Source organism: Vicugna pacos, chromosome X, assembly GCF_048564905.1.
Source record: "Vicugna pacos chromosome X, VicPac4, whole genome shotgun sequence".
NCBI lineage: Eukaryota > Metazoa > Chordata > Mammalia > Artiodactyla > Camelidae > Vicugna > Vicugna pacos.
In genome coordinates, this window is record NC_133023.1 from 48,078,254 (window position 1) to 48,187,321 (window position 109,068).

General features: G+C 42.5%; 2 protein-coding genes across 3 annotated transcripts in view; one reads left to right on the forward strand and one right to left on the reverse strand.

Annotated features, from left to right (window-relative positions):
- Positions 1–10,668, forward strand: part of LOC140691967 (trafficking protein particle complex subunit 9-like) — a 26,127-nt gene extending 15,459 nt beyond the window's left edge. Inside the window, exons 3-9 of the mRNA XM_072956542.1 lie at positions 415–538; positions 1,751–1,978; positions 3,395–3,541; positions 4,172–5,109; positions 5,461–5,618; positions 6,451–6,664; positions 8,792–10,668. Coding sequence (XP_072812643.1) covers positions 5,499–5,618; positions 6,451–6,664; positions 8,792–8,871 — 414 coding nt within the window. The 5' untranslated portion in view covers positions 415–538; positions 1,751–1,978; positions 3,395–3,541; positions 4,172–5,109; positions 5,461–5,498 and the 3' untranslated portion in view covers positions 8,872–10,668. The remainder of the gene's footprint in view (positions 1–414; positions 539–1,750; positions 1,979–3,394; positions 3,542–4,171; positions 5,110–5,460; positions 5,619–6,450; positions 6,665–8,791) is intronic.
- A 25,010-nt stretch (positions 10,669–35,678) lies between these two features.
- LOC140691962 (uncharacterized) lies at positions 35,679–100,017 on the reverse strand. Of its 2 annotated transcripts, XM_072956537.1 has the most exons (10): positions 99,823–100,017; positions 90,400–90,525; positions 88,147–88,341; positions 86,584–86,871; positions 57,348–57,423; positions 54,131–54,156; positions 52,894–53,036; positions 51,241–51,479; positions 47,385–47,628; positions 35,679–37,009 (listed from the first exon to the last, which is right to left on the reverse strand). In XM_072956537.1, exons 3-7 carry the CDS (start codon positions 88,324–88,326, stop codon positions 52,923–52,925), a joined length of 684 nt encoding a protein of 227 aa, XP_072812638.1. In that variant the 5' UTR covers positions 88,327–88,341; positions 90,400–90,525; positions 99,823–100,017; the 3' UTR covers positions 35,679–37,009; positions 47,385–47,628; positions 51,241–51,479; positions 52,894–52,922. The 2 variants fall into 2 exon arrangements, 1 of the variants encoding a protein (XP_072812638.1); XR_012067572.1 differs by lacking the exons at positions 35,679–37,009; positions 47,385–47,628; positions 51,241–51,479; ... (2 more) ...; positions 57,348–57,423; positions 88,147–88,341 and having other exon boundaries at positions 85,315–86,871.
- Between the last annotated feature and the right edge of the window lie 9,051 nt (positions 100,018–109,068).

The following is a 109,068-nucleotide window of genomic DNA, read 5'->3' on the forward strand; positions in this document are numbered from 1 at the left end:
GATACTAGTCTCGAATTAGATATATGCTTGCAAAATTTTTCTCCTAGTCTGCAGATTGTCGTTTCATATTACTTTTTTTAAACATTAAAACAATTTCTTTATAGGGGAGGTAATTAGATTTATTCATTTTTTTTTACCAAGCATGCACTCTATCACTTGAGCTACCCCCTTCCCCTTTCATTTCATTTTCTTGATGATGTCCTTTGTAACAAATGGTTTTAAATTTCATGAAGTCCAGTTTATCTGTGTTTTTTTTATCACTTCTGCTGTTGGTATTATATCTAGGAAAGCATAGCCTATCCTAGGACCACAAAGATTTATACTATGTCTTCTTTTAGAAAGTTTATAGGTTTAGTTTTTACGTTTCTCTCTGTGATCCATTTTGAATTAATTTTTATTTGTTGTATACAATAGGGGTTCAAGATTCCAGATTCTTTCTTTTGCCTGCAAATACCCAGGTGACCCTGCTCCATCTGTTGAATAGACTATTCTTTCAATGGTGTGTTGTTGGCACTCTTGTGGAAAACTGACTGTAAATGTAAGTTTCCCCCCCTGGAGTTTTTATTGTGTCTCATAGATTTACGTATCCAAACTTATGCCAGTACCATAATGACTTGAGTACTATAGATTTGTAGTAACATTTAAAGTGAGTCCTCCAACTTTGCTCTTCTTTTTCCAGATTGTTTTGGCTGACCTTGGTCCCTTGCACTTCCATATGAATTTTGGGATCAGTTTTTGCAAAGAAGACAGCTGGAATTTTGATAGGGATTCCATTGAATTTGTAGATCACTTTGGGGAGTCTTAACATTTTTAACAATATTGTCTACCATTCCTCGAACATGGGATGTCTTCCATATATGTAGATCTTTTAAAATTTTTTTCAGTGAGACTTCAAAATTTTCAATGTACAAACCTTGTAAATTTTTTTTAAATGTGTCTCCCATTTTATTTTTAATGCTGTTGTAAATGGAAAGACTGAGGTTCTTAAGGGTGGGACTATATATCAATTTGTTTATTTCTAGGATTCCTACACAGCAAATACACTAGGTATATATTTGCTACATAAATCTATCCACAACTATTCCCTCACCCGTGTTATAAGAAAGCAAGACCCAGGTTAAGCAACCTGAACACCTACGTGGAAGTGAGAAATGAGACCCTTGGGTGGGGCTTTGTGCAGATAATACTGAGAGCTTATTTAGGATGGCTTCATCTAAATTTCTTTTAAACAATCCTTTCAGTGTATATAGTCAGATACATTAAGAACATGCCCTTTTGATGTGCAGAGGAGCTAAGACTATGATTTTCAAATAATTCCTAGGGAGAATGTTGTACTTGAAACCTAATTTGCATCAATCTTTGAAGATTTATGTTTCAGGAGCTTTGACTAAAGAACACCTGTCTTTATTCAATAACGACAACTAAATGCTCAAGCAACATGTAAGAGTTTGAGCAAACTGCCCCCGCCCCGTAGTGCTGGTTGGCTGCCCCTGAAACTGGGCCAGCGCTTACCTCTCCCAGGACGCTTGTGCTGATCTACTCAAAGGGGTTCGTCCAACAGTTTGTCTGTAGTCTGTTGGACAAAGCCATAAAACATTGATTTAAGTTTGCTGGAATGGAATCTATTCTTATTAATATTAAGTAAGCACATATTGAGTGCTTAGTGTATGTTGGGAATTGTCACTCAGCCTCACATGAATATTATTTCTCTTAAAACCTCACATATTTCCTTGTTATTCCCACTTTTCAGATAAGGAGACTGAGGAATAGTTCTTCTCTCTTTTGGCGGAAGCTCATTATCAATGACTGGAAGTTGTAAGGAAAAAGATATTGATTCATCCAGAGAAAACATTTTTCTGAGAGTCAGTACTGAAGAGGGTGACCACTGAAGAGGGTGATCATTGTTCGAGTGAGAAGAGCCCCAGGTTGTACGGAGTCAGCATCCTTGTCCTGGACACGGCACGTGTAGAGCTGCGTGGTGGGTGAGGCAGCGCGGCCGCTCAGGGAACGAGGACGCCGGGCCATTGGGCTGTGCTCAGGCGCGGTGGGGCTTTCCCTTAAGGGCAGTGGACCGTCATTGACAGATTTTAAGTGGGAGTGGGGTGCTCTCGTAGATCACTTTTGTGCTTGTAAAATGCTTGCAAACATTTAGTAGGCTCAGCAGGAGGTGATGTGATGAGTCAGAGTAGGGTGGCTGCGAGGTGTAGCAGTGTTCAGTTTTCAAGTGGTTTTCAGTCCCAGGTTTTTGGCTCAGTAGCCGTGTCACTTTGAACGATGCACTCAAGGAAGTGAAACAATTTATCTAATCAATTGAAGCAGTGATGTACCCACTTCCTAGGACTGCTGTGGAGATTGAGTGAGATAACGTGTGCACAGTGTGCAGCATGGACCCCAGCACAGAGTCAGTGCTGAGTGAGTGCCAGTGAGTACCTGGTAGGACAGGTGTGGGTGGTGGGACTCAGTGACTGAGGAAATCTGGGCCCTGAAGAAGGGGTCCAGGCCCATCTGTGAGTGATGGGCCTGAGCTGGAAGAGGCAGTGAGACCTTCCCCTCCCGACCAGGGTTCCTGGGCAGGACGGCTATGGGAGGAGATCCGTGAAGTCAGCTCTGTGCAGGTAGAGTTGGAGGTGCCCTTGAGACATCTAAGTGCAGTGTCACGAGCTCAAAGAGGAGGTCTGGGCCCGGGCTGTGCATTTTCCTATAATCTCAATCCCTCAGGACGCCGAGGTATTGATCACTGAACGTGAAGACATACTTTACAGGACAAGTGAATAGTAGTATCATCTCTGTCATTAAAGCTCACGTCTCTTTATTCATCACTCACTTTGCTAATTGGGTACTTACAGAGCTCACTTCACCGCCCTCCCCTGGGCTCAGGCCCCACAGTAAAGGGCTGGTGAGCCTCCCTCTTTTCCAGAAGAAGACACATGTAGCTGGTAGCCTTCTATACCTCGCCAGACTTAGAATTTTAATTTGTTGTTTTAATTCAATTTTCTGTTGGCCATCTCCTGACAGGAGAGAAGTTTTACCTCATGGTCATGTTTCAATTAGCTGTTGCTGAGAATTGCTGATCTGATCCATAGTGTATGTATTCTATTAACTTTGTAGAGTACTTATCATTTTTCTGTCTTTGCCCTTTAATTTTGTTTGCCCCTTCAATGTTCTATCCTATTAGCGGCCATATTTTTTTTTAATTAAAAAATGTCTGTTAGCAGTTAAGAAAACTAAAGCAAAGAAAAAATGCACATGATTCCTAAATTTAGAAAATATCTAGTGTGTTTTCTGTCTTGGCAATGGAGGATTCTAGGAACTTGTGAAAACCTTCATTACACAAGTTCCTTAAAATGCTGATTAAGAAATAAATCCTTCCTTCCTCATCTTTCATGCTGCACAGATAATTGTCAAGAAAGTGAGGGGAAATCCTCAGAAGCCAAGACAAACCAGAAAGCAGAAATTCTCGGAGATACACGAGCCTTAGAATCCCCGGGGTGCTGGTTGGCTCCTGAACTGAGTTTCACTTGCCCTGACATGAGGGTCGGAGGTGAGCCCCAGGCCTCTGACACTGGGAGTTGGATGGCTGTTCCTATGTAAGGCCAAGCACATCCTGAGAAGCCTGCTTTACTAAAGGGTGAATTAGAAAGAAAGAAAAAAAACATTCCTCAAGGCAAGAAAATAAGGAAAGTCAATTTTTTTGGAACAGGGGAAAATAACAAATCCATGGTAAGGATTTAGTTTAAAGCTGTTCTGGCATGAGAGTGACCACAAACTCCTGGCCGAAAATCACAGCTTCTCCAGGAATGAGAAGTTGTGTTTTGAATGAATCAGTGAACAGCCATTCCGAAAAAGACCTCCAGAGTCTTCTGGATCAAGATACTGGACCCAAACACCTCTCTTCCAAGGTCTCATTTAAATAACCAGAAAGGTTTTAAAGGAAAGAAGCCATAATCATTGTTCTATTTATTGTCATTACTATATGCTAGGAATTCAGAGGTGACTATGGAGTTGTCTCCTCTTTGATGGACCTTACTTTCTGTTTGTCATAGTTGGGGAGCTGGGTGGAGGGAGGTGTTAGTCTGTTGCAATTAGCCAGGAGAGGAGATTAAGAAAGCAGTGAAGGGTGGGTGGACTTTTTAGCTGAGGACAGTCCTGTTCAGTTGGCTTTTAATTGCAGGCTCGATGACTTGTCACTGGAGGGAATTGATCTTACAGAGGATGGACTTAACTCAGGCCTCTTCAGAATGGACAAGTGAACCTGGAGAAAGACAGTCAAAGCTGTGCAGACATTAAAGACCACGTGAACGTGCTGTATCCCTGAGCCAAATATAGGGCAAGTAGGCAGCACTTCTTGAGGACAGAGGAGTGGTTTTTAAGGTTCTCCAAGAATGAATCCCAGGGAACTGAGATGGTCAGTTGTCAAACTGTGACATTGCTCTTTGGACAGTGTACCCACCAAGGGTATTGGCCGTTTATAGGTTTTCATTTCTCTTTAATACATGTCAGGTGATGATGACGTGGGCACAAGCGTTTGACACCTTGTCGAGGTGACTTTGGGTACCTGCCTAGAAGCGTGGGCACAGCTGCAGCTGCGTCATACATCTTGCCGCCCATCCCGTTCCCCGGCTCCGTGATCACGGCAGAGTGGCTCCTTGATGACTTGTCCATCTCCTCTGTGACATCGTAACCCAACAAAAGACTGGAGTATATTAGCTTGGCTTTGTTCTTTTCCATCCTTCTCTTCGAATGTTGATGACTGATAGTGGACCCAGTTATGTTAGCAGATGTTTTACAAGTAGGGCTCTTAGAACAAACCTTGTAATCCCCGCTTTGTGATCTAAAGAAAGTTACATTCTTTCCAAATAGTTTTGATGCACTTATGTGGGAAATTGTTGTAAGTTTGAATATGTATTTCCTCTCTGAATCATCATAGCTAGAGATCAATGTGGGTAGACATGGAATGTGTATTCTGTATTTGAACTGCATGGTCCTCTAAATTCTCCACAGCTTTTTAATGTCATCACTGGAGTGCTACCTCCAGAGTGTCCCAAAGCATCCGCCACTGCCTGTTCTTCAGATACTATGAGTTTCCAAGTTGGAGAAGGCTGCTGGCTGGTGAGGCATTCTCCGTCACATCTCTGGCTGGCTGATGTGGTCTTAGCACCCAAGACTTGGGCAGACAGTAACTAACCACGATCACGTCCATTTCTGGAATACTCATGGAGGATTTTAGACCTATGCTAGTGGCATACGTTATTTCATTTAGTTTTCCCAAGAATCATAATTAGATTTTATCACCTGTATTAATACGGTAACTGTCAAATCGAGTGACGTGCAGACTTCGGACTGGAAATCGGGTCTTTCTGATCCTGTCTCTGTTCCCTCCCGGGCCTATCCTTCCAGATGGCCAGGAGACTTCCTCTGTCTTGAGTTTCCTGCTGATGTTACCACTCTCTTTGTTTCTAGGAGAGGAAAACAAGTCTAAACTTACTTTCCAGTTGGAAATGGAATGGAGAGTTAACGTTGGAATCCGGGAGAGTCTCTCCTGTGATGAAGTGGTCTCCAAGCCACTTCCACTGGGACGTCATGCCACTCTCTGGGCCCCTTGCTCAGCCTGTGCACAGGTGACAGCGCAGATGTGCCGAGCAGTCCTCCCGGACAGGGCAGTCGTTTGGAAATTAGTTTGGGGATTTGGTTCCATTTCATAGGTTCTTGAGTGTCTTGGCCTGGCACTTCAAGTGGGAGCATTCCCTGTCGCACAGACTCATGCTCTGGGCCCGTGCAGACCTGACATGGCCTCAGCCTGAGCCTCAGGGCCTGTGGTGAACCGGAGCATTTTAGTCCAGGTTCTACTGGAGGCTCTGACACTTCTGGGTCAGGGGACTTTTTCCAGGATGATAATAATTCCTCCCCGAGTTTCAGATGTCCTTGCCTGTGAGCCGGGGTAATAATCGTTTCTGAGATGATTGTAATGATTCAGTAAGGGGAGCAGCGTGTGCTGGCAGGTAGCTGCTGCTTAAGGAGCAGAAGTCGCAGTCACTCTGTCAGCCTCTCACTGTGTGCTCTGTGCTTTGAGAAGTTGTGTGTTTGGTGAAAGTCCCGTCCAAACCCTAGGGTCTAGATGAACTGTTGTTCCTTTACTTTCCCTTCCTTTTCCTCTTTCCCTTCTCTGTTTCTCATGTGTGGTTATCAGATTCCTCTGTTTCAGGGAATACAGGCCTTTCTAGTAAAAGGACAGGCTGAACGCGGAGAGGTGGGGCCCGGAGGGGGTCTGGAGCATCTTCACAGCGCTGCTTCCCTGCGTTTCTTCATCCGGTCCCGTCAGTGCACGAAGTCAGCCTTCCTCTTCCTTCCTGTGTCATCGGGTCTCTGTTTTAAGGGAAAACTTTTATTCCGGGTCTTTGTTCACTTACATGTTTCGTTCAGATGCTTGTTGCTTTTCTCCCTGTGCTTCAGCGTTCCGAGGAGCGAATTCAGCAGTGCAGCATCCTCTCCGAGCTCTATGAGTTGATCGGCTTCCACTGCAAGTCCGCCTTCTTCAGGCGGGTGGCCCCCGTGCAGCGCGCGGCCCCCGGCATCCCAGAGCCTGGCGGGAAGACCTGCTACCGACTCCTCCTGCAGACGCTTCCTGGCTACATTCTGTCACTGGACCTGCAGGACTTCAGCAAAGGTGTTGGAACTAAAACATTGCTTCAGTCACATTAACCATGCCTGGTTTGGGCCCTGCTGTCCTGTCCCATCAGGGTGAATTCTGATTCGTGTAGAACAGGGCTGAGCAGAATTTTCTCTGTCAAGGGCTTGGAAGTAAGTATTTCAGAGTCTGCAAGCCTCCTGATCTCTGGTGCAGCTGCTCAGCTCTGCTGTTCAGACGCCAGAGCGGCCGAACAATCCACACACCCACAGAGCTTTATTCACAGCGGTGCCTGGGGCTGGATTGGGTGTATGAACTGCAGTTTGTCCCCACAGCCTCCTCACTATTGACGCCTGCACCAGAGCATGCATTTGCGACAGTGGGTGAACCTACAATGACACGTCATCATCACCCAGAGCCCATACTTGACACTAGGATTTACACTTGGTGGTGTGCACTCTGTGGGTTTGGACAGATGTACAATGACATGTATGCACCGTCACAGCCTCAAATAGAGTAGTCTGTCTTAGTGACCCTAAAAATGCTCCGTGCTGCACCTCATTCATTGCTCCTTCCGCTCTGGCCGCTGACAGCCACTGATCTTTTAGTCTCTGTGGTTTTGCCTTTCCCAGAACACCATACAGTTGGAATCAGACAGTTGCAGAACCTTCCCAGATTGGCTTCTTTCACTTAATAATATGTATTTAAGGTTCCTCCATGTCTTTCCATGCCTTGATTACTCATTCCATTTTAACACCAAATACTAGTCCATTTTCTGGCTGGACCACAGTTTATCTATCCATTCACCTACTGAAGAACAGCTTAGTTGCTTCTGAGCTCTGGTGATTATGAATAAAGCTGCTATTAACATCTGTATGCAGATTTGTGTGTGGACATAAGTTTCCATTTTGTCGAGTAAACACCAAGGGGCACAGTTGCCGGATCATATGGTAGGAGTACGTTTAGTTTTCTAAAAAATTGCCAGATCATCTTCCAAAGTATCTGGGCCATTTTACATTCCCACCAGCAATGCATGGGAATTCCTGTCGCTCCACATCCTCACCAGCATTCGGTGCTGTCAGTGTTCTGCGTTTTGGCAGTTCTGACAGGTGTGCAGTGGTACCTCGCTGTTTCAGTCTGCAGCCCCTTGATGACAGATGCTCTGGAGCATGTTTCCATAGAGTTCTTTGGCATCTAGATTCCTTCTATGATGAGGTGTGTGTTCAGGCATTTTGCTCATTTTTTAATCAGGTTATTCATTCTTCTTGTTGAGTTTAAAGAGATTTGGGTATATTCTGGATATCAGCCCTCTTTCAGTGTGTCCCTGCCCTTCACCTGCAGCACCGGCGTTGTCCTTTGGGTCTCAGTGGAGTGTCAGCCCTTCAAAGAGGTTCCCTGTCTTCCCTCAGCCTAAATACTGTCCTTGTATTTTTCTCTTTCATTGACTCATTTTGTTCTTTTTAAATAGCATTTCCCGTAATTTGTAAGTACATTAAAAAACGGCAATGATTGAACACTTCCCCCCCACCAGGCTGTGTGCCCTGTGAGAGCAGAGACCCTGTCCCCACTCACCATGTCCCATGACAGCACAAGGCAGATGTTCATGTAAATGTGTGTAACATGGGGCCAAACCTGATGAGCAGCTATGATGACATGTATTGGCTAACATTTATTGAATAGAGTTTGTTTCTTGATCTTAATTATTAAGTCACATGAATGAAACATGTTTCTTTTGAAAAATAAAACGACAAAGCACACCTCCATGTGATTGATACTTTCTACTTAGCCTTCTGACCCAGGAGGGGACGTTCACCGTCATTTTGTGGAGGTGGTTGGAGAGGTAAAGTAGAAGAGTGAGATCAAATCAACTAAAAATGATAACTATCAGCTGGCTTTATTTTCACTAAGACATAAAAGTTACTTTAAACCCTATCTCAGCTGTTGTTCTGTTGTTTTAAACACTTCTCATAGAATTAAACGGAAGCCCACAAAACCCGGAAAGGGAAATTGTGTGCTCAGGTCCTGAAAAGTGTTTATGACTATTTCTTGAGATGCACCTTTTCCCTGCTGGTTACAGAAAGTCGAGGCGGGAACACAGCCATGCGCTGTGTGTGTCTGCCGGCTTCACGGGCTGCTCACCGTCATTTTCATTTTCTTGTGTTGCAGTGTATGAATGTTTTCCATCAGACCGTTTGCTCAGCCCTTTCCTGAATGAGGGATTGAATTTTCCACAGGAAATCTTATGAAAGAGAGTGACAAGGCACATGGGTTTCCCAAAAAGCAATAGTTGATGTAATAAACTCTCACATTGGTGAAATTTTTGAATACAAGCCGGTTGAAAATTTTATCACTAGGTCATATGCCACAAATATCTCTTAAGAATAAAAGGATTCAGATTTAAAAGAAGAAGCAGTTTGAATCAAGTAGAAATTATAATTTGTACACTATTTGGTGTTAAAATTTATACTCAGTCTTATCATAATTGCCTGTGGTAGGAACTGGATCGTTATTTATTTATTTAAAAAAAAAATCCACTAGGTGCTATTTGCCCCTTTCTTGATGCGGCAGTGCTGAGGTTAGTTAAGTTGGGCCATTTAGAATTCCTGGCTAGGTTTTCAGGACATTGATTTCAGCCTCTTTATCTTTTTTCGAATCTCTTACTTTGTGTCGGTCTTGGGTCTCTTGACAACGTGGAAATACTGCACGGATCTGTCTCCCTTTTTCCTTGTCTTTGTGGGAAAAGATTTCTGTAAGACAGACTACTTGGACATTAAGGATTTTGTGTGGGGTAAGTTTGGTCAGCTCTAAGGATTTCAGTTAATACGTATTAATACTTGCTCTTCAGCTAATGGTAGTAAAATTATAAAATAACTTAAGTATACATCAATAAGAATAGAACAATAAGCCCGTCACCCAGATTAAGGAATTCACAGACTTTTCCGTATTTGCTTTATTCAGACCTTTGTTCTTTGCCTTGTCCTTTGTTGAAGTATTAGACAGCAAATCCCAGAAGAGATGTCATTTTACCCTATGTACTCAAGTAGGCATGTCTGAAAAACGAGGGCCTTTTCTTTGATCACGTTTTTCCATTTGACCCATGTGCTCGTTAAGTACCAGCTGTATCAGGCTTCTCACTAGGCATTAGGGATTCTTGGGGCAATGAGACAGTCCCGGCTCCCAAGGAAGTTAAGGGCTGATGGAAGAAACCTACACAGGAGCTTAGGTGCCTCACCGAAGGTCCCTACGGGATGACACCAATTGGACAAAATTTGTGCACAATACAGTGGGATTCACAGAAGGGACTGGTCAGAATTGTAGGGCAGACAGTGAGAGAGGCAGTCAGCAGGGCTACAATAGGAGGAATCGTTGGACCAGAATCTGAAATCCTTTCGGCAAACCTTCCTACCAAGCCCCCAGGGCGCATCACACACAACCATGTGCTGTAACTGTTTTTGATTCCTGTTACCACATATCCTTCAGGAAGGATTTTAAGGTGGAAAATATTTAAAATCAGTAATTGCTGCCAGAAGGGACATAGAAAAAGAAACATGGAAACAACATAAATGTACATCAGCACATGACTGGATAAAGACGAGGTGATACATATCTACAATGGAATACTACTCAGCCATAAAAGATGCCATTTGCAGCAACATGGATGGACCTGAAGACTGTCATTCTAAGTGAAGTGGGGTGGAAAGAGAAAGAATAATGCCATATGATTTCATTTATGAGGAATCTAAATTTAATAATAATAATAAGACTGCCAATGAACTAACTATTATTTTGATTTCTTGAATATGTGTAAGCACATCTGACTGTCCTTTGTGATTGGATTACCATATTCTGTTTATTATTCTTTTGTAGTTGGCTTTATTCCTCTGGTAACTATGTAAGTTTAAAAATCTAAAGCTCTAATCTGTTCTTAGAAACAATAATTAGTACATATATGTAAACTAAAAAATGCAGTGTACTCTATACATGTATTTACATGCAATATGTGTATGTGGAGTTGAACTGTAATAATTCTACCTAATAATACTGAGAAAGGAAAAAAATAAAATAATTTATTAAAAAATAATCACCTCTCTTTAAATATTAAAACGTTCAGTTCTGAGATTCTGTGAAACATAACATGGAAGTAGGTTTTTAAGTTTTTCTCCTTGCGCCTCAGTGAGCAGCCTTGGCTGCAGAGCTTGGCTGCCACAGGCACCCAGGACTTGCCGGCTAGCTCCTCACTTCTTGGGAGGAAGGTTAGCTGCTTCAGGAGTACTTATGCTCTTAGAAGTTGCTGAAAACCCCACAGAGCTTCTGTTTACATAGGGTGTATCTGTCAGTATACCCCATTTTAGAAATTAGAACAGGAAATTTTAAACCCAAGAACTGACAAGCACACGCTGTCCCAGCACGTGGTCAAAGCAGTGCTGCCACGCTGGCTTGTGTTGGTTCTAGAAAAAATGCACCGTACACTCAAGAATCAGGGTGAACCCACAGATCTCATCTCAGCAATGCTATGAAGAGGTGGGACACAAAGCCCCTAAAACAATGCTGAAGTCCCCAGATGTCCCAGAACACACAGAGTCATGGGACCAAGAATCCAGTGTCTCGTGGATCATCAGCCGAGGAGACCACGTCCTGGATCAGGAGAAGCAAAAGTAGGGATACCAGGCACACAGTCCTATTGACAGGAAAGCTTTAAAGGTGTTGAATTGACTAAATTTTGGCAAAATTTGCATTGAGAATACTACATTTCCTCTCCTGGAGACGTTAGAAGGATAACACTGATTAACAGAGGATGATTGTAATGGATTAATTATGATACTGATGACGTGGGCTGCTCACACTAACCCTGCACTCAGTGTAGAATAAGCCTTTTATGTACACACTTCATTAGGTCTGCACACCCCTGCAAGGTGGCATTAAGCACATACAAGCATGAAATCAGTGACTATAAAACAGTCACAAGGCTCCCTCTCCAGCATGAGGTAGCAAAACCAGCAATGATTTTCAATGACAAAAGCCAAAATCATATATATTTGGGAAAGAAAGCAAATGAAACTCTGAAGAACAATAAACCAAAAGGGCAGAAGGAATGGAAACTTTTATTGAAGAAAGCAATGATTGATTCAATTGAAACAGCTAATGTCCCTGGTATAATTGAACCATCAATCCAAATTTTTGGAATAGTGGGTTGTGAAATTACTATCTCATTTAATATTGGAATTCCTAGTTGGGCCAATTTGATATGCATCACTGGTGCGATGTTAGCTATTTAGGTAAATAACTTCATATTTTTTAAGTTAACAGAAAACATAACACAGGACTCCAGATTTAGGGAGAGAATGCAAACAACTACTATCATACTCCATCCCGTAATGACACGTGTCCCTGCGTCACCAAAGCAGTGAGAGATTGCACACAGAAAGCACAGTTCTCCAGTTGTGACAAATACGAGACCGTGAGCCATGAATTACGAGAAAAAGCAACTGTTTAAATGCCATGGGCAAGTTTTTTTTATCATCCTGAAAACATCACTGATGCTCTAGGTAAGAAAAAGAATTGTTTTACTAACAAATCTAAGTGACACAGGGGTTTTTCCAAGTGAGAAGATAATTCCAAAAAGTGCAGTAAAATGAGTTAAGAGGATCTGTGCGGTGACCGAGCCGATCTTAGACTGAGCAGCATCACGATTCCCGGTTTTACACTTGCTCTCTTCTCGTCACCTCTGACACAAGAATGCATCATATGATTTTTTTTCTTTAAGATAAAAAACATAAATATATCTAACTACAATATGTGGTATGAATGCAGCCAGTGTAATGTAGCACTTATTCGGGCACTAGAATTTTTAAATCATGATTTATTTTATATCCTATTTCTATCCTAAAGGAGACACTTAAAGTTTTCTACTTTATTCAACATATCTTGTGGGGGTTGTGATATACAGTGGTATGGCAGCTTTCAGAGATTTAAAATAGCCTCTGTGGTTGTGGACAGGAAAGGCAAGACTCCCTCACAGCTGCGACGGAGAAGGGATCCCCGGAGTCGGCCTCCGGGCAGCTTCCGAACAGCATTTGCTTGCACTTAGCACAGGACACCATCAGCAAGTGTAACTCTGACAAGGAGTTTCCCCGGGGCCTGGAAGGTGATCTAACCTTTTGAAGCCATTTGTTTCCCAGTTAGGTAAGGCTTGGAAAAATAGTTTATTATAAGTGACTTCCTTTGTATGCGCCTTTTGTCCTGAGAGGTCACTAATTAGCATAGAATATAAAATACCCCATAATATAAGGACTTAGGTACTCCATCTTTCCATCTACCTATTTGTTTATCATATTTATACTTAGGTTACACTTTCTATGATGTTCAATTCCGGGCACCAAAAAAGAAAGGTTACAAATAATTTCTTATAAAAAGCGGGGACTGGGTCTAAGGGTTAAAAACCACTACTGCAAACAATAAAAACCAGATAATATTTTTAATCTCAATTGCATCAGACCTTCCCGAATTCCTCCCTTAAGTTCACTGTTACAACAGTAATGGAATCTCTGTTCTTCTAAGACTCGGGCCTGATCGCCACCCATCCAGACATCTGTCTGTGGGTCCCTACTTGTCCCCGAGGCCCCCGAACACACCTTACGGGGTGAACCTTCTTCAGTGTTCCTACTGTAGCAGAAACCTGGAAGTCCCAGGCACTGTCCAGGAGGCACATCTACCAGTAAAAAATCAAACTCATGTGAGTGAAACTGGACAACACAGGTGGTGTGATAGGGCTGAAAGCTCACCAAAAACATGTTTGGGGGCCTTACCCAAGGCCTCCGGCTCCTCACATGAAGAAGGACAGGGAGGCCCAATTAGCCACGAGGCTGGGGGCCTTCATTACTCCATGAATAAAGGATTTGTGCTAGTGCCACCTTTAGACAGGGAACCCCAGAACCCAGACTTGGAAGCACCCTGTCACCTCCCCTCTGAACAAATATTCTCTCAAGACACATAGTGAGAGATGGGAGCCCCGGTGAGCTCTGGAATAAGATGCAATCTGAAAGACTGCTGGTGACAAATTGTGTGGAGCTCGGGCAGCCCCCAAGGCCAGCAGCCCTTCTGGTACCAGTGATACCCACAATTTCATCCACAACAGTTTCTTCAGAACCCTTATGCACACATAATCATCACACAAAAATGATTGCTTAGACATATTTTAAGAGAAATAACATTATGAGAATGCCAAATTCATGATAAGTCAGAGTCAAGACCCCAGAGTATTTACTGGATGAGATCTCACGTGTGCTCCCCAGTGAGCTTTAAACCCTGAGGACACAGTCATGGAACAGTAGGCATTTTCTTTCTTTCCTCCAAGTTGGCTTTACTGGAGAACTCCATAGACACATGAAGACTCTGGATCCCACCTCTACTACTTAAACAAAGGGCTCACCATGTGGAGTGGAATCAGCGCTGGTGCGACCGGCTCCAATGTGAGCACTCCCGTGTCCAGCTCCCCGAGGAGCAGAGCTCCAACCACAGAGCAGAGCTCCCCCCACGGGCACTGCAGTGCCTGTAAGAATCAGGTGTCCGATGAGTGAGCCTGGGGCGGGCAAGACAGGAAGCAAGCACCGCTCCCTCACGCTCTGCAGGTGATCTCTGTGTCATCTTGAATAAATACAGTCAGCATTAAAGATGTTTGACAAGAAGGTAAAAGGTAAGGCCTCCCCAAATCTCCACGCATTCCTTTAGTGGGAGTCCTGGTAGAACACATGGCGACAAGAGACGCTGGCTTTACATGCGCACGTTGGCCTCAGGGCTGCAGGGGAGGCCACGGTGCTGTCTCTGCCCCACCTCCTGCCCTCGTCCCCTAGACCTCACAGGGGCCGCTGACTCGTTTCTCTGACTTTCTCTCCTTGGTTGTGCTGCTCTTCCAGCTTTTAAGGGCTCATAAAAACCTCACCGGAAAAATCTTTAACAATGAACCCAAATCAAATGAAATCAACCAAAGAGACACACTGCCTTCATCATTACTTTATATTTTAAGAAGAAATTCTTGAAGACGACTCCCTGACCTGAAGGGGTGGATGGAGGAGAAAAGAAAACAAGACAAGCATTTTTTGGCCCATAAAAAATGACAGGTAACCAGATGGTGGCTAGTCTTCTTTGCACCTCTCTGCCCGCCCCAATTTCACATGCCCCTCCCATCTGAACTCATCAGAACTCGACTGAAGGAGACGGATGTGCAAATTTATTGGAAACCAAAGAAATCACTACAGAAACAGTCTCTCAAACCCAGCGAGAACACTGTAAGCTGACCAGTGCCAGGATCTGAATACTAAAACATGCAGATCCAAATTCCGACCCCCTCCCTGGTGGGTGTACTGACAGCGGGGGTGTCGCTGTGCACTTTGTCTGCATCCAACATATAAAAATGAAAGGGACTCCAGTTTTCAACATCACAGTCCCTCTGAAACAACTGGTGGTCAATTAGCGTTTGTCGGCAGCAAAAGTCGATTTTCTCCCCTGCACGTGGACGTGAACACACAGAAGTGACTGATGATCCCCGCTGCAAGTGTAGCTAAGTGTTTTAAGCAAACTGGCTCCATCACCCTCCTGATGATCAGGGGAGTGTGTTAGCCGCAGGGCTCTGCACACTAACGGCCAGGCAAGGAGGGCGCTTCCGTACTTTGGGGAGAAAAAGGCGGGAGCAGCACTCGCTGGAAATAAATTCTAATTAAAGCTCCAGGTGCGGTTCCTGCAGCGGAACCCACGCCAATAGATGAGGCTCCCTCCGAGCTGTCCAGTCATGTGAGCCAGGCTCATTAACATACCTGTGTGTTTGGTATAACAAGTGAATCATGTCTGTTTTCTGGAAATTACATGAGGGTGGAAAACCTTCCAAACATGTTCATTTATTTGCTGTGGAATTTGCTTAATCCTCTTAAGAGCATTTAGAATGACAACCTTCTTAAATTAGCATCTTTGCCCGAGAGACCTTTCCAGGCACATGCGCCGAAACCTAGGACAACCCAGAAGCAAAATCAAAACTGTTTCACCTGCACAGCACCTCAGAATCTGTCCAGTTTGAGAATCAAGGATTTTTTCTCCACACACTTTTCCTCCTCTGCCCAAATTAATCAGCCTCTGCTGCCCTTGTATAATGAGTATCGTATGACTCAACTTCTCTGCCTGTAAAATGGAAATGCTAAATACTTCTACCCAATAAAATGTCATAGAACTAACCCCTAAAATTATACATAATAAAAAAAAAAACAAGGCTTTATGCTGTCCAGGGATATGAATCATTTATTTAATGTATCAATTGTTACTAGAATAAACTTTTCAAAATGTAACATCTCCTCAGAAAACTTCAACTACTATTCAATAAAAAATCACAGAAAATTCCTGAAAAGGATTTAAAGGAAAATCATTTTTAACTGAATCATATTCTAGGCACACTGAATAAATTCTCTTTAGAGAACTCCTACTTTTTTTTAATAAATGACCCATAAAAATACACCCAGCATTAATCAGTAAATCTTCATTCCTTATTTTTAAAATCCTTAAAGCATGCTATTTTTCTTAAACCAAATGAGGAGGTATTCGCAAGCCAATGGACAACGGAATTACCTAAGAAGACATTATAAAGCAGCAATTTGCCAAGCATTCTGCCTGAGAGTCACTCGTACCATCTCATTTTGACATGACCACTTGTAGGTGAGCTCCATCAGCCCATTTAACACATGAAGAAACTGAGGTTATGGGTGGTCATGTTGTCGGTACTTGGTGGAGCCAGGATCCAAACCCGGATCTTTGTCTATAGAGCCTGTGCCTTTACCAGATCACACTACATTTCTCACTCTTCAAATTCACTCAGTCCCCGAGGTAACACACCTTCCTTGCATTTCTAGGAGATTTAGGAAGTACTGAATTACAAGGACTAAGCAGACATTTGTGTGGGCTAATTTTTAATTTTCTGGTTTTCCTGACTCAGTTCAGGCTGAATTCATATTACTTACGAGGAGAAGACCTGAGGCAGAAGAGACAGGGGAAGATAAGCCAGACATAAACAATTTCAAGAGATCCACTTCATCAAGGAAGCAAAGTATTAAATAAACCACTTAAGCAACACGCTTGTCAATAAACCTTGGTGTCCTTGTCTCAGCCTGAAGGAAGGTAAGCTCTCCAGCCCATCTTCCTTCCTGCCACTTACCCTGGATGATCTTGGTTCCCTCACCTGTGACACGTATGTTCTCCTGGGACTCTTTGTAGAGATTAAATGATAAAACTATATGCAAAGGGGCTACTTCATTGCCAGACAGTAGGCACTAAACAAATAATACAATTATTTTGTTTCATGAAAATGGGAGGCAAGTCTCCCAATTAAACATTCCTGATAGAATCCCAACAAGCACTTTAATTTATCTGCCAGAAAGTGTAAAATTGCATTTCTTTTTTGAAGGCTGTATCCATTCTCCCTACTTTTTACCAATCCTGGCTGTTATCCTGAAAATCTATTCCCAGAACTTGGCATCCATCTCCCATATTTAAATCCTTTAAGTTTGAAATTATGATGACGCTTGGGCACATAAAGATTCACACCATAATTCACAGAATAAACAAAGACCACAGGAACAGGGCCATCTCCAGACCCCATGTGCTCAGGACAGGCTCCAAACTTCACAAAATCAGATGCATGCTGTTTGAACAGAAAGAAATTTGAATGTGTTCAAGGGGGCTGACAGAACACTGGCCGGCTCACGAGACGACTCCTTTGCCCCCTCGTCTGACCTAAGTCATCTAACACAGTTTTCCGTTGATCTCTAACTAAAACTAGAACACGGGTAGGGTTGGAAAGTAACATTTTTTCCTACAATATATACATATTGTCAACTAAAAATTGGCACTTGTCATCTGCCTCTGATTTGATTGTCATGAGCCACTGCAGCTGCTGACCTTCAACACCCTCTGAAAATAGTTCAGGGTGGAGATCAGGAATGGGGCGCTTTGTGCTCTTGGAAAATGGGCAGAAAAGCCTTCAGATAGTTAGACATTTTCAGGAAATCTTATGAGCCCAAATTCTTGCATCTCCTCCTATCTAGAAAAGCACTAAAATCATTAACAGAGACACCTGCTCCTCGACAAGCAGCAGCCTCTGCCTAAACGTGTACTGGACCGCACAGCCCCCTTCACTGAAATCTCATATAATGCTGAGCTCCCCCTCCCCTTCAGAGCAGTTCATCCGAGCTCTCGGCGATGCTGTCACCTGGGCTCTGGTCCTCGTTTTGCCCCAGATAAACCTTAACCCACATCTCTCACATTGTGTGGTTTATCGACAGTACCACAAAAATTAAGCTTACATACTTGAACTCATAGTAAACATTCAGTATCAAATATTTCTTGACTTAAATTCCTTTTTAAAAGTAAATAATCATTCCATTTCTTAAACATAACATCTTTAAATATAAATTAACAGATATTTGTGAATCTTAGGAAAATATATTCTAGAAAAAATTTTAGCTAATTAAAAAAACTATTGTGTGGAGCTTTAGAATTTCAAAAGTGGAGGAGAATAGGATTGTAACTCAAGTTCTTGTTTTAAATGCAGAGATCCTGAGGCCTCAAAAGTCATATCAATTTGCCTGATTTTATACACTGTCCTTTAACAGAAAACCTAGAACTAAGTTCCTGGTCTTTGAGAAGCCAAGATTTGCTCTGCTGGTGCAGGGTTGAATCTGATGAAAATGGGTGGTGAGAAAGAACCAGAATGCGGGGGCCTGGGCGAGGCAGCGGAGGAAAGGAGGGTCTCACCTGGTCGTGGGTGAGAAATAGGCTCCCGCAGTGCCAGTGTGATGGGCATCCCTCAAGTGCCTGAAAACTACTATTTAGCACGCCTGCCACCGAAACGCACATGAGCTAGAAGGCTGAACAGGAGGCTTTCTCAGTGACACAAAAAGCTATTTTCACGTTAACTCTACAACTACAGGAAGAGAAAGAATAGAAAGCTGATATTAATTATTAAAAATATACACCAAGAACCAAGGAATTTCCAGGAGAAATAAAAAGACTTGTTGGATGTTTCATTATGTGAACTTACCGCCAATTCAGTTGTCTTAAAGGTTGTGCTATAAAATATATTGTCCTTTGTTGTTCCAAATCACATTTGAAAGAAATAATGTTTCTTAAGGGTGTTTCTGGAATTTTCTTCTATTTTCTAACACCAAATCTCAGACCTTTAAAGAAATGGGGAGTTGGCATTTCGTCCACTGTTCTCTAGGCAATTTGTTGTTCCTTCAAAGAACAAGGGGAGAATCACACAGAAAAGCATTTGAGCATCAGGCTGCTTACATTTCCTCCAGAAATCTTGGAAAATAACGTGGAAATGAACAGCAGGACAGAAACCTGGCGGGAGGGTCACTGGCTAGAAGGTGAGAACAAATGTGTTCTCCAACGTGCTCTGGTAGCCACTAGTTTAAAAGAACCGAGCAGTCGTTCCAGCATACACGCAGCTCTACGTGAAAATCTCAACCGTTACCAGCCGCTCAGTGCAGCCCGAAGCAACGGACGGACTGCGGAGGCCCCCGGCGGCTCATCGAGGTGCCTTACACCACGTGCAGGATGAGTGCTGCCTCCCCGCCCCCTCCCTCGCCTCCCCTCGAGGGGGATGGCCGATCCTGAGCTGAGCTTACCTCATAGCAAGCTGTCTCTCAGCCCTCTGTCTAAAGCAAGATAAATGCAGGAAAGCTACCTTGGACTGCACAGAACCATCCCAAAAGGGAACTGAAGCAGTTTCTTCCCTCCTGTCTGCTGCCTGGAATGTGGACCTGATGGTTGACCCTCAGGCAGACACTTTGGGCCATCAGGTTGATGGGCTGAAAGCAACAGGCATCTGGTTCTCTGACCCTGGGGCCTTCATGCCAACCAGCCCTGCAGTACCGATTGCTTGACTTCTTTATGTAAGAGGGAAATTCAAGTTTAGCATGCGTAAGCCATTGCTGTTATCTGGGGAAATAGGTATTGTACATTGCCACGGTAAGTCCTAATAATAAAGTTAAAATTCACCAAAAACTATTTACCAAATAGTTAATAAATGATAAAGAGATCTTGATTTTTGTTTTAATGCTATGAAATGTAACTCAAGTTTCAGCATATGCCAGTAAAACAAGACACTGTGGAGAATAAGCAAAACAGAGATTGTAGAACAGAGACCCAAAACATCCTCTTCTCCAAGGCATAGGAGGACAGCCGTGACTCTACGTGCCAAGGCTGGAGTCACATGGGCTCCCTGTTTTCCTTGTCTTGGGTTGTGTTTTGTTTCCAGCCTTGGGAAAAATGGATAAGACTGCTGGTCAAATCATTTCAGGAGCGGCTTCCATCGTGTAGAACCCCTGTCTCTTCCTTTCCTCTTCCTCCTGGAAAGTTCTGACACAATTAATCAGTCCAGCTTTCTAAATTGAGCAAATGGAGCTCAATCAATCTGGTTTTAGACAGAGTTAAGAAATAGACATTTAAAAGCATAAGTAGGAAATCTTTTCTCCCAGAGGTCATTGCACAGAAGAAATAGGACAATATCTGTGAATCACTCTGTTAACACTAAATACAATACAAACAATAGTAGTACTGATTCTATGTCACATTCTTCAAGAAAGGAAAACAGAACAGTTTTCTACCAGAAGGAGAAGGTGCTTTGCAATTTTCTGTCTCTTTAATTCTTCAAAAGTTTCTATAAAATTGATGTCTTTAAAACAATCAATGCACATTAGGGACTAATTTTAATTCCTTCATCTTCCCCTGTTTAACAGATATCAAGAATGATACCATTTCTAGATATTTTATTTAGGAAAGCCTTCGGTATACATGAGGCACAGAGCATGACAAATTGTCAGTATCACTCAGGATAGGAAACCCATGTTTGATACCCGTAGTTGAAGACATGAAGAAGATGCCTGGCATGTCCCACTGACCTTTCAAGCTATTCTTTTTCAAACATTTGTTTCTTCTTGGTCCAGAACAGACCCGCATTTGTTGATGTGAGACTCTTTAAGTGAAAAGGTCAACCCATCATTACCACTTTAGAGACTGAAATCTTACCCTCCCCATCCATGTGGACATAGCATCCTTACTGATTCCTAACATGAAAAATGACCACTGATGACATCTCTGGATGCTTCAATGCAGAGGTTCTCTGCTGCAGTGAGGAGGAAAGAGCCGTGTGCTTCAAGATGTACTTACTGTCTGTAGCTCACTTAGCAAGACACTGCAACTTGTCTAACCTAAAGCTTAAAAGTGGAAAATAGAGACAACATCCATGGCAAAGGGCTTTCGGAGGCTAATTCCTTGACCCCACTTCATCCCTTCTCATGAGCCTTGGGCAATACCTTGAGAAAGGCAGCAACATGGTACCCAACTCATCAAAAAGCTGCACCTCCTACTAATCAACAGTAAAGCAAGTGTCATCTGGCTCAACAGATCTCCCTGTGTCTCTACAATGTATGTCTACTTTTTCTTTATTTTCTCCTTTGGGGGACACTCCTTTTTTGAAAATCCCCCTCCCTGCAGTAGAAGATCTTAGTTTCCCAATCAGAATGCAGGCTTGAAGGGGGGACAACAGAGCTGACAAAACATAGATCAGTATTTATTCCTTGATATATTTTTGGCACATGGACTAAAGATCATTGGGTCAGTTGGACATCAAGATCATATCTAATTTACACAATTGTCAACTGTCATTTTACTACAAGCTCCTGAAACAGTCACGTGGTCACTAGGTTTTTTCCTTCCCTTGACCCATGGATTCGATGATTTCTCCCCAGACACAATAGCTTTTTGAAAACAAGTCTGTTTCACCTTTTGCTTTTAAGCTAAACTTGCGTGCTTGACCCTGACTTCACTCTAACATTCACAGAAAGCTATCCAAGGACAACCACATTTGACATCATCTCTAGATGTCTTGAGTACACTGCTGAGCTAATTCTTCCAGATCATTAAAATATATATGCACATTATGCTGTGGTCCTCTCCAATTTGTGGTGTTTTCAGTAATCATTACCTCCTTGGATACTTTATTACACATTTACTAATTCTTTATCCAATTCAGTTACATTAGTATATAAGATTTCAGAAGAACTTGTTTCTCCAAATGATGATATTTAACATCTATGGTCTATTTTAAATCAAGTAATTCAATAAGGCTGTCAAGAACAGCAGTGAAGTTTGTGTGTGGTGATTGCTGCTTCAGCGTCTCCAGTCCTGCCCCATGATCTTGCAGGTAAACACCTGCATCCTTGTCAATGTCATCACATCAGTCTATTAGGAGCTGAAATTAAACTACCTGGATGCTAATTTTTCTTTTTAAAAACAATAAACTCAATTTCCCCTACTAAGTCTTTATTGTTTTTTTACTGAGGCTCAACACTTTTTCTAATATATATATTTGGTGGGGAGGGGGGCAGAGCCCTGAAAGCCTGCAGACAGCACCCACCCTATAAGAGTAACCAGAGGAGGCCGTGGATGTTGTGTGACTTCAGCCACTGAGCACGAGCACCTTTTGTCCCTCCAACTGTTCTGCCTCCATTGCTGACAGTACTGAAGGTCACTGCCTCTTGTAAAGTTCTACAACATTACAGTTCATATATTTTTAAAAGGTATAAAATTGTGAAAGTCGTCTGCTGTTTGTGTAAAATGGGGGTACTTGCCTTTGCTCATTTCAGGCTAAACTAACTCCAGAAGGACACACACACACACATACACACACACACACACACACACACACACACACACACACGCAGTTCTGAATGCCCCCAAGGAAAAGTTTGAAAGGCTTCGGGAGAGTGGTGGCACTCAAACCTTTGGAATTTTGAGCTCTGTGAAAGCATCACTTATTCAGAAATTAAGCAACATAATTCTAGAGGAAGAGAATCAGAATCAGCCACAAGATAATTACCAGAATTTTTTTAAAGAAACTATCGTCCCTAAAATCCAATGATTATTCAAATATTCATGGAAAGAAAATAGTTCAGTAATATCAAGCAATAATTTCTACAGTATTGCTGATTAGCCTTCAGCCCCAACCAAAGGACATAGAAATGAGACACCTGGAGATAAAGAGATGGAAGAGAGGTATTAAAACAACAAGAATATAAAAGAAGTAGTGGCCTTATGGAAACCTGCACATTTTCCTTGAAATAATTACTTGGTTAAAGGAACTCACACGTGAGTATCTGGAAATGCAGCAAGAGGAAATCTAGCAGGGTAAAGGAGCAGAAGCAGGCCTCAGTTTTCTCCGAGGCTGCTCCTAAATGAAAAAAATTTCCTTGGCTTCCAGAATAGACAACCTGCATGGTTCCCTTAGCAGAAGAGTGAGGAGGAGAGAAACCCGAATGTTTGTGCCAACCATCCTTCGCCAACCCTGTTGGAACACAGAATTTTGGTGTTAAGAGCACTGACCAACCTATCAATATAAGAGAAGGAACAAGCTCTAACAAGTTTTTTGAGCAAAAAGTGCTTTTAGCTTTAAACCTACTCTAGGAAACATGCTGAGAAATCATGGTAAGTGCTTGAGTTGTAGCCTTGCTGTTTAGGTTAGATAAAGGAATGCTTCCCCACATGTACCATTTTGGGAACGGAATCTGTGTGGAAGCCTCCTTCATCTAGGTTTTTGGAAACCCAGTGTTTCTGGCCACGGGAAATTAAGCTGGTTACATATCTGAAGGGAGGCAAAAACTCCAGGGCGCTTTTCCATTGCAAACCGCTTTTACCTGAGACCGGCTTTAAGAATCATGCTGAGAAATCAGAGTGTTTCTACATGTCACTCTACCTCTTATGCTGGATGAAAGAACGCCTCTCCACATGCTCACTTCTGACATCTCAATCTGTGTGGAAGCCGTTGTAAAACTAGATTTTTGGGAAAACAGAGCTTCTGTCTTAGAGCATCTACACTACTTACATATGTAAGGGGAGGCACAAACTCCAACAGGGTTATCTACAGCAAACGACTTTTACTTTGAAACCAGCGTTAAGAAACATTCTAAGAAATCAGAGAATGCGTGTCTAGAAGTCCCTCTGTCTTTTATGCTGGATGAAAGAATGTCTCTCTACATGCTCAATTTTCAGATCTGTATGCATGTGGAGGCCGTCCTTCCAATAGCTTGTTGGGAAACTAGAGTTTCTGGCCTAGGAAAACTACGCTGCTTTCATATATATGGGGATGTACTAGCACCAACTCGGTTTTCCACTGCAAATCACTTTCATTTGAAACCGGCTTTGAGAAACATGCTGAGAAATCAGAGTAAGTGTTTCTGTATGTCACTTAACTTTCAATGCTGGATGAAAGAATGCCTCTCCACATACTCACTTCTGACATCTGAAACTGTGTTGGAGACGTCCTTCACCTACCTTCTTGGAAACCCAGAGTTTCTGGTCTTGGGGAACTACACTACTAGCATATCTAAGGGGAGGCAATGGCTCCAATTCGTTTTTCCACAACAAAACACTTTTACTTTGAAAGCGGCGTTAGGAAATAGGCTGATAAATCAGAGAATGTGTTTCTAAATGTCACTCTGCCTTTTATGCTGGATGAAATAATGACTCTCCACATGCTCTGCTTTCAGGTCTGTATGTGTGTGGAAGCACACCATCACCTAGCTTGTAGGAATCCTAGAGTTTCTGAACTAGGGAAACTCCGCTGCTTTCATATATATGGGGATGATTAGTACCAACTCGGTTTTCCACAGCAAACCGCTTTTCCTTGAAACCGGCTTTCAGAAACATGCTGAGAAATCAGAGTGTTTCTAAATGTCACTAAACCTTTAATGCTGGAAGATAGAATGCCTCAGCACATGGTCAATTCTGACATAAGTATGTGTGTTGGAGCCGTCCTTCACCTAACTTCTTCGAAAGCCAGAGTCTCTGGTCGGGGGACCAACGCAACTTAAATATCCAAGGTGGAGCACTCGCTGCAATTGTATTTTCCACTGAAAACTACTATTACCTTGAAACCAGCGCTTGGAAACATGAGAGAAATCAAAGAATGCGTTTCTACATTTCACTCTGCCTTTTAAGATGGATAAAAGAATGCCTCCACACATGTCAAATTCTGAGGGTTGAATGTGTGTCAAAACTGTCAATCACCTAGCTTGAAGGGAAGACAAAGTTTTCTTTGAGTGGGTAACTGGAATACATACATATATATGGGGGATACGAGCTCCAACATGGTTTTACAGTGAAAATTACATGAACTTCATACCGGCACTAAAAAACCATACAGGAAATCAGAGTAAGTCTTTCAAATGCTATCCATTTCTTCTATGCTAGAAGAATGAACGCCTCTCCACAGCTAATTTCTGAGAGTTGAATGTGTCTGAAAGCAATCAATTAAATATTTTGTTGAGAAAACACAGTTTCTTTTGAGTGGGGAACCACACCACAGATATATCTAAGGGGAAGACTATCTACAATTTGGTTTTACACTGAAACTGCATGAAATTCAAACCAGCAATAGGAAACAGACTGAGAAACCAGAGCATGTGTTTCAACTACAAACCATTCCCTTTATGCTAGATGAATGAAAGATTCTCCACAAGCAAAATTCTGAGAGTTAAGTGTGTGTGAAAGCCACCAATCACATAGCTTGTAGGGAAAACACAGATCCTTTTCAGTTGGAAAATTCACTACTTACATATATATGGACAGGTACAAGCCCCAAGTTGGTTTTAGAGTAAAAACTGCATGAAATTCAAACCGGCACTAGGAAAACATACTGAAAAACAAGAATAATTCTTACTATAGAAATCACTCCCCTTAGGCTAGATGAACGAACATCTCTACATGCTCAATTCTGACAGTTAAGAGAGTGGGAAGCCATAAATCCCCTAGCTTGTAAGGAACATGTTTTTTTCAGTGGGTATCTACACTATGTATGTATATATGTGGAGGAACAACTTCCAACACTGTTTTACAGAGAAAATTCAATGAAACTCAAACCGGCACTAGGACACAAAACGAGAAAATAGAGTAAGTGTATCCACAGCAACCCATTCCTTTTAAGCTAGATGAATGAATGTCTCACCACAAGCTCAATTCTGAGAGTTAAGGGTGTGTGAAAGCTGACATCACCTAGCTAGTTGGGAACACACACTTTCTTTTGAGTGGGAAAATACACAACAGACATAAACATGTGGAGACACTAGTTCCAACACGGTTTAACAGTGAGAACTGCAAGAACTTAAAACCGGCAATAAGAAACATACTTAGAAACGAGAGTAAGAGTTTCAACTTCAAACAATACCATTTATGTTAGATGAAGGAACGTCCCCCCACATGAACAATTCAGGGTAAAATCGAGTTGCAGCTATTACATCCCCATAAACGTATATAGTTTAGTTTTAAACTGAAAAGAAAGTTTGTTTCCAAACAAGGTCGGTTATTGAAGGCATTCACACACACTTAACACTCAGAATGGAGCATGTGGATGCAAGATCATTCTCCTAGATTAAAGGCAATTGTTTGAAGAGGACACAATTACTCCCGGTTTTCAGAACACTTCCTAGTGCCTGTTTGAAGATACTGCAGTTTTCACAGTAAAACAGACTTGGAGCAGGAACTTCCCCATATAAATGTATGAAGTTGAGTTTCCAACTGCAAAAAAAAAATTGTGCTTCAAACAAGCTAGGTGAAGGACGGCTTTCACACACAATTATCTCTCAGAACTGAGCAAGTGGAGAGACGTTCGTTCCACCAGCACAAAGGTAACGGGTTGTAGGAGAAACACTTAGACTGGGTTCTCAGTCGGTTTCCTAGTGCCGGGTTGAAGTTCCAGCAAATTTCTCTGTAAAAGAGTGTTGGAGCTAGTACCTCCCCAAATATATGTATGAAGCCGCGTTTCCAACTGGAAAGAAACTTTCTTTTCCAAACAAGGTAGGTGAAGGTCGGCATATACAGACAATTATATCTCAGAATTCAGCATGTGGAGAGACGTTCGTTCATCAAGAACAAAGGGAACGTGTTGTAGGAGAAATATTTACTCTGGTTTCTCAGTCTGTTTCCTAGTGCCGATTTGAAGTTCCAGCAGTTTCCACTATAGAGTCTATATGGAGCTAGTACCTCCCATATATATTTATTTAGATGAGTTTCCAACTGAAAAGGAACTTTGTATCCCCAACAAGATAGGTTAAGTTCGTCTTTCACACACACTAATCTCTCAGAATAGAGCAGGTAGAGACACGTTCGTTTATCTAGAAAAAAGGGAACCGGTTGCAGGAGAAACACGTTCTCTGGTTTCTTAGTCTGTTTCCAGGTGGCGATTTGAAGTTCCTGCTGTTTTCACTATAAAATAGCTTTGGAGCTTGTACCTCCCCATATATATGTATGTAGATGAGTTTCCAACTGAAAAGGAACCTTATGTTCTCAACAAGCGATGAGAAGGAATGCTTTGACACACACTTTAATCTTATAACTAAGCAAGGGGAGAGACTTTTGTTCAGGTAGCACAAAGGAAAGAGTTGGCAGTAGAAAACCTTACTCAGGTTTCCCAATCTGTTTCCTAGTGCCGTTTTGATTTTCCTGCAGCATTCACAGAATAACAGAGTTGGAACTAGTACCTCCACAAATATATGCAGAGAGAGGACATTGTAGCTAAAAAGAAACTTGTTCTTCCATTGAAGCTAGGTGAAGGACGGTTTACACACACATTTATCTCTCAGAACTGAGCATGTGGAGAAACGTTCGTACATCTAGCAAAAAGGGAACGGATTGCAGGGGAACACTTACTGTGGTTTCTCAGTCTGTTTCCTAGTGCCGGTTTGAAGTGCCTGCAGTTTTCATTTTAAAACCGAGTTGGAGCTTGTACCTCCCCCTATATATGGATGGAGTGGAGTTGGCAACTGAAAAGAAACTTTGTGTTCCCTTCAAGCTAGGTCAAGGAAGGCTTTCACACACACTTATCTCTCAGAACTGAGCAGGTGGAGAGACGTTCATTCATCTAGCACAAAGGGAACGGGTTGCAGGAGAAACACTTACTGTGGTTTCTCAGTCTGTTTCCTAGAGCCGGTTTGAAGTTCCTGCAGTTGTCACTGTAAAACCGAGTTGGAGCTTGTACCTCCCCATATATATGTAAGTAGTGCACTTTGCAACTGAAAAGAAACTTTGTGTTCCCATCAAGCTAGGTGAAGGATGGCTTTCACACACACTTACCTCTCAGAAATGAGCATGTGGAGAGACATTCGTTCATCAAGCACAAAGGGAACGGTTTGCAGGGGAAACAGTTACTGTGGATTCTCAGTCTGTTTCCTAGTGCCAGTTTGAAGGTCCTGCCGTTGTCACTGTAAAACCGAGTTGGGGCTTGTACCTCCCAATATATATGTATGGAGTGGAGTTGGCAACTGAAAAGAAACTTTGTGTTCCCTTCAACCTAGGTGAAGGACGGCTTTCTCATACAGTTGTCTCTCAGAACTAAGCATGAGGAGAGACTTTCGTTCATCTAGCACACAGGGAACGGGTTGCAGCAGAAACTCTTACTGTCGTTTCTCAGTCTGTTTCCTAGTGCCGGTTTGAAGTTCCTGCAGTTTTCAATGTAAAACCGTGTTGGAGCTTGTACCTCCCCATATATATGTATGGAGTGGAGTTGGCAACTGAACAGAAATTTTGTGTTCCCTTCAAGATAGGTGAAGGACGGCTTTCACACACAGTTGCCTCTCAAAACTGAACATGAGGAGAGACGTTCGTTCATCTAGCACAAAGGGGAAGGGTTGCAGGAGAAACTCTTACTGTCGTTTCTCAGTCTGTTTCCTAGTGCCGGTTTGAAGTTCCTGCAGTTTTCAATGTAAAACCGTGTTGGAGCTTGTACCTCCCCATATATATGTAAGTAGTGCACTTTGCAACTGAAAAGAAACTTTGTGTTCCCATCAAGCTAGGTGAAGGATGGCTTTCACACACACTTACCTCTCAGAAATGAGCATGTGGAGAGACATTCGTTCATCAAGCACAAAGGGAACGGTTTGCAGGGGAAACAGTTACTGTGGATTCTCAGTCTGTTTCCTAGTGCCAGTTTGAAGGTCCTGCCGTTGTCACTGTAAAACCGAGTTGGGGCTTGTACCTCCCAATATATATGTATGGAGTGGAGTTGGCAACTGAAAAGAAACTTTGTGTTCCCTTCAACCTAGGTGAAGGACGGCTTTCTCATACAGTTGTCTCTCAGAACTAAGCATGAGGAGAGACTTTCGTTCATCTAGCACACAGGGAACGGGTTGCAGCAGAAACTCTTACTGTCGTTTCTCAGTCTGTTTCCTAGTGCCGGTTTGAAGTTCCTGCAGTTTTCAATGTAAAACCGTGTTGGAGCTTGTACCTCCCCATATATATGTATGGAGTGGAGTTGGCAACTGAACAGAAATTTTGTGTTCCCTTCAAGATAGGTGAAGGACGGCTTTCACACACAGTTGCCTCTCAAAACTGAACATGAGGAGAGACGTTCGTTCATCTAGCACAAAGGGGAAGGGTTGCAGGAGAAAAACTTACTGTGGTTTCTTAGTCTGTTTCCTAGTGCCGGTTTGAAGTTCTGCAGTTGTCACTGTAAAACCGAGTAGAAGATTTTACCTCCCCATATATATGTATGGAGTGGAGTAAGCAACTGAAAAGAAACTTGGTGTTCCCTTCAAGCTAGGTGAAGGACGGCTTACACACACACTTACCTCTCAGAACTGAGCATGTGGAGAGACGTTCGTTCATCTAGCTCAAAGGGAACGGGTTGCAATAGAAACACTTACTGTGGTTTCTCAGTCTGTTTCCTAGTGCCGGTTTGAAGTTCCTGCATTTTTCACTGTAAAACCGAGTTGGAGCTTGTACCTACACATATATATATGTATGGAGTGGAAATTGCAATTGAAAAGAAACTTTGTGTTCCCTTCAAACTAGGTGAAGGACGGCATTCACGCACACTTATCTCTCAGACCTTAGCATGGGGAGAGACGTTCGTTCATTTAGCAGAAAAGGAACGGGTTGCAGTAGAAACAGTTACTGTGGTTTCTCATTCTGTTTCCAAGTGCCTGTTTGAAGTTCCTGCAGTATTCACTGAAAAACCGAGTTGGAAATTTTACCTCCCCATATATATGTATGGAGTGGAGTTGGCAACTAAAAACAAACTATGTGTTCCCTTCAAGCTAAGTGAAAGATAGCTTTCACACACACTTATCTCTCCGAACTGAGCATGTGGAAATTCGTTCGTTCATCTACCACAAAGGGAACGGGTTGCAGGAGAAACACTTACTGTGGATTCTCAGTCAGTTTCCTAGTGCCGGTTTGAAGTTCCTGCAGTTTTCACTTTAAAACCGAGTTGTACATTGTTCTTCCCCATATATATGAATAGAGTAGAGTTTGCCACTGAAGAAACTTTGTGTTCCCTTCAAGCTAGGTGAAGCATGGCTTTCACACACACTTACGTCTCAGAACTAATAATGTGGAGAGACGTTGGTTCATCTATCACAAAGGGAACACGTTGCAGGAGAAACACTTTCTGTGATTTCTCAGACTGTTTCCTAGTGCCAGTTTGATATTCCTGCAGTTTTCGCTGTAAAACCGAGTTGGAGCTTGATCCTACCCATATATATCTGTGGAGTGGAGTTGGCAACTGAAAAGAATCTTTGTGTTCCCTTCAAGCTAGGTGAAGGACGGCTTTCACACACACTTACGTCTCAGAACTGAGCATGTGTAGAGACGTTCGTTCATCTAGCACAAATGGAAAGGGTTGCAAAGAAACACTTACTGTGGTTTCTGCTTACTAGTACCGGTTTGAAGTTCCTGCAGTTTTCTCTGTAAAAACGAGTTGGAGTTTGTACCTCCCCATATATATATATGGAGTGGAGTTGGCAACTGAAAAGAAACTATGTGTTCCCTTCAAGCTAGATGAAGGACGGCTTTCACACACAGTTGTCTCTCAGAACTGAACATGTGGAGACACGTTCGTTCATCTAGCACAAAGGGAAAGGGTTGCAGGAGAAACACTTACTGTGGTTTCTCAGTCTGTTTCCTAGTGCCAGTTTGAAGTTCCTGCAATTTTCACTGTAAAACCGAGTTGGAGCTTGTACCTCCCCATATATATGTATGGATTGGAATTTGCAACTAAAAAGAAACCTTGTGTTCCAATCAAGATAGGTGAAGGACAGCTTTCACACACACTTATCTCTCATAACTGAGCATGTGGAGAGACGTTCGTTAATATAGCACAAATGGAACGGGTTGCAGGAGAAATATTTACTGTGGATTCTAAGTCTGTTTCCTAGTGCCGGTTTGAAGTTCCTGCAGTTTTCGCTGTAAAACCGAGTTGGAGCTTGATCCTACCCATATATATCTGTGGAGTGGAGTTGGCAACTGAAAAGAATCTTTGTGTTCCCTTCAAGCTAGGTGAAGGACGGCTTTCACATTCAATTACCCCTCAAAACTGAGCATTTGGAGAGACGTTCGTTCATCTAGCACAAAAGGAACTTGTTGCAAGAGAAACACTTACTGTGTTTTCTCAGTCTGCTTTCTAGTGCCGGTGTGAAGTTCCTGCAATTGTCACTGTAAAACCGATTTGGAGCTTGTACCTCCCCATACATATATGTATGGAGTGGAATTTGCTACTGAAAAGATTCTTTGTGTTCCCTTCAAACTAGGTGAAGGACGGCATTCACGCACACTTATCTCTCAGACCTGAGCATGGGGAGAGACGTTCGTTCGTCTAGCACAAAGGGAACGGGTTGCAGGAGAAACACTTACTGGGGTTTCTCAGTCTGTTTCCTAGTGTCAGTTTGAAGTTCCTGCAGTTTTCACTGTAAAACCGAGTTGGAGCTTGTACCTCCCCATGTATATGTATGGAGTGGAGTTGGCAACTAAAAAATCTTTTTGTTCCCTTCAAGCAAGGTGAAGGACAGCTTTCACACACACTTACGTCTCAGAATGAGCATGTGGAGAGACGTTGGTTCATCTATCACAAAGTGAAAGCGTTGCAGGAGAAACACTTACTGTGGTTTCTCAGTCTGTTTCCTAGTGCCAGTTTGAAGTTCCTGCAATTTTCACTGTAAAACCGAGTTGGAGCTTGTACCTACCCATATATATGTATGAATTGGAATTTGCAACTGAAAAGAAACCTTGTGTTCCCATCAAGATAGGTGAAGGACAGCTTTCACACACACTTATCTCTCAGAACTGAGCATGTGGAGAGACGTTCGTTCATCTAGCACAAAGGGAACGGGTTGCAGGAGAAACACTTACTGTTGTTTCTCAGTCTGTTTCCTAGTGCCGGTTTGAAGTTCCTGCAGTTTTCACTTTAAAAGCTATTTGGAGCTTGTACCTCCCCATAAATATGTATGGAGTGGGGTTGGCAACTGAAAAGAAACTTTGTGTTCCCTTCAAGCTAGGTGAAGGACGGCTTTCACACACACTTATCTCACAGAATTGAGCATATGTAGTGACGTATATTCACGTAGTATAAAGGGAATAGTTAGCAATAGAAACACTCTCTTTTCTCAGTTTATTTAATAGTGCCGTTTCAAAGTTTATGCAGTTTTCACTCTAATTGTGTGTTAGAGCTAGTACCTCCGCATATATATGTATGTAATATAGTTTCCCACTGAAAAGTAACCCTGTGTTCTCAACAAGCTTGTTGATTGATGGCTTTCACGCACATTCAACTCTCAGAATTGAGCATGTGTAGAGGCGTTCGTTCATCTTGCTTATAGAGAATGTTAAATCGATAATCATTGCCTATGGTGGTAAGAAAACAATAAAGGGAGCATTAATTTAGTGTCTTTATAGCTATTGTCAGCAGACATTAAGGAATTTCATTTTCAGCATAGATTTCTTTTTTTTAAAGTTCAGAAATCTTAAATCTTTCCTGTTACTGGATATATATAGTGAATGTCTTAAAGTCTTTGAACAAGTTCTTTAAAGCAGAATTGTTACTTTGCTTTTGGTCTTTAACCTAAGGGAATTTCCAGAATTCCAGTGGCAGTTCAAAAGCAATGGCCTGTACCTTGCCTATTACATTTTTTAAGTTCCGTAAATATAACTGTAGACTAGGTTAGTGTGGATAATTCAAGAGCTGCTTGGATATGTTATATGTAAGTTATATTTTCAAAAATTATAAATATCATGGAAATCCATCAACCTTTGAAATCTTTTTGGTATAATTTATTCTTTAATAATGTAGATTTAGATAGCCCTTTTGTTTATGTAACCCTTAGGTAAATAAGTTGGTTTTATATAACTCCTTTGTAAATAAATGATTTAAAAATTGTTTTTTTAATCATTTGCTTCTTAAAAATAGGATATTAATTGCACAATATGTATTTTCCTTCAAGTTATTACTTTTTTCCCTATAATATCTTGACTTGTTTAGATAAGTTAACCCGTAGTCTGATTTATTTTAAACACTCAGTATGTGCTTCTGTCTGTTGCTTTATTAGAGAGCAAGGATTCTTTATTATTTTTAATAAAATATACTTGCAGTAAACTATACTGGGATTCTTTCATTCACAGAGTCAAGCAATGATACCTGTTTTGTTAGATCAAGTGTCTAAGCCTCTCAAGTGATTACATGGACAAAGTTAAAAACGTCATAAATGATCGACTAACAAACTTTATTTTATTCCTTGATTAAAGGTATAAATATTGGTTGATCTTAAATTCGGATGTAAAGCTCTTATGAATTACATGGGCGTTCTCCAAAATTCTTTAATTTGGGCTTTAAACCCTCCAGTAAAATACTGGTTTGAAGGAAGAAGAAAGTCGAGAATAGATTGAATCCAAATTCTATGGGAATAAACAAAGCTAAATGTTTCAGTCATTTTTTGAAGCAGAACAGATATCTTTTCTGCACCATATGATTTTTATAGTATTCATCTGAACATACGGTTTAGACACCATGAGACCACAAGCCAACAAACAAGATCTCAGGCAAAGCAAGAAAAACAACTGAGGGGATTTTCTACTGCAAAATTTTCCCTAGTTAGAACTGTAATAGAGAACAAATCTGATGCCATATTGGATCTGTTCCTTCAGTTTGAAGCACTGTGCCCTGTTTTCCAGGCTTAATCTTGCTGGCTCTGCACCTTTTGTAAAACTACGTTGCCTTTAGCCTAAAACCTACAGGAAAGCCTATTCTCGGGGCTCTGACCTTTAAGGATGTTAGCACTTCTGCACTTATGTGGAGATGGCAAGTTGCAAAATAGAGAATAACCATTGTTTTGTTGGAGGTTTACAGGACACCATAGCCTGGCCCACATGGACGGCTGCAAGAACAAAGAATGCCTGCAGCAAGAAGTTTGCACAGCCAACCACACCCCCTCCCCTTTTTAGTTTAAAAGGAGCCTGAATTCTGACTTGGGCAAGATGATTCTCCAGGACATTAGTCCCCCATCTTCTTGTTCTGCCAGCTTTCTGAATAAAGTTACTATTCCTTGCCCCAAAACCTTGTCTCCTGATTTATTTATTTATCACTGTTGTGCAGCGAGCAGAACAAGTTCGGCCTCGGTAACAGAACCAGCTTTGTCATTCCCTCTGATGTGAAATCTCTCTGGGTGTACACGTGCTTGCCTGGTGGTGGTGGTGGTGGTGGTGGTGATGGGCAAAAATATTTCACTTCTCCTGATTTCAATAGGCTAAAATTTCCTGCTATCTAAGTCAACTCTAGACTTTTACAGAATCACCTGCAGATGTGTTTCTGGAAGCTACAAAAATTCCAACAATGAAAATAATTCTATTGTCTCCAGACAAGATACTTTTCCTCAAAACTAAGCAGCTCTGAGACACACTTCAGGAGTACACATAGATGCAGTGTGCTTCATTTCCCATGCTGTTCCGACACAATTTTCCACTTATATCAAAGTAAATTAAAATCGGTCTTCAATAGCAGATGCTCTGGCATGATACAATAATGTCAATTCCACATATTTATTGAGCCAGAGCAGCTTTAGAATAAATGATTTTATACCAAACTCCTGCTTGATGTCCTGTCTTCTCCCTGGTGGCTAATTCTTTTCTTCTTTCTTCCAAAAAGTACTCCTGTTATGGGAAGTTAGCCTTTACTGTGCACATTCAATTGGGAAGGCACAAATTAAACATGTGAAGGGATGACATACATATTTAATTCTTACTTATACATATATACAAGCACACAGGATCTGCGTCTTGGAAGATGTCACTTCCTAATGTGGGCAAGAGGATGGTCTATAGTTCAATCAATGATTTCTAGGATATAATAAAGCAATGCTTGATTTACAAGACAGAACAACTCCTGGATATGAATCAGTGGCACCGATCAGTGGGTGCACATGTGTGTATACACACGCCCATGCACACGGAGCAGCCTTGGAGACACTCCATCTGTGCTGTTGGAGCAAAGTCATGCTGGGGAGATGAGGAAAAAGTGCCTAAAACAATCAAACCAGGACACCTGAGTAATGGGTAATAGGAGTCAATTGAATTTTCTGGTTAGCTGAAGGTCAAACAAAAACACTTTTAGTTTCAAACGTCATTGCTAAAAATTTCCTTAAAGCACAGGAGCCTGTTTTCCTGCCTTGCTTAGTGTCATATGGCATATTAAACATGACAGATTCACACTTCTCTGACTGTGGAACGGGAAAGGCCTTGCTGTCATGTTCTGAATATTAGTCTATGTTTTGCAGCACAGTGGATACTGAAAATGGGGCAATTTGAGTGAATGGGAATGGACGTAACCTAGCAGACATTGACTGTGTGTGATTTGCCAACTTTCTCCAAAAAGTAGGGGTAGCAAGCAAATCAGATAAATTGAGGGTTCTTGGGGTGGGGAGTCGGGTGGGCTGACAGCTGGGTGGTCCCAGGTAGCTTGTTCTACTGTGTAAAATTGTGACTATGATCCAGACAGTGACACATTGTCAAATTCTTGTGCCTGTAGCTTTGATACCTGGCCAAGTCTGTGCAGCCCCAATTTTATCGATGGTGCATAATATAGATAACTGACATTCCCTGAGGACCAGGTTGTGTGACTTCCATGCATTGACTCACTGACTTCCCTAAGCACCCTTTGTGGTAAATAACAGTCTTAAAATATGCAGCAGGGATTTATTTTGTTTGCAGGTGATAAGATGAAGCTCTGAACTGTTGAAGCCTGGCCCAAAATCATGCAGATGTGGAGATGCCATGCTGGGATCTAAGCTCGGGCCAGACTCCAGAACCTGAAGGGCCCAACAAGTCCCCTCACCCAGGAACCTGGCCCACAGCCACTGCCAGGCCCTGTTCTGTTTCTATGAGTGCTCACAGGAAAATGCCAGGTACTCAGGGTCAATGTGACTTGATTAAGGAATTCAAACTGAGATAGCCTTTTGTTGGGGACTGTAACCTGGGAGTGAAACTGGCAGTGAAGTAAGGGAGGAAACAGCCCTGGTTGTAAGAATATTTCTAGGGAAGAAAGTTCCCTGATGGGCTGGCATGGAATCGCTGTGGTTGTGAGCCCCCTGTTGCACTGTGGGGGTGTGGGCAGGGAAGGAGAGAGACTGTTCATGCTGGTCATAGTCAATAAAGTTTGTAAACAGCTGAGTTCTGTTCCTTCACAGCTCAGACACATGCAGGACATGAGGATGCTTAGCTAATGACCAACAGTGGGTAGCAAAGGCCAAGAGTGGGGTGGGGAGGAGAGAAGGGGTCACCTTCTGGAAGAACCTCTGCCCCAGGGGACCAGGAAGGTAATGAATGATTGGGGATGCACAAAGGGTTTATATGGCTTCATCAGGTAGTTCCTACTTTAAACTGATAGTCTGGAATATATGGTAAAATACGGTGGAATGACTGCTCTTATTTTAGGTTCTACAAACTCTTAAACAGATAGATTTCTATCTCCATTATACAAGCACTGCTGGGTAACATTTATAGTCATGTGAGGATCAAAGGAGTGAGTACTTATTAATACTATTACCATGCTTCTACTGAATTAACACTTCAGCAACAGTATAATGGCCATGCTTCTTAACAACTGCCTCTGTAAAAGCTCTTGCAAGTCACAAATAATAATTATTAAAAAATATGAAAAATTATAACAATTACATTTGCAACAACTATGTTGTCTATAACGATGATAATGTTAGCATCTCCCTCTCATATTAAACAATACCCAACACTGGATTCCTTAGGAAGCAACGCCAATGCATTTTTGGACTCTTCAAGGTCTTCACCCCATGAAGCATTTTTACCCATATTGGTCCACCACAGCCAGAATTGCTGTTCCTTGCATGGGGGGCTGCCATGCTGCGATGTCCTGGGCTTTTTCTGGCACCATGTGTCTATACTGGGTCGTCAAGTTTCCACGTACCCACTCTGATTTCCAATATATTGTTCTCCAGAGCCAACAGAGGGGCCACTGGAAAGAGGCCACAAATCAGGTGGTGAACCCAAACTGAATACCTGTTGAAGGAATGGACACACAACATGAAGTGGTGGATGGATGGAAGGACAACATCAATTCCTTTACTCCTGTAAAGAGAGAGGGGCAAATGGTGAACTAAATCTCAAAGAGAAAAGACATTCATGGTAATACTAATGTTCAACAGAGAAAGAATCCATACAAAAGGCAAATATAAAATTTCTGGGAAGAAGACTAATTACAACCTGTTTCTTTCACGTATATACCCTTAGTAGGAATAACATGCTTAAAAATCTTTAACCAACCATAGTTATTTGCTGATAATAAACTTGGGAATCTTGAAGCATATTATTCACTCTCAGTGTTGAAATAATACAATCTTGCAAGATGATTTGTAATTGAGGATTAAAAGAAGACTGTTTAACAAGCAATTCTCCAAGGAAGACATACAAATGATCAAAAAGCACATGAAAAAATGCTCAATATCACTAATTATCAGAGAAATGCAAATCAAAACTACAATGAGGTATCACCTCACACCAGTCAGAATGGCCGTCATTCAAAAATCCAAAAATGACAAATGCTGGAGAGGCTGTGGAGAAAGGGGAACCCTCCTACACTGCTGGTGGGAATGCAGTTTGGTGCAGCCACTATGGAAAACAGTGTGAAGATTCCTCAAATGACTAGGAATAGACTTAACATATGACCCAGGAATCCCACTCCTGGGCTTGTACCCAGAAGGAAATCTACTTCAGGATGACACCTGCACCCCAATGTTCATAGCAGCACTATTTACAATAGCCAAAACATGGAAACAACCTAAATGTCCATCAACAGGTGACTGGATAAAGAAGATGTGGTATATTTATACAATGGAATACTACTCAGCCATAAAAACCGACAACATAAAGCCATTTGCAGCAACATGGTTGCTCCTAGAGAATGTCATTCTAAGTGAAGTAAGCCAGAAAGAGAAAGAAAAATACCATATGAGATCGCTCATATGTGGAATCTAAAAAAGAAAAACAAACAAAAACAAAGCATAAATACAGGACAGAAATAGACTCATGGACAGAGAATACAGACTTGTGGTTACCGGGGGGGGTGGGTAGAGGGTGGGAAGGGATAGACTGGGATTTCAAAATTGTAGAATAGATAAACAAGATTAAACTGTATAGCACAGGGAAATATACACAAAATGTTATGATAAGTCACAGAGAAAAAAATGTGACAATGAGTGTGTATAAGTCCATGAATGACTGAAAAATTGTGCTGAACACTGGAACTTGACACAACACTGTAAAATGATTATGAATCAATAAAAAATGTAAAAAAAAAGAAAAAAAGAAAAAAATTTAAAAAAAAGACTGTTTTGGATGTATCTAACAATTTAAATAGAAATAAGAAATGTACTTTTGGGAAAGCTATGCATAGAGAATGTTGGAAGAAATACACTGAAAATAGGCAAATGAGCAAGCTCCCTTGAGTCTGGGAGGTTGAGTGCAGCACATTCAGAGAGTCTATGAAGTTATTAAAAGTCACAGAAATGTATGCAATTAAAGTGCCTTCATAAGCAAAATATCCTTCTTCAGGAATTTTTATCTTGATATTTCTATGGTCTGTGTGGTCACAGGAAGTCAGAGTTATGGTGCTGGCTTAGAAGTTCTTTTCTCTCTGTCTGTAATTTACAGGGCATTGCTACAGATGGGGCAGCAGAGATCTGTGGTAAGCCGTTCCATGGGGTGGGGCAGCGGTTAGAAATGATAAGGCCAGAGATCTAAAAGACTTTTAGACCCTCCCCTCCTAGCTGGCAGACCTTTTAAGTAAACTAGCACAGGTATGTAACTAAGACAGTGGATGAGAGGCAAATTTATAGTCCCTTTAGTGTTACTGCTCAGTCAAGGGGTAGGGACCACTCTGGCCAGGAACAGCAAGACCGTGGATGGGGTGGATGGGTAGGAGGAGCTGACATTTGCTTCTGACCTGAGAGGCCGGGGTATGTTGTAGAAAAGCCGACAGGGCTGGAAAGATGCAGCAGGTACACAGCCCAAAAGGAGCTGTCATATTCAGGGAAGTCAGAAAGCAAGAACCAGAGTTAGTGACGCCACAGAGTCAGCAGCGTGGCAGCAGTGATGTCAGTATCTGTGTCCATAACCCACCTAACCCTACATGAACTCATCTGCCTACAGGGGGCAGGTAAGTAGCAGAAATGTGTGGAGTGTGTACAGCCACTGGCAATTAGGCAAGTGGACATCCTAATGAAATGCACTGCTCACAGTCACCATATTGGAAATAGGGCCTCACACTGTCAGATCTAATTCTTATTCAAGAGAAGCCAGAAATTAAGAGTTTATTAGCAATCAACCCAGCTCAAAACCCAGAAAAGATATCATTTATAATGACAAAAAAGGCACATACTATTCAGAAATAAATTAATGAAAAATATTAAGATGATTCTGATAAATGACTTAAAAAAAGAAAAACAAATGATGATTGAATGAACAGTTGAATGCACCATTCTCTTCAGTGTGCAGACTCATGTTTGTGGGACATAGAACAATTTTTCTCCAAAATAAATTTAGTATCTGAATGCAAATTTAGTTAATAACCCCAAATGGATATAAGAAAAAAATCTGAATGGTGATCCTGAAGTTTTTCCAGAAATATACCCATATATACAAATAAAATAATGAGGAGGGATGTCTGAATTTGTAGTATTAGGGACATTCTGGAAAAGGATAAAATAGGACCAACTCTAGGAGGTATTAATCTATGGTCATGGAAACAGTATAGAAATAGTGCACTGAGAGTATGAATGAAATAGATTACATTTCAAGAATAGACGTGGATATTTATGAGATTTTAGTAATATTATATAACTGACACTTCAAATCAGTAGATTCAAATACTGCAGTATTTAGCTAAATCATTGGAAGTCCTGGTACAGTGTTCTCATTTATGACATTAAAATAAATTCCAGATAATTTGTTAATTAAAAAATAAAACACCAGAAATAACCCAACATGATTAAATCTGTTCAGATTTTCATGCGAGAAGAACTTTCTAAAAAGCTTTTGGAAAAAGACCAAAAAGACCAAAGCCCCAGCAACGCCGCAAGGCCAGAAACGCCCACTGTAAAACAAAACTAACCCTCGCCCAACCCTCTCTCATGGTCCTGTATTGCTCTCTGATACTTTCTACACTTTCTTCTTCCCTTTAAAGTCCAGTTTCTTGGAGAAGTACCTGCGCTGAAGACTCCCCCAGGGCTCAGAGCCCTGCATCCCCCACGGCCCTCACCGCGGCACTGAGACAGGAGTTGCACTGCCGGTGGCTGCGTGTTTCAAACCAGTGGGCATTTTCAGCTCCTGTTTATTTGATTACCAGGTAGCTTTTGCAGTGGACAAATACTTTCCTCTCAGTGGAAGGTTTTCCCCCCTTAACTTTTGTTTTACTTGAATAAATTTAAAAAGCCCAGGCAGAAAGCTGTGTGTGCACATATGCACACACACAGATACACACAGATCTGGTTTTTAAAGGCTACCTAAGTATAGTCCTCCTCCTCCTTTTCCCCAGTCTTGTTAATTAAAGGTGGGCTTTAGCTCTTGCTTTTTGGCCCCACACAGCCCCCTTTCTCACTATGCTCCTTTTAGTCAGTGTTCAAATCCCCCTTAAGCCAGGTTACAGCCTTCTCTGTGTTGCCTCAACTAGTTTTCTCCCAACTGCTCTGCTATTCTTCTTACTTGGTGGATTTCTCTTCTCCCATTTGCCTTGTTCATGGCCCTTTTCCCCAGGGCCTCGTCTTCAATCCTCCACTTGGCAGGACTGAATCACCCCCACGGCCTCACCCACAGCCCCTCTGAGCTCCTGACTGGTGAATCCAGCTTAACAACGGACATCACCCCTCAGATGTCCCATGGACTCTTCGCACTCCAAATGCCACACACAGAACCATCTCCTCGAAACCAGCTTCTCCCCTTACACTCTCCTGCAGATCCGCTCTCCAGATGGGTCACTGGAAAGTCACCTCAGCAGCTTTGTGGTCCGCCGCCCCTGCCCTGTGCTCACCTCTGCAGCAGTCACCATTTCTGCCGCCCATGTCACTATCCCTCTGCCCAGGGCCTCTCTGCAGGCGTGTGCCACTTGTTGTCTGGGTTACCTGGGGTGGTGCCTGAAATATCCTTTCCCCCCAAAATATGGGCCTCCCCCCAAAAATAGTATCTTCCATTCTGCTGCCAGTATAACCAGATATTCTTCAACATAAACATTATGCAATTCCCTTGCTTACATATATTCCAATATATCCCTGTTTCTTTAAGGATACATTCAAGTCTAAGCACACAAGACCCCTCGTGACACAGGCCTTGTGCACCAGATATTCCCACCTTGGATACTTTGTTCTAACCCTACTTGTTGTTCTTCAGTCTGGCCAAGCCGCTTCATGCCGTGTACTCTTATATGTCTCTACCTCTCAGCATGAAGTGTCCACTCCCTCTACCACACATTAGAGAGTGAACTTCCTTTCCCCTTTCAAAATTCAGTTCAAATATTTCCAGCTCTAGGAAGTCCAATTTGTGTTCACCTGCTTAGCAACCCATCAACTACTCGCCAAGTCTCGCCTGGCTTGGGGAGTGCAGACACCAAGTCTTACCTGTCTTGGTCTCCCCAGCAGTTGATACAGTGTTTGGCATAGCAGGTGCTCAGTGTTTGTTGGATAGATAAACGAATGAATCGGTAAAGACATAAGAGGTATACAATCCCCCCCAGTTACTCAGCTGCCATTTTGGAAAGTTCATTCTGTGGAGTTATGGAAATGTCAGTGCAGGTGGTGGGCAGACAGAGCAGAGGTGAGGGTGTGGGGGAGACAGGCCTGGTCCTGGAGTGCGCAGGAGAGGTGTGGGTGGGATAGGACTGGAGAGAGAGTGGATGGAGGGGGCGGGTGCAAGGAGATATTGAAGAACAACTGATATTAACTGCAGTAAATTAAATGGAGAACATAATATATGAAGGGAAGATCAAGTTAGCACAGCAAGGGTGGAAAAGGCAATACCAGAGACAAAGAGCTCTCACTTCATCACTCACTGCATTTCACTTACGGCACCCGCCCTCTGGGAAGGCATCGCCAAATTCTTGAGAGACTGCTGTTTGTGCTGTGGGTGCTCTAAGTACAAAACGGTATCTTATGGCTTCCAGATTTTAAGACTGATAGATTATTTCTCTTATGTCCCATGTCTGAGTTCTCAGACAGCAGGATCTTTTGCTGGTGGGGATAGAGCTATTGTGGTTAATAACTCAGGGTTACTCTAATAATCTCAAAGGACAGTGGGGAATTCACTCAAACAAATAAAAGAGAAATTTCATTCAGAGTAAAACATATGCCATATAGAAGCTTGTGGGGGCCTTGGGGGCAATGCTACCGCCAACTCACCTAACGCTTGTATGTGAGTGTGTTGAAACTCCAAGCTCAAGTCACTTAAACACGTATGAGAACCAGGGTCCAGGCTGAGGTGCTCCAGACATGGACAGGAAGATGAAGAGCCTGACTACTGCCTCCGACAGGATCAGTCCAGCCAGGGAGCACAATGGGCACGGACACGATCACACACCATCAAGACAAGAATCAAGTGCAATTAATTCATGCCTAGAGAGGAGAGCAGAAAATCTCTAAAAAGTGGAGGGTTTCCTGCCAAGGCTTGGCAAGACTCCTTCCAGGCAGAAAAGCAGAGAAAGGTACTTCAGGCGAAGGAGACTAGGGTTGGTGGCTGGGTGCGAGGCCTAACGAAGCACGGGTGGAGGGCTCCAGGGTCATCTGTCAGTAGCTGTTCCCCTTCAGCAGCTAAGAGGCACAACTAAAAAGGCAGGTGGGGTGTCATTAATGATCATGGGGAAAACTGGTAGGAGGAAACTGAGGTCAGGAGATCACCACCAAAGGCACTTTATTTTAGAGGAACAAAAATAATTCAAAAAGCACTTGGAAATTCTATCTCCCATGAACAAAAAGAACACAAAATAAGTTTCACTCCAGTGTTGAATACAGAATAACACACTGCCTACTCTCAGAAATGGATTGAATTTTCTAATTCGTTAGGGATTATTTAGATAATAGGAAAACAAATAAATCTGAAAAATCTCTCTAGAATGGCTGTTACTCCATCCTGTTATGTAGGGTAGAGTTAGGCTGAATTATTTAATTGGTATTTAAATGAGACTATAAAGTTATAAAAGTCCTATCAATTTCTCCCAGAAGCATACAACTTTTCCTTTCAATGACCTTTATTTGACTTAACTAGAACAATAACTTTTTTCCAAGGGTTTTTTCGTGTGTGTTAAAATACCAAATGATATGCTGCCCTCAGAAAGTTGTTGTTATTATTAATGCTGATAATAGCCCCAGTAAGACATATTTAAAATTATGACTCATTTTTGAATAACAGATATTGGCTTAAAGTCCTTTTGATAATAAGCAGAATAAACGAACATAATTTCTACACCAGGGACAGCAGCTGCACCCTTAATGGAACCTGATCACTAAACACAACAAAAGCAAAGATGAAACTCAAATCAGACACCAGGGCACAAAGCATAGCTGACTGAAGATGCCACAAAATGACCTTTCATTCACCGAGGGAACCAGATGCATTTCCATGTATATTGTATATTTTTAAAACTATTATTTTATATATAGAATGCAATTTAGGAGAAAGAAAACTCCCTCAATCTGTAGACTTATAAACAGGAAGCACAAAGTGGTGCCTTTGCAGACATGAACCCGCATGCATAAATGCAAATCCTATTGACCAAAATCCTTTCCTGTCTCCTAAGCTTGAAAAAAAAAAAACTAATTCAAGGCAGTGGTGAGCTGAAAGGGCTCAGATACAAAACGTGCACATCATCAGCCTTCTAGTAGATAAAAGTGTGCCATGCATAATAGAAAAGATGACGTTTCCTATGGAAATCTATTTTGAGATGCAACCATTTAAAGGCAACCGAGAGCTCAAAACCAAGTTCAATCAAAGAGAAACAGAGCCCAAGCAAATGTACAGAAATGGACAAAGACATTGGAGAATTAGGGGATCTGTGTTCTACCGATACTCCAGATCAGCAAATTCATCCTGAATTCAAGCCAGTGATTTTCCACGAGGTCACTCAAGGAACTAGGCAGAAACCATCGGCCAGAAGAAATAGGAACAATGCGAAAGGCAGGTGTGAGTTGTGGAAGGGGTGACCCTGTGAACCTTGCTACCATGAGGCAGGATGCTCTTGTGGGCTTTCTGCACAGGCTGGCAGGCTCACATGACTCTGTTTAGAAGGATATCAGCCAACAGCTGTGCCACACGGGCTACAGCCCGAGCTGAGTCACATCTAGTAACGGTTCTGAGTTCATCCTTAGACGACATGATCAGAAGGATCTGAGAATCAATGGTGGAGACGTACCTGAATGAGTATTCCATTTCATTCCTTGGCAGTAAATCTTCAGCTTTGTGCAACATAAATATTGACAAAGATACACACAGGCACCCTGTTTGAAAGCCTGACTGCATAAATGCATATAACGGAGAAAAGCGGGCTCCGTTTCGGTATGCTAGGTCATTGTTTGGCTCGGTAACGATGCTTCTGTGACCCAAAGCATATTCTAGTATAACCGACAGCACAGAAATCTCCACTGATGACTGACTCATTTCAGGGTATTCATAAAATAACCCCAGTTTGCCCATGGGATACAGATGGCTGTCCTGTTCCCATTGTGGGGTGGTCTGTTCTGCTCCTGAATCTGTGGCACCATTAGATTCATGACCCAGCTGCCAAACAGATCAAATTATAAGGCAGGATATTATCAGACCAAGGTCATAAAAGTATTACTGACATTTCAAGCTGAAGACATCATCTTCCAAAGAATTTAATTTCTTGTTTTCAGGATAAATTTCTTTTTATTGCTGCCTCCGTACCCCGAAATATTGTGAAAACTAGTCCTGACCACGTACCTTGGGCTTACCAAAATTGTAACGACTACTACTTTATCTCCTACCTCCTTTTCAGGTGGGCATTTTAGCTTTTAGAAGATACCTTCCCTAATTTGTCTTTTTTCCCCCCATTTCTCTGCTATTATCCACCATGGCCTTTCCAGTCTGAAAATCGTCAGAGAAGATAAGTAAAAGAAAGTAATACAGGGTCTTTGAGCTGGTGATAAGTGCTGCAGAGGAAAATAAAGGAGGGCGAGGAATGTCTGTAGGGAGAAGTGGGGCTGGGGCAGTGACCTTTGAATAAGGTAAAGATGGAGGCAAAGGGGTGGGCAGAGGAGGGGCAGAGGGAACAGTGATCACAGGCCTGGAGGTCCCTCACACTGGACACACAGCATGGAGACTGGTGTGGGCCAGAGTGAATAGGAAATAAGTGGTGATTTTGGGGGTGGAGCCTAAGAGGCTGCCGTGAGGATGTGGGCATTTTTCCCTCTGAAGGAATTGCGGAGCCATGGAGGGTCACCGAGCAGAAAAGTGATACTCTAACGTTGGATCGAACAGGTCCAAGAACCTAATATAAGCTGTACAAATCAAGGACCAAAGAAGTGACATGCCACCTCAAATTCAGTGCAGAGCTTGAAAGAAACACAGCCTCGACTCTCAGCCCAGTGCTCTGCCCCTCCTGGATGCTGTCCCACAGAGCTGTCTCTAAGGTTATGTTTTTTCCTCACTCAGAGGCTTGTGGGCCAACTGAATGCTTCCCCCTTTTTCAAATGGCAATTTGTCCTCAAAGGAAATTGGAGTTGGCAGTGAAACAAGGCATGGACCTGTAGCCTACAGAGCTGTTGTCCCTGAAAGCAACAGCTGGCGTGTGGTGTACTCGTGGAGTTCAGCAGAAGAGACAGAGCAACAACAGGCAACTTAGCGTCTGGTTGAGCTCCGGCTGACTGCACTGCACGTCTGGATGGATTTCAAATTTGGACAGTGAGGCGGCTTCACACGGAAGGCAGGTGTATATATCATACATGCCCACACGTCTGTATGCACACACGTGTACACACACTGAGGGTATGATGTGACTTGTAAAGAGCTGCCCCTGCTTGGTTTCCCACTGACTCTAGTCTCAGCGTTAACTTTTCACTGGCCATGCTCCCAGGTTTGCTATGAGATTTCTTTGCAATGGAACATGCCCTTCGCTTCACAAACTTTCCCCATTTCTTTCAATGACATTAGGGGAAGAGCAGGGAGCTCGGGGAAGTGGTGGGGATATGGACTCGAGATACCCCTGAATCTGAATCCACACTTCATGACTTATTTGTTATTTTACTTTATTTACATTCAAAATGCAATTGTTGCAGATCTCAGAAGATGATTGACACTCACTGCTGTGGCAGAATGTTGTGGTTAGTAGACCCATCACTGGATCCTCTTATTCAACACGTTCTTCCAATAATTCAGATATTACTGTATCACAAATGCCCATTTCTATATTTTGATATCTGCTTTTCAGTATAATTATCTTCCTTCTTTATTCTCTAAATCTCATGATTTTAAAACATTTTTCTGAGAAGTGGTCCACAGGCCCTTTACTTATGATAAGTTGATAAAGTGATCCTGGAGATCAAAACCACATTTAAATACTGAGATAAACTCAACTCTGTCATATACATGGCTAGGTTTAGTCTGCTTACTTTGTTACTTTGTTTAGCAATTTTTGTTTCAAACAACAAGATCCTACTGTATAGCACAGGGAACTACATTCAATTACTTAATAACCTATAGTGGAAAAGTATATGACAAGGAATATATATATATATATATATATAAGTGAATCACTATGCTGTACACCAAGAATTAACACAATATTGTAAACCAACTATACTTTCAACAAATAAGTTGAAATAAAACTGGGAGATGAAACTTCCACTGCCCAGGCTGCTGTCTGGATGAAATGATTCAAAGCAGGCCAGGTATTAACAATCCCCCCTAACACATCAAAACCCCATGTGGGATCTTCCTTTTGAGCAGCACAGGCTAACCGGCTGTGGCCACCTGTAAATAGGGTTGAAGTCACTTAGACCCTTGGCTTGGGAACACCGTGGCCACAGGGGTGGGGGTCACTGCAGCACCTACGAGAAGGACGGGGACAGACTGCTGCTGAAGCCGCTCCCCAGGCCGCAGCCCAGAGCGCTGCAGTCAGGTCTGAGGTTCGGCCGGGAGCGCGCAGCTCCACAGCCCCTCGGGCCCCTGCGGTGCGGGTGGCGCTGAGACCACGCTCGTCCATCACCCTTCCTGGCACCCAGACACGGGAGTCTCCTGGGGGAGTTTTTCTCTGCCTCATACTTCCTGTCTCAGCCTCTTGTGGAATCCGGTCCATGCCCCAGGGAAGCAGGGCTTTAACCCTCCGGGACCCAAATCCATTACGGTTTGGATTCGGGATGAAACTTCCATGTTAACTCACCTGGCGCTCCCTTCTTGTGCTGAACTGCCCTCCCCCATCGATGGCATTAGGTCGTATTAGAAGTCCCGACATGCTTGTCCTTAGCTAAGAATCTGAGCCTCTTGCTCAGTCTTCCTCAGTGGAACCACTCATCTGTGGCAGAAAAGTTTGGGCTGTCGTCTACCCATCATTGTCCTCGGTCTTTTGGGTTTTCTGTTGGGTTATGGTTCTCGTGCAGGGATATCAATTTGCACAGGAGAAGCACCTGTAGACATTTTGAAAAATACAGACAGTGAATCCTTCCCCCTCTCCAGCCAAGGCTGGAAGCTTTCTCCCTCTAACAGGGGTTACACAATCATTTGCTTGGGAATTGACCAAACATATTGGCATAATCATAGTAAATTGCCCTTTACTCAGTGCTTGCCACGTGGCATTTTCTACTTCATGTTGTCTTTGTACCTTCAGTATCACATATAATCCCTGAATTATAGATTATAACCATTTCTGTTGAGGACACTCCTACTTGCTAATCTTGAATACAAGTATCTTTGATTCTCTTAATCTATTTCATTCCTGAGTTTCCTGTTCCTGAATTTCAAGAGTGAGTTATGGACACATGTATTTAAGATTCTCTTATTAAATGTATCTGACTCACCCTCTAATCAAATCATATCCGGAGAAGAGAGATTTTCTCTTTTAAACATTTGCTTTTTCTTATTATATAGTAGTGCATACACACGGTGGAAAATGTAGAAAACATATAAAGTAAGAAAATTACAGCCATACATTATCTAAACACCAAAGGACAATGCTGTGTCATTTTGGACATTTAACTATTTTTCTTAATATTTTATCATAAAATCTCCCTAGGGCAAGTTGCTTAACCCTGGAATTTTACTAGCCTTTTGTCAAGTACAGAATAACATTCCCAGAAATGACCCCAACATCAAAATAGTATGTGAGGTTGGGAAGGCCACAGGGCACTCAGCTTATTCTCTGAGTCCTACAGAGAATGCTGTTAATTCACTGATGTTACGCATTCGATGCCTGTGAGTCACTCACTCACTCAGCTGGCTCGGACTGAGACCTACTTTATACCACGTGCCGATCAAGTGCTGGGGGGACCCCAGAGGGAGCCTGGATCACGGCATCACTGCTCCAAGAATCCTACTCAAGAATCCCACATGGGATTGGGGGGGTGGAGGCAGGTGAGATATGGTGAAATTCATTTCATTATGTTCCTTTAGACATATTTAAATAGCATGAAAATAGTCCCTAGCTTTGATAAGTTTTCTTTTCCCTTCCTATGTATTTTTGAGGATGGGTATAGTTTTGGTGCAGCACGAGTAATTGTTAGATCTTTGGTATGTTAGGATTTTACATGGAAAATTAAGAAGGAAACTGGCACCTTATACAAAGAGAAGAGGCACTGAGGAAAACACAAGCCACCCTCGAACTTGGCTACCATTCAGCATTCCTGGTTTTCAAACAAGGGGAACATAATTCAAAATATATTCCCTAAATATTTTAGCCCATAGTAGAAATACATGGAGGCAAAGTTCAGCTCACTGGAACCTACAACAATGTGCTTACTTAAGCGAAGGTATAAACAGACCACAGATACTATAATGCATCCTTTACTTTAAACTAGTTCATGTGAGCAAGTTTCATTCCACATGAATTTCTCAGTACCAATTTAGGAAATATATCCTTCTTGATTGGTAAAAGTAGCTCACTGATAACCAGATTCAACAAAATTTACTGTTAAATATTTAACCTATTTCCTTCAGGAAATGCTTTTGCGTAATCTGAGTTAAGTGTTTCCTCTATCTGATCTATTTCTTTTCACAGAGAAAAGTAGTATTATTTGCACACGAGCTACTTTTACTCCTCTGGAAATATCTGAATGTGAGCTCAGGGTAAGAGTTGTCTACTGCACAGGATGGAAAAAAAGATTCATTTCACAGCGGAGATCAGAATCTTTTTCTTGAGGGGCGTGGTGAGCTGGGGGACAAGGGAAATGCCTTTGTTTAGGGACAGACCCCAGTAATCCACACTGAAGCTGAAAGATGAAGCCCTTGTGAAGAAATGTGGCAGGACGCACTGACACCCAAAGGTGTTCACTCTGCAAAAACAGAAAGAAATAAAGAAAGAAAGAAAGAAAGAAAAAATAATTTAACTGCCCTATAAACAGAATGGACAGAAACTTGGTAATAAGGGAGAGAGAAGGAAGGTTAGGAAAGGGAGGAGAAACAATGAAAGGGAACTTGGATGCGGTGGGCAGAAGAGCAGGTTTCTGGAGCCTACAATGAAGGATGATAAGAAAAAAAGTAAAGTTTAAAAAAATTACAAAGTTTAAAATAGTTTAAAAATTAAAAAATGAAGTTAAAAAAATAAAATTTTTTATAGTAACATGGAAGACTTTAAAATGATGGAGGTTTTTTATTTCAAAATTCAAGTTGTTTGAGTTTCTCCTCCATGCTCCAAACAACAGTAAGACCTGCTTGTGTAAGTGGTTTTGGGGGACACCACAGAGAGGGGTGAGCTCTGCAGTTAGGTTGGGCAGGAGCAGAATGCTGGTGTGGAAGGCAAGACAGAAGAGAGAATAACAGTTTCATGAGAACAGAAACGCAAAGCCAGAAATTATCTTAAAAAGATTAGTGTGGTAGGCAGAAAAACGTTCCCCCCCAATATGTCAATGTCCTTATCCCCAGAACATAGGAAGAGGTCAGATTCCCTGGCAAAGGGGGCCTATGTTTGCAGATGCACTTAAGGTTGCTAACCAGCTGACTCTAAGATAGACGAGCTGGATTATAGAGGTGAGCCCAGTGTAATCACCAGGGTCGTTATGGGAGGAAGAGGGAGGCAGAAGAGGGGCGAGAGGAGAGGAGATGTGACCACAGGATCAGAGTCAGAGGCACACAACCATGCTGACCTTGAGAGAGAGAAAAGAGGTCACAGGCCAAGAGACACAGGTGGCCTCTGGAAGCCAGAAAAGTCAAAGACACAGGTTCCCCTGAGGCCTTCACAAACAGCCGTGCCAATACTTTGACTTCAGCAGGCTTCTGCGTTCAAGAACACTACAAGGTTAAATTTGTGTTGTTTAGTGGGGACTTTTTCTTTTTTCTTCCTACTACCATGACGTTTGGGGATACTTGTTGCAACATCAACAGAAAGCGAATACAGTAAGCTCCTTGAAATGTTCAGAAATTGCAGATAACACTGGACTGTCCACTTTGATATGGGATTGGGCTTATGTGAACAACAAAAGGACAGTGTGACCTTTGCTAACATCTGCTTTTCTCATTTTTAGGAAGAGAACAGTAAGTCAAAACCTCTGTAGTTATTATTTTAGACAAGTATTTCTTAAAACATTATGTAACATTGTGCCTTAAGACCACAAGAGAGTCTCTGTTCTTAGAAGAACATGGATTCCGTGAGATAGGGTCTTACATCCGAGTCCCACAGTTGTCTCTTATTGGCAATGAGAGCTTGGGCAAATCATTTACCCTCTTTAAGCCACAGGATCTTCATTTGCAAAAGGAAGACAAGAATAAGGATTGTTTGGGTGATTAAATTGTACACACACACACACACACACACACATATATGTACAACATTTAATACACTGACTAGCACATACTAGACACTCAACAAATTCGTGTTATGGATTTTTAAATGCATGTATAAAAGGAGGAGAAAGTTGCAGGAAGTTGTGGGAAAACTTAGTTCACGGTCCCAAGAAGAGCCATCTCTCAAAGGGCTCTGATCAGTCAGTCCCCAGTGATGGGCTAATAAGCAGAAACTATAGCACATGAGGATTTAAGTTAAACCTAAAAAAGAAGGTATTTAAGCATAATTATTAAACAGAAGGTACGTTTACACTTTTGGCTGGATCATCTTATCTGGAGAGCTTTAATAAGCAGAGAGTCTCCCCTGTTCTAGAGATGGGCATGCAGGAAAATGACTTGGATGGGTGGGCTGTTCTCACACAAAGATCACATGACTTAGTCCTCAAGGAAGTAACACCTCTTGTACGTTATTCCAGATTGACTGTCCTCCCATGATTATTGTCAGCTGTGTCATCAGTTCAAGGAGACAGCCACCTGGGTGACACTGGAATATTAGAAAGAAAATCTCATTTAAATTTTAGATAGCTCTAACATGAAATAAAGTCATTATTTTATGCCTAAAAAAATCTAAGGAACAGAGAGTAAAGACACTCTTCATTGGGAAACTAAGAGAAAATCTGAAACAGCTTCGACTGTCAGAACACAAAGCTGTATTCACATGTCTTCATTTCTGTATTTTCACAGCCAATACACCAGATCTCCTGGATAAGTCACAAATCTGCCCTTAAAGAATGTGATGTAGAAACACGAGGAGAAGTAGTTGACAAACTGGAACAAGAACACCTTCATGGCTAGGTTGTTCTCATAGTCAGTCTGGTCCTTGGGAACTCTGCAGTTAGAATAAAGAAAAGTATAGTCTGTAAAACTGTGAATGGCTTTTAGATCCTAATCAAAGCCACGGACACATGAGTTAACATGCCAAATATGTGTATATATATATATACACACACACAATTCAGTGTTTTCATTTAAGCTGTTTTGAATTCCTTAACATAGCTACTATGCTAATTCCAAGTGTACACACTGTGGTAAGAGTTTATCCCATTATGAACGTAATATCCCACAAGGCAAAAAAAAAAAAGTCACCCGTTCCTTAAAATTTATAAGCACAACTGTATCCAATGGGCAAGAACTGTCCTCTGTCAGGTGTAAGTTGACAGAAAGCTACTTCTATACATCCTGCTAATTGATATTCTCTTGTCTCCCTGAACGGCAGTAAGGTAGGACTATTGAAGAAAACAAACAAAGCACGGGGCAACTTGCTAGAAGCATTTGGGGAACATAAAACGGGTCATCCTCCTAGTTCTGAATTTGAATTGGTCTTAGTGTTTTCAGAAGATGACCACTGAGCAGACCACTGGGAGAACCACCCAGCCACATGCAGCGTGTGGGAAGCACTTAACTTGGGCCGCTAAGCCGCTGGCTGGGATACAAGCCAGAGAGAAGAAACATTTATTAAAGAAGCCACAGCTGATGAGAATGGAGCTACACTAACAAGAAAAGCATGGGGGGAAGACATATAACACTGTGATTACTTGTCCTCTCTGTAACACACAAGCAAGTGTGCCACTGGAACCACGACCATCTTCCACTTATTTGCAATACAGAGACTATTTACTTTCAACAATAGGGTACATGATCTAATGTAATTGAAATTATTATTAAGCACTGACCTGTTTACACAGAGCTTGGACATTCTAATGCTTCCTTTGTCCCTTTCACTAATGCAAAGCTGGAGCTAATTCACTTCTCACATAGGCTAGAGAAAATACGTTTACACTTGAAGTTTTCTAAAGACTGTAATGTACTGGAATTGAAGTGCCTAAGAGACACAGTCTCTGTTTTGACCTGGTTCTAAAACTGGTGTAGAAATGACCTCAGCTGCAGGAGGAGCTTACCAGAGTCCGTCATCATGATTGCCGGTTTCTCATGTATGGCGTTCAGGGTCACGATGATGATAAAACTGATGAGGGAAGCAGTGATGGGCGTGGCCCACCTGCACAGTCAGGTACTTCTGGATTGGGTCTCTTCCATTCAGGTTCTTGGGAAGTTTTGCAGAAAATACAATGAACACTGAAAGTCCATAGACAATGATCCCAATAACTCAAGCAATGGTCAACAGGACCTGACAACCCAAAAACCCAGCAGCATGAGACTCACTAATGATCGTATTTTTACACAGAAAACTTGCCCCACCCCACGCTTAAACAGACAACATGCATGTGCTGTAAACCTCACATAAACGTGAGAAGTGATGTAAATCGCGCGTAAATGCCACAAGAGACGTGAATATCAGGCATGTTAAACTTTAGGGGAGGAGGAATGAAGGATGTCAAAAAGAATGAGTGCATCCACTAATGTAACATGCTGACAGCAGGAGCAGCTGTGTGCAGGGCATAGGGAATATATGGGAACTCCAATTTCTGTGACTATTTCTGTAAACCTAAAACTGCACTAAAGAAGGAAGCCTGTTAAGTATATCTTTAAATGGGTGAAAATGGAGTAACTGGTGGCATGTTCTTTTGGAGACAAGTCTGTGATTGCAGAACCAATGAAAGTATCCCTTCTACATCTATAGAAGTACTTAGGTTATGAACTAGTTGTAACCAATGAAGGGGATATGCTTCCTTCCAAGGGAGAACCTATCACTGATTCAGGGGTCAGCAGGTGCTAGCTGTCGTCTTCATTCTGAATAGGACCAGTGAAGCTGCGGACATGCCCTGAGGGAAATAGTGGAAGTGACAGCAGGTCTCTGCTGATGAAAGCTTCACATGCTTCTCATACTCCTTGAGATCTTAAAATGGCAGGTACTCCTACTCCCTGCATTTGCACAAGATTTATGTCCCTGATCCGTTGTAGTTCTGACTGTGTGGACCCAAGGGCAACGGGGGTGTCGGAAGCATAATTTTCACGTGGCTGATAGGGTTTCAGTTCCTCACTAGGCAGGTTATTTTCTGGCCACTGAAGAATGCACATTAAAGATCCCATTTTTAAACTGTTTTCCTTCCATCTACCTTCTTGGTCATAGTCCAGAAGCATGTACTCAGTGTCCCTGGCTGCTCCTGATGGCTGCCCCAGAGAAAGCTACAAAGAATGTGAATTTCAAGACTAAGTGAACCACATCATGTTACTTACAGTAATAGCAGGAAGCTGGCTTGCACCTGCAGGGGAGAGCAGAGGGAGTGTTTACAAGCCTCTCCTGGAGCCAAACTCCTGATCTGGATCCCATCTCTGATGCTAGCCGTGGGGCCTTGTGCAAATTTCTTAACCTCTAGGGGCTTCAATCTCCTCACCCATATAATGGGGGGATAATAATAGCAATTTATAGGACTATTGTGATGAGTCAATGATTTACTAATTGTGAAAACAATTAGAACATTAACCACAGGCATGTGAAAAACTCTACCTAAGTATTAGCTATGAATATGGTGACCAAAGTCTTAAAAAGGTGTTTTTCTTAGTTTTTAAGCCATAAGTTTGTAGAGAAAGCATTTTATTTCCTCCTCTACTCTCTTTCATCATCCTTTTCTTCACAGTTAAGGCTTCATGCTTGTGGAAGGAATAACTTTTTGGTGTGTGTGTGATTAAATGTGAAAATTAGTTAAGGCTGAGAAAAATGTATTATAGAAGGTATATTAAGCCTTCCTCTCTTGTACAGCACATATAGGCCATTTAAATAGTATGCATTTTTAAAAAGTCTGCATAATAATTTTTTAATTATGTATTAAGTAATCATAATAGTTAAGATTCCTTAAATGCTTACTATTGCTTCAGCACACATCTATTTTTCTAAATCCTCACAATCACTCTGTGGGGAATGTAATATTATATCTCTTTTACAAATGAGGAAATAGAGCCATGTGGAGATGATGCAATTTGCCCCAAATGAAGCATCTATTAAGTGAAAGAACTGAAATACTCAAAGAGCCCAAAGACACACTAACTGTATAGCACTGTCTCCTACATGGTCTGTGAAATCAATTCTAATTCATTTCAGAACTTTTACAAACTTGACACATTTCCATTTTTCTTCCAAGCACTTAATGGGTTCAGTATTTCTTACAAAACAGGAAAGCTTTCCATTCTCCTTCCTCAAGTTTCTTCTTACTTATCATCTTTTCTGATCATAACTTTAATATTTGCTCATTAAAGAAAATTTGAAAGTACTCAGTAGTGGACAGAACTGCTGTCCTGTATCTGTCCCCAGTCTTAGGAGAGGACCCAGAATTTGCTTTAGGATAAATAACCTGCCTTCTGTTTTTAGCCCTGTGATTTAAGCTCGATTGACCCACTCTTTCTGAAGCACCAGAGGTAGATCTCAATTGGTTTAAGACAAATAATACCCCTCATTCTATTGGCCTCGCACATGATTTGTGAATTGGCAAATAACCCAGGAAGAGCCACTATTATGTGAGGAGATACGTGCTGGTGCCCATGTGAATGATAAGCTTCCTCTATCAAGAGAGGAAGCTGGCAAAAGAGACCTCTCTTGGTTTGGATGGATGTGTGATCTGGGATGCTGAGTGCCTAGAAGCAGCATGCTGAGACATCTTTGGACACAGAATGAAGACACGACAAAACCAGCCCTTGACATCATCTGGGCTACAGTATCTCTCCTTGACTGAAGCCAGACCTCAGACCTGAGGTTTTCATTTACAGGAACCAATAAATCCCATGCATCCCCATTCTTTGGTTGTTGTTTAAACACATTGGAGATTGATTTTGTCACCTACTATCAAACGACTCCAACTCTGAAAATGAATAAACACTAAAATAAGAAAAATGCTTCTACCTATAGACATAATTCCTTCAGAACTGTGCATTGTTTGTATATTACAAATCATTTTATATATTAATTTTATTCTCAAGCCTATCATAAGCACAACACTTTGACATGTCATAAAATATTCTCATGGACACACTTTTTCATGGCTGCATAATATTCTACTATGTGAAGGGTGGAAGAATATTTTGGCTGAGATTTTATATATATCTACATAGAAAACTATGTCTGTGACTTGCATCCATACTGACATTTCCCTGACTTTTTGAAATACTTCCTGATTAAAAGTTTTTCAAAGCTGAATGAGTGGATTAAAGCCTATGAATATTTTTGACTCTTGATATGAACTGCCAGACTGCTATCTAAGAAGACTTGAGGAGTACACCAGAAATTAACACAGCATTGTAAATCAACCATACTTCACAAAAAATATCCAGTAACCTAGGCATGGGATTGGTGATCACTGGCACTTCATCCTCATAAACAGAACTGTGTCACTCAAGAGGTGGAAAACTACTTCATTTTGATGTGCACTGACTGAATTACCATTGGAGTGTGACATCTATTTTTTCCTTTGTGAATGTGTGTTCATCTTCTCTGCCTTCTACGCTCCTGAGATTTTTTGATGTTACCTTTGAAGTGATCTGAACTCTCTATGTATTGAAGGAATTAGCCCCTTGTCAGATTTGGAAACAAATAACATCCTCTGGTGTTTCGTTTAAAATTAGGATGCTTCCGATGCATGGAAATCTTTATATATTTTCCTCTGAAACTTACTGTTCATCTAGAGGTTGTATATTCATCCATATTTATTTCTAGTTTTTTTCTAATTGTGTAACTTTTTTAAATGTTTCTGGACTTTATCACAATATATGGTTCACTGTATGATTTCAATCTTTTCTTTTCCCCCCAAGTAGCTAACAAGTGTTCCATTTACTGAATATCTTTTATTTATCTCCCTGATTTGTCATGCCTTCCATCTCTTATATTAAATTATTATTGATATCAGGGCCCATATCTGGACTTCCTGTCCTATTTTCTAATCTGGCTATTCTTGAACTAGTAAAACTCTCATTATCTTATTAATTATTATATTACTAATATGATTTTATTCACAATAAATCCCAAATCAATTTTATAACTTCTGATATTTTGGAGATATGATCTTTTAATCTAAAATCATGTGATTAAAGCATCTTTTATATCTTTCAGTAGTTCTTATTATTTTTGTTGTTAGTTCCTACTATCCTTTTGTTAGGCTATTCTTAGACATTTTACCTTGGTTGTTATTATTGGAAAATTTTAGAATTTTTAATACCTCCATCTGGTCTCTTAATCAGACCCTGGAGAATCCTAAACCACTGATCTGATTTTAACAAATGAGATGAAAAGAATTGGGGGAAGCACTGTGAGCAGAAGAGACTGTGGAACCTCCAGAGTGGCGCCCTGTGTAGGCTCAGATGTTCTCTGGTAAAAGTTTTCTCTACGAGACTACATAGTTCCCAGCTTGATTTTCAGTTTTCTCAGCATTTCACATTAGATTTCAAAAAGTCTGTGGCAGGTTCTTACCCAGAAAAAGAGCACTTGCACAAAGGGTTATAGGTACCCACTTTCCCCAGGTGGTAAAGGAAACACGCTCTTCTTCCTAATTAAAAAAACAAGTTTAGTCAATCAAGGGATTACACCAATGAAATGATTTTTCTCTTAACTGGTCACTAAATCCTAAACATAATTTAAAAAAATAATAATTTTCAGACACAGCCTCCTTATTTGTAACTGCATGGGGTTTTTTTCCTTTTTTTTTTTCTTTTCTTTTCTGTTATCGATGTAAAACACACAACAAAATACATACAGTGTTCATTTTAATAGTATTTGTTGGAAATGCACATGTGAACAATAAACTGTTTCCCTGCCACGGTCTGAGCTTAGGCGTCTGGATACCTGACAAGGCCAAGCTTTAAAGCTCTATTCCTTAGCTTGCCTTTGATTTCAGAAGTGACTGTAGTGACAGCTTAGAGTCCGTGCAGGACAGGAACTTTCACAGGTGTCTGCAGTTAACTGGTCTCCGCTGTGTGTTTCTTGTTTGAATTTTATGCGTTAATTAGCTTCAACTATGAAGTTTTAGAGTTTTCCTTTTAGAGGTTATAATTAGATTTTTTTTTAGAGATGAAATCAGTAAGACTCAAGATTTACCTGGATTATAAAACCAGATATAGAATAATAATAGCTGTAACTAAGTACATGGCCCTTCCTCTGTGCCTGGAAGTCTTTCAAGTAGATTCTGAACATTAATTCGACCTGTCCTTACCACAGTCATGAGGAAGCAACTCTCTTATTTTATTTTATCGGAAACTATGGCACAGAGAATTTAAGTTGTCCAAGATTACCAGGAAGCAAGCTACTCTGTTCAAATATGTATTTAGGCAACTTCATTCCCAAGGTCTCACTACCACAACGCTGGCCGCTCTAAACAATGGAGCATGCATTCGCAATTAAAGTAAAATGTTTCAATTAAATAACTAAAAAAAGATTAAACAATTTTTTAAATAAGGAAGAACGATAAAATGAAATGAGTCTTCATCTTCAATTTTTCAACATGCATGTTCCAATGAAAATTTAAACTTATTAGTTGGCAATTTTAAATTTAAAATTGGCAGTTTAAATGACCAAAATACTTTTCTTCAGTATTTTTTGTATGCTGCCAATATAAGTTTTTGTTTTTCTGGACTCAAAAACATTATGAACATCTAATTTTGTCTAAGTTTCAGCTTTCATTTCTGAATGTACAGTCTTTTACCAACATATGCTTTTACGCCCAACTTCAGTTGTAAACAATGAGAACTATTCATAATGGGGATTATTAGAAGCTTATTACATTGTAAAAGACAAATGTCATTTTCTATTGGTAGCTGAACTTCATTTTTTTCCATTTATAAACAGAGGAGTTTGACCTGCTCCCTCCAGACCTTTTCAGTGCCAACATTCTGTAGATCTGTGATTCAATTTATAAAATCTATAGTTGGAGACATTTTCAGATGCTCCTAGTAAAAGCATTTTCTTTCCAAGTGTTATTCATGCTCACAACCTACTGTCCTGCTGCTGCTGACTGCAAGTACCATCAGCTCTAAATTATCTCAGCTGATGGAAAGAAGCAATAATACAGATGACTCAAAAAACCATCTTTTCATAGCTCTGGAATGTTAATACAAAGATGTATAGTTTTATTTTTTTAATTTTGCAGCAGGAGTGGCAGCAATAAATTTACATTTCCAATTATAGAAAATGCCTAGCTCAAACACTGCTCAAACACTGATGGCACATCAACAAAGGTTTCCCTGCTTCTCCTACCCTTCTCTGACTTTAGGATGAGAGCCACGCTGCTTTGTGCACATCCCAAACGGGAGGGGGAGCAGTGACTGGGACTTAGTTCAAGGCAAAGGGGCACCTAGTCTATGATGAAAAGGAGGCCGCAATAATGAATGCACATGTGAAAAAATGGGAGTCAACTATAAAAACCAATGTGTCTTTCCTTCTACATTCATGCCATAGCAGCTAATTTTTATTTTGCATTTTTTTATTGGTGTTTTGAAAGGATAAAAATCAATGCCTCTTTTCTTATACGTTTATACCAGTCTTTTTCATTTCCCCATTTTTACTGTTATTATGAATGAAGGACCACACTTCTCTTCTGTGTCCACCATTCCAAGCAGTGCTCCTTCACCTTGGCTGCACATTAGAATAACCAGAGGAGCTTTAAAAACTTCCCTATGCCAGAATGCACCCCAGGCCACTAAGTGCCATCAGAGTTTGCAGTGATGGAATCCAGGCACCAACATTTTTTGAGGTCCCCTGGTGATTCCAACATGAAGCCAAGGCTGACAAGTCCAGAAGTCAACAGACTAAAGTGCATCTAAACAGCGCCCGCATTTCCTGGGTAATCTCATCTATCTCCACGTGTGGTCACCGTGCCTCCTATTCTGGAAGGGCTTGTTCTTCCTGCTCAACCATGTCCCATTCTTACCCAAGTTCTGCCTGGCGCCGCTTCCAGAACTCCAGAAGTAAGGTGACGAACAGAGAGAGAGAACAGCAGAATGTGGATCGCCAGTGATAACTGATGCTTCAGAAATCTGTACTTAATATTTATTACACTTAACACTTTGGTAAATGATTAACAAAACCACATTTTATTTATAGGCGATACTGAAGAGAAACATGAGTTAATGCCTTTTTTTAAGAAAAAAGAAAATTTAGATAACTTATTGAACTTGTGAAAACAGACTATGTAGTTCTCTAGCTCAGGGGAAAGGTATTAACGTGATGGTCAGAGGCAGGTTACTGTGTCTGATGCTAAAGTACCTGCTACCAGCATATTATGCCTACTAAAAACACAAATATCAGGGGGAAGAGTGGGTATAGCTCAGTGGTAGAGCACGTGCTTAGCATGTACAAGGTCCTGGGTTCAAGCCCCAGTACCTCCATTAAAAAAGAAAGTTAATAAAAGCAGAAGTAACTGTCATAATTTAAAAGCAGTGCACGGTCCACCCTCCAAGCCTTCTCCTCACATCCCTCTGTCTCTTCTGTCCGAAGGACCTGAGGGTGGGGAAGGGGATGAGAATGCTTTAGTAGCCCCTGCATTTCTATTTTCCACCACCCCAGTCACACAAAATTAAGATAATATTCTTAAATATGGAAAACTGCCATTTTCCTCAATCTTCAGTAAAGTAATTTTTAGAAATCGTCATTCTGTTTTAAGACTTGTAACTTGAAATAGTAGACAAAAACAACATGAAATGTTAATTGAAAATGTGGCTTCAGGGTAAATACCCTAAGCCCTTCTTCCAACCAGACTGTTAACCCTAGGCCCCAACTCTAGAGAAATTCCAGAATAACCACTATTCCCTCCACCGTTATACCTGAGTCTCTACCATGCTCTGAGAATAAAGAGACAAAAGACACAGTCCCTGCTTCCGGGAGCTCCTAGGTGCACAGGACTCATCGTGAAATGATGGCTGAGGAGGCGTGTTAAGGGGGCTTGGATAACAGTCAGCAGAGGGTGCTCGGGGCAGAGAGCCAGAACTGCAGTCAGGGCTGTCCCAGAGGAGGGAGCCACTGTGGTGAGTTCTGAGATGCCCTAGAAGTGATCAGGTGAAGGTATAATGTTATGGACATTTCTACCTGGGGAGCTGCACATGCAAAGGAGGGAGGCCAAAGAGAGCCAGGTCTCTTCCAGGAACTGCAAATAGTCTAGAAGTGAGTACAGGGTGTGGGAGGCAGGTGAAGCAACCAGGTGGAGAGATCACAGCTACACATCACAAAGGACTCTGTGTGCCTCCGAGGTAGAGGGGACATGCAAAGTGATCTAGAAAGAGACAAGATAGAGGCAGGGAGACCTACTGGAAGATTCATGTGAAGGCCTGCTGAGGCCCCGCCAGGAGGAGAGAGAAGAAAACATTTCAGCAGGTGGACGGATTGGCCACAGGTGTGATGGAAGGGCAGGAAGAGGTCAAAGATGACGGCCAGCTTTCTGGCTTTGGCAGTGTCCTAAATTATAGTGCCATCCCCTGAAATAAGAAGGGCAGGAAGAGGAGCAAGTCGTGAGAGGAGACAACTGATTCAGTTCTGGCTGGGTGTCTGTAGGCTCCAGGAGAGATGTCCAGTAGCAAATAAAAGTCTAGAAATCAGGAGAAAGTTCTACGCTGAGACAAGTACTTTTCCTGTTTCAAGAGGCTAATGGGTGTGAGTTGACAAGCTCACGAGAAGAGGTGTAGAGGGGTAGCTTTCACCCTCCTGCACATGGGAAGCATCTGGGAGCCTTTAAAACATAGTGCGCCCCAGCCTGGAGTGGGGCCTTTGTACTGTTTATTGTTTTTTAAATACTTCTTTCCTTTTTTGGGGGGGTAGTTAGCTTTATTTATTTTAATGGAGATACTGGGAATTGAACCCAGGACCTCTTGCATGCTAAGAACATGCTCTACCACTGAGCCGTACCCTCCCAACCTTTTTTTTGTTTTTAGACATTAGCTCTACTGAGCAGTCAGGTTTGAGTATCAACCTCTAGAGAGCAGAGAGCCTTGGGGTAGAGATCAAGGAGAAGCTGCCCAGAGCCCTGCAGACCCCACTAGGGGCAGTCGGAGACGTAGGGAGCCTCAGACGGGCTGTGAGGAACGTGAACTCAGCACTGCCCAATGACAAACATGTTTCAAGCACCCACTTCCCAGCAGTGTTTGTTCTGAGTTTACTTGTTTTCCAGTAATACTGGGTGAGAATAGAAATAATCTGGACACAGGGATCAAATTCAAATGCTGATTATGACCATTCTTAGCTGCGTGATTACTGATTAAAAGGTTACCCGTCTGCCACGTGTAAACTGGGGGACCTAGAACCGTGCTCGTGGGCTGCTGTGAGCGTAATGAAACGACATCTATAAAGTCCCTCCTGAGTCTCAGAGGTAATTGCTCCCATTGTCCCCAATTGGGACACCAAGAAACAGAGGCACAGAAGGCTTCAAACATTTGCCCAAGGTGAGGGTTGGGGTCAGGAATCAAGCCAACGTCTTCGTGGATCCAGAGCCCAGGATCTTCTTACGAACAACACGGCACTGCCCAGGCTCCCTGCTCAAAAACCCGCCTCCCTTTGGCTCAGTTCCATGGCGCCTGTGCTGCACAGATGTCGTCACTACCTGCCTGCCCGCCCGGTGTCTGATCCCGGCACTACTCCCTCCGTCCCACACACCGCTTCCTTGGGCACAGTAACCCTCACGAGGCCATTGCTGTGGCTGCTCGGATGTTTACACGGAAATGCAGGTGGCAGCCCAGCTTTTTCCTATAGATGCTGCTGTGAATGGAGGCAAAGAGCTCACAGTTGGCGGGGGAGGTCAAGTCTGATCTCCTCCTTGGCTGGAGAGCTGGATGGAATCCAGTTTCCCTCTGCAGCTTAGACATCCAGCATGAGAGTTATGTAAGGCCATCTGGCCTCTCAACATAGATATGATGCCCTCGCAGTCATACTTAACACCGTAATCTCCTGGCTCCACCAGAGAGCAGAGGCCCTGGCCTGTTGTCCACCAAGTTTTGTTTCCTTGCATGACAGCTACAATGGGGTGAGTTAACACCGGACCAGAAAATATACAAAGCCCTCGTGTACTATTTCCTGACACTTGCAGGTCACCGAAATACCCCAGATACTCCAAGTAAACAACTAGTAAGAGGAACTGAGCTGGCTCGTCCATCAGACCCCTGATGGCAGGACTGATTTGGCCTCTGCTGCTCTCGGGATGATCCGTTCTCCTTCTGTGTGCCCTTTCCCAAGTGAAAGAGACTGTTCTTTGTTTATGGGCTAGGGAGTATTTGTGGCTGTCTGACCAGAACCTTCAAAAGTAGAGCTCTTGGTGAGAATGGAAGCATGGCACCCACATCTCATGAGCTACCCAACAGCCTGATCTAGCCAAGACTGTGGCCAACACCAGGGGTCCATGCTCTTGAGTGTTGGGTCTGGAGAGCAATGCCTCCACCACTGAGAAGCTGCCCTACCACTTGTGCCCTTATCCCCATCCAGGGGGAGGTGACGCATCCATGGGATGAAAGCCTTGAGGGCACTAGGTGACTGTGGACCAAGCTTTGACTGGCCGGTCCTGCCCCCCATGTGACCCATGTTAGCCTCACATGCAGAAAATCCCCAAAGAGACCCCTGCTTGAATGAATGGGTCACCTATAAGCCAACTGTCCTCGGGCCGCCTAAGAAGCAACACAGTATACACAGTGAGCCACCCACTCACTGAAGTACCCAAGGCTCACAGTTCCCTAATGTGACACCAGGTACCCCCGGCAAACAGAAAACCCTTACTTTGTAATTGACTTGAGAATTCTTCTGCCAACACTGCCTTCCACCATCCACTTATGAAGTTCTTTCCACTCTGTCCCCTGCTCTGCAACTGTGCAATCAGTCCAGAGCTCCTTCATGAGACAGGAGGGAAGGTGGCCGGGCACAGCCATTAAAACAATGGCACAGCCATTAGCAACAAGACGGTGGGAAAGTCAACTCCCAGTAGATCTTGAGCTTCAATACACACTCACCGAAATACAGCAGGATGCTTAATGGCACTCCCACAGGTGCCAGGACAGGTTCAAGGCTGACCATAAAAGGTCAAAGGGTGAGTGGTGGCCCAATTTCTGGGAATCCCAACACCTTCCCCAAAGCGGTTGGAATATTCCTCCCACTTATTAGCATATGAAGATACTGAGCGCATAAAAACTAACAACCGCACAACTCGTGGCTGCTCTCTCTGCTGAGGGAGACAGCCCACACTCTGTCTGTGGAGTGTGTATCTACTTTTACTTTAAACTGGAGCACCCAACCCCCACGCCTCATGGCCTTTCTCTTGCCTTCTGAAACAGCCCACTCTGTCTACGGAGTATATATCTTTCCGAATAAATCTACATTTACTGAAATGTGGCTCTCTCTTGAATTTGTTCCTGTGCAAACCAAGGACCCACACTTCACGAGGTGCATCCCAGGGACCCAAATAAGACCTGGGCTACGGCCATCCTCTCCCCCACATTTTCCTGTATCATACATTCCTTCCCAAAGGATCTCACCTTGTGCACTTCAAAGTAGACAGCACTCATGTGTCCTGACCTGGGTCTGCTTCTGCGTGTATCATTTCTCATGTCCACTAGAACGTCACCTTCATGAGGACAGGGATTTGGTTCTGTTCACAACGGAAGCACCAGCACATCACAGGTGCTGGAGAACTATTAGCTGAATGAATGAGCTGTGGGAAGTCCTGGGAATTCCACCTGCAACTCCTAGCCACTTGGGTCCCAGCTGACTCCAGTTGCTCCCTGCTATTCATGGCTGACCTCTGGCCACCACTATCTGCTCTGCCATCACCTGAGCCGGGATGAGCTGAGATGAGCAAACACCTCGGAGAGCATGGCGGCTGGTTCATGCCGTTGCAAAACACACGCCCTTTGACTGCCAGGGGTTACTTAGAATGGACAAACTGAAGGCAGCACCATGGGCACCGCCCTATGCCACAACTCACTTGAAGCACCAGGACTGCACACAGGGGAAACGCTGGCCCTTTCCAACCTAAGGAGAGGGACTATGGGTGAGGAGAGGGTCTCTGTCAAATAACAGTCTCTTTACATGCCCAGGCTTAGAAAAGCTCTTTAAAGACACTTCTGGTATCTTCCTTGTGTTTCTGTAATCCCTCTAAATTTTGTCATTTTAATCTACGCATGAGAAATACAGATGCTCTTGAAATCTCTCTTGATTTTCAATGAAGAAAATCCTCAATTTCCTTCTCTGCTAAGAAAACTGCTGCACTTTATATTAAAAATCATCTTCCTTTCATGAGTTTCTATCTTCAAACACCTAATTTCACAAGAATCAATGAAGCAGGACATGAAAATCATGCTGTGCTTTATCACCTACAGGTGGGCAGGAATGAAATGAATGAGTACTGATCTCATGAGACGGGAAGGCTGGGGCTGTCTTATTCCTGCTACAGATGGAAGGGTCCATATCTGTGAGGGTGAGGAAGGACCAAGGATGAGAAGCCAACATTTTCTAACCCATTTCTCTTTTTCAGAGTCCCAGACAAAACAATGTGATTGTATCAACAAAAACAAGAACATCTGCACCCTTCTAAAAGCACGCTACAACTTTACTACTACACACGGCACTCTGTCACTGACCTAAAGGCTAATGACAGCCAAGAAATTTGCAGAGATCTTATTCTGTGCTCATCCCTTTTTGTCTTTGGAACCTGAGGAAATTTGCCTCCTCTCCCTGAGTGGCATTTTCCTCATCGATCAAATGGGAGTGTAACAGTCATTCATTTGCTCAGTGTCTATTCGACAACAGGAGATGGCTTATGAAAACAACAACAAGAAAAAGCAGAACAGCAATTCTGATCTGTGCTGTCTTCCTCCCCCTTCCTGAACATGAACTTACAGGGTAAAATGGCACCTTTCACTAAATCCTGAACTTAAGGAGTAGTTCTGATAAGGGAGTCACAGGACTGCCGTGTAACCGAGAAATGACCTGGTGAAAGAGAATGAGTTGCCAGTAAATCCTCAAAACCCATAAGGGTACAAACCCTGGGAGCTACAGGCATGGGTAGGAGTTCCTTAGTTCCCCATTTCACAAAGCCGAGAACTTTGCAGGGTCCATGAAAGACACAGATATCCCAGTACAACCAAACCATGTTTTGGAGTACACCGGGGCCACATCGCTGCTGACCTGGACTTCTTTGTGTCCCAGAGCAAGAGCCCTGGGCGGGGGTGACTGTGCTTGAGGCTGGACAAGAACTTCCTGTTCTGTCTCTTTTGCTCTCTCTCTTCCTGCAATAAAACAACTGGTAGGACTCTGGTGGGGAGCACTGCACCCACATTCTCTGGCAAACCACACACTAGGCAGCTCTAGCTGATCTGAGAGAGGACTCTTCAATGAACACATATACACCAAAGTCAGGCAGAAGGCTGCCTGTGACCTTGGGAATCCAAACCAGCTTGTCTTGTTAATCAGGATATTACACATCTAAAGAAAGTGTGCACCAGATGAAGACGATGCCTTAGACAGCATTGGTGGTTATGTCCAGCAGTGTCTAAGGACAAGTCATGCTCTTGTAGATGGGAGCACTTTGGTTGCTTTCAGAGTTTGCTACTGAAGGGCTGGGACATTTCATTGGGCCTTGAAACTCCAGACCTCTTTACTCACAAAGGCAGACAAGTTAGGTGAGCCAGCTCAGCCTTTATTCCAACTTTCTAACCAAAAGGCTATGAGGTTGAAAATATATTCCTCAGACTCTTCTGCAGCAAGGGTTCCAGATGTGGCTTTAAAAATGCCCATCAGAGATTGAGATTTGCAAATATAAACTACTATATACAAAAATAGCTAAAAAAACTAAATTTCTTCTGTATAGCACAGGGAACTATATTTAATATCTTGTAATAACCTTTAATGAAAAAGAATACGAAAAGGAATTCATACATATATATGTGTATATGAATGACTGGAACATTGTACTGTACATTAGAAATTGACACATTGTAACTGACTATACTTCAATTAAAAAAAAATATATATATATATATAATGACCATCAGCAGCATCTGAGTGTCACTGAAAGCAGAAACCCAGATGAATGGAGGCAGAGGTAGTTGGAGGAGCTACGTTATTTTGCTGGGGTGGATGCAGCCGGCATGTCAGAGATCTAGAAGGAATGCTCACAACAGCCACTCACTGATCTGCAAGTGAGTTAGGGTAACAGCTTCCTGAAATCCTTCCCACCCCTCCTGATGAGCCAGGTGTCTGGTGTTTCTCTGGAAATCACTAGGCGCAGCCTGGAACCCAAAGGTAAAAATTAAAAACTGCAGTCAGGAAGCGAAGAGCCTGGCAGGACGTGTTGGACAAAAGTAGGTCAGAATCAACAAGGAATGGAGAGGGGATAGGACGTGTGCTGAGAACCCTGACTTCAGTGGTGGATTGTCTCTGTTGAGGACTCTGAGTCAGTGTGAGTAGATGGATTGGTGTGGACTATAATGGTGGCCATTGTTCAGATAAGTGTGTGATTTGGAATATATTTATTAGAGGAGGGTTTTTTTCTTCCCCTTCAACATTGATCATTTCTTGGGAGCAGAAAAATACTCTGCCACAGAACATCTAAGTGCAAAAGAGATGCTACGGGATGATGGTGGTATAAAAAATTTCAGTTCTGCAGTTCCAAGGTTTCCTTAATGAGGTTCACAGCATTTGGAACTTAAAATAAAATAAGGTACTTATAATAAAGACATCATCATATGTATATATCCTTAAAGATACACATATGGTGCTATAAGTGGGCCTGAAATGTGTTCTGCATTCTAAAATCCGATGAAATAAAATCAGTAGCTCAATATGCCTGTCGGCTCTATAAACATGATGTAGCTAATGATCACAGAAAGCAAGATCAGCTAGGAAATTTGAGATTTGTCTTTTCCAGTGTCAAAGCTATTATTTTTTGCTTTACTTAAAAAGCATATTTTTAATTAGGGCTGTCAGCATCCATTGGTATATGGGGTTCAGTAGATGTGTTCAGATGCTCTAGACAGTGAATCAGAGCAAAGACTGAGGTTTAGACAGTAGTTAAATGCCTCAACCATGTGATCAGCATCCACATATTGCTGTACTGAAAATCCTTAAAAGTGAGAACTTCATTAAAGCAAAGAAAAGAGAGGGAAAAAAATAGCCACAGTCTAGTGGAAGTTTTGTTACGTGTAAAAATGACAAAGGGCTATTCATGAGCATATTTTTAAAAACCCCTGCATTTTAATAAGAAAAACAACAAACTGACAACAGGTTGCACACTGCTTCCTGTAGGAGAAGCCATGCAGATGGACTCTTATGTGAATGGGGCTGGAGCTGTAGAATTAGTTAGTCTTACAAGTAACTCAGTTAAAAACAAATGCAAATGGGATACACTTCTAGAGTATCTGAGTAAAAATCATGGAAAACTTAGGGCTCTATGAAGCAATGACAATGGCAAAATTTGTCAAAATTAACCTCTGCAGTCTCTGGAAATTAAACCAAGGCTTCCAGCAATCCGGGGGGTGTTTATTTGAGAAAAAAAACAGCTAAATTTCCATAATGATAGTGAATTTTGTGGCATTGTATCTTGATCTACCCCCATCCCCGTATCCTCACCTATATGGTGGCCTTTAAAAGCAACAGTTTCACAATCAAGGTAGGGGCAGAAGTGATTTGAAGTTACCCAAAAAATCCGCCCCCAGAGAGCTGTCACAATTTGACCTATCTCAAACTCATGCTGTGCAAACAGCCAGTCCCCAGAGTGTGTGTGGGAAACAATCAGCAGTGAGTATTTAACATTACAACTGCCTGAGGCAGTGGGGCCAGCAGAGGCTAACTAAATGCTGACAAGGAAACTTAGAAGGCAAAATTGAGACTTCCGGGCAAGATGGCGGAGTAGAAGGACGCTTGTAAGTCACCCTCTCCCACAATACACCAAGACCCACATGTACAGACCCACTCAGCCAACCAGAGCACCTGCGGAACTCCAAATGATCATCGCGCTCTTCAAAAGATAAAGACGCCAAAAATCTGGTAGGAGAAAAGGAAAAAAGAAAGAACAAAAGGCAAAGCAGCACGGGACGGGTCCCGTGGGGAGGGAGCGGCAAAGGAGGCCTGGCGCTTGCTCGCTGGGTCTCCCCTCTCCAACTGAGAGGCCAGCGGGACGGAGGGGGAGCCTCCAAGGCTCGGATCTGTACAGAGCAGCCCTTGTCTGACAGAACTAAGTTAAACGGGCACAGAGCGTCCCCCCGACACCCAGCCTGAGACACGGGCCAGCAGCGGTGGGCAGGGCCAGGCTGCATAATCTGGGCGGAGGACGGGGGCGGCTGCACGGAGGAAACTCCGGGGGACTGCAAGGGGCTGGGCGCCGGGGCTGTGGGTGTACAGGACAGAACAACCTGGGCCCTCCATAAAACAGCAAGGTTGATGTGCTCTCGGGGGAAGGGTGCATACCCCCATCTCTGAAAACCCGCAGAAATTTTCAGGGGAAGAGGGGCGGGGCCCGGCAGAGCCGCCATATTCTCCAGCGCTGAGCACCCAGGCGGGGGCAGAGGCGAAACCTGTGTCCACACCAAAGGGCTTAGCAGCCTCAAGGGCCAGACTGAGACGGGCCTACAGCCCGGGGCAGATAGGATCCTTCCATTCTGGTCCCCCAGAGAACTTGCTCCACAAAGACAAACAAGCAGCTGTGTCTTGGCTCGGCGCAGGGACGAGGCTGCCCCTCGGTCTTCCCCGAGCCCACCCGCGGAGCGCGACCAGGGCGGAGCGCCGGCGCAGAGGGCGCAGCCGCACAGAGCAGCGGAGCTACCGGCGACGCAGGCAGGGGGAGAGCGGCCCCCCGCCTGTCGGGCAGGAACACAACCCCGACCAAGGTGCTGGGAAGGGGCGCGACCCGCCCTCCTGCCTGGCCAGTCTGCAACATCTGACTGCGGCATCCGGAGGGGCAGTGACCCGCCCGCCCGCAGCAGAGGAGAGCTGCATCTGACCCCGTGTTAGGAGGAGGCGCGATCTGCTTGCCGACAGGTGCTGGGAGCAGCACAGAAGAGGGCGCCAACGGAGGGCCTATGAAAACAAGCTGAGCTTCCAAAACAGGACAAGACAGAAGGACATCACATTAAAAGCACACACAATCCAGGAGAACACCGACAACCCCCTATTTTTGTTTTGTTTTGTTTTGTTTTTTTGTTTTGTTTTGTTTTTTTGTTTTTTTGTTTTTGTTTTTGTTTTTTTTAATCTGTTTTTACCTCTTCTATTTTCAATTACTCTCTTAATTTTTACTTCTTAATTCATTTCTATTTCTCTTGGGTTTTGATGTCCTGTTATTGATTAGACACAGGCTTCAAACACATATATTCATCTCCCCACCCCCTTTTTTTTTAAAGGTTTTAAAAGGACGTCTCCACATGATTAATACTCTGCTTCAACTCGCTCTTCTATTATTCATTATACATTGTTTTCAAACCCTCTTTCTCCCTTCTTTTAAAACTCTTTTTCTCTCTCTCTTATTTTTTTCTCTTTTTTTGTTTTTTCTTTTTTCTTTTTTTTTCCTAAGTTCTATTCCTAAATACGCATTAGATAGATAAAATCCTTAAGATCCAAAATAGACAACTGATACTCCATAAACCACAGTGCCAGAGAGGTATGAGCAAGACGAAGAAGCAGAGAAACCTTTCCCAATTAAAAGAACAAGAGGAATCCCCTGAAAGAAAGCTCAATGAAATAGACATCGATAGCCTACTAGATCAAGATTTCAAAAAAAGAGTGATCAAATTGCTGAAGGAATTAAAAGAGATAATGCTTAGAGAAATAAAATATGTCAAAAATGAAATTGAAGCTATAAAGAAGAGCCAAGCAAAATGGGAAAACTCATTGACAGAGATGAGGAATGATCTAACAGCTGTGCAAAGCCAACTAGTTAATGCAGAGGAACGAATTAGTGATCTAGAAGAAAGGGCAACAGAAAGCACCCATTCACAAGAACTACAAGATAAGCAAATAAAAAATAATGATAATAGCATAAGGGACCTATGGGATAATATAAAGCATCCCAATCTTCACATAATAGGGGTCCCAGAAGGGGAAGAAGGATCAAAGGGAATTGAAAAGGTTTTTGAAGAAATCATGACTGAAAACTTCCCAAACTTAAAGAAGGAATCAGATATACAAGTACAGGAAGCTCAGAGGGTCCCAAACAGGCAGAACTCAAATAGACCCACAGCAAGACATATAATCAAGATGGCCAACGCCAAGGATAAAGAAATGATTCTAAAGGCAGCAAGAGAAAAGCAAAGAGTGAACTACAAGGGAACCCCCATAAGGCTCTCAGCTGATTTCTCTACACAAACACTACAGGCCAGAAGGGAGTGGCAAGATATATACAAAGCCCTGAATGAAAAAAAGATGCAGCCTAGGATACTTTATCCAGTAAGGCTATCCTTTAGGATAGAAGGAGAAATAAAGAGTTTCACAGACAAAAAAAAGCTGCAGGAGTTTAGCAACACTAAACCCAGGCTAAAAGAAATATTGAAAGGGCTATTCCAAATAGAAAAGCAGCAGGATGCTACAGAAATGAGAAACGTACAACTGGAAAGGTGATAACTCATGAATTACAAATAAAGAAAACACGAAATTATAAAAGAAGACATACAAATCACTGAGAGTGGGAGAGGGAGGCAGGGAAATATAGAATTTTTTTTCTATCTTTTTTAAATTTTCTTAACAGTAGGATGGGTTTGAGATCATGTTATTATCAGTTTATTAAAAATGGGTATAGGTTAATAGATTTAGAAAAAAGGGTAACCACAAGTCAAAAATTTACAAGGGAGTCACAAAAATTAAATAAAATCCATGATAATACAAAGGAAAATTACCAAACCACAAAAGGAAGAAGAAAGGAACAAAGAGGATATACCAATTCAACTGCAAAGATAAGTTCAAAATAGCAATAAACACACATCTATCATTAAGTACTGTAAATGTTAATGGACTAAATGCTCCAGTCAAAAGACATAGAGTGGCAGAGTGGATAATAAAGCAACAACCTTCAATATGATGCATACAAGAGACCCACTTTAGGGAGAAGGACACATATAGATTGAGAGTGAAAGGATGGAAAAGGATATTCCATGCAAATGGAAAAGCCAAAAAAGCAGGTGTTGCAGTACTGATTTCAGACAAAATAGACTTTAAAACAAAGGCCATAAAGAAAGATAAAGAAGGACATTTTATAATGATTAAAGGAGTGATACAAGATGAAGATATTACACTCGTTAATATATATGCACCCAATATAGGAGCACCTAAGTACATACAAGAATTACTAACAGAGATAAAGGGGGATATTGATGGAAATACAATCATAGTTGGAGATTTTAACACTGCATTAACATCACTACACAGATCTTCCAGACAGAAAATAAACAAGGCAACAGAGAAATTAAATACTACAATAGAAAAACTAGATTTGGTGGATATTTTCAGAGCTTTACACCCCCCAAAAATAGAATATACATTCTTTTCAAGTGCACATGGAACATTTTCCAGGATCGATCATGTACTTGGACACAAAAGAAACCTCAACAAATTTAAGAAGATAGAAATTATCTCAAGCATCTTTACTGACCACAATGCCATGAAACTGGAAATCAACAACAGAGAAACAAAGGACAAAAAAAGAAAAGCATGGAGATTAAACAATATGTTATTGAAAAAACAATGGATCAATGAGGAAATCAAAGCTGAAATTAAAAAATACCTTGAGACAAATGATAATGAAAGCACAACCACTCAAAACCTATGGGACACAGCAAAGGCAGTGCTAAGAGGGAAGTTTATAGCGATACAGGCCTTAATTAAAAAAGAAGAAAAATCTCAAATAAATAAGATAACCCACCACCAGAATCAATTAGAAAAAGAAGAACAAAAAGCCCCAAAAAGCAGCAGAAGGAAGGAAATTATAAAGATCAGAGAGGAATTAAATACAATAGAGATTAACAAGACCATAGAAAAAATCAACCAAACCAAAAGCTGGTTTTTTGAAAAAGTAAATAAAATCGACACAGCTCTGGCCAAACTCACAAAGAAGAAAAAAGAGAGAGCACAAATTAGCAAAATAAGAAAGGAAAATGGAGAAATTACAACAAACAAAATAGAAATACAGAATATCATATGAGAATATTATGAAAAACTATATGGAAACAAACTGGATAACCTAGAGGAGATGAACAAGTTTCTGGAAACATACTGTCCACCAAAACTGAATCAAGAAGAAACTGAACACTTGAACAATCCGATCACAAGAAAGGAAATAGAAATAGCCATTAAAAACTTCCCTAAAAATAAAAGTCCAGGACCGGATGGTTTCACCGGGGAATTCTACCAAACATACAAAGAAGAACTCATACCAGTCCTTCTCAAACTCTTCCAGACGATTGAAAAGGAGGGAATACTCCCAAACTCATTCTATGAAGCCACCAACACCCTGATACCAAAACCAGGCAAAGACACTACAAAAAAAGAGAATTATAGGCCCATATCACTGATGAACATAGACGCCAAAATCCTCACCAAAATTTTAGCAAATAGAATCCAAAAACACATAAAAAAGATTATACATCATGACCAAGTGGGGTTCATCCCAGGGACACAAGGCTGTTTCAACATATGCAAATCAATCAATGTAATACATCACATCAACAAGAGAAAGGACAAAAACCACATGATCATCTCGATCGATGCAGAAAAAGCATTTGATAAAATTCAACACCCATTTATGATAAAAACTCTCGCCAAAGTGGGTATAGAGGAAACATATCTCAACATAATAAAAGCTAAATATGACAAACCTATAGCTGGCATAGTTCTCAATGGTGAAAAACTCAAAAGTTTTCCACTAAAATCTGGGACAAGACAAGGATGACCACTATCACCACTCCTATTCAATATAGTCCTGGAAGTCCTAGCCACAGCAATCAGGCAAGAGAAAGAAATAAAAGGGATCCAAATTGGAAAAAAAGAGGTAAAATGTCATTATATGCTGATGACATGTTACTATATATAGAAAACCCTTAAAGGTCCACTCCAAAGCTACTAGAGCTGATTGAATAATTCAGCAAAGTAGCAGGTTACAAAATTAACGTTCAAAAATCAGTTGCCTTTATTTACACTACCGATAAATCAACAGAAAAAGAAAGTAAAGAAACAATCCTCTTTAAAATAGCACCCAAAGTAATAAAATATCTGGGAATCAATCTAACCAAGTAGGTGAAAGAATTATACACAGAAATCTATAAACCATTGATCAAGGAAATTAAAGAAGACTTTAAAAAATGGAAAGATATTCCATGCTACTGGATTGGAAGAATCACTATTGTTAAAATGATCACACTGCCCAAGGCAATCTACAGATTTAATGCAATTCCTATCCAATTACCCAGGACATATTTCACAGAACTAGAACAAATCATAATAAAATTTATATGGAACCATCAAAGACCTAGAATTGCCAAAGCATTACTGAAGACAAAGAAAGAGGCTGGAGGAAAAACTCTCCAAGGCTTCAGACAATACTATAGAGCTACAGTCATCAAGACAGCATGGTGTTGGTAGCAAAACCGACATATAGACCAATGGAACAGAATAGAGAGCCCAGAAATGAACCCACAAACTTTTGGTCAACACATCTTCGACAAAGGAGGCAAGAATATACAATGGAATAAAGACAGTCTCTTCAGCAAATGGTGCTGTGAAAACTGGACAGAAGCATGTAAAACAATGAAGCTAGAACACTCCCTTACACCATATACAAAAATCAACTCAAAATGGATTGAAGACTTAAACAGAAGACAAGATACAATAAACCTCCTAGAGGAAAACATACGCAAAATTTTATCTGGCATACATTTCAAAAATTTTCTCCTAGAAGAAATAGAAGCAAGAATAAACAAATGGGACCTAATGAAACTTACAAGCTTCTGCACAGCAAAGGAAAACAGAAATAAAACAAGAAGAAAACCTAGGGAATGGTAGAAAATTTTTGCAAGTGAAACCGACAAAGGCTTGATTTCCAGAATATATAAGCAGCTCATATCACTCAATAAGAGAAAATAAACCACCCAATCCAAAAATGGGCAGAAGATCTAAACAAGCAATTCTCCAAGGAAGACATACAAATGATCAAAAAGCACATGAAAAAATGCTCAATATCACTAATTATCAGAGAAATGCAAATGAAAACTTCAATGAGGTATCACCTCACACCAGTCAGAATGGCCGTCATTCAAAAATCCAAAAATGACAAATGCTGGAGAGGCTGTGGAGAAAGGGGAACCCTCCTACACTGCTGGTGGGGATGCAGTTTGGTGCAGCCACTGTGGAAAACAGTGTCGAGATTCCTCAGAAGGCTAGGAATAGACTTACCATATGACCCAGGAATCCCACACCTGGGCTTGTACCCAGAAGGAAATCTACTTCAGGATGACACCTGCACCCCAATGTTCATAGCAGCACTATTTACAATAGCCAAAACATGGAAACAGCCTAAATGTCCATCGAGAGGTGACTGGATAAAGAAGATGTGGTATATTTGTACAATGGAATACAACTCAGCCATAGAAACCGACAACATAATGCCATTTGCAGCAACATGGATGCTCCTAGAGGATGTCATTCTAAGTGAGTAAGCCAAAAAGGGAAAGAAAAATACCATATTAGATCGCTCATATTTGGAATCTAAAAACAAAAACACAAACATTCAAACAAACAAAAACAAAGCATAAATGCAGGACAGAAATAGACTCATGGACAGAGAATACAGACTTGTGATTACCAGGGGGGTAGAGGGTGGGAAGGGATAGACTGGGATTTCAAAATTGTAGAATAGGTAAACAAGGTTACACTGTATAGCACAGGGAAATATACACAAAATGTTATGATAAATCACAGAGAAAAAAATGTGACAATGTGTATATGTCCATGAATGATTGAAAAATTGTGCTGAACACTGGAATTTGACACAATATTGTAAAATGATTATAAATCAATAAAAAATGTTAAAAAAAGTTGAAATTAAGGAATACCTTGAGACAAATGAAAATGAAAACACAACCACACAAAACTTATGGGACACAGCAAAAGCTGTACGAAGAGGAAAGTTTAGGGCGATACAGGCCTTCCTGAAAAAAGAAGAATAATATGAAATAAACAATGTAACCCACCAGTAAAAAGAACTAGAAACAGAAGAGCAAAAACACCCAAAAGTCAGCAGAATGTAGGAAATAATACAGATCAGGGAGGAAATAAATAAAATAGAGATTTTAAAAAAATAGAGAAAATAATCAATCAAACCAAAAGCAATTTTTTTGAAAGAGTAAATAAAATTGACAAACCTCTGGCCAAACTCACAAAGAAGAAAAAAGAGAGAGCACAAATTTGCAAAATAAGATAGGAAAATGAAGAAATTACAACAAATAAGATAGAAATACAGAATAACATATGAGAATATCATGAAAAACTACATGGAAAAAAAATGGATAACCTAGAGGAGATGGACAAGTTTCTGGAAACATACAGTCCACTAAGACTGAATCAAGAAAAAACTGACCACTTGAACAAACCGATCACTAGGAATGAAATCGAATTATCAATAAAAAAACCTCCCTAAAAATTAAAGTCCATGACTAGACAGCTTCACCAGGGAATTCTACCACACATACAAATAAGAAATCATACCAGTACTTCTCAAACTCTTCCAGAAGATTGAAAAGAAGAAATATTCCCAAACTCATTGTATGAAGCCACCATCACCCTGATACCAAAACCAGGCAAAGACACCACCAAAAAAGAGAATTACAGACCAATATCACTAATGAACACAGATGCAAAAGTCCTTACCAAAATACTAGCAAATAGAATCCTACAGCACATAAAAAATATTATAGATCATGCTCAAATGTGGTTTATCTCAGGGACACAAATGTGGTTCAACATATGCTAATCAATCAATGTAATACTTCACATCAACAAGAGAAAGGACAAAAACCACATCATCATCTCAATAGATGCATAAAACTTTTGATAAAATTCAACACCCATTTATGGTAAAAATTCTCACGAAGTGGGTATTGAGGAAACATATCTCAACATCATAAAAGTTATATATGACAGACCTACAGCCAGTATAGCACTCAACGGTGAAAACCTCAAAAGCTTCCCACTAAAATCTGGGACAAGACAAGGATGCCCACTATCACCACTCCTATTCAACATAGACTTGGTAGCCCTGGCCACAGCAATCAGGCAAGTAAGAGAAGTAAAAGGGGTCTAAACTGGAATAGATGAGGTAAAAGTGTCACTATACGCAGATGATAAGACACTATATATAGAAAACCCTAAAAGGTCCACACAAAAACTACTAGAGCTGATCAAAGAATTTAGCAATGTAGCAGGTTACAAGATTAATGTTCAAAAATCAGTTGCATTTCTTTACACTAATGATGAATCAACAGAAAAAGAAAATAAAGAAACAATCCCTTTTAAAATAGCACCCGAAGTAAAAAAATATCTAGGAATAAATCTAACCACAGAGGTGAGAAAATTATACACAGAAAACTATTAACCATTGGTGAAGGAAATTAAAGAAGACTTTAAAAAATGGAAAGGTATCCCATGCTCTTGGATTGGAAGAACCAATATTGTTAAAATGATCACACTGCCCAAGGCAATCTACAGATTTGATGCAATCCCTATCAAATTACCTTAGACATATTTCATAGAACTAGAACAAATCACAATAAAATTTATATGGAACCATTAAAGACATAAAATTTCCAGGGCATTACTGAAGAAAAAAAGAAAGAGCCTGGAGGACTAACTCTCCCAGACTTCAGACAATACTATAGAGTTACAGTCATCAAGACAGCATGGTATTGGTACAAAAACAGACATATAGACCAATGGAACAGAATAAAGAGCCCAGAAATGAACCCACAAACTTTTGGTCAACTAATCTTTGACAAAGGAGGCAAGAATATACAATGGAATAAAGACAGTCTCTTCAGCAAGATAAACATAAGACAAGATACAATTAACTTCCTAAAAGAAAATACAGGCAAAATATCTGACATACATCTCAGAAATGTTCCCCTAGAGCAGTCTACCAAGCAATAGAAATGAAAGCAAGAATAAACAAATGGGACCTAATGAAACTTACAAGCTTCTGCACAGCAAAGGACACCATAAGTAAAACAAAAAGACAACCTACAGAATGGGAGAACATTTTTGCAAATGAAACTGACAAAGGCTTGATCTCCAGAATATATAAGCAGCTCATATGACTTAATAAGAAACAACGAAATAACCCAATCCAAAAATGGGCAGAAGACCTAAACAAGCAATTCTCCAAGGAAGACATACAAATGATCAATGGGCACATAAAAAAATGCTCAGTATCACTAATTATCAGAGAAATGCAAATCAAAACTACAATGAGGTATCACCTCAAACCATTCAGAATGGCCATCATTCAAAAATCCACAAATGACAAATGCTAGAGTGGCTGTGGAGAAAGGGGAAACTCCCACACTTCTGGTGGGAATGCAGTTTGGTGCAGCCACTGTGGAAAACAATATTGAGTCTCCTCAAAAGACTAGGAATACACTTGCCATATGACCCAGGAATCCTGCTCCTGGGCATATATCCTGAAGGAATCCTACTTCAGAATGACACCTGCACCCCAATGTTCATAGCAGCACTATTTACAATAGCCAAGATATGGAGACAGCCTAAATGTCCATCAATGGATGACTGGCTGAAGAAGTGATATATTTATACAATGGAATACTACTCGGCCATAAAAACTAACAACATGGGGCCATTTGCAGCAACATGGATGCTCCTGGAGAATGTCATTCTAAGTTAAGTAAGCACGGTAACAAGGAATAAAAAGAAGTTATCTCCAGGTACAGTTATTTTGATTAAAATTTCCATACAGAAAGCAAGTCACCCTCAAGAATGCTGCCAGGAGGAGCATCTGAGTGTAATAGCCCAGCCAAGCAAATTTGATTCTGACCTTCTCTCCGTAGAATTTCCTGCAGAAAGACAGAAGGTAGTTTCAGAAGACACACATAATCACTCTGTAGCTTCATCCTCATGTTAATTTCTTTTTTATTTTTTGGGGGGGACATAATTATGTTTATTTATTTCTTTTTTAAATGGAGGCTTTGGGGATTGAACACAGGACCTCATGCATGCTAGACATGCACTCTACCACTGAGCTATTCCCTCCCTCCATCATATTAATTTCTGATTCTAAATCAAGGGGGCTTTAAGTTTATACCCCTGGCTCAATTCACACTTAAAACATGCGTTTCCATAGCAGTCCCCAAATTCTACCGTGAAATAAGAAGTATTTTACATATCATAGAAGTACAGATCACTGGTTCACCTGCTGAAGAGAGATAAATGAGAACAGAGCAAAAGAGGGGACGAGGCCAACTCCGGAACAGTTACAAGGGATCATCACCACTCACTGGACAGTCTGGCACATTCAACAAATCCCGCCATAGATCATTCTTAACAGGCTTGACACAAGTGGACATCAACAACTGGCTCAGTCATCTGCTCCTGCCTTATCTCGGGAACGTCCCGGGAGCAAATGCATGGTAAACCACAGATAATAAGGAAATGGCTGATAATGATAACAACTGGGAGTGCAATGTCTCTCTGACAAAATATTTATAAAACTCATTGTGGGAATGGGAGAGGGCAGGATGGATGTGACTGAGGAAGGTACTGCCCTGTATTTTTTGTATTTAGCACGTCTGTTTCTCCTAGGTTTTAAAAGCTCCTCAACGTTTCTCAGTTAATCTGGAGTAGATGGAACAGGCCAGGGAGGCAAAATTAGAAGAAAGGAGGCAGGGCATGAAGTGGTACCAGGCTGATCCTGAAAGGGAGACAGACACAGACAGGCAGACACAGAGGGTTTAGGGATGAGGCGGAACAATGAGACGGCTGCTCAGGTGTGTCTTGCTGTTGCTGATACTTCCCTCAACTGGCTCACTGCTGACTCGGCAGTGCTGGGTAAAACCTGTGGATTTCCTCAGCTCTGAGTTCTCTCTGAGGCTTCTGGCTCAGGCTGGAGCTGAGATGAGCTCCGTGGGCTTAGCCTAGGGGGGACTCAGCTCTGAGAACAGCCTGGAGTCCTGGGAAACTTCACGCAGGAACCCCCTTGGGCTGGACCAGCACTCACAGGGCTGCTGTGAGGCCAGCTCCATCGTCAGAGACCTGGGTGTGGACCATTCCATGGGGAAAAGGGCTGAGCCCGATGCCAAATCAGATAGGAGGGACAAAGTGTGTTCATTCTCATGTGACTGGGCTTTGTGGCCTGGCTCACGGATGGCAGGCTCAGGATGGTGTCTGGCAGAGAAAACCCTGGCAATGGGTTTGAGATGTCTTGGACTCTTTCTTGTTAAGCTTTTTGTAATACATTCTTATCAACTATCCGTCCTGAAAATGCCAAATTCAAAACTGAAAGAATTTTAGAAGTTGCCTGCTCCAACTGGCCAATGGTAAACACACCCTGCTACAGTTAGAGAGCTGGTCAGGCAGCCACTGCCTGGATATTTACAGTGATGGGGATTTCATTACTTCCCAAGGTTACATGTCGGCAAGAAGGTCAGAAAGACTTTTTGAACCTTAAACAGATGTCTGCCTCCTAGTCCTTGCTGAAAGGCTAGAAATAATGAGGATCCCTTCAAATGTAGTTTTGTCTGATTGTTATCTCTCTCTGTCAAAAACACCCCAATTATTAACATCAATTTTTCAAAATTCAGCTTTGATTTCTTTTTATCAAAGTTATACCATACATTCAATAAAGAGTCAAACAGTTCTCGAATACCAATTGTAAAAAGGAGCAGTTCCCAACAACCGCCCCATTTCCTGGCCAGAAGCAACCATGTTCAGCTCCTACTGCTGACTCTTGGGATAATTACTCCCTTTCTCTGACTAATATCCTTGTAACACAGCCTACTGATTTTTTCAGCTTTATGTATCACCTATTTAAACTTCTATTTTGGAAAATGAGGATTAAGCTGTCTTTCAAACCCCATCTCATCTACACACCCAAACCTTCATTCTTCCAACCTTTTGATACAATTACATTATAATTTTCATCAGCTCAGTATCCTTGCTTTACATTTTTAGGACTCTGTACAGACTGTTCACAGCTGTAGCAAGTTGTCTGCTAGACTTACATTTTCTTCCCTACTTTGTTTTTCCTGGAGTTAATAATTGTCTTGGTCGTTCATGGTGCACTTAGATTTCTGTGCACTTAACACTTCAACCCCAGACCTTCTCTTAACGAATAACTTTCTCAATACTTTCCAATACATTGTCTACGAATTTCATCTCCTTGAATAAATCTCTTCAGATCTCCTTCAACCTGCATTAACGACATGCTAGTCTTGTCACAGAGCTCAAGGGGCCACCAGTGGGAAGCAACAAGGGAATACATGGACCAGGAGCAGGGAAAAGATCAACATAATTTCCTTAGCAAACATACTTAAAATAGTGGGAAAATTGTTTGCTTTACAAACACAAACACACACACAAACCCCAAAAGCCCATAAAGAATGATTAAAGAGCCATCAAACCCATTGCCCTGCCTTCAAATTCTGCATAACATAAAACAAAAATAACAGAAGGAAAATATCATATAAATATGAATCTCAAGGGGGATGGGGTACACTCAGTGGCAGAGTGTGTGCTCAGCATGCATAAGGTCCTAGATTCAATCTTCAGTACCTCCATTAGAAAAAAAAAAATTAAAAAGAAAAGAAAAATGTATCAACTTTAAATATTTACATATTTACAAGTGTCCTCTTTTAAAACTGTGTTCTACAGGATAACCCGGGTTAATGAGAAAGTGCCTCTTCATGACTGTGATCCTGCTGATAATTGAGGGAGGAAATTAGAGTATGACCACATGAAATAAAATCCCTTATGAAATAATGATCCCGGGTGACAATCATTATTGGCTGCTGTCATCACAAAAAAGAAAGTCAACTGGACATTATGTACCTTATTACAGGAGTACAAAACTTCACATAACAAGTATTCTTGCACAAAGTTGAACCACAATCAGATCAAGCTTTTAGGGGAGGATCAAATCACTTAGCTAAAGCCAATACATAGGATGGAGAAACAAGTCTAACACCACAGGGGAGAATGAAATTAGCCAAACAGGAAATAGAGAAACCCCTCAGCAATTTCAAGGAAAATGAGAAACAGGAAAATTATAGATTAGAACCCACTTGAGAGATATGCTAGTTGCAAGGTCTGAACCTAGCCTGGATCCTGATTTCAACCCCAAAACTACTTAAAACTGTATTTTTGTGACAATCAGGGAATTATTTTGTAACCCTAAAAAAGAAAGGAATATTCCAATTGTATTTGAAAGAGACCTTGTCATTTCTCTAATGAAAGGTTAAGCTATGTAGGATTGTCTTCAAAATGATCCCGTAGTGGGGGAGGGGAGGAGGTAGAGATGAAAGATGCAACAACAGTGACTCTGAGTTTATAATTCTGGAGCTGGGTGACAGATACAGGCAGGCTGGCTGTGCTGTTCTCTCTACTTCTGTACATGTTTGAATCTTTCCGTAAAATGTGAAACAAACAAAAAGTCTTCAGTGTTTTAAAACCCTCACTTTGAAGGTTAAGAGGTTTGCCCAAGTAGGTGGGCACCTGCATGGGACACTGAGATTAGAAAGAAAAGGCACTTGGCTCCAGGCCTACCTGGGGCTACCTTGACCCTCCTCTTCTCCTCACCATCCACAGCCAGCCCATAACTGCATCGTGTCAGCTCCACTCCCCAAACGCATTCCTCCCTGGCTCCCACCATCTCTCATCTGGCCCACTCCAAGAGCCTCCTACCCGGCCTCCCTGCTTCCTGGGTCCCTGCAATTCATTCTCCACATTATCTTTGCAAAATGTGAGTGAGAGAAAATTACTTTAGTGCTTAAACTATCATGACTGCATCTCACTGCACTTAGAGTCTACACTCCTTTCCGTGCTCCTGATGCCCTTCTAAACCTCGTGTCTCATCACTCTCACCAGCGCTGGCTCCAGTATCTCCTCAAACCTGCTGAGCACATTTGTGCCTCGGGGCCAATGGACAAGCTGCCTCTATTCCTGGGGTGGCTTTTCCCAGATCCTCAAAGTCCAACCTCCTTATCACCATCTCAGCTCACATGTAACCTACTCAAAGATAGCTTTCTTGACTCACTTCCCCCCAAGTCTCCCATCTCAACACTGTCTTATTTCCTTCATTTCAATCTGACATTGTTTCCTTATTCGCCCGATTATTTTTGTTTGCTCGGTTGTCCTTGGCCTCCCTCCCCCCAGCAGCCTTGCCCAAACAGCGTAAGCTCCCGGGGAGCAGCCGGCACTGGTGCTCTGAGAAGACACATGCTGAGCGCGACATTACAGTCACGTGGTGTAGTGAAACGGTGTCGAACAGCAGATACAGCAAAGCAGTGAGAATTTCTCTTATTTTATAATTTAAGTGAAATCTAACATTTACTCCTGTTTAATGAAGAATTTGGTAGGTCTTTGCTCCCAGTTCCTGGACGGCAACTACTAAAGCCTTGAAATTTCCCAAGATAGGAGTGTCTTTGCTATTCATGGTGGAACCTTGGATGGCTTGTGTTCATGAGATGACTCAGGATGGGGACTGGCCAGCCAGAGACACCAACCATGTTATTAGAGGAGTGGGGCTTTGAGATTTGTGACAAGTGAGTGACCACCAGGAGAGGAAGGGGCTCAATGGTTTGGGCTAGGGAAAGGTTTGACTTACAGTTAGGGTTTGGGTTAGCCATGTCGGTAGTGACCCAATAAATCATGGCTTTGTAATAAAGCCTGCAGTAAAAACTTGGGGCAACAAAGCTCAGAGCTCCTGTGAGCTTCCTGGTTGGTAACACTCTTGGAGGACTGTCACACATAGATGCCATGAGGACAACCCTGAGCCCTTCCCACTGGAGTGCTCTCCACAACAGCTCACCTGATGAGATCTAAGGGCTGCTTCTTGTCTATGCTTCGAGGAGGAGCCCATTCCCTGTACAGAAGGCCCTGTTCGCTGGGGCAGCTGAGGTCCTCTGACGGAGGCTGAAGTTGCACTGGGAAGCAGAAGCAAACAGGTGGACGTCACTGTCACAACCTGTTCACATGTTCTGTTGATAAAATGTGGTGCTAACACTCCGTGGTCATTTGTAAATAACGGGCCCTCACTTGCCAGGAGGGATGGAGGTACCATATAATTTTTCATAATTCTCACCCAGGGTTAATTTTAACCCCTTGAGGGTCATTTGCAAACGTGGGTGGAAAGGAACGCTTGGGTGTTACAGTCCTGGGACCACCATGGGTACCTGGTGAGAGCCTTGCAGATGCTTAATGTCCTACAACCGGGACAGTCTTCCACAGCAAAAATCCTAGGCCACCCAAGTGCCCAAACTGCTGCAGTGGAGGGACACCTGATGGTCCAGCCTCCTCCTTGGACACCCAGACGAACCTGGACTCTGGCTGATTAGGGGCAGGGTCAATTCTAAAACCCAGGCTTTTTTGTCCCCACAATTCAGTAGATTTTCGGTGACAGCACATGGAATATAAACAACAAAGAAACTTGACATGATGTTATATATTTAGCTTACTCAAGAAACAAAATTTAAATCCAGTCATTCTCCTTCCCACCTGACCTACTTTCCTTTCTCCTGTACTAGAACCAGATTATTACCCACCCAGCCTTAACATGGGTCCTGACTCCACTTACCTCCCTCCCAAACACCACATGAGATGATTCCTCAGCCTAGATGTGGGACCAGCAATTACAAGAGGCTTTAGTGGAAAAGAACTGGTTGTGCACAGATGCCAACTAAACACTGTAGAATCCTGGTGTCCCACATTAGTAATCATGACAGCTGTTTGCAAGTGTCCCCAAAGTTCATTTAAGACTCTCACTGCTAATTTTGCTGGGACATAAATATGAAATATGTGGACTGCTTGGCTGGACTGCTATGCTGTGTCTCTGATCCAGGAAGCTCAGTGACTGCTCCCTGCCCCTAGCTCCCTGTTCTGTTCATGCATGTGCATCAAGCAGCTGTTTAGTGTCCATTTTAATATGTTAAACAGTGCATTTCACTATTGTCTTCATCCACAAATACGTGTACCACACAGTAGTAATGATCAATCTCAGTCTTTGCTTTCTTTGGTCTTAGAGAGTCAGATAAGTGGATAGCAAAGATAACAAAGTCATAGAGCGCTATAATATAGTATTTCCTTTATTTCAATGACAGGATTTACTTAAAGAGCTTAGATATAACATCCTTGCATTTATGGCATCATTAAGCGTCTGAAGCTGTTACATTTTAAAAACTTCATTTCATGCGAGATGTTATCAGTTAGAGAAGCGCTCCTGAATTTGAGGGGTTGCTGTCATCTCAGACGGAGTCCCTAAGAAATGTCAACACTCTGCAGTATTGCCATCATGACAAGAACCCAGACAGATGAAATTTGCAAAGCCCTGTGGTTTTCTAGTGCACAGACAGAAAATGGAATTTCAGAGGGAAAAAGCCTGAATTACAGAAAATGATAAATGAAATGGTCTAACATGCATTTCCCTTAGAAAGAACTAATTCTTCTTTGGTTGATAATAACATCTATCAGTAATTATGAAAAGAGCTGACAGATGCAAAGTACTTAGTATTGGCCAGGGCTGTTCTAACATTGACACAGATTCATTAACCCCCATAGCAACTCTACGAGGTGGGTACTATTATTATTCACATTTTATTGATGAGGAACTTGACAAACACAGAGGCTAAATGACTTTGACAAGGTCGACAGCAAGAAACCAGCACATGTGTTCCAGCAGGATTCTACACTCTTGGCCACTTTTCTTTTTGTTTTTTGGTGGCGGGGAGATAATACGGTAATTCTGGTGGGGTGTGGGGAGGTAATTAGGGTTATTTGTCTATTTTAGAGGGGGTGTTGGGGGCTGAACCCAGGACCTTATGCGTGCTAAGCGTGCACCCCATCACTTGAGCTGTACCCTCCCCTCTCGAGTCTATACTCTTAGCTGCTAATCTGCACTGCCCCACATGGTAACTCTGGGGGAACTACAGTTCATTCATTCACTCACTCGTTAAACTCAGCCTTCCTGGTGCCTAGGATTCAGCAGTGAACCAGACAACATGATTCCTGCCGTAAATGAGCTTGTCGCCTCCCGACATATTATCTTCATTTTACCCAGGAAGAAACAAGGTCAAGAAGATTAGCCTTTTCCTGTTAACACCGGAGGATACATGAGGTGCTTTATTTCATTTCTGCCATTTGACTTACACCATGGGGAGGGAAAGCTGCCTTGCAGATCCCGGAGCTCACAAGCCTGTTTATCCCGAATTTTTTTTAACACTGTCCCTTACTTGATACTTGATCTGAGAAAGGATGAAGTAAACCTGAAAAGATTCTAAGAGAGCGTGTGGTGTACACAGGGTAACTAACCAGCCACTCTTTACTATCCTAACGGGAATCTGTAGGCATATTTCTTTTCTTTCTCTTTTTTCCTTTTTATGGGCAGCTTTTAAAAACCAAACCAAACCAACCAAACCAACCAAACCAAATCACTGATAATTCAGCAGCAGGTTCTATATCACCCACAAGACAGCAGCTAAACTCGGTTTAGACTTACATAGTGGCTTCTGGTGGCTGGATTGAAGAATGTATCTCTATCCTGAATATAAAAGTCATTCACGCAGCTCTTCTCAAATAGGGTAATGAAAATTTCTTGCTCCTGCTTGATGATACTTTCATCCACTTGGAGGACTTTCATAAAACAGCTGAAATTATCAAAGGCTGAGGACCGGGTTTTCAGATCATTGGGCTTCAGAGGCAATTTTATGTGCAGTATCTCAGCGTATGTACAGAGCACCTCCCACAGGCTGAGTACTTTTGCAAATACAAGCTTGTCATCCAAAACCTATATTGGGAGAATGAAAACACAAACAAGGAAGCTAACTATTTTCACATTTTTAATACACAGATTTTTCTTACGTTGCTGGTAGTTAAAGCACTTGTGCAAACACACACTCATATGACACTGGTAAAAGTGAAGATATAATAAAAATAGATTTGCAAACCATCATACATTTTTGCCTTAAAGATAATTTCTTTGTTCATAGCAGCACTATTTACAATAGCCAAAACATGGAAAGAGCCTAAATGTCCATCAACAGGTGACTGGATAAAGAAGAAGTGGTATATATATACAATGGAATACTACTCAGCCATAAAAACCAACAACATAACGCCATTTGCAGCAACATGGATGCTCATAGAGAATGTCATTCTAAATGAAGTAAGCCATAAAGAGAAACAAAAATACCATATGAGATCGCTCATATGTGGAATCTAAAGACTCATGGACAGAGAATACAGACTTGTGGTTACCAGGGGGGTAGAGGGTGGGAAGGGATAGACTGGGATTTCAAAATTGTAGAATAGATAAACAAGATTACACTGTATAGCACAGGGAACTAGACACAAAATGTTATGATAAATCACAGAGAAAAAAATGTGACAATGAGTGTGTATATGACCATGAATGACTGAAAAATTGTGCTAAACACTGGAATTTGACACAACATTGTAAAATGATTATAAATCAATAAAAAATGTTAAAAAAAGATAATTTCTTTGTTGAAATTACTGAAAAGTTATTTAAAATCCTTACAGTTCATTCATAAAATAACCAATGTTTTAGATGAAGAAAAGCAAACTTGTTAATTTTAGTCCAAATTAGTAACTAAAAATAGAAACACCAAAATATTCTTTGCAGTGGTATTGTAATGACAACTTTTTAAATTTCTGAAACCTAGGACTATTTGCATATCTGTTCAATATAGTGTTAAACAGCCATTAAAAGGGATTTAAAAGAATTATATTCATTGATATGGAATATATAATAAAAGGAGAAAGCAAAAAAAATGTGAAATAATAATTTTCCTTTTTGGAAGGGAAAAACATCTTCATTTGAACAAAAAAATGTTTAAGAGGATTTTAAGTTTCTTTATGTATATTTAAGGTACAGATGATTTTTAACTCCACTGTTCTTTCATTTTCAATTTTGGGGGGTAAATTTTTGTAATAAAAAACTCTTTAAAATTGTTCTTGCATAAATACATTAATAGATATATTTATGACTATATTCTCTGGCTATTAAAAAAGATCTCCTAGCTTTGGATCTGAAACATACATTCCATAATGCAGATTCTGACTGACTCGCCTCCCAGCCCACAGCGAAGACACGGCTAGTGTGACATGTTTCAAATATCATTCCAGATAACATGCAGGCTCCCAGCCAATGGCTGCAATGGGGCTGACACTGATCTGGTTGCTCCCAGCTGCAGACCATCACAGATGAGGTTAGATTCATAGACTCATGTTGTCTCTTTCAAAAGAAATCAGAAAATGTTTGCTTTTACTTTCATCAAGGGAGCAAGAAGTTGTTTGATTTTTTTTATGCAATAAAATAACAACAAACCAATTTGAACCTGATGAAAAGACATTTGCTCAAAACTGCACAGTAGCAATGAAGGTGCTCTGGCTGGCAGGGACTTGCTGGATTCCTGTGAGTGCTGGACTCCTCACATGGAATTCCCTTGGCACTCCAGAAGGCCTGTGGTTGTCCCCATGTGTTTGTGGCCATATGTGACATAAAAGTCTCTGGCTTTGCCACAATTTCAAAGCCTTTTTTCAATTATGAAAGGTTTTGCACTCAAATGGAGTTTTCTTGAGTCCACTCACTGATGTCATTCACCAGAGTTATAGTCCAGATCTGACATTCTAGACTCTTAAACTCTTGCAGACATTCAAATGGTTCAGGTTTGGATGTGTATTCACCTCTGGAGGCCTGGACCAAATTCGATAAAGCCACCCGGACAAGTTCAGCAAAATGCAAAGAAATTTTTCTCTCTGCAAGACTGAAATGTCTGTGAAGCTATAAAAACTTCTGCATCTACAAAAAAAGGGAACCAACTCATCAGTAACATATCTATCCATAATGCATGGACATTTAAAAAAAATACTGTATTTACTCCTATTAATTTCTATCTGGCTTTTGCCAAATTGTGTCCTAAACTGTAAGGAAAGTATATAAATGTAGAGAATTTTTGACCTTTTAAGAGAAAAAGGAACCCTCCTACTCGGTTGGAGGGAATGTAAATTGGTGCAGCCACTATGGGAGACAGTATAGAGGTTCCTTAAAAACTGAAAATAGACTTACGTGTGATCCAGCAATCCCATTCATGGGTATATGTCTGGAGAAAAATATAATTCAAAAAGACACATGCACCCCTATGTTCACAGCAGCACTATTTATAATAGCCAAGACACTGAAACAACCCAAATGTTCACTGACAGATGACTTGATAAAGAAGTTGTGGTATATTTTATATATATATATATATATATATATATATATATATATATATATGTATATATATACATATATATACACACACATATATACACATGAACACACACACACAATGGAATACTGCTCAGCCATAAAAAATAAAATAATGCCATTTGCAATAACATGGATGGACCTACAGTGTATTATGCTATGTGAAATAAGTCAGAGAAAGGAAAACAAATATTCTATGTATTAACTTCTATGTATATCTAAAAAATAAAACAAATTAATGACTATAATAAAACAGAAATAGACTCACAGGTACACAGAACAGACTGGTGGTTACCAATGGGGAGAAAGAGGAGAGGGGAGGCAGGAAGGGGGTAGGGGATTGAGAGGTAAAAAGTACTATGTACAAAATGGACAGGTTACAGGGCTGTATCATACAGCACAGGGAAATATAGCCATTATTTTATGGTGACTTTAAATGGAATATAATCTATAAAAATGTTGAGCCTCTGTGTTGTACACCTGAAACTAATATGATGTAAATCAACTACTAAATTGCAAAGTTTTTAATCAAAGTTTTCTTTTCATATTATTTGCAATAAGTTAGAAGCCAGCACTGTCAATAGAAACATAGTGCAAGTCACAATTTTCCAGTAACCCCATTTACAAAATAAAAAGGAACAAGTGAAATTAATTCCAGTAATAATTATATTTATCCCAAAATAGCCAATATACTATCATTTCAAAAGTGTGATTAACACTTTTAAAACTTATTAATAAATATTTTACATTATTTTTGTTGTACGAACTCTTGAAAATCTATTATGAATTTTCCACTTATAGAACATCTCAATTCACAATAGCCACATGTGGCTGGTGGCTTCCATACTAGACAGGGCAGATTACACCATTCACACTTCTGATAAATTACCTGCTCTTACTTATTTAAAAAACTTGCAGAAAAGGCTTCAGATATTCCCTATATCAAACAAAGCAACCTTGACGGGTGGGGAGTATCTTCATTATAAAGTGAAAAATAAAGGTAAGAGAACCATGGTTACATGTATGTTAATGTAACAATACCTTCTGAATTCATTCAGGACTTTACAATCTTTCCTCATCTGCCAAGGATTCACTGTCACTGCAAAATATTTTTCACTATTATTATTTTTGGAATTGAGAGGCTTCTGATGACCCTGCTTTGTGTATCTGTACATAAAAGAAAACAACAAACAGAGAAAAAGACCTTATTAAAGATAATTTAGGGTGGAGGGTATAGCTCAAGTGAAAGATCATATTCTTAGCATGCACAAGGGCCTGGGTTCAATCCCCAGTACTTCTTCTAAAAATAAAATAAATAAAAACCTAATTACCAACCCCCTGCAAGAAATTAATTAATTACTTTAATTAAAAGTTAAAAAAAGATAATTTAGTGCAGGCTTATCAGGCTACAAGAGCTACAATGAATGCACCCCCCATTAATTTAGAAGAAGTCTCACAGTATTTCCCAACATAAAGGCTAAAATATAATTGAGAACACTTTCTGATGGTCAGCATGATTTTAACAAAATAGTAGATAATTACCTCCCTGGTGTCAAAGCTCTGTCAGAGATGGGCACAGAAAATTTAGTAAGAATGATTTTGCAACTACCTTTGAAAGAAATGCTGAGAAATGATCTTTTCTGTTGGAAAGTAGCCTGCTTTTACATTCTGCAGTAAGCATACGTGTTTACAAACCAGGCAGGAACTGGATCATATTTTACACATACTTTAGAAACTGATTTGAATTTTGCTCTCTACCTGCAACGCTATTTCTTAGGTAATAACATAAGCTGGCCACTATACTAAATTTTGTTTCCCTGCTTGCTTAATCCTCACAACAACTCTGTAAGCTGCTATTATTACCCCCATATAACAGATAAAGGGCTTGAGGCAGAAAATAATTTGGGTAACTTGGTAAATGTTGGAGCTGGGTAAGACTGCAGCCAGTCTGACACTCAAGTCCATTCTTCTCACCAATGTCTGATACTGCTACCTACATTCAGCAATGACCGCTGATTTCATATTTAAGTGTGTCATTTCGAAAAGTGCAAAGCTATATTAGTACTGCTGTGTAAATTATTCTTTTGAGATGTGATTGCCAAAAAAACAAAAACAAATAAAATCAGGGTGCCACTGAGGGCAGGGTGAACTGCGTATGGACGGACACAAGGGGACTTTTTGAGGACACAGTTGCACAACTCTACAAATAGCTAAAATTGTTGACTTGTACAATTATAATGTGTCAATTTTATGGCCTGTAAATTACACCTTAATACAGCTTTTAAATTGAGAAACTGGGATACCAAATTAAGACTAAAACACACACACACACACACACACACACATATATATATATATATATATCACACAAAGAACAACAGGCAAATATCATTATTTACTGCACCATTTTCATTCATGCAGCTTCCTTTCCTCACCCGTTCCTGAAAGGATGATTCATTTTTAAAATAGTCTTTTAATTTATTCAGCAAATAATTTTTGACTGCCTAATATGTACACAGGACTAATCTAGGCACTTGGAATAAATCAATAAACAAAACAAAAGTACTGTCCTCACGGAGCTTGGCTGGAGTCTAGCAGGGTTGGGGGGTGACGATGACAATTCACACAACAGAGCAGCAGAGGAGGTGGCATGTTAGGAAAGAGGAACCATGGAAAAATGAAAAAAGGGCAAGGTAAAGAGAGTTGAGGGTATGGGATGAGGGTGATGTTGTATTAAATACCAAAGCTGGCCACACTGAGGACTGAGGTTAGAACTAGGACTAGGATGTGAGGAGTCCCAGTTGGACGGAATAACCATCACCTAGGCCAGCGTGCACCTCGCATGTTCCAGAATGGGGGCACGGCTGGAGCTGCGGAGAAGGGTCAGTGCAGATCCTGTACGGCCTTGGAGGACGTTGTAAGGACTGTGGCTTTTACCCGGAGTGAAATGGGGAGGCACTGCAGAAGGACGACACAATCTAACTTAGGTTTTCAAGGCTCACTTGACTGCCGGGTGAGAATTGTCGAAACGGGTCAGAGATGAAAGGAGGGAAGCCTCTGAGAAGGGCTGTGCAGGAGGAGAGGACAGTGGCTCAGGGCAGGGAAGCAGCAGTGGAGGCAGGAGCCATGGTGAGAAGTGGCTGGGTTCTGGATATGTTTTAAAGGCAGTGTTAAACCAGATCTATTGACAGAATTCATGTGGTATGTCAGTGAAAGTCTGAATAACCCCACGTTTTTTGACCCAAGCAGCTGGAAGGGTTAAGTTTCCATTAACTGAATGGGGGAGGCTGCAGAAAGAACCAGTTTGGGGGGTAGGAGGACCAAGAGCTCAGTTTTCACACATGTTGGTTTTAAGATATCAGAGTTCCAAGTGAAGATGTCAAATCAGCAGAAGACTGTAAGAGTCCAGAGTTGGAGAGAAAAAGTCTAGCGGGAGACAGAAATGTGGAAATCACGGGTCACACAGGTGGTAGAGGAAGACATGAAACCCAGGTACTCAAACATTAAGATAACCTGGCATTAACCATAGAAGTTGTCCTTGAGGGCCTGCCTACTAGGTGTGGATATCAGTAGTTTTTCCCGACCACTCGAGTTTTAAAAAGGAACTTATAAATGAATTCGTGCAAGACACTGCCTCCAGTGGTTGGGTCCAGAGCTGGAGTGGGAGGATGGGATGGTGCACACTACTCCCTACGGCAGAATGTGTGTGTGTGTGTGTGTGTGTGTGTGTGTACGCATGTGTGTGTGAGCAGGGGGATGATTTACACCTGGCTTAAGAAAAAGAGCTAGTAAGTCTAGAAGCCGAAAGCTGAAAGAATATCCAGATCTGGTAGAGGGAAAAGGGAAAACACTGTGTACTGTAAGACATATCCCCATAATGCCATTTCCCACCATCCTTTCATCAGGAACACAGTTGGAAAAGGGGGAATTAAGTAGATACGTGTGATGTACACAAACTTTCTGACTATGTAACACTGAATATCTACATATGTAGCAAGCTAATGATATTTATATCTGCTTCAGGTTTAATAACAAGTTCACAACAGAGGGAAAATAAAATATTGAGGACTGGTAGAAGAATCATAGAAGGCATTTCAATGCTCAGAATGGAAGCAAAAGCAGCTTCACCCCACAAAGAATGTCACTGAGTCAAGAATGTTTATATATGCTTAAGAAATTGAGTGTTACAACTTCCTGCTTTAAAGAATTAACTTTAATACACATACCAGACTATAAGCAACGTCTATACTGGTGCTTTCTTAAAGGTATTTTTAGTTCCTGCTTGTTCTGATGTACTCCAGAAACTCTGCAAAGAAAACCTTCTATTCAAAGGCTTAAAGGAATAAAAAAAGAAATAACACTGCATTCTTTTAAGTGTTCTCTGTACTGAAAGTCAGTTGCAAATGCAGCACCCTGCCACAGGTCTACATTTTTAACAATAAAGTCCTTTGCGCAATTTTTCAATTGCTATGTGTCTTTGTGTCAGTCTGTCACTCAGAAGCAGAATGGAGTACCAGAAAATGACACATCATGTCTGAAACTACAGATGTGGAAGATGAACGTACACCAGGAAACAGCCAAGTGGGAGGGTAAGGTTTACCTTTTAAGTTACCGTAAGTGCAGTTACACCTGCTCCCTGCTTCCCCTGTGAAGTGAAGGACTAGTCTTTTGCAGAAAAGCTCTCATTCTGAGAACTGTCTTCTTTAAAATATTTGGAGATTCTCTTTTAAGGTTCTTTCATTTTTAAGGTTTTCCCCAACTCTACATCCCATAACAAGTGTTAAAATTATCCAATAGCCTATTGTTACAGAACATACTCTACAAAAGCTGAGGTTTCCCAGGGTTTGGATACCAGAACTTTGTTACCAGATAATCCTAAAGCCTTCCTTCCATAACTGACTCTTCTGCCAATTCCCAGCTGTGGGCAAATTCAGATTCTCAGACCAGGTAACTTTCTAACTCTGCCTACAAACACTCTACTGCCAGTAAAGGAACTCTCAGACAGGAAGCACACAAAGCCCCTAGTGAGGGTTGCCTCCTTCAAACAATCAAGATGCCATCACCAAGCAAATATTTAAACCTACTGCAAAACTTCTGAAGACATCTTACAAACAATATAGTTTCTATAGATGCATACTACTTGCTCTGGACTAGTGATTTCCAATGGAGGGAACAAAGGACCACATGACCCAAGCAATTTTTTAAAACTGCACGTAACCATTCCTCTTCACGTGAGGATTCAGTCGAGCCCGTCTTACAGGCCTAGGTGTAACAGAATGACAGCACCTCTAGGAGTCGGGTGAAAAGCAGCGAGGTAGACTTCCAGTGAAAGGGGGTGATGTAATAGGCCCCATCGCCCACTTACCTCCCACCAAAGGACAATCATCTCAGATCGAGAACAAACACTTTGGGAAACAGAGGTTGTTTATGTTTTTATGGTTTTCTGGTGGAAATAATGCCCTGAGTCATGTGAAGTTGTGGCTGCAAATTGAACAGGGGACCAGACATTTTCACATTCAGGACACAAATAGACCCTGGGTAGCCACCATATCTGCTCTCCCCTTTGCCTGTTCACCCCAAAAGCTGCAGGACTCTCCTGCTTGCAATGACACCCACCGCTTCTCACAAATTCTTGCCAAGTTCACGTCAGCAGCTGGTGGTCTCAAAGTCACCATTTGTACTGCTATGAAGTCCCTCCATTACTTTATAACCCTTCTATTTTCTCTGTTGTCTTCCTAGCTACACTTGCATTCAGAAGCTGGTTATCGCACTAACATTGCCTCTGTAATCAGTCCAGGATACAGGAAGTAGAGATTCAACTGTAACCAGTCCCAGAATACTTGTCATGCCACTCTACTATCCCTACAAAATACTGTGGCATCCCTCATCTCACCCAAAGAACCACCGCATTACTTACAGGTTGTAAAAGTAGAGGGCTTTCTCTACTGGGAAACACTGTGGCTTGTGGTAGAGCTGTGATTTCAGTTTTTGCAACTAGTTACAGGCAAAAAGACATGGTCCGCAAATTTTCTTCAAGCGTTTGGAATTTAAACTTTTATTAGATACAGAGCCGGCGGACTAACCGTAATCTATGAACATATGGTCATATTATCAAATAATGTTCATGTCTGCCTTACAGACATGTAAGAACTTGAATTACACCTGCATCCTGTAGGCCTTTAGAATTGGATGTGAAGCATCCTGTGAGTTAAAAACCTCCTATCCAGTCACAGAACACCTTAAAGACAACATCACATTAATGCCACTGAATACATCAATATAGTCCATGTACGGTTAAGTTACATCTCCAATTTCTCAGAGCTGGAAAGGAGATGTCTAGAAAAGCTGGAAAAGCCCAATTACCAAAACAGCTCAAAAGTTAAAGCAGACCCCTGCACCTCCCAGAGCGGAGGGCGGAGGTGGCATTGCCCACCACCCTGTCCTCCCCCAGGACGTGGCATGTGGGGAAGCAGGCAGGAGTGGGTGGCTGGACTCGGAGGTGGAGAGGTGATGAAAGCAAGAGTGGAACTGCTCTGATCCTAGAACAACAGAGCTGTAAATAGCTCGGCTTCAGTTCAACACGCTCCCTCTCCCATTTTCCCTCCCACCAACGTGACAAACAGAGCCCAGTCAGGCACTTTCTGCCCATGACGGTGACTACTAGCAGGAAAGGGACCAGGATAAAAGCATGTCCTATAAAAGATCAGTCTGATTTTAAAGACTCCGTTATAAACAATGAACAGCACTGTCAGAGTTGGACAATTGTGAGGCGCTCAAATAGGGAGGAGGAGGTTGAGGATCCATTTCCAGCACTTCCATGTCTTTTATCACTCCTATTTCTGACCTTTCCTTTGCCATTTTTTGTAGCACTGCCATCACTGGCAGGTAAAGGGGCAGCAATGCGACTTGGCCGTTTGGCTGATGGGGCTACATTTCCCAGCACTGGAATGAAAAGGCACTGGAAGAGGATCAGCTGGAAGATGTGAAACGCAATCCTGACCTGTGCCAAACTCTAACCAGGTGACCCTGGGTTAGGCTCTTAGTCTCTCTGGGATTCCGGCTGTTTACTTATAAAAGAAGGTTTTGTCATTGCACAAATATATCCAATATGAAATGTAACGTGAAAGTCAAACATTATGATATCTCACCTGCTTGCCTCAGGGAACTGTACAAGCACTGAACACTATGTGAATGTAAACACAGAGTTAAGAAAACTATTGAGGTAAAGAGCTAAACTGAACATGGAGATAAAGTTTTATGGATTTTCTTGGCTTTCTTTTTTAATTGCAACACTGAATTAATAGTTATTAGCAATAATCCACACCACCATCCCTGCGAATAAATAAAGTAGATAAGCACTGCCTGGATGCCTGCTATGGCCCGATGCTAAGCAGGGTGAGGGTTATAAAGGAGGCTGAACAAGGGAGTCTTCTCCAGTTACCAGCTAAGTGAGGAGACACATTGGAAACCACCGGGGAATGGTACCAAGTCAGTACTCAAAGCCAAGATTACAGGCTACCGATCATAAACATTGCAGGAATACAAAGAGGAGCTAGAAGTATTTGGAGTAAATAGGGAAGACTCTATGAAGGGAATGGGGCTCCAACTAGTTCTCAGGGCAATTCTAAGCTGTTTTAACTGAAGACTGGATAGGAAAAGGCTGGTGACTCCTGGTTTTTAATAAGGCACAGGTTACCCTAGGAGGCTAAGTCACATAATGATTGGAACACATAAGGTAAGGCCAAAATGATGGAAGGTCGAGACTACCTGGCTGAGATATGGTTGCGGTAAGTCTCTACTTGACTCTAGATGTTGGAGCGTCAAAACTGTAGGTTGACTGAAAGCGGGGGGAGAGAATATCCAAGAATTCAGCAGAAGGAAAAACTCATGTATCAGGGATGAAAGCTCTTCATCAGAGTATCAGCAATCAGAATAGACGCTTGAAACCAAAAGCATACAGTTCCAGAAGCCGACAATATGTGGAGGGTGGTGAGAGAAATATAAATCAAAGACCATTCCAAGCCTAGGGTATTCAAGACCGGAAGAATGATTATACCACTGAATAAGTGGAGATGCTGCAAGAAAAATGATTATGAAATCAGCTTTAGACATGTTGAATCTGACATATGAGCTAAGAGTAGGTGTTCTCCAAGAAGCTCAAAATTCAAAACTGAAGCACAGATCTAGAGTACAGGCTTAAGATGCAGACGGACAAGACATGATAAATCTCCTAAAAGAAAACATAGGCAAAACATTATCTGACATAAATCTTATCAAAGTTCTCCTAGGGCAATCTACCCAGGCAATGGAAATAAGAGAAAAAATAAACAAAAGGGACGTAATTAAACTCATAAATTTCTTCACAGCAAAGGCAACCATAAGTAAAACAAAAAGAAACAACAACCTACGAATGGGAGAAAATATTTGCAAATGATACGACTAACAAAGCCTTAATTTTCAGAATATATAAACAGCTCATACAACTTAATAACAGAAAAAAAACAACTCAATCCAAAAATAGGCAGAAGACCTAAACAAGCATTTCTCCAATGAAGACACAAATGGCCAATATGCACATGAAAAAATGCTCGATATCACTAAAAAACAGAGAAATTCAAATCAAAACTACAATGAAGTATCAGCTCACACCAGTCAGAATGGCCATCGTTCAGAAGTTCATGAATGATAAATGCTAGAGAGGCTGTAGAGGGAAGGGTACCCTCTTACACTGCTGGTGGGAATCCAGCTTGGTGTAGTCATTATGGAAAGCATGGACATCCCTCAAAAAACTAAAAGTAGACTTAGCCTATGACCCAGCGATCCCACATCTGGGTATATAACGGGAAAGAACTCCAATGTGAAAAGATACCTGCACCCCAGTATTCATAGCACCACTGTATACAATAGCCGAGACATGGAGGCAAGCTAAATGTAGCAACAGATGACTAGATAAAGAAGTTGTGGCATATTTATACACTGGAATACTACTCTACCATGAATAGGAAAAAACAAAACCATTTGCAGCAACATGGATGGAGCTAGAGATCGTCATTCTAAGTGAAAGCAGCCAGAAACAGAAAAATACTAAATGATACCACTCATATGTGTAATCTAAAAAAAGAGAGAAAAAGACACTGTGAACTCATCTACAAAACAGAAACAGTCTTGCAGACTTAGTAAACAATCTAAAGGTTACCAGGGTAAGGGGATGGGAAGGGATAAATTTGGGAGTTTGAGATTTACAAATGTTAGCCACTATATATAAAAAGAGATTTTAAATAAAGTTTCTTCTATATAGCACAGAAACCTATGTTCATTATCCAGCAATAACCTATAATGAAAAAGCCGATACAGCCACCAACTGAGGAAGCAAGAGAAGAAAGGAGAGTTAGTTATGGTGGGCTAGAGCCCACATCTACAATCCTTGTCAGCCACTGAGGCTGCCCCGAGTACACTGAGCCTTCCACCCAGGGACAGGCTGACATGACATGCGTCCTACAAACCTGAGGCAGCGGATGCCGTCCCCAGGTCTGGCCCTGGGGGAGATGGGAGCAGGTGGACTTGCTCCCATCGGGGCAGCACCCCTCCCCGCAGCCCCCGCCACCTGACTGCACCGCACCTGCCTCTCAGGAACCCACTGACTTGAAAAAAAGTGATCCACGAACCTGGGGCAGCGGCAGGGAGATGGGCAGCGACCTGGCAAACTGGTCGACTTGCCCCCATCTCCCCCACGGCCTGTCCAGGGCTCGGCTTCTGCTGCTCCAGGCACGGTCCGCAGGTCGGCCTGCTTCTGGGAGGAGGGCGCGGTGTGGTCGAAGGCAGTGGCGGGTTATGGGGTCTGCCCATGGGAGCCCGTGGATTTGTTTCAAACTCCCCAGCGCATGGCCTGAGCTTGGCCTCTGCTGCCCCAGTTTCGTGGAACTCAGGTTACAGGTCAGCCTGCTCCTGGAAGGCGGGTGCTGTGCTGTCAGGGATTGGCGGTGGATGCCATGGCTTGATTGGGGCTGCCCTGTGAGAGAGCGGGGTTTGCAACCATTTCCTGCTGCTGCTGCAGCCATCCCAGCACACTGATCGCACCGAGCCCACCTCCCAGGAGCAGACTGACCTGTAACCTGAGTCCCATGAACCTGGGGCTTTAGAGGCCGCCCCCAAGGTCAGCCCGCGGGGAAGATGGGAGCAAATCCAGGGGCTCTCATGGGGCAGCCCCCATTCCATCCGAGGCCCCGCGACCGCACCGCACCCGCCTCCCAGGAGCAGGCCATGGTCTGAGGGCTGGTTGGAGATGCTCCGGAGCCGTCCAGCACACTCCCACCTCCTGGGGCTGTACCTGCTCTCCTAAATCCGGGTGTAAGCGGCGGCACAAACGCGGGGTTCAGGAACTACTAATAGCGGGGTTACCACGAACCACAGCGGCGGCTGGGACCCGCCTCAGGGTCCTAGCGGGACGCGCGGCCGGGACCTCACCTCCGCACCCCTCCCTGTGCGCCTTCCCAGCTGCACAGCCCAGGCGTCACCCGCCGGCTCCCTGAACAGCGGCCCCCACTAGCGCCCCCTTAACTGCCCAGCAGCGGCAGCCGAGCCGAGGGCAAGCGGCGGCCCAGACCCCAGGCCGTGTTCCTCCTCCAGGAGCTGGTCCAGGAGCAACCGGCTGCCGCCAGCTTCCACGCGTTCTGGGCGGTTCCGGCGTCCGCGCGTCTGTCCGTCTGCGCGTGCGCGCCCCTCCTCCTCCCGCCTACAGCGCAAACTGCTCGGGTGGGTCTCCTGCTTTACCGGACCTGGCCACTGGGGCCGGGAGGAGCCGGCTGGGGCCCCTCCTGCTCGTCCCGCCGGGTCTCCATTCCCAGAGCTTTCACCCCGCCACCGACTGGGTCCTGGCACAGAACTAGAACCACGACTGCCCTGGGCCAGGACACACCCCGCCAGCCCCACTTCCCCTGCTCACCTTCCCCTCCCTGTTACTACCCTCCCACCCCTGGCCAGGCCCAGTTTCCCACCAGACCTTGAAGACAGGGCTTCTTCTCCTCACACCGAAGTCCTTGCCCTGACACTCCGTCCTGCTAGGTCCTAACCTATGGCCCCTACACACTCATGCCTCACCACAGGACCCCCAACATCCTGAAACTGTACCCCTCACCTCTCAGCCAGGTCAGTTCCACTCTGAGCGGGCCCCACACTCCTCAAACTATACCCCCTCACCGTGGGATCCCCTTCACTCTGAGTGCACCCCTACCCTGAGCTGACTCCCTCACCCCTCACCCTGTGGTTGGGGTGGGGAAATCCGGGCTCCAGTAATGATGACTACTGCCACCAGTGGGGGATGCAGCCTAGTGTGCACCTTCATAGTTAATGTCTGAGTCTACAGGGCGAGGCAGGCTGGGTTGAAGGCGGTTCCAATTCCCGCCCTGGCTCCCTGATGCCCACACCCTGTGTCTCATCTGACCCGATGGGTCAGGGTGATCCCAGGCTGCCAGCCACTGGCCTGTGGGCCTTGGGTGGTTGATGGTCCTGATGGTGATCTGGATCCCTAGGGTGGAGGCACTGGGCACGCGGACCTTTGGGGTGGGGGAGTTCAGAGGGTGCACTTGAGCCCAGGGGTAGACAGCAGATGGTGGGCTGTGTGCATGGGGCTGTGTGCGTGACCTAGGCTCAGCCCAGGTGGGTGCAGGGATCTTGTTCATTCACACCAGGCCAGAGGGAAGAGGGACGGAAGCTTTTAAAGCATCAAAGTTAGGAAGCCAAGGCTGGAGAGCAAAGTAGGAAGGTGCACTGTCCAGGCCACCATGGATCCTGCCGCGACGCTGTTCCCTTGCATCAGTGGAGAGTGGCAGTTGACTGGTGAATGAGACATCCCCTGCTGTGGTATAGTTTACAGGCAATTGAAGGGATTTTGACAGGTAATTTTAATCCAATAATTGTCACTTTCTCTGCGGGAGATTAGGTCCAAAGTCATGGGGAATCTGGCAGTGATCCTGCCTGAACTCCAGCCAGGGACAGTGGAGGACCCACCCAGGAATCATCATCATAGCTCTCACCAAAAGTCACTGTAATAGAGAAGAACAAATCTGACTCCATATTGGATCTGTTCCTTTTCCTTTAACCCTCTGCCGTGTTTTCTAGGCTTAGTCTTGCTAGCTCTGCCCCTTTTGTAATACAATGTTGCCTTTAGCCTGAAATAAACAGGAGAGCCTATTCTCAGGGCTCTGAACTTTAAGGATATTAACATTTTTGCACTCCTATAAAGATAACAAGTTGCAGAATAGAAAAAGTATGTTTTGTTGCAGGTTTTACATGAACACCATGATCTGACCCACGTGGACAGCTGCAAAGGATTCCAAGAACAAAGAAATCCTACACCAAGAAGTTTGCAACAACCAACCACAGCCCCTCCCCTTTTTAGTAGAAAAGGAGCCTGAAGTCTGACTTGGGGAAGATGGTTCTCCAACATATTAGTCTGCCATTATCTTGGTCTGCAGCTGTCTACGTAGACTAGGTCATAATGCCTCTGTAAACCCTCTAACAAAACAAAAGTTATTTTCTATTCTGAAACTTGTTGTCTTTATATAACTGCAAAAGTGTTAATAACCTTAAAGATCAAAGCCTTGAAAATAGGCTCTCTATATTTCAGGCTAAAGGCAACATTGTTTTACAAAAGGTGCAGAGCTAGTAGGACTAAGCCTAGAAAAGAGGGCACAGGGTTAAAGCCAAAAAACAGATCTTCTATGGAGTCAGATTTTTTTCTTTTCTATTAGAGTATATTCTATTTTAGTTTCAAGTTTATAATAATAAAGTTTAGCCTTTTCCCATGTTAAATTGTGCAATTTTCAGGAGCATTAAGTGCATTCACAATGCTGTGAGACCAACACCACTGGTTTCAGACTATTTCCTTCCTCAAAGTAAAAGCTTGTATACAAAGCGCACCCCACATCCTACCTCCCCCAGCCCATGTCAAGCCCTAATCCCCTTTCTCTCCCTATGTCTTTACCTATCTTGGAGGTTCCCTATCAATGAAATCATATAAAAGGTGGCTTTTTTTTTCTGTCTGCCCACATATTTTAAGTAGGGACGGGTGAATTTTTGTTTGTTTTCACATGAATCAGCATTTTTGTATTTTGAGAGGAAAACCCAGATGGATTAAAGATGAGACGTACCAAGTGAAGCCCTTTTAGTAACTCTGGCATAATCTCGGGGTAGGCACTGCTGTCCTAAGTGTGAAACCAGAGCCAGAAGGGAGATGCTTAGCTCTTCTTGTGGCAAAATAAAAGCAAACAAAAACAGAAAACAAAGGCCAAGAAAGACAGACGGAAAGACAGACCACAGCCTGGAAAAACGTTTCCTCTTGACCCAAGGTCAGAGAAAAGCTTCACATCCCTGTGGTCCAAAAACCTCTTGAAGCCCAGTGTTCTGAAAAGAAACAAAACACACACAGGCAGTTCCAACGAGAGGCAGTGCAGGTGGCCAGTGTCTGCTAGAGTTGTTTGATCTCTCAGGTGAGGACACAGGCAGACGGACAGACTGCAGACACAGCATTGGCCACCATCACACTGGTAGGTCTTTAGCCCGGTGATAACCAGCCCTGGTGGCAACGTGAACAGGCAGAGGCCCCAGGAGGTCCCCTGGAGGGAAGAGCAAATGGACGCTCCTCTCCGGCAGAACAAGGTGCAGGATACGTCAAAGTGCCACAGGTGCATCCCTTCCCTAGCAGTGCTGATCCTTAGGGAAGATCCCACCAACGTTCTTGCACAATTTTCAAAGATAATTTTTCTTCAGTAACATGAATTCAAAATAATGAATATGTCATCAAGGGATTTTCAGACGTGACATGCCGTGGGCCCGAACAACACACACACATAAATACACACATATACATATAAATATATGTACACATACATACAGGAAAAGAGACAGACAGACTGAAACACAGAGAAGCAGGGGGAGACAGAGAAACAGAGAGAGAGACAAGACAGAGAGAGAGGCACTGATAGACAGAGACAGAGAGAAGAAACACTGGAGCTGGAAATGAGTGGAACTCACGCACATTTTCACAAGTCAGTCTACATGTCAGAACCTGGTCCCAAAGTCCATCCACCCTCCAGGGGAGGGTTTGGGGATCACACAATTGTGTGGGAACAGAAGGCAAAAAATAGGTAGCCACTGTGGGGCAGCCCACCACAGAGGCCGAGATGAGACACTGGACCTGTATGTCAACATGACAGAATGACCTAGGAGGTTGTATGCCAGAGCAGACGATGTCAGAGTTGTATTTAATTTCAGTCTCACGACTGGGAGCTGGGAAGCAAGCAGCAAGGAAAGTGACTTTCTCCAGACCCCAGGGCAGACCCCGGCCTGTGTGGCATGTGCTCTGCGCTCCGCCAGCCCTCTGTGGGGTCCTTCCTTTGCTGAGTCTGTGCACGAGCTCCCTGTGATGCCAGCCCTTGGGGTTGACAGAAGCAGTAGGTGTTTCTAGGTCTAGAGACAGGATGGCTTCTCTAGGAAGCAGGGGCCAGAATGATACCCACTGTGCCGATGGGGGATTGGGGAGACCCTGAGACGCACGTGGCTTGTCCAGGGGATAGCACTGCTGAGTGGGGAGAGCCGGGTATGAACCCAGCTGTGTCTTCAAAGCTGCGGCACTGGTTGCATCCAGGCCTCCCCAGGGCTATGGGGGGGCTGAGTTGGTGTCACTGTGTGTGAACACGGCATGGAGTGAGAAATGAGAGATCGGCAGCCCAGAAAGGCGCTTGGGGAGCTTTGTGTCAGGAGGAAGCTTGGATAAGTGGACCCCAGGTAGTGACCGCACTTCCCTGGAAATAGAGCCCAACAGAACTTGGAACTGAAGCGACCAGGCACCCACTCTGTAGAGAAGTCCCTACTCAGCTCACCTGGTTGGAGACAGAGGCATGTTCTGCTGCATCCCAGTATCCCGAGGCCGCAGCCCCCGGAAAGCCCGCAGCAAGGGGCTGTACCAACGCTGCCAGCGCTGGGTCAGGTCTCACTCAAGGCGCCTCTAGCCTTTTGGCCAGAGAGACCCACAGGAAACACAGGGAGGCCCAGGGCAGGCCCGCCCAGGCCGGGCCACCATTCAGATCCCACCCAGGTAGAACCACGGCCCCTTCCTGGCTGGTGGAGGTGGAGCAGTCATGTTGGGGATGGGTTTCTGCCTCAAGCAAGAGCAAGTCAGAGGCCTGGGGGCCCGGTCACATCCACAGCCCAGGTCAAAGCTGGCTGGCTGGGATGTGGAGAACCTGGGAAGGGTCCTGCTGCCCGAGGTGGAGCCCATGCTCTCTGGGTATGTCTTTTCCCTCCCGGGTGTCTGAGCTGAACAAGATCCCAGTCTGATCTGGCAGTAGAGGGTCGAGTGGACAGAATGAGGTGTGTTCCTGATCGGGCAGGGCTCTGAGACTTCCAGGCCGGTCAGCTGCTGGTCACTGTCATTGCAGAGCCAGATACCACATACTGAACAGAAGCTGATGAATAAGGACACCAACGCCCCCTCCCCAAGTGAAGGGCTGATGTGCCACTCTTCTGAGGGCCAGCGCAGGCTCCAGGTGGGTCTGGATAATGATGAGTCCCCACCACCATGGCCCAGAAATCAGTGGGGCAAGCCTCCGACACAGACATCACCCAGGGCTCTACCAGGGACCTGCTCGGGGCTGACGGGTAGCTCAGCACACCCGGCTCTGACCTAGAGCACCGTGCCCAACTCGCTGCAAGTCAGGTGGAGGACCAGGAGCCCCCGAAGCAGAGCCCGAAGGTCAGAAAGGCAGGGCTGGTGCATGTGTGTAGGTGAGGGAGGGGTGAGGGCTGGGCCACACAGGGAGGAGTCCCCAGAGGCTACTGTTGGGACCAGAGCAAAGAATGGCCTCAGACCACCTGTCTGGAAAAATTCAGTCACAGAACACATCCTGTGGGCACTTTCTGGGAGGGAGCTGTCTGGAAAGCTCTGGGAAGTTTTCTGTCTTTCAAGAGGCACATGGAAAAGGAGGCAGGTGGATAAATTTTTCCTCTCTCACAGCATAAGCTCTTCCACAAGACTTAAAACTCTCTCCACATCCAATAGTTACAGAGGAGGCAGGGGCAGGGGAAGATGTCAGAGACCAAAAAAAGGACGATCTGGATCCAGCAGGAGACCCCGAGCTCCCTCCTGCCGCTCCTGCAGCTCCTCCTGAACCTGCATCTGCACCTGGACTGCTGGGCAACGGAGAACCAGTTCAGGCATCACCAACACCTGGGGCAAAGCCCCCTCTGCACCCACCCACACCTTCTTCTTCAAAATGATCTCCAATATCCCACTGTCAGTCCCCCCCCCCCAAACTTGACGTCCCTTCCGCTGGAGATGTTTTCGTTTGGTTTTCTTTAGTTTCCTTTGTTTGTTTCACATCATTTATGGCATCCTTTATTTTTCTTTTTAGAGTTTCATGTACTAAAATATAGACTTTTCCCCTTTTAAATTGTGCAATTCAGGAGCATTAGGGGCATTCACACTGTTGTGCGACCATCACTACCATCTAGTTTCACACTATTTCTTTCCTCAAAGTGAAACCATGGATCCAGAGAGCGCACTCCCCTCCCTCCTCACCCAGCCCCTGACAACCCCAAGTCCTCTTTCTCTCTGCCTGTCTTTACCTCTCCTGGGTGTTCCCTTTCAATGAAACTTTATGAAAGTTGGCTTTTTGTGCCTGCCCACATGTTCTCAGCTGGGGCTGGTGATTTTTTTGTTTCCACTTGAAACAGCATTTTTATTATTTTAAGGGGATATCCAGGAGGATTAAAGATGTGATGTACAAAATGAAGCCCTTTTAGTAACTCTGTGCATGATCTCAGGGTAGACACTGCTGTTCCCCCTGTGACACCACAGCCAGAAGACAGAAGGGAGATGCTTAGCTCTTCCTGTGGCAAGAACAAAACCAAACAAATCAAAAAAATTAGAAAAAGCCCAGAAAAACTGCTTGAAACACAAACCGCAACCTGGAAAAAGCATTCCTCATAACCCAAGGTTGGAGAAAGGTTTCCCATCCCTGTAGTCCAAAAATCTTTTGAAACCCAGTGTTCTAAACAGAAACAGAGCAGACATGGGCAGTTCCAATGAGAGGCAATGCAGGTGGCCAGTGTGTGTTAGAGATGCTTGACCTCTCAGGTGAGAACACAGGCAGAGGGAAACACTGCAGAGACAGCACCGGTCACCATCACACTGGCGGGTCTTTAGTCAGGTGACAACCAGCCCTGGTGACAATGTAAGCAGGCAGAGGCTCCAGCAGATCCCCTGGAGGGAAGAGTGAAGGGACGCTCCACTTCAGGAGAACAGGGTGCAGGATGCATCAAAGGGCCACAGATGCATCTCTTCCCCAGAAGTTCTGATCCTTACAGTTCATCCCACTAAAATCCTTACACACCTATTCAAAGATGCCTTTTCAAGGGTGTTCATCACAGCACTGGTTGAAACAGTCGGAATTAAAGAAACACTAATGTTGATGGAGAGGGGATGGGGTCCACTCGTTCTGGTTCATGTGGATGAATGAATGCTGTGCAGTTGGAAAAGCGGGTGCCTGGTCTCAACCCAATGTCAAGGGAGGCCTCAGGGTGGAAGTATGCAGACCCACAGTCTGCATCCAAGGTCCCATCTGCACGACCACATACGTGAGAAATCAGTATAGATGTAAATTGATCTGATTGTGAGTGTGTGAGAGAAAGAGATGGAGAGAGACATACTGAGAGACACAGAGACTGAGACATAAGCACCAAATCATTCATGACAGTCACCTCTGTGTGTGGGAATTACTAATCTCTTCTCTTTTAGGCAATATTTCAATTTTTCGTACTGTGTATTACTCTACTAATTCTAAAAGGAATAAAATCCTATGTTAATGTGACCCATTTATTACTCATCTATGGAGTAATTAAAGTACATTAATCCTATTTTTAAAAGAATTTAAAGCCTTCTCAGGACTCAGTTCCATGTCAGCTCCATGGCAGTAGAGGTTCTCCAGGAGGTCATGTATCTTCTGAATCAGCATCCACAGGAAGTGAGGAATAAGTCCCAGACTTGGACACTGAAGACTACAATACATGAGAGATTCTGTCAAGAGAAATTAAGACCTACATTCACAGAGATTAATCCCATATTCATTGAACAGAAGGCTTCATTCTACTAAGATGACAGTAGTCCATGAATAGATCTAAGGATTCAAAGTATGCCTACCCAAATCCCAGGTGGTGTTTTGCAGGAATTGACAATCAATCTAAAATTCACGTGGAAAATCCAGGGGCTCAGAATACATGAGTGAATCTTGAAAAAGAAGAACAAAGTTCGAGGAATGGAAAGTCAGATGGAACCCACGGTTAATACAAAAGCCCTTTAGCTGAAGATACCTGAGATTCAATAGATGTAGAAGAAAACCTGTCATGGAAGCCAATTCTCTCCTCTCCCTTTGCCCTATTCAGTTAGGTTGATAACAAAGCCTTTTAACTTTCACCATTTAACATGGTAGTTACTTTTCTGGTTGGCTCCTGCGGTGTGTATAAATAAAACGTTTCTCTCTTTCATCTCCTCTTTACTTCTGTGGGCTCTTTGGTAGGGACTCTGGATGATGGGGACCTGTTCTTTTCTCACCTTCTTTAGTGATATCTTTTGTCCGTGGTGAAGTGATTAAAAAAAAGAAAAGTCTCATTGGTTTTGGGTCAGAATTGGAACATGTATACTTTGGAGAACCCCTGGAGGAACAAGGGGGTTCAATACTGCTGGGAGAATTTACTGGTTGTCTTGTCCAAATGCCTAACAAGACGCTATTTGCAAGGGTTTTCTTTTTTTAAAGATTCTTACCCTAAAACAAATACCCTATCTAAACCCCTTGGATGATCAAATAGAAAGAAAAAAGGAGAATCATGTCTGGCCTAAGAACACTTCCTTAACAAAACGGAAGGACAGAATCAGATTCAGAGCAAAAATTAAAATCCATTTATACCATCAACCCTCCCACTCTTTTGTACACTGTCCCCATGTAATCTGCAAGATGGCGCCCTGGAGAAGGCCCTTTGCCCAGAACTCGTACTCATTTTCAGAGCTTGGCCAAGTGGGAGGTTGGTCTCCAGGGCCTGAGAAGGGCTATTTGTGATATCTTCTCTGCTGAGACCCAGCAGACTGAAGGGAACTATGTGCTCTGAGGGAGAGAGAGCACACTGAACCTCTGTGGAGGCATCTCTGAGGTCATCCCAAACTCACACAGCTCTAACCCTGGACACGGGAATTTTTGATTGGCATCTTAGTTGGAAATCTCCTCCTGCATAGAAAGAAGCAGATTCAAGATGCTGCAATTGGATGGGCAGGTCGGCCTCTCGAATTTGTCGATGAGGAGGACACGCAATTCTCTGCAGAAGTAGGAACACCCAACCCTACTCTGCTGACTTCATCTACAGAGAAACAGAGACGCGGCTCTAGGGGGAATTCAACACCCACCAACTCTTCTTACCGACGTCAACGTCCCCACTTTATTCTCCTGTCAGGTCTCTGCACAAAAACTGTGGCTCAGCCCCGGATATCACATACCCATCACCCTGAAGCACTCTGTGTCTGTGTCCAACTCGAGCATTAAGGCCTGTGACCGTTACTGCCAAATCGTGTCCCCATTTCAGCCCGTCTCCCGCCATCATCCCAGCCCAACCGCGGTGTCTCTCTCCAGGTCAGCAGCACTCTTCCCACTGGCTTCCCATCAGCTT

Bases quoted from the DNA above. Each gene is read 5' to 3' on its own strand.
- LOC140691962 (XM_072956537.1), bottom strand. From the start codon at position 88,326: ATGAATCTAACCTCATCTGTGATGGTCTGCAGCTGGGAGCAACCAGAT. The intron at 54,157-57,347 runs GTAAGAACCTGC...TCTCCCCTGCAG, and splicing joins TGCAAGTGCTCTTTTTCTGG to GTGCAAGCCAGCTTCCTGCT. The intron at 53,037-54,130 runs GTAAGTAACATG...AAACTTCCCAAG, and splicing joins GCCAGCTTCCTGCTATTACT to AACCTGAATGGAAGAGACCC.